This window comes from Opisthocomus hoazin, chromosome Z (assembly GCF_030867145.1).
Source record: "Opisthocomus hoazin isolate bOpiHoa1 chromosome Z, bOpiHoa1.hap1, whole genome shotgun sequence".
In the NCBI taxonomy this organism is placed as follows: domain Eukaryota; kingdom Metazoa; phylum Chordata; class Aves; order Opisthocomiformes; family Opisthocomidae; genus Opisthocomus; species Opisthocomus hoazin.
Genome location: NC_134454.1, coordinates 58,850,240 through 58,994,418, shown reverse-complemented (window position 1 = coordinate 58,994,418; position 144,179 = coordinate 58,850,240). Strand labels below are relative to the sequence as shown.

The 144,179-nt window shown below is 42.2% G+C and overlaps 1 protein-coding gene across 4 annotated transcripts; it reads right to left on the bottom strand.

Annotated features, from left to right (window-relative positions):
* Positions 1-33,683: 33,683 nt before the first annotated feature.
* On the bottom strand, positions 33,684-125,020 carry ZNF462 (zinc finger protein 462). 4 transcript variants are annotated; one of them, XM_075411280.1, is made up of 13 exons: positions 124,868-125,020; positions 84,968-85,219; positions 78,884-84,375; positions 77,804-77,968; positions 75,939-76,213; positions 72,679-72,797; positions 68,298-68,489; positions 52,343-52,604; positions 50,030-50,166; positions 44,298-44,521; positions 41,758-41,890; positions 36,734-36,848; positions 33,684-35,522 (listed from the first exon to the last, which is right to left on the bottom strand). In XM_075411280.1, the coding sequence occupies exons 2-13, from the start codon at positions 85,185-85,187 to the stop codon at positions 35,321-35,323; spliced, it is 7,536 nt and encodes a 2,511-aa protein (XP_075267395.1). In that variant the 5' UTR covers positions 85,188-85,219; positions 124,868-125,020; the 3' UTR covers positions 33,684-35,320. The 4 variants fall into 4 exon arrangements, with proteins under 4 accessions (XP_075267395.1, XP_075267397.1, XP_075267396.1 ...); XM_075411282.1 differs by having other exon boundaries at positions 75,939-76,042; XM_075411281.1 differs by lacking the exon at positions 124,868-125,020 and adding an exon at positions 102,508-102,549.
* Positions 125,021-144,179: the final 19,159 nt, after the last annotated feature.

Genomic DNA, 144,179 nt, shown 5'->3' with positions numbered 1-144,179 from the left:
AGGGGTTTGGACCATGGGAGACCTCTCATCACTGTTCCTTCAGCTTCTCTTCCTGAAGATACCTGGCTGGGTTTCTGGAATCTTCTTCTCTTTAGCTGCAAAATCTTTGAGTGTCAGAGTTTTTATCTTTGGTATTGACCTCAAAAACCAGATCCTTGCTGGAAATAACGCTCCTTTGTGCTACCAAAGTAGCAAAAAGCAGGCACTGAATAACAGAAGAATAGGTCCAGATAGTCTCTATCACATTACTAATTGAGATGTTGTGAGAGGTCCCACAGTGGTATGAACAAGTCTTGAAGAAACTTTAATAAGCCCAGCTCTGCATAGTGGTGCTGTGCCTCTGCAGCAGGGTCTTAGTACCTCATGCTTTTCACTTTCCTTTCATTTTTCTTGGGATTGGGTAGTGGGAATATTCCTTTTTCATGTGGGGAACTGCTGCACCAAAGGATCAAACAGCCTCATGTGAAACACCCACAGGTGGAGCAGAGAGCTGAGCTGAGGTCTTGGGTTTGCCCCCATCCATCAGTGTCACTATCCCCCCCAACAAGCACCCCAGCAGGAGCCAGAGAGGCATCAGCCACCTGCAGTGCAAGCTCATCCACTTGCAACAGGATTATGCAAGCACCCACAGTTCCTCAGTCCAGTGAATGGCTAATTGGCAGAATGTTTGCATGTTTGAATTGCAGACACAGTCCTACACAGTGCCCCTTCACAGGAGTGGAGGTTTCATGGTGGTGCCTCTGTCCACGCCTGACAGAGCGCATGAGCTGTATCTCTTTTGGCATGGGAGCCAGCACTGAAATGAGGCAAGTGTCTGGCTCTACGAGCGCTATTAGTTCAGTCCATCTGGCTGTAGACACAAGGAGTCAGTCTACGCTTTCAGTTTAGAGGGGCCAGGTTGTCTTTGCAGTCAGAAAGAGCTAGAAGTCTCTCTCCTTAATTTTTTCCTCTCAGGAGAATAAATCCAGACAGTGTAACCTCACCCTTTAAAATTTCCTTATCCTTCCTTTTTTTTGTCTTTTCTGCTGGAAGTTAATATCACACTTGTCATCCTCATTGGTGTCTTCTCCCAGGCACTATTCTGGTTGCAGAGCTAGCAGTACTGAACGGCACACACCCCAGCTCAGCTCCAGTAAGTGCTGCAATATGTGCAATGACAGGCTGCTCTTCTTCTCAGCATGGCTTTCCCTTTTCTGGCCTCCTTTCACTACTCCCACAGCACAAAGGGGTGGGAGCAGAGCATGGCTGCCCCTTTAATGACTCCTGGGGGCAGGTGGGGGACTGCCCGTGTGCCAAGACCACATCTCCCTCCTCATTGTCAGGGGACAAGTCAGTGAGGTTCTGCTGGCACCTGACCCCTTGCATCTCCGTCCACCTTTGCATCTCCATCCAGCTGGGGTGGCTTACAGCGCCCGTCCGGCCATGCAGCACGAGTGTCCAGGCTGGCACTTAGCTTAACCCTAGTCCAGTTTTTCCTGAGTTTGGCCACTCACGTTTTATTGTCAGTCTCCTGTCTTGCTTTCCTGCTCAAGTTATCGCAGCAATGACAGGTGGCCCTCCTCTCTTGTGCCACATTTATTTGATTATCTGCTGGTGGATTACTGAAAGAGAAATAATAGTATATTCAGGCTGAACTTCAGATAAAAGTTCACACTTTGACCTTGAGGGAGATGCACCTGAGCATCAAGTGCAGCCAGAGAGCTGCCACACTCTGAAGGCTGCTTTTCTTCTTCATCTTATTTCTAACAATATCACTATTCATTAATCAATAAAGTGAAGTAGCCCAGACAGTCCTTAAACTAAGAACATAGCCTCATCATGCTAGGCCCTGTACAAAGTGCTCTCCTTCCCTGAATGAGCTCGAAGAAGAGGTGTGGATGAGTGCTTCACAGAGCTGGATTTCAGGCTGATAGCACTTCACAGAGCCACATGAAGAATTAGCTTTGGACCCCAAACCCTAGTGTCCCAGAGCAGAGCAGGTGGCCACAAGCCTTTCCTTTTACAAAATGAAACGAATGGACAAGCCCGGTTGAAAAAGTAGAGTGAGAACTCGCATTTTCCAACATCTTTCAGGAAGTTTCTTCATGGATAGAACTCCTAGCAGAATAAATCTTGCATGAGCTAATTCTCTCTGCTTTCACACTGATGCAAACTGGGAATGCCGTGGGAGACAGTTGGGACACACTAGGAGAGCCCAGCTCCAGGTGGTGCTTAAACGATTTCAAGACATCCCTGGCATGCATTAGATGTCATGATACTGCTGTCATAATTTTGATTATCCAAACTCAGCAAAGACATCGAAGAGGAGGGTCTGAGTGGACATTCCCCTCAGCCCCTGAGTAGGCTCTTTCTTAGCCGGGGTGAGAAATGCGACTGGGCAGGTCTGGGGAAGCTCACACTGCCTCTGCTCTTGCTTTGCAGTGGGGATGGTTTTGACTAGTTTGAAGGATGTGGTGCAGGTCGTATGCTTGTTTCTCACTGTTGCAAAGTTATTATTAGCCAATGTGCTCTAGCTGGGTGGAGCCAGTAGAACTAAAATAAGTGTAAAGACCTAGTTTTCACAAAGTTCCAGGCTTACCAAACTCTAATATAGATAAGGCACTGCAAGTTTCAGCATCTCTTGTCCTCTCCCCGTCTTTAATCACATAGCTTATTGCCATGTGATAAAATACAGACGAAAGAGCTGCAGATTCAATAGTGCCGAAGTGATGTAGGAGGATAAGACCCATTAAATATCAATGGGACATCAGAACGTCGAAGCCTTCTTCAGTGTTTTTAAACTTTGAATTAAATGTGCACCTACCTGACAAAATGTTATTTGTAAACCTTCTGTGGCCCTCTACACTTCATCAATTTGGTTGTAATAAAATGAGAAAATAACCCCCCTTTTCACTACATGCTGTCTGTCTTGCAGTGTATCTGTATGTACACATATAGTGTGTGTCAAACACTGTGGGATTGGTGGTCTCAGATACATCACCATACGTATCTTCAATACCCAAAGCAGGCTTCTGAGACCTATTCAGGTTTCCAGCTTCTTCAGAGATGTTCTGAAGAAACAAGAAAAGAGGTTATCAACCTCCTCACAGGAAACACCCCTTTTGGTATTTGTTTGCTGATAAAAGTTTACCAAACCCTCTAGTGTTAATAAGCTACGGAAGTCCACGTTTACACTGTAATGATAATTAAAATATCACCAATGGGAATCTGGCCCTGTGTGAACAAATCCTACAGTTAATGTAGTAGTGAGGTTTGCTCCTAGAAACAATTAAGATACAATTGGATGAGTTGATCCAGAAAGCATATGATTTATTTATAAGGAGATGGAGGGGGAAAAAGCAGCTACTTTCAATGTGGCACAAATTAGAACAGGAGAATAGATTACATTATTGCACGCTAATTAATTGAACATTTTAACGTCTATTTTTAATTTTGTTTTTATGACAGGGGGAAAATCACCTAATCATGTGATTTCACAGCCTCAATTTCACCTCCACAGGTCCTTGTGTGTCCAGATGTTGCCACTCACAAACAGATAACAATGCAACCTTTCACTTATTGCATGCAATGTTGCCACTATTACTTCCCTTCTCCTTGTGGCTTCATTTGAATGGGGTTGACTTCTCCTACCACAGAAATAAGTTAATGCAAGATAGAGCTCATCACATGGTGACAGGAGTATGGTTTGGCAACACACAGGAGAACTAGAGTGGTTGCAGATAACTTAAAAGATGCCCTGGCGACAGCCAGCTACCAGATTACCCACAAAGCCTTCTGCCTCTCTGCCCAGCCAAAAGATGTCTCCAAAGAGCTGACAGGAAGAATAGCCTAGGGATTACTGGGAGACACCCCAGTTCAATTCCTTTGCTATGCCACAGACATCCCTCCTGACTGAGGGCTGGATGTGCTGACTACCTTCTGTACTGTCTGTTGACTGTAAAGTAAGATGACCATGTTAGACTATTAGAAATCCGAAGTTAGGTTAAGATCTGTTTCATCTAGATCCATTATGTGATTTTACTTATTTGTGAAGTAGAAGGCAAGGCATTTCCCTCTTTCCAGAAGTTTCTGAAATTAACAGATTGAAGGAAAGCTCGTAATGTGCACTAATGCTACTACAGAATCATTAAGGTTGGAAAAGACCTCTAAGATCATCAAGTCCAACTGTCAACCCACCACCACCATGCCTGCTAAACCGAGTCCTGAAGTGCGTATCTACACGTTTTTTGAACACCTCCAGGGATGGTGACTCCACCGCTTCCCTGGGCACCCAATGCCTGACTACTCTTCCTATAAAGAAATTTTTCCTAATATGCAATCTAAACTTCCCCTGATGCAACTTGACACCATAATAGTAGGGCTGTAAGGCCTATAATAGAGGCTGTGAAGACACAAGCAAGAAGAAGGTAGGTAAGGTCTCCAAGATGCCATAGATAATTTGCTTGAGGATTGCACATACCCTGAATAGATGAGGTGATCCAGTGAAGACACCTGTAGTTCCAGTGCTGGGAGTTAACTTTTGTGCACAGACAGTAGTAAAACATGGCTGTAGTGTGAAAAGTGCTGGTCTAAATGACCTCCTAGACTTACTCACACCTGTGCTTGGACTTCTTGAACTTAACAACAGTCTTTTCTTTTGGGCTTGGTGGTTACCCAAAATAGGGCAACACCATTAATATTGTAAGAGCATTTCTACTCTTGCAAGAGAATGAGCAATCAAACATCACCCCAAATCCCACAGTAAAAAATGGTCTGAAAACTAAAGGTAGCATTCACTGAGAAGAATAAGATGAGCTTACAACAACTGGAAGAATCATGTTCATGGTGGGCAGAAAATAAATGAATTGAGAGAAATTCCCTCCTGTTTTGATGTTCTCTCCCCAGCAAGAAAATGAACTGGTACCATGAGATGTTAGGTTCACACCACTGCTGTGGATCAGATCAGCTGAAGCCTGGTGGCCACCACCCCAGTCAGTATGAACCAGTTTGTGTCAACAGTGCATAGGGCTGGAAACTACAAGACGAGTCAAGCTACACTCCCATAGTGCCGATTTTAGCTGGTTGGTATCTTCTGATATCTGGCTCAGCACCAGAATAGCAACCAGGGATGCAAACAGTGCCCAGTTTTGCCATTGGGCTCTTCAGGTACTGCAAACCAAACTTCAGGCAACTTTCACATTGCAAGTAACACATACTGTCTCATTCCTTAGTAGAGTCTAAAGAAAACTTTAGATTACTGCAAACAAAAGATTAAATAGCCTATTTGGTCGTCACATATTTTTAACTGCTTCTGCCTACTGCACTGAGTGCGATGAAGGAGGTTATGAAGAGTTAGCTACCCTGACACCAAACACTTTTCCCAAATAACAACATCAGTTACAGCTTCAGTGCAGTTTTCCAGCCTGGGTCATTTCAAAGGACAGAAATCTTGCCTACATGCATTCCATGGCTAGGTATTTAAAAGCCCAGAGGAGACGAAATCTAGCATACATCAGAAATGGAGCACTTCAAACACATCTGGATGCCTGCAAGATACTCTTAATTGAGTCAGTATCCCACTAGAAATCAGGGTTTAATTACTATTGCACCAGAAGAAAAAAAACACCTTTTTCTATAATGAAATATGTACTTCAGAGCTGAATCAACAACACAGTTTCAAGCTGGCAGTGTAAACTGGATCATCAACAACTTGGTGCATTCTGTTCAAAAAGTGAGATAAAACTTAGGTACCACTGCTTAAAGAAGTCCTGAACTTGAGCAAACTAGTTCAAGTCCTGAAAAAGTTGGAGGTATCTTACATAACAAAGCATCAGCTAAAAGAATCAGTAATAAATAGGTGTCTTAGGCCATCTCTTTGGCTTGTAGAACATGCAGACACATCTATTATCACCTTTTCTCTTCTTATATGAGCCCTTCCACCTCTGGCTGTTGCAATAAGAACGGATTCAAGAATCAAAGGAATTCATAGGAGCAGTGGGGAACATAAAGCCCTGTCTTATGCATATGAAATACTTCTGGTAACAGATATCCTTGGACAGTCTGTGTAATTATTAGTGAATATTATAGGAAGTTTTGGATCACTGACAAGTAGTGAAAGAAAGTGAAGGAATGACACTTTCAAAGTTTTGTCCCTTTTCATTGCAGAGTGAGTCACTATACTCTGGCAGTCTGTGAAAGTCACATTCCTGGTTATATTGCTTGGTGAGGAAGAGATTCCGAATGTCTTTAGCGAGTTTGGTGAGACCCAAAGCCAGAACGAAACCTCAGCTATAAACCAAGTCTGCTTCTAAACTCTGCCTCCTTTGCTTACACTAATCTCTGTTCCTATGATGCCTGTCTGAAATTGGCATTTTCCTGCACGAGGCAAAAGTGAGACATCTTTGAGTGCTCCCTTTTAGGGAGAAGTTATTCAGTGGAACAGAGACTACTTTGGCATAATAAAAAGTCAATTTGCAACAATGGTCAGATAAAGACTGTGTTCAACATTGAATTTTCATTTTCTTTATTGATGTCAGGGACTTGAATGTATGTTCATCAGTTTGTAAATCGTAAATGAGAGGGCCTGTGGGCTTTGAAAAACAGGCTGAGAATTCAGGCCGATCTTGTCAGAATACAAAATTAATCTGGAAAAAGGGACAAAAAAGTAACTTAATTGTCTTAAAATAAAAAGAAAATCAGGCAGGAATAATCAACAGCAAACATACAGCATAAAAATAGCTGGGGGTTATAGCTGGTCACAAACTAAATGTCAGCCAAGAGTGATACAGACAATATATGCCTGGACACAGGCATACTGCTGTTAGGTCTAAGACGTCTGCAGTCATCCCTCTGCTTCTTCACACTTGTAAGGCTTTATGTGTATTTACTTATTTGGGTATTTTAGGGCAATAAATGTGAAGAAAAATGTGAATCTATTGTAGTAACTGCAGAGGAGAGCGTCAGTGTGATTGAAAAGCTGGAAATCATGACTTGCAAAGACAGACTGGAAGCATTGCTGGTTGTGCAGCTCGGGGGAGAGCAAAGGGTGGTATGAGAGCAGTCCTCAGCTATGTCACAGGCTGCTCTGAAGGAGCAAGGAATAACTTGCTCTCCGTTTCCATTGCAGATGGGACACAAAGTTATGCTGCCAATTGCAGGAAAAGGTCTTCAGGAGACAAACGTTCAAACAGCAGGAATAGCTGAGCCCTAGACCATAGGTGTCACACCTCCACCTCCGGAGAGATCAAAGAAGAGACTAGACAACATTCATCTCGGACGCATTGGGCAAGGCTGAACCAGCCTTGAGGCACAGCGATGGAGTAGATACCTCTTCCAGGCCTGTATTCTGTGGTTTCCTGTTTACAAATTAACTTCTTAAATAAATCACCTTCATCAAAAGATTATTTTACTCTGAATGGGTTATTGGTGCTCAGACTCACTTCCTCTGTTTTTCTCAGGCTCGTTTCTGAACTTCACATTGCAGACAACATGAGAGCAGACTTTTCTAGTCATCTGATCACTGCAAGTGTGTCCCTTGTTTGGAGACTGACACAGCTGAAGGCGATGGCCTCAGAGCACCAGAGACACTCACAGTATGGAAGGTGGAGGTATCCTGAAATCCCCAAGATCAATCACATGGTGACATTACTGCTGCTTAGTGAGTTGCTTGGTGTCAGCCTAACCCACAGCAAAAATGAGAGTGAGGGGAGAGATTTGCTGTGAGAAGTCTGAGCTGGCCAGCCTGACCTCTCTGCTGGAACAAGCCAAATGTGCTCAGCCATGAGCTACCACAGCTCAGGTGGGACAAGGCATTTCCTCAGGCTGTGGTTGGTTGTACGCTTGAGCCTTGACTATCCTGATGTTAGCTCCCAAACTCTATTTACTCATGCAGAGCTAGAAAACCCTGGGGCAGCTGTGTTTGGAAAGATCACACCCCTCTCAACCCTTTGGTGCCTACAGGAAGGCAGAGCTCCAAATTTCATTTCTTTTTGGTAGAGATTGATTTCTAATTAATGAGCCTTTATCCCCCTCCCTAAATATCCTCATTTAATTTAATTCCTACTCCCAGTTCTTGTGAGTCTAGTAACTGGGAGTGCCCAACACGGAAATTCTGGCCTTGCTTGCGAACTGCAGGGAAATCAGTGTGAAATCAACAGTTTGAAGCCCTGTGGACTATGTACCTGCAATAAATCATTACCTGAGCATTCAGATGCATGGTCACACACGCTAATTTAGATAAGAAGGAAGTTTGCAGCAGAGCTATGCAATAAGAGGATCCAGAAACCAGTGAGAGAGGATGAGAACAGAGTCAGAAGAAGGAAGGGGTAGGAGGAATTTCCTGCTGAATATGCACACACGCACACAGAAAAAACAAAATAGCAGCCAGAAACCCACAAAACATATGGCTTACCATAAAGGTGATACTCACTTTTATGACTCTTTAAGGGACAGGAGGGAGGCACACAGACATTGTATGGAACAATGGTAAACATCACCCTATCCAAAGCCATTGCTGTAAACCAAAAGACACATATCCAAACCAGTAGTCATGGTGTTTTTAAGGGCTTGATCTGATTTGTGGCAATTGTTGGATACAAGAACTTCTGCTCCATCCATCAATCTGGGTGGATAAGGACCCACATCCTTAGCTGCTGTCCAAAAGCACCGTAGCTCATAATCATCTGTACAGATATGCTTCCCCAGCACAAAGCTTAGCTGCCTCCCAGCAAAGTTCCCTCATTCTAATTTTGGACTAGAGATAGGAGAGACATTCCCAGTAGTGTTGCTGTGGCACTTGGATCAAAATGAGTGTTATCAGGGGAAGGGGAAGGAGGAATCAAACAACATTTTTCCTAGCATCTCTTCTCTTTCCTTATCTTTTTGTCCCACAGCCTGATAAGTTGTAGCTGAATATGTTTCCTTTTGTTTTATTTTTTTAAAAAAGATAAGCCGGGGAAAACACTCCAAAACACTAGCCCAAAAAGCACAGCAAACTTTCTGGTCTGGGATTTTTTTCAGAAAATAATGTGTAGGAAACCACCTTTTTCTGCTCAGAAAAACATCCAACAACTTCTTTATTCCTTCCAAATACGTTATTTTTCATGGTCAATTGTTGTCATGTTTAAAGCACCATGATAAATATAGCAATTATCAAGAACTACCCTGAAAGTGTGATTTCTTCTTAAGAATTTCAAAGTTTTGAAGTTCTTACTCCACATCTGATACTATCACTATTACTTCATTTCTCTGGCAATAGCACCTAGCAACCTCAATCACTTTGGCAGATGTTATGCAAACATATAGGCCCATTTACACTTTTCTGCATGTCAGCCAGTGGGCTCTTCTTTTATTGTTGGGTCTTGTTTGCATAGATGGCTAGTGTTACTATGCTACCTGCCTTTCAGACTACCTTGTCCCAGCTAGATCTCTCAGAGAGCTTCTCTAAGTATAAGCAAGCCAAGAACTGGCTCCTTCAGTTCCAAGAATTGAATACTTCTTGAGACAGTTTTTCTTCTTGCCTTTGGGCTGTCCCTTTTCAAAATTGAATGCACCAGTGAAGATACATCAGAAGAGCTCAATGCTTTCTAGGTGCTTGCTGGGAAGTATGTCATTTATGTTCCCCTCACTTTTAGAAACCCTTCTCAGGGCTTCGTTTTCTTTTCAACTGCTGCCAAACATTGTCCAGATGGTCTTAATGTCACATCACTGTAGGTCTTTTATTTTCTAGTCTGTGCTCTGTTTTGTCCTTGCTTCCAAGCTAATGTCTCAAGGACTATTTTTGGCCCCTTACTTCATTTCCTGTCCCTTCTCTACCTCAAGCTGGGTGAGTCACACTCATCCATCTAGGAAACCTCATCTATTACCCCAGTTGTTTTGGACTGAAAGGAGAAGAGAAGCCATCCCCATATGACATTGTTTGTGCTATACTGAAGTGCTTCACCAAGGCTTTAGGTACTTAACACCAACTAGTTACTCTGTGCACACACAAGGCTGCCATAGGGTGTGTAACAGTACTGACTGCACCTCCAGGAATGCGCTTTGGAGAGGGAGCATCTTTCCAGGACCCTGTGGTTATCACATGCTGCTGTATTTTTTAACAGTACTAGGAGATCCAGTTCTCACCTATACCCACATGCAAAAGGTAACCAAGTGTGCCAATGGAAGACAGTATACAAATGTCCAAATGCAAACATTCAGCTGAGATTGCTCCACATCCAGATAAAAGCAGATAAAGCAAGACATAGAGAATCTCTGCATCTTAAATTGAGGCAAGTGGACGCTTTTCTTTAGCATTTTTCTTACCAACTTGAAACCTTCATGTCCCTCATTTCTCTTAGTCTTTCTCCTATGTTACAAGGAACTATTCACTTTAAGTCTAATTCTGTCATATTTATCTCTTTTCCATTCTTTTGGCACCATTCCCATTCTCAGAGAAGAAAACTTTTATGTCTTCTACTAATTCCTTCCACATTCTGAGATACCATTTTTCCAAGTCTATTGCTTTCATCATTGTCTTTAGTTTTGATGCTGCACTGTCTGTTCAGTTTAAAACCAAATCCTATCCACCTGCCTTACTACAACCTCCTTTCAGGTGGTTGTAGAGAGCAATAAGGTCCCCCCTCAGCCTCCTCTTCCGCAAACTGAACAGCCCGAGCTCCCTCAGCCACTCCTCATAAGACATGTTCTCTAGATCCCTCACCAGCCTTCTCTGGACATGCTCCAGCACCTCAATGTCCTTCTTGTAGTGAGGGGCCCAAAACCGAACACAGTACTCGAGGTGCGGCCTCACCAGTGCCGAGTACAGGGGCACGATCACCTCCCCACTCCTGCTGGCCACGCTATTCCTGATACCATCCAGGATGCCATCGGCCTTCTTGGCCACCTGGGCACACTGCTGGCTCATGTTCAGCTGGCTGTCAACCAGTGACCCCAAGGTCCTTTTCTGCCAGGCAGCTTTCCAGCCACTCCTCCCCAAGCCTGCAGCATTGCATGGGGCTGTTGTGACTGAAGTGCAGGACCCGGCATTTGGCCTTGTTGCACCTCATACAGTTGGCCTCGGCCCATCGATCCAGTCTGTCCAGATACCTCTGCAGAGCCTCCCCACCCTCAAGTAGATCGACCCTCCCACCCAGTTTAGTGTCACCTGCAAAGTTACTAAGGGAGCACTCAATCTCCTCATCCAGATCATTGATAAAGATGTTAAACAAGACCAGACCCAAAACTGAGCCCTGGGGAACACCACTCATGACCGGCTGCCAGCTGGATTTAACTCCATTCACCACCACTCTCTGGGCTTGGTCATTCAGCCAGTTCTTCATCCAGTGAAGAGTACCACGGTCATCCAGACCACGGGCAGCTAGTTTCTGCAGGAGGATACTGTGGGGAACAGCGTCAAAGGCCTTACAAAAGTCCAGGTAGATGACGTCCACAGCCTTTCCTTCATCCACTAGGTGGGTCCCCCGGTCATCGAAGGAGATCAGGTTTGGCAAGCGTGACCTGCCTTTCATGAACCCATGCTGGCTGGGCCTGATCCCCTAGTTGTCCTTCACACGCCTGGTGAGCACACTCGGGATGAATCGCTCCATAATATTCTCCAACACCGAGGTCAGGCTGACAGGCCTGTAGTTCCCAGGATCCTCCTTCCAGCCCGTCTTGTGGATGGGCGTTACATTGGTTGTCCTCCAGGACTGCTGACAGATGATGGAGAGTGGCTTGGTCAGCTCCTCTGCCAGTTTCAGCACTCGTGGGTGGATCACATCTGGCCCCATAGACTTGTAAGTGTCCAGGTGGCACAGTGGGTCTTTAACTGCTTCCTGCTGGATTATGGGAGGCTTGTTCCACACTCCATCCCTATCTTCCAGCACTGGGGGATGACTATCCTGGGAATAACCAGTCTGACTATTAAAGACTGAGTCAAAGTGGGCATTAAGTACCTCAGCCTTTCCCTCATCATTATTGACAATATTCCCCCTTGCATCCAATAGGGGATGGAGACTCTCCTTGGCCCTCTTTTTGTTGTTGGTGTATTTGTAAAAACATTTTTTGTTGTCCCTTACAATGTTGGCCAGCCTGAGTTCTAACTGAGCTTTTGCCTTCCTAATTTCCTCTCCGCATGACCTAACGAGACCCCTGTACTCCTCTTGAGTCACCTGCCCTTTCTTCTATAAATGGTAGACCCTCCTTTTTTTCCTGAGTCTCAGCAAGAGCTCCCTGTTCAGCCAGGCCAGTCGTCTTCCCCACCGGTTCGTTTTGTAGCCCATGAGGACAGCCTGCTCCTGTGCCTTTAAGACTTCCCCCTTGAAGAATGTCCAGCCTACCTGGACCCCTTCGCCCTTCAGCGCTCTCTCCCAAGGGACCCTCTCAACCAGCATCCTGAACAGGCCAAAGTCTGCCCTCCAAAAGTCCATGGTGGTGGTTTTGCTGGGCCCACCTCTTAACTTCACTTCGAACCAAGAACTCTATCATTTCATGGTCGCTAAGCCCAAGACAGACTCCGACCACCACATCTCCCACCAGTCCTTCTCTGTTAGTAAACAGCAGGCCTAGCGAGACACCTACCCTCGTAGGCTCATCTACCAGCTGCGTCAGGAAGTTGTCTTGCACACACTCCAGGAACCTCCTAGACTGTGCTGTGTTGTATTTCCAACAGATGTCCAATAAGTTAAAGTCCCCCACGAGAACAAGGGCTAGTGATTGTGAGACTTCTGACAGCCTCTTATAGAAAACTTCATCTGCCTCTTCATCCTGGTTGAGTGGTCTATAACAGACCCCCAACAGGATGTCTGCCTTGTTGGCTTTCCCCCTCATCTTTACCCATAAGCATTCAACCTTGTCATCACAATTGTTGAGCTCTACACAATTGAAGCAGTCCCTAACACACAGAGCCACCCCACCACCTCTCTTTCCTCGCCTGTCCCTTCTGAAGAGCTTATAGCCATCCATTGCAGCAGTCCCGTAATGAGAGCCATCCCACCACATTTCTGTGATGGCGATCAAGTTACAGCTGTCTTGCTGCACAGTGGCTTCCAGCTCCTCCTGTTTATTGCCCATGCTGCATGCATTGGTGTAGATGCACTTGGGCTGGGCTGTTGATCTCACCCCCGACACTGGCATGCCACGCCTGGGCTTATCTCGAGTGAGTGGGGTGATGTCCCCTTACCCCTTCGAACCTAGTTTAAACCCCTCTCAATGAGCTCTGCCAGCTCGTGGGCAAGAATGCTTTTTCCCCTTTGTGACAGCTGGACTCCGTCTGCTGCCAACAGGCCCAGTGCCATGTAAACCTCCCCATGATCAAAGAAACCAAAACTCCACAGACGGCACCAGTCCCTGAGCCAACTGTTAATCAGGTGAGTTTTCTTGTCCCTTTCAGTGTTCTTCCCTGCCACTGCTGTGATTGCAGAAAACATCACCTCTGCCCCTGGTCCTTCAACCAGTCGCCTCAGTGCCCTGAAGTCGCTTGTGATGGCCTTAGGACTTCTCTCTGCCATCTCATCCCTGCCAACCTGCATTACCAAGAGGGGGTAGTAATCAGAAGGCTGCACCAGACCAGGGAGTTTCTTAGCAACATCCCTAACCCGGGCCCCAGGGAGGCAGCAGACTTCCCTGTGGGATGGGTCCAGTCGGCAGATCGGGCCCTCTGTTCCCCTCAGAAGGGAATCACCTATGACAATTACCCTCCTTTTTTTCTTAGCTGAGGCAGTTGTAATACGTGGGGTTGAGCAATTCGTCCTAGGCAACCCCCTGGATGGACCTTAGCCCACATCCTCAGTTGCCTGGCCCTCGTATTCCAGAGGTCCTACACCTGGGTCGGGGTAATCCCCGCTATCAATACAGGCTGGGGGATGAAAGGATCGAGAGCAGCCCTGCTGAGAGGGACTTGGGGGTACTGATAGATGAAAGGCTGGACATGAGCCGGCAATGTGCGCTGGCAGCCCAGAGGGCCAACCGTGTCCTGGGCTGCATCAAGAGAAACGTGGCCAGCAGGTCGAGAGAGGTGATTCTGCCCCTCTACTCTGCTCTGGTGAGACCTCACCTGGAGTACTGCGTTCAGCTCTGGAGCCCTCAGCTCAAGAAGGACATGGAGCTGTTGGAGCGGGTCCAAAGGAGGGCTACAAAAATGATCCGAGGGCTGGAGCACCTCTCCTATGAGGACAGGCTGAGAGAGTTGGGCTTGTTCAGCCTGGAGAAGAGAAGGCTGCGAGGAGACCTGACTGCAGCCTTTCAGTACTTAAAGGGAGCCTATAGGAAAGATGGGGACAATCTGTTTAGTAGAGACAGCAGTGACAGGACGAGGGGTAATGGTTTTAAACTAAAACAGGGTAGGTTTAGGCTGGATGTAAGGAAGAAATTCTTTACAATGAGGGTTGTGAAACACTGGAACGGGTTGCCCAGAGAGGTAGTGAAGGCCCCAACCCTGGAAACATTCAAGACCAGGTTGGACAGGGCTCTGAGCAACCTGATCTAGTTAGTGGTGTCCCTGCTTGCTGCAGGGGGATTGGACTAGATGACCTCTAGGGGTCCCTTCCAACCCGAAACTTTCTATGATACTATGATTCATCAGACAGGTAGAAAGTTTAAGCTCTGGAAACTGTATTGCATTGTACTGTTTAGCATCTAGAGCCTGGTTCAGGGTCCTGGACCCAACCATCCTGGGTTCTGTGCCAAGGCTGCAGATAGCCCCTCCTGCAGAAAGTATCAGTATCAGTGCAGGTATTCAACATCAGAAAGGCATATATAGATGGGGGAGAGTACAGAACAGCAAGTCCATTGGTCAACATAGGTCAGCCAGTGATCTCAGCACAACAGAAATCCAAACACTACAAAAGGGGGTTTTAGAGGACTCCACGGCAAAAAAATTTCTAAGGAAGGATTTGGAGAAGACAGGACAGCTTTGCGGGCAGTGCAGCAAGTGGAGAATGTATATGGGTGAAGGCATCAAGGTGCCTGTTTAAAAGCCTCTCAGGCAGGATGGTGGGCTGAATGGCATGTTCAGCAGAACCTGAGAGCCAGTGGAAGCAGCAGTCTTGTGTCTCATGCTGGGGAGAAAAAGCAGCTAATGAAAAGGTGTAAGAAAGTTAAATAGCTAACCAGTTACAGCAGCAATGGTCTGGACAAAAATAAGTAAGGCAAAGTAGTGGTTTTTAAGGTTGGAGAAATGTTTTGGTAGTAATTGACATGCGAGAGTTTTATTTGCATGGGTGGGTACAAAAGGCTGAGTTTTGAGTGTTATGCAGACTGAATATGCAAAGTCAGAGCATTCCAGAGCTTGAATACACAAGTCTGGTGAGAATCCCAAATTAAAAATACATACAAAAGATTTTCACCCATCCCTGTTATTGTTATTGTTGTTGTTGCTGTTTTTATTATTATTACTATTTCACCAGTTCAAATGGTTACATGTATTCTCCATCTGTCAGGCAGCTGCTGCAGAGCAGGGATCCTCTGTGTATATACAGCTACTTTGGTGACCCAAGTAATTATAGCAGTACTTCATAGTTTTTTTCATCCTTAGGCACCACAGAGATGACATCCCTGAGACAGCAGGACACTGGTTTGGTCTGCAACTGTGGATCATCACCAGATTTTTTCCTGCTCCTGTCACCACCCTGTAAAAATTAATGTGAGTGGAATGTGAAGCACAGTTTTTGTCTGAGACTCTTCACTTCTGTTGCTTGCAAAGGAAGATGAACAAATCCCACGTGGTCCCTGCACTTGAGGTAGAGCATGCAAGCCTGGCAGGTGAGAAATAAGGGGCAAGTCACTGCGCGTCGAGCCACAGTGGATGGGTCACTAGCAAACTGAGCACACAACTCCACAGCGGACCTCTCCAGGCACTTCTGAGAGGAGAGCCATACTTCAACAGGGCAAGGCTGAGCCGTGGTCAGGGACATCTCTTTGTCAAGAAGTGCATGTTTCTTGCTTTCATACCAGCTAGCAGCAGAACACAATGTAAGTGCTACCATTGTCCTAGCATGTGTGGAATCCTTTGTGTCAAGTAGCACTCAACCTCAGAAGGCAACGCTCAGACACAGTTAAGTCCATGCTACTCATTCCACTTCACATACAGTAGCTCAGCACTATTACGTGAGGCCCCTTAGCTTAGCAGAAACCCCAGCAGTACTCTACGCTTTTGAAAGGACATACACAGCAAGCTCCTGAAAGGTTCTCCATTCTTTGCACTCCACTTACTAGGAGCAACAGCTCACAGACCTTCGCAGATTTATGATCCACAATTCACTTCACTACAATCACTGTTAGAAATATTAAAGAGCTAGATCTAGCTAGCTGTTTATACAGCGACATCTGAGCACCTTCCAAATCACTGAAAAACCTCAAGGGTGACTCATTTTGTCACTGGAACAAAAGGATGGAATTTCAAAGCACCTGACCATGCAAATCTGCACCTCTGCATACCCGACCAGGGCTGCAAAGGGTAATGTGTGCCTCTGGCCATATTCTTGGGGGGACACAAAGGGAAGTAAATCCTTCAGTCAATGGAGACCTGCTGATTTATGCCAGTGGAAGAACCAATGCTTTGGGCGAACTTCAAACATGTTTTAGTCACACATTACAGTTCATCAGGAAATTTCTCTTGCAAAGACACTGAAAGATGCATGTGTGTGCATGTGTGAAGCTGGCAAAGTCTTTTTTTTTTCTGCCACTGGGTGGGAACATCTTTATCCAGGCTGCTTATGGACTGTATGCCAGTTTTTTAAACACTAGCTCTTCCCCCACCTTCTAGTTCCATGCTCTGGTGTCTCCAACTTTCCGTGTTCATGACCTGTACTAAGCCTACACTTGCTGGGCCCTCATCTTTCTCATTTTTCCTTGCCCAATGAATCTTCTTAAAATTGTGCCCTGCACCACCTACATGCCACATCTCTGTTACACAGCACTTGTCCAGGCAATTGTTCAGGCACCACTGAACATGGTCAGGAACAAAAACTTAGTGCCACAGCTGGCCTCATCAGAGGTCAGCAGCTCCACTGTCAATGCCAGAGGTTGGGAAATATCATTTAGGAGGTGTCCTTCAATTTCATTATTTTTTCTCTTTTTGCAAAACCCTTTTAATAATACTCAGGCTTTTACTGTATTTGTTCAGTCTTCCTGGAGATAATTTGAGAGAACTCGTAATCTTCATTTTCGACAGCTAAAGATGTACTAGAGAAGGCAAGATCTGAGCAGTATGGGTGAGGAAGGAGATGCTGACAGAACTTCTGGGGTTTTTCTCAGTCTCCTTCACTGAAAGGAACAGGCCACAGACATGCAGTTGAGCAAGATAGATGTCATTGTAAGGGAGCATTACAGTTTTGGGCACTGTGTGATCCTCAGCCTTTCCCGAACTAAGGAAAGCTCTGAGTAGCAAGAAAGAACACTGAAGAAGAGCAAGTCCACTGGCAGTTGAAAACTCTGTGTATCTGTGTTGTATCTGTGGCAAGGCACAGAGAGACCAAAAGACTCCAGTTTTCAGGCAGGAGCTGGTGGAAGGAGGCAATAGGGAAAGGAGACAACTATTGTGGGATGATTACATGTCCGAAGGCATGACTTGACTCCCTGACACATTAATATTTTTCAGCAGGATAGTGTGAAGTGCATGCACTTCTTCAGGATCGTCACAGTTCATGTGAGTCCTTGGCATTTCTCCTGGGCTTCAGAAGGTGAGAAACCAAGCCTAGTGAAGTCATGGAAAAATACCAGGGAAACGTTGCCTGACATGCTCTTCTTTTGCTCAGCCTAAGCTGTTTCTGTAGTCCTGACCTCATCCTTTTCTCCAGTGTACAGCCTGGATCCAGTGATGGTCACAGAAGCTCGTCATTTCAGTTGCTTGCCACTTTACCAAGCTTCAGAGAAGTTTTCAGTATGAAAGCACTGATTCCCTGCCTCCTCTGCTGCTCTGGCTGAGATGTCATCAACCTTTAAAGCCCCCTTCTTCCTGCACCTCTGCTCCAGGTCCACAGAGACGAGATTATACAGCTTTATTCCCTCTTGTTTGCTCTTCTCCTGTTAGATGCCCCGCCCTCTGCACTACCTTTAACAGAAATTGGAGAACATGGATTCTTACTGCACAGTATCCATTTCACTTTAATTAAGTCTCCAGTTGCAAAAAGGTATCATGTGTCCCCTGCTTCAAGACAGGGAGATTTGTGGGACTCAGCGAAACAGGAATGCGCAAAACCAAACAGGGTTCTGCTTAGATCAGACTATATGCTCCTCTGGCGCGGAGGCTTCGTGGTGCAGGCTGCAGCGTCTGCAGGGGGGCTTCACTGAGGGGAGGCACAGAATTTTGGGTCACGTTTGTCAGAGGCGCAAGGCAAGACATGATAAGACCCTGCCAGCCTGCGGTGCCCCTCCCCAGCGCTCCCAACGGAGGTGACTGGTGGCCTCTGAGGCCATGCCCACGGCAGGCAATGGGAAGGAGAAACCAGAGTCCCCAGCCAAACCGAAAGAGGATGCCAAATCCCAGGGCAATACCAGCTCCAGCTCTGCTGGAGGTCTAAGCAGATGGCTCTCCCCAGCCAAGGGCCCTGCTGTCCCAGGCGGCTGGTGCGCAGGCAGGGGTGATGTGCCACACATCCACAGAGCGAATCCGTGGGGCTGCTCTTAATCCTCTGCCACCCTGAGATGCAGCTTCAGCTCCTCACATGCACTGGCAAACAGCCAGAGCCAGGCAAAAGGTGACTGGGTCCCTCCCAAAAAGGAGAAAGGAAACAGTGTCTTTCAATAAAAATTAAAATCTTCCTTTTCAAATTGAACTTTTAGCAGTGTATTGCCCCTAAACAAGGCCATCCCTTTCAGGACTTCAAACAACTGAAACCAGTTGTTTTGATTCACAAGGAGATTCCAGACAGAGCAATGCTCTTGCATAGCAGGTTTTTCCTTCTTTGAATCAGCACCTGCCAGCAGAAAACCTTGCCTTTGGAAAGTTTCCAACCATCTCTGCTTTGGAGACAGTGCTTAGGGCAAATCACATTGCCACATCAACACTGAATCATAGTTCAGGTGGAGATAGAAATCTAGAGGATTTCCAGAGCAAGTTGTTTCACCACACCCTTCACCCGGAATCTTTTTTCCACTTCCAGTTCTCGCAAACAGCAATGAGCATTGTTACAAGTGTTTAAATTGTTGCTTTCTGCCAAATTAGCATGATCATTCTCATCACCACAGGGGCTTCTAGGCAACGCTAGTTACTTGCAAGAAACTATTTTTGAAGCACAGAAAGCAACCAAGATAAATGGTTACATTTAACTATATTTCCAGTGAAAAATTGTACTCCAACAAACAAGTTTAAGTTGTAAAGTCTGAAAAAACTCCAGAATTTCAGATACTTCCAAGATCTATAAAAGCAAGTTGCTCTGAGCACGTATTTTGTTGCTCTTTGCTGTTTCAGACATCATTCCACGGTTGCTGTTGTATCAGAAGGTAGGTAGTGAGAAGTAAGCAAAGAACCACTTAAAATACCAGCCCATGTCATGAACCAGGTTTACATAGACCATACCATGTGAGTAACTGAGACAATGCACATCTGCCAGAACCATGGCAGCTGCTGAGGGCAGCTTTGTGGTCTGACATTAAGCACATCCAGGTAAATCATTGGTTTTATATGCATTTTCCTGTGGGCACAAGTACTAGCACAAACATATAAGGAATTTTTAATTTTTATAGCTTTGTGGAGAAAGTATTGACAGCTCCATTTCACCAGTGACTGCTCCTGGAAGAGGAAGAAAACTAGTGGAGTCTCTCTCAAACTCTCTGAAGTGGGTTAAATGAAGACATTCCTTCAAAAACATTAAATCTACCATAATAATACAGGGAACCACACAACCCCTTAGCCTTCCAGAACCTCTTCCAAATTAGCTTTTCCAAACTTTTCTAAAAACTTCTACTAGCTTTCAACAACAATAACAGGAGCCTAAACACTGTAAAAAAAAAGTGGTTTTTCCACGCTGAAAAGTTTAAGGAAAAAAAAAAGACAGGAACGAGACAGAAGGAGGAAAGTGCTGGAACACCAAGGCTCTCCCTGTTTCTCTAGGGACAGCTACTCCTGCTCAGTTTAAGAGCCTCGTGGCTTCAGCAAAGCTTCAGATCAAGCCCTGAACTTTGTCAGACAGGTTTTTGGTTGGTGTCAGTCCATGCTGCTTTGTTAAGTCTTCATCGCCCTTTAGGAGAAAGCCCTCTCCCTGCTTTGTGCTGGATGTCTTCCTACAGCTTCCTGCAAGCTGGAGCAGCATAGCCCTGAGCCTCTGCTGAAACACACAGTGCTGCCAAAGGGACTGAGTTTCCTAAGTCGTGTTAAAATCAATGTCTTGATATCCTCCAGGCTGACTGGAAAGTTTTGGCCAAGCTTTGTCAGTAAGGCAGGATGAAATATACCGTCTTGTAGTGGAAATATTAATTAGTTACTGTTTCTGAAGTGTATTGAACACGAAAATCTTTCATGTTGTTGCGTTTTTGTCTCTTCTTATCTGCAATATGGGCTTTCTGGACCCCCCTGTCTACTCCAACCAATATTTTACATGAACCTGGAGTGCAAAGCCTGCACTGACATCTTAGAGGGCGAGCCAAGTGACTATCATTCAAATATTTATTTCATGAGAAGTTAGAACATTTTGCACTTTCCTCCACAACTCTTTCAAAAGCAGCTCATTTCTTCTTGCTGGAGAAGTGCCCATTGTTCATTTGACGCTAAAGATAGGGCTTTGCTGCTCTCTTTTAAGTCAGCGATTGGAGGGTGGAGAGCAAAGAGGGAGTTAAGCTTTATTATGCTGCCTTGTCAAAAGGATACATTATGCAAAAGGAATGATGTGGAACAAAAAATTGCTTTCTTTTCCACACGCTTTCTCTCACTGGCATACAGATTTCAAATGGTCTTCTTCCTTCGTTTTGCCCTGTAGACTGGATTTCATATGGCTGTGTCAATTAAATGACAGGCACTTTGCGCACCTTGCTGCCTCGGTCGTTTAGGAAGCAGCAATCAGTTTCCTGTTGCCCTCAGAGTTTCCAAATTAATGGGGCAGGAGGGTGGTGCTGTTTGTCTGGTTTTAAATCTGTATTAAATGTGCATTTGATCTCTTTAGTGTTGGAGGAGCCTGTAGTCTGGAATGAACAATATTCCCTCAGAGTGAAGACAGGCAGAGTTTTACATCCACAGAAGGGTAAGTGGGGCACAGAGGCACTAAGTGATTTGCCTGAGGTCACGCCAAGATTGCACGGAGAAGCAGGGACTCAGATTTACAGCTTCCCTACCTTTAAACTGGAGGCAAACACAGAGGGACCGTGTGATCTACCAAGAGGAAAGAGGACAGCCAGATGCTTTTCTCTGTGGCTTCACAGGATAAACCAGAAAACAGAGTGATGCCCCTCCTGATTTGTTTTTCTAGCAATGTGTTCCTACCTCCCAGCTGCTCGCCTCACTGCACCATGTTGTGCAGCAGGATCATTTTATGGCCAATAGAGTATTTCTTCTCATGTGTTTATCATCCCTGAAAGTGGAATCCCTCACGGCTGAACGTAGAGCTACGGTGCGCAGTGGGAAATGTGTGGCAGACTCCCGGCAAATTCCAGCATTGAAAGTGATTAGCTTCCCTGTACCTCTGAGGAATAGTACCAGGAAATTGCTAACACTGTAAATTGTCTCAAATATGCACTTGCTAAAGCCTTTAAAGAGCAATTACTGTATGTTAACTGAACACCAATCAACTGTAAAAACAGGAGTTATGTGGGTTTAATAGGTATATAAAGGAGAAAATCTCACCACCCTGCAATTAATTCTAAATCACATCAAAAGTGTAACTTGTACACTTATTGCTTATTAATACATAAAACATGTACAGCATGTTAAAACATTTAATTAGCACTTACATAACAGGCTAAAAGTTAAGTATCAAATTATCACCAAAATGCTGTTGAGCTCTTCATTAACCATGTGAAACAACCCCCAACATGCAGTGCTCAGGTCGTTCCAGCAATTAGGTGCTTTCAGCTACCATTCAGTGATTTTGTATCAGCTGTGTCCCATGATCTGTCAGGAACAATGATATATTGTCCAGTTTCACTGGATGCAGCATCGCCTTTCTTACAATACAGGACGTTCCTGAGAAAGCCAGAAGACAAAGAACGGACAGCAGGATCAGATGTTCCTGGGCAAAGTTTTCAAGTCTCGTCTCCATGAAGCTGTGTTTAAAAATATGGCCAGTAAAAGACAGGATAATAGCAATTCACAATGTGGAGAACTTCATTAGTAGCTATAAGCACATCAGGAGAGAGAGGAGAGTAAATCTGCAGTGAAGGTCCGCATGTGGAAGAGGAGAAGATTAGTGGTAAATGACAGCAACAGGCGGGCTTGTGGCAGAGGCCAGGGAAAAGGGGAGCTGAAACCAGAGAGCCTGTGGCCTCCAGCATTGCCAGGAGGAGAGCGAGTGACTACATACTGCAAAAGGAGTTTGAAAAAGTAGAAAAAAGGAGGTGGGGGCGGCCACCTTAGACTTGACTTGCAGTCAAGATGGATGCTTACTAGGAATCCCAGAGGGAAGGAAAATAATAGTCGATATATGCCATTGGGAACTTCATCCAATCATGCAGACCGTTGACAGAAGGAAACCACAACGTAGAATTACCCTTTGTTTAGTCTAAATCAGCTGCCAGTATGCACATACACCACATGAAAGGCGAAACCTGAACACGTTCCCAGAATGTCTTCCTGAAAAAGCCATCTGCTGCCCAAGCTAATGTTTCCATCCTCCCCATCACAATGAGTTTTGAAAGGATAAATTCAATTTTCCAGGCAAGATAACATCCTCACCTCAGCAACACAGCGTAAGGCTGCCAAGTGCAGTCAGGAGACTGGTTTCTTCACGGAGGCTCTCAGCTATTGCATGCTCACTCAGAGGAGAGGCACAGGTGTAGAAGGGCTTTGCACACAGCTGGCATGGCCCATCGTACTTGTGGGTCTGTGAAGGGCTGTGAGCTTGCTCCACACCTCCAGAGAAAAGGAGGTATTGCTAACTGTCAGCACAGAGGAAGGGAGAGCTGCAGGCAAGGTGGACAGGTTATTGGAGTGAGTCCTGTGCTGTTGTACTTCCCTGCTTGAAGGAGGTAGTAGAGGAAGGGCATCCAACCATTCCCCTGACTTCTGTGAGGCACATGTGAAGGTGCCTGGTCAAGGTGAAGGTCCAACAAGAAGTGGACATCTTCTGGCCCCAGACACATAGGTGCATGGTTGCTTCTCACTAGAGTGGGTAGAAAAGCTTCCATTTCCTCAGAACTGTCATTTAACCAACCCCAAGGAGGTGGGCAGATCTGTTCTGCATCAGAAAAAGGGTGTCACTGATTTTGCCTAAATTTTTTTACTTTATTTTATCGCATTTTTACTCATCTTGATAGTAAATCTGAAGTTATGGTACTCCACCAGCTTTAAAGACAAGTCACATACACAAAAAAAATAGCGTGCCTTTCATGAACAAAGGTTGAACTTAAAGCAAATATTTAACTTGAAGCATTTTCCCTCTTGATAGAAGTATACCTGTACACTTACAAAGAGGATGGATTTAAATGCGAGCAGTTGTAGGACCAAGAGATGGATAGTTCCTTGTGGTGGATTGACCTTGGCTGGCTAGCAGGTGCCCACCAAGCCACTCCATCATTCCCCCTCCTCCATGAGACAGAGGAAAATACAAGACAAAAAAGTTCATGGTTCGTGATGAGGAAAGGGAGATCACTTGCCACTTATCATCATGGGCAAAACAGACTTGACTTGGGGAAATTTATTGAATTTATTGCCAACCATACAAAGTAGGATAATGAGAAATAAGAACAAAACTAAAAACACCTTCCCCCCACCCCTGTGTTCTTCCTGGGTTCCACTTCACTCCTAATTTCTCTACTTGCTCCCCTCAACCAGCACAGGAGTATGAGGAGTGGGGATTGTGGTCAGTTCATCACGCATTGTCTCTGCTGTTCCTTCCTCATCATGCTCTTCCCCTACTCCTGCATGGGGTCCCACCTGTGGGAGATAGTCCTACATGAACATCTCCAGCATGAGTCCTTTCCATGGGATGGAGTCCTTCAGGAACAAACTGCTCTAGTGTGGGTCCCCCATGGGGTCATATGTCCTGCCAGAAAACCTCCTCTCCATGGCCCTCAGTTCCTGCCAGGAGCCTGCTCTAGTATGGGTTCTCCGTTGGCTGCAGCTTCCTTCAAGGCACATCCACCTGCTCCAGCATGGGGTCCTCCACGGACTGCAAGGGGACAGCCTGCATCACCGTGGTCTTCACTATGGGCTGCAAGGGAATCTCTGCTCAGGTGCCTGGAGCACCTCCTCCCCCTCCTCCTTCTTCACTGACCTTGGTGTCTGAAGGGCTCTTTCTCTCACATTTTCTCATTCCCCTCTCACAACTGCTGTTGCACAGTGTTTCTTACCCTTTCTTAAATAAGCTTTCACAAGGGTGCTGCCAACATCGCTGATAGGCTCAGCTTTTGCCAGCAGTGGGTCCATCTCGGAGCCGGTTGGAGCTGTCCAACATGAGAACAGCTTCTCGTGTCTTCTCACAGAAGCTGCCCCTGTAGCCTCCCCACTATGGAAACCTTGCCTGGGAAACCAGCTACACTTCTAATCCCTGGAAACTGATTCATGTCTTCAGTAACCATCAGCAAGAGTACCAGCAATCCTGATATCGTCTAACCTGTAAAGTAAATACTTCGTGTCCTTACCAAGAGTTTTGACAATACAAAGCTGCTCAAAGGAAACAAATAGTTGTTGGAAGGAACATGTTTCTCCTCTCTGCTGGACCTGAACAGGTCTTGGAAGTTGTTGGAGAAAAATGGATCTTATTACTCCATGACATCGCATGTTCAAGTCTATATTCTTTGTTCAGGGGGTGTTATTCCTGGTCTGGCATTTGTTGCCGAGTTCTGAGGTGGGTTTAGTGTTCTCCTATGCACAGGAACAGATGTTCAGTGCATTTTTCAGGGCTGAACCAGTTTTACGGTTGGCTTAGTTTGGCAGGGTCCACCTCCATGATGCAGACAGTTGCTTCTGGTGTCACATTCTTATTTCGGTAAAAGAGAAGGGAAGGTCTTCAGGCTAAGGCCATGGACAAGGACCCAACTGACCAGAATTTCTTTTCTGGCTATGACAGTCTTCCCCAAGAAAACATCATTTCCTATACTTCCTATACCTGTCCTCCATCTAGCAAATGGAGATATTAAAACCTCCTTCTGTTCCGATAGTAAGTCGGAACTTGTTTGTTGCTTAGACAGTAAGATTTATTGGTGAAGGATTTTTGCTATGTTGATACTATAGTAAGCACTACAAAAATGCTTGTGTGACATGACTTCTTTATGCTATTGTCATGTACAAAAAGGTTAGTGTCTTGTTCCATTTTTTATTCCATCCCCTAACTATAAATCACTCTTTGAGAGAGTTTTAGTGAAAAAAGATACAAGCATGCAATACTAATAGGCTTTTGCTCAAATTGTGACTACTATTAGGGAAAAGAAACATGAGAATTAAAATAATAGAAATACTTCATTAACAACAGAAGTCTTCCCAGCGCCACGCATCCTCCATGAAGGGGACCTTGAAGCTGTGATAGGCAACATTTATAAATAGTTCTAAGGCATGGTTGTCACTGGAATATAAACAGGAATTAAGGTTTAGGAATTTTGAATGCAGGTTTGTACAACTCTTCCTGCTTTGAGAGGACTCATATAAGTCTAAATATTACAGATTCAGTGAATGTTATTCACTACACAGGAAAATTAGTCAAGAAAGGACTATCATTACCTTTAAAAGGAAGAAATCCTATCCTGAAACTGGACACAATCTGAATAAACTAAAGCTGTGCTGGAAACCTGCTATTGAAGAAGCAAACAAGATTCCTCACTGCTCACAGACAGCTAAAGACTTTAAAAATTTGTGCAGAACAAGCAGTCGAGCAATGAAACAGCTGCACAGAGCGGTAATTTAGGAGCCATCAATTTAGATGTTCAGATTAGAAATGGATCTGAGCCACAAAGTTTTGATTAGGATTCAGACATGCGGTAAGTAAATTTTCAGTCTGACCTACCATGGCCACGGGGCAATATTCAGTTCTTGACTTGTCCAAAGCTTGTGCACAATTTGGGTCTGAGAGAACAGTTTGCACCCAGCTCCAAGAGATCAGAAACCTCAGTGCTGAAAAGAAGTACTTGCATTTTACCTCACTTCATCTTTTGCTTTGAGATGTGTGAGGAAAAGCACTATGTCAGCATGGATGGTAGTTACAGATAACCCCTGGAGAGAAAAAAAATAGGAAGCGAGCTTGTACCATGACTCTCTGGTTTTGCATTTTCTCTTCTCCATCACTAACTTTCAGATGACATTAGACATCTGGAAAGAATAAGCATAATGGCCAGGTTTGAGGTACTTAAGTTATCTTGGTAAAAATGCAAACCACCTACATGTGCATAAGAACCAACCATGAAATGGAGTTCTTGTTATTTGCAGAAAGTGTGACTAAAACACAGAATCAGCCAGTAAAGTCTCACAAAGCAGAAACTGACCTCGGTGCTGGAGAACAGCTCGTCTAGTATTACAACTTTCCTGTTTCGTATATGGCCTTTGCGACTGTTCATATCAGGATGGAGTTCTCTGAAATTGAATTTGATCATTTTAATTGACAAATCTTGGAGGTTCATCTTATTCAAAGTTCCTCTTGTGTGTGAAAATCAGAATGATCACCTCTTCCCTGAACAGATTAGCCACCCGTGAGCACAGCACTTTTCCATTGCTGACTGATGGCGGTACCTGATCATGCTTCTACTTGAATGCAGAATGTGTAATCACAGAGTGTTTTCTCCTTTTTTTTCCCAGGCAAAGGCCAGATGATTTGCAGCAGATTACTGAAGTTCTCTGTTTCAGGTGAATGGAGACTCCTCATGAAAAGTCACACTTCCATGTCTGCAGTCAGAAAGAAGTGCCAGGAGATCCTGTTGGTCACCAGCACACTTATAAAACTAACTACAATACTAAGTCCTCAACTCACATCTCCTGCAAAGGAAAGCATGATTTTCACTGGTTTTTAAAACTACTCAAATGCCAAAGGATGTCAGCAGGTCCCCTGAGACTTCTAAAAATCCCACGCTGCCATTACGAGTGTTGAAAGGCAAGGAGGCTGCCAAGGAAGTAATGCTTACTTTTGCCACCATGTGGGTAACCAGCATATTGGTTTGGAGACCCTTATCCCTTATTCCTCTATTTCATCTCTCTCTAAGGCTCTCCCAGACTGCACAGTGTCCCTGGGAACAGCCCGCTCAGTCAGGGACAACACACATTTGATATAAATTAAAGGGAAAAGAGCATCTCTTTCTCAGTTTTCCAATTGAATTACATGGAAAGAAATCCAAGTTACAGCATGAATCCCTGCAGAATGAGGTCCTAATTGCTAAACATGTACGTTAAATGGATTAAATAACAACATGCATTTAATCTGATGATAAGAATGTAATTATACTTCTGTTGCTGCTGTTAGTTGAGTTAATTACATGGGGTGTGATATCTACATCTGATCACCCGACCTTCCTGATTTTAGTGAATAGGACAGGAGACCAACCAGTTCCTCAGAGAAGGATCAGGCACTTTTAAATTAGTTCACCCAAAAAAAGCTTTGTTCTGCAACAGAGCCAAAAAAGCACACATCCCGTTTGCACCTCCCTGCCAGAACAGATCATAAGGACTGATGGAGGCAAGCACAAAGATACTCTTGCTCACCAGATGGATTATGTCTGTTCCCAACCAAAGCCTAACAGACAACGCTGTTTTCTTGCCTTGCTCTGTGCTCCTCTCTTCTAGGCAGGGAAGGTGTCTATATAGTTTCAGCCTCGCATATACATGAGCCTGGGCTTCCTCAGGCACCAATAACCACAATGATGTTCTCAGTCTCCTAAACACAATAGCTCAACTCCTACCAGCTCCAGCACGGCCAGAGTTTGTCATCTGGTTACTAGAGCAATCCTGCACTGCAAGGTGGAAGAGGTGATTGCAGGCACTGCTGAGGAACAGGGGAAGCAAACCTCATTTTCTAACATGTTTTTCAGGAGGAGACTCCTATAGTAATAGCAAGAAATACCTTGCAGCTGCAGGAAGATGGCCCTAAGATCTTACTTCTTCCGGCAGGCAACATGCTTTTAGTGCTGTATATTTATTTACCTACGAGAAACCAGACCCTTTCTACTTCTGAATTACTGTTTTTACTTAAATCGTGTGGTTTCAACAATCATATACCTGAGGTCCTGAAGAGTCTAAGCAGACAAAAACATTTTCTCTGGAAATAACACATCCAAGACTCATTGCTTTACAGAGCTTGCCTTCTAATTATTTGCTGGTTCATACAGACCAGAAGTACCTCTCCTTTCACTGCAGCATCTCTGCTAGAAGTCTTTGGTGACTTCAGTTTAAATGAGTCCACAAAGACTTGAAGCATCATTTGGCCCTGTAGCTTAATATGATTTCCTTCAGTTGTATAGAAGAGCTAAAATTTCAGTCCAACGTTTTCAATGCAAACTAAATCAATTTGAGGCATAGCTGTTAAATATGTTTCTCTCTTTAAACACTACTGAGAGCGCAACAGAATAGCTGCGGAGAGACATATTTCGCTTAGATTTGGAAGTCATGCATGTACTGTTGGCTAGACTGAGCTAAGCTCTTCATTAATAGAAGTGTAAACTCAACAGAGAATTCAAGAATCAAGCTGAGGCATATTTGCTTTTACACCAACTATTCAAAGAGGTGAATTATTTGAGAAGAGAAGCATGTTTCTTCTCATTCCAGCAGCTGACTTCCTTTTTTCCTAACCATCCTCTCTGAAAGGAATCTATTGGAATTCTCAACAGATTATTTTATATATACAAAAAATGCATTTTATGACCAACACAAGAATAACAGAGATCACACAAGTAACTTTTAGAAAGTATTTATTTTTAGAATAATAAAATAACAAATTTTTTTTAACACAAAAATATTTTACCTGCCAGTTCTCGTCAGAGATATCAAGAGTTCAGTAAAATTTAAAATGGAATTGGTAGCAAAAGTACTGTAACTTGTATTACTATAACATAAAATGAGTGTGAAAGAGGTAGGACTCCTTCCGCTTCTGTGTACAAAGCTGTCATCAGAATGGATGAAGATGAGACTTTCATTAGGGATAGATTATTCCCTTCCTGCTCGCCATGGGATTTCCTGCTTTTTTCTAAGCAGTCAAGACATGAACTAGACAGGGAACAGACCTGATCTGATCCATTGCCACATTCTGCTAGAACAAAACAGATCTCAAACACAGTAAAAGAAAAGCCAGTACAGTTACCTGAAACTTAGCTGCAAACTCCATCTGTTGCTACACAATAGAGTTGATTGCATGAGAAGTTATTTTGGTTTATTTCTTTTTCATGCTGTTTTCCTCATTTTTTTCCAAAGTTCACAAACCTGTGGATTTGTCCAGTTGTAACAAGCAAGAATACTGGCTCAATTACAAAAGCAAAGCAAAAATAAAACCTCACCACACTGGCACTCTTTTTTGGGGTATTTCACTTGATTGGCAGCATACTATGGGAATGCTGGAGAAAAGGAATTGTAGGATTCAAGTCAGAACTAATTAAATAGTTTGGGCCAAGATGAAACACAAAAATACAGATCAATATCTTCTCTTATGTGATAGCCATTTTCTACCTGTAATAGCTGTTAGGTGCTGTCCCCTGCTAATGATGCAAATAAACCCAGAAAGAAAGTCTTTTAAAAATTTGCTTTGATCCTGCTAAGACATCATTGCCTTAGGTACATCATATGTCACTGATTTAGAGTCAAGGCATGTCTTCTGGTCAAAAATAATCAGACATAAGACAGACAGAAATGGTGGTCAGAGAAGAGTCCATGACTCAGTGAGCACATCCTTGAATTAGTTCCCACTTCACCAAAAACGTGGGCTTGCAAAAAGTCAGAGACAAGCTGGAGAAATCAAAAATTAAGAGAACACCAAAGAAATGGAGAAATAGGGAATTAAAATAGGCAGTGAGCCTGGGAGGGAGTTCTGGAGGTCTCTGTTCCAACCTCTTGTCAAAAACAGGATTATTGCCTACATTAGACCAGGTCAGTCATGGCTTTTTCTGTATTATTCAAAAAAAATACCAACAGTGAAGATACCACAGGCTCATGGGGTGACCTGCCGCAGTGCTGCACCACTGTCCCAACAGGAAAGTTGTCCTGTTGTCCTGCCTGAATGTCTTCTCCCTTTATAGCCACATATGCATATGTCCTGCATGTCTGATGAACCAGGCTTCCTCCTCTCCCTCTACCCTTGCAAAAGATGCACTGTATTTCCACACACAGGTAAGTAACTGCAAACGCAGCACGCAATACAATGCCTTCAGCTAGGCTCTCCAAATATCAGTTGGATCAGATGATCCAAATAGGCATCAGCCTTCTTACCAAGACTTTGACCAGGATGCTTGCTCTTTGACATATGCCACCCAGCCCCACCTTTGATTCACAAGGTGTTTGCACCCATCAGTTTGAGGACAGTCTGGTACTTGACAGGTGAGAAGACAATAACAGGTTTACAAGCTGCATCCTGTAAGGACTGTAGCCTTCAAGGCTAAACTTTGTATTCCAGACTGCTCAAACTGAAATCCCCGTTTCCAGCAGTGGTTGGTGTGGGGGGTGTGGAATTAACCATGCTGCAAATAAAGAAAGTTTAAAATCTTAAGCATATCTTAGACTAGAACATTCCCTTTCCCAAAATCTTCTTACCCAGAATCATTTCCTATTCAGTAATCTTGCTGCTTTGGAGCCAGGCAGCTGGCTTTCATGGTGGAAAAGACCTGTATTATCAGAAAAATACTGAAGAATGAGGAAGGATGAGGAAGGATGAGGAAGGGTGGAGATACTTGGGGCAGTTTTCATTGAAATGTACTGAACATCTGCAACTGTATTTAGACATTTTCTTGAAGCCAGGAGACTGACTTTTGCTGTTTAAGTTCACACAAAATCTTCTGTGTGGCACCAGTTTCCAGGATAACTGGGCCACAAGCATCAACGTTTCACATAGTCCCTTTCACTTCGCAAAGAGCGGACTTTCTACTGGAAACCCTACAGTTCCGGACCTATAATCCCTACTTTCCGTGACTCTGCTAATCCTCACTGTTGGTCCCCGAGTCACAGGGTAACCTACACTGCTCCACTCTTCTCCACGGAGGCTGCAAGCTTGCAAGGGAGGGAGAGAGTGGTCCCCCTTCCCATAGCAACCCCTACAAAGCCTTTGCACCGGTGTGAATACGAAGGCAAGATCTTTGCACAGAGGGCATTCATGCACTGTACCTCTAGATCAGAGGAAAATGTCAGCAGTCACCTAGCAATAACATGGCAAATATTTACCCAGACTTCTTAAGAAAAGGAAGGACAATGAGCCTGGGAATACAATGTGTGCAGAACACCAGTTGTCCCACGGCACAAATGTTCCCCGTGAAGCCCAGGGCTCCCAGTTACAAGAAAGGGAACTGTCTGTCAAGGCAGAGAAGTTATGAGAAAAGGATCATGTTAGTAACTATTATTTCCTTTGCCTCTTCCCTCCCACCCCCTTGTTGTATCTCAATTCAGCACAGGAATCTTGAGGCACATGGACGAGTCACATTCAGACAGAAACCTGTAACTGAGAAGATCGAGGGCTTTGTTTCAAACTCGCACAATCCTGCCACTGAGGTGAATGGGGTAACAGAACTGTAACACTCTAGAAATCATCTCTGGGTCTTTCATTACATCACTTCTGTAATTCTTGTTTGTGACATACCACTGAACAACCCTTTCTCTTTCTAAATTGGTGAAAGTGCAGGTTAGCTGTAGGCTAGAAAATACAGTGTGCAAATCACTTGTAGGTCTCCCTCATGAACAAATGTTTCCAGAGACCGCTGAAAATAGGCAATGTCTAGCAGCCTAAATGGCATATTTTCCTCTTTTTTTTCTCTTTAAATATAGCATAAGGAAATAAGTATTTTAACAGATAAATTTTTTGACTCCTAGGGAGAAAGGTGGAAGGTGAAAGCACGTAAAGCCATCACGTGATCAAAGCTTTCATACTGTTTAACATCATACACATTCAGTTGAGATCCACTTCCAGTACGATCAAAAAGCTACTTAAACTGGAAACAGGATCTGATTAAAATACATCGAGAATAAAACCTCTGATATCTTCTGAATGTGCATTTGAAAATCTGTATTTTGCAAAGAAAGATTCCAAGACATGACCACAAGCACAATTTTAAATTTTCAGTGGAAAAAAGGTTAAAAATAGCAACTCCTGCTCCATCTTACTGGGTGTATATTTGACTCTAGTCAAGCACAGCCTCAGTGCTGGATCCAGTAGGTCATCAGATACTGGAGCATACTAACTCATGAAGAGACTGAGTTAGCAATCCAAATACCAGCCCGTCTCCATCTATTTTGATCTGTCAAGACAGCCTGCAAAATTTCTTCATTTCTACGTTTGGGTTCAGGAGGAGTCAGCAGACCCTGGCAGGGTGCCCTTGACCTCTAATGGACGTTGGGCTGGTGGATATTCAGGGCATTCTTCAGGGATGTGGTAGACCCTAGACCTGTGTGAGCTAGGGCAAGCCACTTCACCCCACCCCCTTGTAAATCCAAAATTCCCTGTGAAATAGGGAAGAAAAGAGTGCAAAGAGGGTGCTTTGCTCCCTCCCAGAGCTGTCAGCTGCAGAACCGGTCACTTGTACGGACCTGTCATCAGAGTAGCCAGAACAAAACTACACACACACAAGCACACACTCTTAAAAAGTTTTTATTAATTTTCATTGTTTTTTTTTTTTTTAAAAAAAACAAACCCGTCAGTGCAACAGTTCAGTATCCCCTTCCTATCCCCCATCAGTAAGCAGTAATTTTAAAATCAGGAAATACCGAGTGCTGAAGCCAATGGGTTAGCATTTTGCTATTATTTCCTTCTGTCAAACTCTGAAAAAGTCCTCTGTATAAATTAAACAATGAAAAAAATGTTATTTTCAATTCTATGTCATTACAGTCAACAGAATCATAATAATGCATCTAAAATGTGTGTCCACAATACATCAGGTATACATTTTTGGGAAAAGAAAAAAAGGAAAAAAAAATATGACATTCTAGGCTTGTTAAAAGGATAATGGTCCCATATTTTTTATTAACAGGTTAGCAAAACAAAATCCAATGGATTACAATATTTACATGTTATTTGAAAAATAAAGTAGTGATAAAAGCATGTCACAATCATTATTTTGTGGTTTTTTGTTTTTGTGGGTTTTTTTTTTTCTTTTTCATTTTTGGTAACCATTACAAACACCCAATCCAGGTATGGAACTGTTTAAATACATTTGAAATGAAGCCAATTAAAAAACAAATACAGACACAAAATGTGTATTTATACTTGTCCCTCCAATGCGTTTTTCCATGACATCCCCTCCCTACTTCAAAAAACAAAACAAGAAAAATCCCTAACAAAAAAAAAAAATCAAAAGAATCCCTCTAAGACACAACAACTGATGAATCCCCAAAAGCAAAACACCATGCTTCTCAAGTAGCACTTATTCCACAAATGCAACATTTTTGCCAACAATTTTATGTGAAGCTCTCTAGGACACCGTTTCCTCAGCAGCTTCCTATTTTCCCCCCTCCCCCTCCCGCCAATCCCCCCCAAAAAACAAAAAAAACAAACAAAGACACATGCATTTCTAAAACTAGGTTTCAGTCAAGTACTTTCTACTTTTTGGAAAGAAACTTTTTTTTGTTCACAATCAGAACATACCACGGGCACCAGATCCTGTGTTCATTGCTCAGGCAAAATTCCCATTGAGTTTGGTCGGCTTTCCACCCCAGAAGTAGTGCAGGATCAGCCACTTGGGTATGCAGGTTCCTACTCTTTCTATGCTGCTCCCCTCATGCCAAAAGCTAAGGAGGAGGGGAAAAACTTAGCAACTCCATCTTGAATCGAGTAAAAGTAGTTCTCCAGGCTCAATGTCATATGTAACTATTTCACCTCCGCTTGCAAAAAGATGTGTTAACAGACACCCCTCCCTCCCACCTCACCAAAACAAAAAGAAAACACGCACGCCACAGACAGAAGAAAAAAAGGCAGCCAATCTTAATGAAAAGTTACTGGTGTGAGACTGATAGATGTTAATATGACAAGCAACAGAATGGTTATGAGGACCTATGTGTTTGGCCCGCGAGCTGCATAGCTGTGCCGTAAGTTTGGTTCTTTAGTTTTTTTTTAAAAAAAGTTAAAACTTCTTTGTTATTTCCATATGTTTAAAATTAACAACAACAACAACAACAACAGAAAGATCTATTCACAAGATCTAGTCTCCTTTCCCTGTCCCCCCCTCAAAAAGAAATACTCATTTTACATGAGAAACTTAATTGTGCTGTATTTGTAACACCTCAGGCTGACAGAAAATTAACATGTGGCAAACAAAACTGCACAATCAGTCACATGAAATCTATCAAATCCTAAAATTATAACTGAATACTAACAAACAGCTTACCTGGAATAAAGGATGACAATTCACAAAGAGTTATCTAGGAATTAAAGTATCTCTCTCTTTTTTTGTTTTTTTTTTTACTAAAATAATTAAAAAAATCACAGTATTTTAAGAAATAAAACCCACACTGGGATTTTAAGCACAATTTGTTTTCCTTTCTTTAAAACTTTTTTCTTCCTCCATTTACCACCTTGCCCAGCAGTCTCTCTACATTTAACCACAACGACAACAGGTAGTACTGACAAATGCAGAGATCTCCCTTGGTTAATTCTGAGGTACTAGGAAACAGGTGACTGTTTTAAGCAAAGCAGTTTCTGTTTTGTTTTTGTTTTCTTTTTTTTTTTTTCTGTTTTTTTTTCTTTTCTAAAGCAGTTGCATTCAGTCTGGAAAAGCGTTATGTATTAAAACTAGAAAAACGCACCCAAATTTGTGCGTTGAAAAGTTGTCCCCCCCACACTTCTTCCATGCTCACGATGCTTCCATTCACAAACAATCCAAGTCTCCACTGCAAAGCACGATGTGTAATGTAGGAATACGGGGAGTTGCTTCATTAGTCCAAGATGAATGTAACTTCCCATTGTCAAGATCCAGAAGAAAAGATGAAGTGATGTAATGGAGCCACTTACTCCATCACTTAAATAACGTTAATATACACACACTCACACAGGTACCAGTGCTTTGAAAATAGATCATTCAGTCCTAAAAGCAGCTTTATTTCTTCCTTCTGCCCACCCCGCCCACCCACCCCACCCCGTTCATCACGTTCAAGTACGTTGATTAGAATCACACCAAATGCTTATTCATTTTTGGCCTCCGAGTTGTCTTGGAGAGATTTGTCAGCAGCTACCACGCTGACTGCTGTTTCACTGTTGTGGGAATAGTCCACCATCATTTTCTCAATGCCTTCTTTTTCTTCGGGCGGTGTGCTAACGGTTTCTTCTATGTCCTCCTTTGGCTGGCTGTCCTCACTGGTCCTGTGCTTGCTTTCATTCAGTGCCCTGGAAAGCGAACCAGCAGAAAACAGAAACACAGTCGATACAGTGAACAGCAAAGCCAGTCTGTGTGTATCACATGGGGGAGAAAAACAGATCACTTTCTAAAAAGGTAGATGCAAGAAGCCACGCCACTGCCACCTCATGCTCAAGAGGAGAGGCAGTAGAATGAAGCACCAGTGGGACCCATGACATTCTAGCTTTGAAACCAAATTTTTATTTGCTCTACACTGGGACAGATATGAGATGAGAGGGAAGAACCCCAATTCTAGCTTTTAAAAGTTTACTCTCCTTTCCCCAGTCCCTTGTAAACAAGACTTACAAGGCACCAAACAAAGGCACAGGAAAAGAGTAATTTTCCCAAGGAGTTAATGATCCAATAAAACTTCTTATAGTTTTCAACATTTCAAGTAGTCGTATTTAGCTAGACAAGATTAAGGGTAAGAGAAGTAATATTTCTCATCCCATCATAGTTAACCTACAATATTGTATTCAAATGTCTTCCACATGTCAGCAACCCTGAATGAAATTTACTCTTTGAAGAAACTTTGGTCAGCAAAGATATCTCTGCTACTGACGAGATCTTCATTAAAAGAAGGAACATGATTGTTCCAGAGATGCCGATCTTATCTGTGATGTACATCATCCCACAGTGTGCAAACTGCTATAATAAGACAAAGATTTCACTACGAAGATGAACTAGCGAACTTTTCAGATTGATTTTATTTCCCATGAAGGTCTTGACATTTATCTGCATGTAATCCATTTGCGCTGCTATGCAATTTTAGCTGCAAGCATGAGAAAGGGATATAACAACAAAGGGGAAAAAACCCCAAGTTCCTTCCTAGAACATTCTGTATAATTTTCTGCCATTTTTAAGTGCTTAGCTGGCAGGCAAAATCAACAATACACTCAGGTAAAGTTAATCCTGGGCCAAATGGTATTCACCTTGGGACAATCATAAGTTTTAGAATCACAGTTAAACCCTACAGTCTACAGCCACCCTGGGCAGCAGAGTTAAAAAGGATTAACAGGAACTTCCCATGCAGAGACGTCTGATGACTGTAGCCACACTTGTGATAGACAGAACTGTTCTTCACAGAACTGTGTTTGCCTTCATCACAGGGCTTTCTGCGAGGCAAGGAATGTGGTGGGAGAATGCACAGAGATCTACTGTAACCTTTGGCTGTTTGGCAAAGGAGTGTAAACCAACTTACATGCCATGTCTCAGCACGTGTCGCTCCCACTCAGAGCCTTCTGTAAAGGACCGGCCACAGAACTCACATGGGAAGCGTTTCTCTGGAACACCGCTGTCAGGAAACATCATGGGATCTGGAAAAAGACAGCACAGTCAGTGGAAGTGTCAGGGTAAAAAGGGACCACTGTGATCCTACTCTGATCCCCTCTGTGGCACCGTCTCATCCCTAAGAAGCAACAGGACTTACCTATCAAATAATTATGTTTGTGAAAATGCCACTCCCCCAAACCAAAGTGACACTGCAAGCAACAAATCCCATCCTAAGTCTTAAAGTATCTTTGCAAATAAGGGTTACAAGTTAGTACTCCCTGTTCCTGTATTTCAACAAATGCAGAGACTGTGGAGTTTTAATTCAAAACCAAAAATGAGAAGTTTAGGGCTGAAATGGCTTGAAAGCAAAATAAAAATAATTTACTAAAGCCCATTTATACATTTTGAATTGGTAGTACAATTTTTAGGAAACAAACACTTGGTATATTTAACATGTGATCCTCATAATAAATAGATACCCCTTCATCATGAAGTCTCACGGGTCAAGTCCTGCTTCTTAACTGCATAGGTGTTTCATCACATCCTAATCTTTTACACAAAGTGCTTGGGGCCTCATTTTCAGAAGTGTCAAGCACCTAGTAATACAAGTGAAGTCACTGGCAGCTCAGGGAGCAGTATTTCTGAAAGTCAAGCTCCATGTGAACACAGCCAGCTTTAACAAAAGATGAAATATTTTCTCACAAATTAAGAAGATCACCACACAAGCCATTAAAAATAATTGCATGGACTATCTCACTTGATTCTTTTGCTGGAAATGAGACAGCACCATCTGCTCAGGGCATTAATTCCTTAGCAGGGATTATCTTAAGCAAGAAATCAACTGAATGTCTTTCTGACTCCTCCCAAACTACATAATAAAAGAAAAGGGATTTTACTTCATTTTGGTTCTGATCTCTGCTCACTTAATTTTTTCACTCTTAGATTGACTCTGTTCACCATCAGCCTATGAATGTAAAATTGCCCACACATTCCCTATTATCCATATTTAAGTCCTGTAAATGTATTTTTGTGACACATTTCTCACTAGTTAGCCTTTACTAAAAAGGTCTATATGGAAGGGTTCTCAACATCATCTGTTACCTCTTTCTCCTGAAAGAAAAAGCCTCATTTTATATTTCTTACTGTCAGTGATTTATTATGTGGTTAAATATCACAAAGCAAGGTGCTGCGTCAAGACGAACACCAGAAAGTAAATCAATGCTATTAGTTCAGTTTACATCTGGATTCTAATACCTTATGTGTGGTACAAATTTATAAACACACCACAACACACAAACTAATCACGGTACAGGGACAAGTATTTATTGAGGATAGCGGTTTTGGAGTCCAATGCTGCTGTTCTGTACAAGAACATACCTACCACAGAGCACACAATAGGAAGTTTATTCTGGGCCTCTGCAGAGAGGACATATGCAACAGAGAGGCTGTTTTGCTCAAACAGGAGGCATTTGGATTGTTCAGCCTGGAGAAGCAAAGGCTCCAGGAAGACCTTATTGTGGCCTTTCATTAATTAAAGGGGGCTTATGAGAAGGATGGAGAAAGGCTTTTCACCAAAGCCTATAGTGACAGGACAAGGGGTAATGGGTTTAAACCGAAAGAAGGTAGGTTTAGATTGGACATAAGCCAGAATTTTTTTTATATAAGGGTGCTGAGACACTGGAACAGCTTGCCAAGAGACGGTGTGGATGCCCCATCATTAGCAGTGTTCAAGACTAGGTTGGATGGGGCTTTGAGCAACCTGACCTAGTGAAAGATGTCTCTGCCCATGGGAGGGGGTTTGGAACTAGATGATATTTAAAGGTCCCTTCCAACCCAAACCAGTCTATGATTTATACTTGCAACCCCCATTAAGATTAGCAAGTGCTACTCTAGTAAATCCATCTCCTTTTCAGAAAACACGATCTTGTTCACCCCACTTGCAGGTCAGCAGTGCTTCTAGGGCTGTGAATTTGGACTGCTTCCCTGAAGGAGTATCAGAACCTGCTCTTCTCTGGGGCCTGCAGAAGAGAGGTGACAGACTGCAGAGACACCTGACCTCTCTGCAGTTTACCTGCATTACACTTACAAGTACTCACGGATATTTATTTTTTGTCTTCTGTGGAAAAATACCTCTTAATTCCAGTTTCTGTTAAGACCAAGACATAATGGACAGTAGAGACAGACAGTCCCTCCGGGACACAGTCCCTACCAGGGGCAACTGTTCCTTCCATGGTATATGCTAGACAACCTCTTTCCCTCCCTCCCCATCATCTTCTTCCTCCCAGGTCAATTTATGGCACCAGCCCTTCTTTGGTCCACTGTTCAACAGCCTATGTGGAGAAGCAACACACTATCCTTTGCACCTTCAGTACTGCACATACCAGCCTGAAGTCAAAGTGGCAAATCTAGGCAGCTGTTTGACTGATGGGAAGAAATCCTGGTTCTGCCAAAGTCACAGACTTCAGAGGGTTCAGACAGCATTTGCCTCCAGACGCGTGGAGCACACAGAAACACTGTCAGCAAACCCCACTTCCTGCTAACACCACAAAGGCTAGAATTGTCAAAAGCACCCGAATGGCATACAGGATTACACAGTTTGATGTGGTTTGAAAGCTTGACAGCATTGGTCACTGTGACATGCTATATTTAAAACCACCGGTCTGGTCCTCTGCTAACAGGGCAAACCATTTCTGTGTTAGAACTATCTTCTGAAAATCCATACGGCAGTGTCACCACGCAACTCAGCATCCAACCATGCCTTCAGTTCCTGTCTCACCTGGACACTTCTCGAAAGTGCACCCTGCATCTTCCACCTTACAGAGGCAATCCACAACTTCTCTAGAAAAATATAGTCAATACAACTGGGTCTTTTCTAAATACTGTTGCTGTAGCAGGCATTAAGGGTTTTCTGCATTTTCTATTTATTTTAGTATAATATATTACAAATGGTAACAGACTAAAAAGGAAGAAAACAGTGATGAAACATTGACACTACAGGACAGTCAGGAAAGCACAGCTGCAAAAAAAACTTTGAAGTATGCATGATGTTTTTAGACTCGTCATCTGAACAGCCATGCAGAAATCACTTTAGTCAGTCACAGATTAAAACACACAGATACAGGTGAAAACAGTACAAAATAAAAATTACAATTACTAAGATTACTATTGCATGCTTAACTACTGATCACATGAAACACTTCTCTATTATCCCTGCAAATTTAAATCTCCAGCATAGAAGGTGATATTTCCACATTTTCACAGTGTAACCTAAAGCCAACTTAAAAAATGAACTTCACCTTGAGCTGTTCCCCTCCCCATGGTGCATTTACAGGGATTTGTAAGGCCTGGCAGATAGCACCTTCTTCTCCTTGGTCTAGATACTATGGCTTCCAAGGTCACTTCAGCACCTGTGCTTGTCTGTAACGCTAAGGTAATCCTCACAAGGACAGCATGACTCTTCATCCCCTGCTAGCTGTGGGTCTATACAAAACATTAATCAGCCTGCTACATCTGCAACTAAGGTGAGCTAGTCCTTTAGTCAAATCATTACACCAATCATGTTCCAGCCCTGCAGCTCTGAGGGTCAAAGCTGTCCCCAAAGAGGCACTCAAGTACGTTTCCACACAAGTTACTAATGTTGAAGTTCATAATGCAGACGGAACATCCCTTTAGGTCCTCCTCTGATTTTTCTACTGTTCTACCCAAGATCTTGTGAAGGACATTTTTCATTAAAACATAAAAGGTTTCCTATCCAACTTGCTTACTTTCTCATTTAAATAAAAGCTATCACTAACCACGCTTGAAATGAAGTGCTAATGATAAGCATAGACCAGATTTATGCTGCAGGGACACTAAATAAAAGCCAAGATGCTAGAGTCTTGCTATTAAAAGATAAGCAGCGTGATGTGAGCCCCTCCTGTTCTGTAAACAACCTGTGAAACCAGAGACTGGAATTTTTCAAGGTCTGAAAAGATGTAGGAAGACACATTTTCTTTTGTGAACAACTTCTGAGTGAGTTTAGACAGCTGAAAATTCAGAAGCAAAAAGGTAAACATGGTGGTGTACCTTTAGTTAAAGTACACAGAACTGGGCTAACTGCGCTTGTCGGCATCAGGAGAGTGGATGACCCCAGGAACCTGATATTCAGACATCACAGGGCTAAAGATGTTAAAGAGCTGCAAACATACTGCATTTGACTGATGAACTGTGCACCAGAGCAGACTAGACAACATACAGTTTATACTAGATAAGTGCAATATCCTGGTTTTCACGAGGGAAGGCTGTTGGAAGAGAAGGACAAGAAATCCTTAGTTCTATTTACAGAGAACTTGGTTTTTCCCTGCTGATCTAACTTTGACCAAATCAAAAGCATTAGCAAGCACATGGCTCAACCTTGCCGTCAGTGGGATTAATCTTAGATACCAACATAGGCACATATTTAAATACACAATGGTACAGGTAGGGCATGGACCTACCCTGGCTCCAGAGCTGCCAACTGCAGCAGCTGCAACAGGACTGACTCTCTCTAACAAGGAATGCTTATGACAGAGTTCATAACAGCCCATAAAAAAGTTTGGTCAAGACCCCTTCATCCCTTGCTTGAGCAATGCCGACTGAAAAGCCAAAAATTGAAAATCTGGCAGACCACTAAAATATTGCACTTACATAGTTATCCAGCCCCTTATAGATGTTATCTGCACGGGCAGATGAGTCATAGATGTTATCTGTGTTTTCTCATAGTACATATTTTCTTAACAGACAGAAAACTTCTAATAAGGATTAGAAACACAAGATTCCCCCTGGAGCAGTGCCTTCACAAGCCCCATTCTGTTCCTGCTGGCATGCCTGCATGGCTCTACAGGAATGTGCTGTACAGTCAACAGCTGACCTTGCTTGGTGGGACCAGTGGGGCACGTTGCAGTGTGAAGAAAAAAAAAAAAGAGCTGCACTGACCTCTCTCTTCAGTCTTGGGGCTTAACTCTTCTTCTTTTTCTTCTTCGTCACTGCTGGAGCTCTCCGTTTTCCCCTTCATTTGTTCCAGCTGGTCCAAGTTAACCCGTCCAACCAGCTCAAAATTACGACTCACCTTTGAAAGAAACACTTTATGTCAGCAATTAGTACAATCATCAGCTAATCAGAAAAATCACCACATATACAAAACAAAATTGACTACAAGCCAAAGTCTACTCAGCTTCAGGTGGCATGCAGTCACCTAATCAAGACAGTGATTCTTCTTTTGCTGTTTATTCTGCATTTCTCATTTCTGGTTTCCAAAAATCAAAGACATTCAGAAAACCTCCCTCATTTCTTCCTGGTTTTGATGTATTAAAACAAACAAAAAAACATCCAAGAAATGCGAAACACTGTAAGTTGTACCCTCTTTTTATGGGACTATTCAGCCGCTGTAATCAAACGCTGGTATTGCACATCCACACTGAAGCAAAATTCCTTCTGACTGGTTCATTCAGCTTCATGCATGAAAGGATGGGTCCTTTACTAAGCACATGGCTGCTGTGTGCCACATACACTTTCACTCATTAATAACAGATTAATTTTCATCACGAAGGACTGCAAAGTGCTTTTCAAACTGATACACAGGCTATAATGAGAACACTTCACCCAGCAGTCAAATTCAGCTAACCCTAGGGTGAAATGCACCAGCTACTTAACAGTTCACAGCAGCAGTATGAAAGGAGCTGCTTAGGGCATGGAAGTCAGGAACTCCACCACATCCAACAGAAACAGCAGAGGAGCAGTTCAGATTTACAGCAGAGGCGGGGGGGGGGGGGGGGGGTGGGGGGGGGGGTGTAGGGTGGGGAGGTGGAGCATGACCAGGACATAGGGCTAATACTTGTTGGATGACAAGTGCCCTCTGAGCTCATTGATCACTGCTGGGAAGGATTTTTGGATTCATCTTTCAGAGACATCCCTCCAGCAGCACAGGCACTGAGCCACAGAGGCAGAGAGGATGGAGACAGAAGAATGAGTGCAGAACCACACCTCCTGCAAGATGCTGAATGAAATATCAACACCCACTGACTATTTTCTGTCCCTCTGCAGGAAAGGGAATGTGAATGAAAATAAGGAGCGTGTGAATTACACTGTAGTATATGTCCAAACAGCAAACTATACTAAATGTAGTGGTGTGCAGATTCCTAGCACTCTTTCGTACAGACAGCTGTGATTAACATGTTACCCACTGAGATTTAAACAAACAAGACCACATGCAAGGCACTTAATTCAACTCAGCTTGTGTACAGGAACTCTTCAAGGTGCAATATATCACTTGGGTATCTAAGCCAACAACTTTGACACAAATTAGCGAGATATAAATTACCAAAGAGAAATGGGGAAAAGATACCCTGAACTCCTGGCACCATCACTGCAGGTCCGGACTGAAAGGGAGAGCTAAGTAAGGGAATAATCTTCCCAGCCTGATGCACTGTGTAAAAAAAATGAAGAATAGTGCCTCCTGGATAAGCCAGGAGCCTTGCTGTGGTGACTAGGAGGCGTGGAGCATCTCACCTACTGTGTGAATTGCTGAAGACTCTCCAGATGTTAAAAAGAAGAGGGTAGATAAGCATAGCAGGCCAAATGTAACTTTACAGAGTTTGTTTTAATAAGACAGTCAAATATTTATTAAGCATGAAAAGTTTTACTGGGACTTCTGCTGCTAATACTGTCAATATAAATGTATTTGGCTGTAAGCAAAGTGTCAATCAGTCAATGAAGTAGGAGTGAGTTTTTAGCAAGGACCTGGGCAGCTCAACTCCAACAGGTGGAGGCATATAGCTGCCTCCCCTGGAAATGTGACAAGGAAGTACTCTAACAAATACTCCAAAACACATCTCAGTTCTAGAACTTGAGTGTTTCTCCGCTACATGGTTCACAGGTCACAGTGTGTGGGAAGCCTCTAATGACTTCTCAAAGACCAGATCAGGTCTGCACTGAAGCGCTCCACAAAAACTCCAGAGCAGCCTTAACTTGGGACCTGGTTTACTTGCTGTTTATCTTTCCCTTGCTAAATGTAAGCGGGGATGTATTGCCCTCTTTGTTATTAAAATATGCATGGCATGTCACGCTGCTGAAGTTGCCAGAGCAATCTTATGTTTGGAATCCCCTGCCTTTTAGAGAGGCTGAATCACACAGCCTTAATATTGTTTCACAACCCTTTTTTTTGTCCTCTTTAAATAAACTTAGCATACACAAGTGCCTTTTCCAGATAATCATACTCTGCATACAACAGCTTGCCAATTCTGGTCAATCTGAAAAGCTTTAGAAACCCTTAATTTTTAGTTTCTAAAGAAAAAAGAAATAATAGAAAACAGAGGAAGTGTAGTCCAACATGCGAGGGATTAGTTTCCGAATTCGGGGAGGGAGTGAAAAGAAACCAAAACAACGTCAAGTTGGCTACTCAGAGTTGACATGCAAGCAAACTAATACAGCATTTGCAAAGAGTAGACTGCTACAAATCACAACTATTTGGATGTTACCTTGTGCTCATCTCGAAGGTGAGCATCCAGCTCCTCTGTGTGTTTGGTCTCATAGTAGCAGAGTTGGCATTTGTAAGGTTTCAGTTCATTGTGCTTCTCTATGTGCTGCTGCAAGCTCTCATCACTGGAGCAGGTAAAGGTACACTTATCACAGCGGAAAACAACTCCCTGCAAGTACTTTGACAGTTTGGAACGGCAGACTTCAATGGGAACGACCCGCTCTTCTGTAGGGACAGGACAACATTCACTTAACAAATTTTATTAAATACCAGGCCCACATGTCAACAGCTTGGGGTCTACCACCCACACAAGTAATATGATCTGCTATATGGGTAGGCAGTCCGTCTGTAAAGGAATGGGAGCTAAACTGGACCGACATAATAAACACAAGACAAAAATTCTTCCTTCAATGACAGAGTTAATCCTCCAAGGCTACAAATGCAAGTGTCCTCAAAAATGTAACTGCTTACTGGGTGAAAAGGATGAGCATGGAGGTTTTGGGGCAAATGAGATTCCACCTGCGAGTCAGAGTAGAAGAGCCTGGGAATACAAAATCAACCAGATTAAAAATCCATTTTGGTTCTGTACTTGACAGCAGCCAGGAATGGCTGCTAGAAATGGAATGAAAAGGGAAGATGCAGGGTGCTTCCCAGTGCATCATCCCGCTGGCTCTATAAAAATTTGAGTTGATATGCTCACCATCACATTTAAAGCTACCCTCTGGGTACCGAGCAGGTAAGCAAGGCAGCACCTTTTCGTGGAAGAGGCTGTGCAGTTCAGCCAGGGGCAGAAACTTCCCAATGCACCCACAGCTTTCAGAAAGCTCAGACTCCAAATCTGCACACTTCCCACAGTCCAGACCACAGATACAGGCTTGTACTGAATATGCTTTTGCTGAGTTTTTAAACTCTCTGCTTCTCAAAGCACTCACGTTTAACAGAGCAGCAATAAATGTCAGTCATTTGACAGAGCCAGAGTCTAATGTGTTTAACGCTCACCCACTGTGGTTCCCTGAGCCGTGCGCGCAAGGGGAACCCCAAATTTGAACCTTCAGCTGAGGGTCAGCAGATCCTCATTATGGGCTTTTGTTACTCAACTGGTCTTTTGAAGTAGAACACTGAAATTTAGTATCGTTACTCCTTACGGACCGCAGATTAGAGGTGTTTGATTCTCCTCATGCAGGTTGATCTCTAACGACAGATCAAAACAAACAAACAAAAAACCCAGGCCTGAATCTCAGATGGTAGACCTGAAAGCTAGGGGAATGTGAGATGTGGCAATCCACATAAGGATCTGAGCCAATGGCCCTTTTTCTTTAGTGAGGAGGCTAACAGCACATCTGAAGACAACTACAGAAATACAAACTCCCTTAGGGTTTCTGGAAGGTGGCAAAAGTTCCACTGTTCATTCTCTTTTGGCCAATCCACATGCCACTGCTGCTCACAGGACTTTTTCCACAGTCCAGCAAAATATTCCATCCTGCTCAGCTTCTCCCTGAACAGAAAAGTTATCCTGTCTCATAACTTTCTCTTTGGCCACTTCAAAAGGTGGAAGTTTTCCCAAAGCTATGCTTTAAAAAAAGCCCCTGTGGACTTGTAATTCTTTTCTACACCAACAACAGCTTCTCTAGCTATAAAGACACCAAGTTGTGGCCATTCAGGGTGGGAAAAGGGGAGGGGAGAATAGGGTCTAAGACACATCAGAATTTAAAGCTGTGATTCTGGGGTCATGAGAAGACTTTTTACAAGGTTGTTGCAGCTGTGCGCTTTTGAACTCACTGAAATAAGGGATGCAGCTGGTTTCAAAAGTGAAAAAGTCAAGTGACATTTTCAAAAAGACAAATACTAATTAAAATATTTGCAAATTCACTCTTCCTCTAGCACCTGGCACAGACTTAAAAAGCTAAAACATGGGATGGTATAAAACTTGTAATCTACCAGTCTAGAGTAATACAGCATTCCCTAATTCACATTAGCAAAACCTATTATCTCATAATCATACACACTCCCCAAATCATAGGTGGCACAATAACATGAGAAAAGCAAAATAAATATAAACATCAATTCTACCCTGAAGGATTTCACTTTTGGGGAATGATTTAGAACTTTTACATGATGTATTCATGTCAGAGAGCTTCCTCCAAGCAATGATTTTGGAACTTGTAGGGTTATTTGGATCCAGAACCCCACATTTTGTAAGAAGATGCGCTCACCTCTAGCTTGCCCTTACAAAGCTCCATTTGATTACTCATTTAGAATGCACTTATATCTGAGCAACTCACAAAATTACAGCAAACCATAAAACACCCTACACAAATTGAAAGAGATAGCTTCTTCAAAGTTCAGCAGTATCTAAACAAAGACTGCTGTACATGCCTCACAAAAAGACGTCCTGTATTGTGGAACAATTTAGCAAGAGGTGTGATTAAAAAACAAAAAAATTAAACATCTAAAAAGCATCATCTTGGTTTAAGAAATCCAATTCTTCCATTAGACTGAAATATTCAGGCTAACTGTAATGCAGATCAGAGATTACATTGGAAGGCCATTAATGTACTAGGTATTTGCAGCACAAAGCTGATGTATTTTTTTGCTCAAGGCGTAAGAAAAGTCCATGAGTCTATCAGTCCTTAGTTGTAAGGAAAAATCTTTACCTGGCAACACACCACAGCATATACAAGTTATTTCCTTCCCTTAAAGATAAACCAAGTACAAACAAAACTGTCCTACTATCTAGACATGGACCAATTATTTGGTCATGCTGTTTGAAAATAAACATTTTTGCCTGCAAATCCAAGCTACAGTCACAGAACATTTTGCATTTGCATTCCAGTAGCCAAAAGCAAGCACAGCACAAGGGTTCTGCATGTATCAATGAAGTTGTGTGTACAAGGAATAATGCCAGAAACAACTACGTGCAAGGAATCAAGATATGTAGCAATGAAGCCTTTGGGGCAGTAGATGAATTTGAAAAATTGACTTTTTGTCTTAAAGTTACTATTCAAGAGAAATGGATGTGATTTCTATTAAATAGAAGAACAAAATCAGTATTTTGTTCTCTGTTCTCACTACCAGGAAGAAACTAAAATTATCCCTAAAAGAAGAAAAAAATAGTGCCCCATGGATTTTAAAGTAGACTCAATAGTGATCTTGGTAAGTAGCATTTAGCCCTGGAAAAGTACCAATGTGTTTCAAAATGTGTGATAGGAATGCTACTGGAAGGGATAATGAAAACTAATTGCATTGTCTAGACTAAATTAAAGGCCAACACCTCTGCTGGCCATGGAGTAGGAGTTCACTGTCTACCCTGTCTCTCCCCAGGCTTGCCTGTCACAAAGGCCAGGAAGAACCTGAGAGGCAGACGTCTCCTCACCTACCTATTTAGCAGCCTGTAGCTGTGTCAGTCCTCTTCTACAAGCCACCTGTAATGAGTCTGTGCTCCCCCTGTGCCCGCAGAAGGGTTGGTGAACTGCTTTTAGACTGATGAGGAATAGGTGATAAACAGAGTAAGGCTCTTGGAGGCTTTCTGTTTGCCCTCGTTCTTAATATGAAGCAAATTACTTGTCTAATTTTTTCTCACTAGGCATGCAGCCTTCTAGCTGAAAACTCAGCTTCTGCAGCCACTCATTAAGAGGCAACTATACTCTGCATTTCAAGCACATGCTGTTTCACCAAGCATTAGGGGTGCAGCAGCTTGGAAGGAAGAGTTACACATCTGTAAACACATCTTTTTACATAAAAGGAACATTAACTATGAAATGGGTCAAATCCTTCACTCTTGATTTTACCCACTGCACAACTCCATCTACCTCAAAACTAATTTTCTTGGACCGGAGTTCAGGGCTATGCCCTTGTTTTACTAATACAATGGCCAGGAAGTCTATCTCAGACTACATTCACCATCGCTCAGACTCTCTTTCAGTGCATGTTAAATCTTGTCCAAGGTGTCTGCTTCAGCTGCCACACAATTCAACACAACTGCAGAGGTTTTTTTTAGCTGGATACATACACCAGAAAGAATTTTAAGGAAGGACCCTACCTCCTTTATTAGATGGATGCTTGATGCCATAGAAAACCCTTATCCTTTCCCCAGTGGCCTCTGAGATTCTTTATGAACTAAATTCCCATTTGCATTAGAACTTCTTTTACTGTGTTTCACCTCTCCCAGTGCTCTAGTGGGTGTTAACATTTTGTCCTTTGCTATCAGCTTTGTTTCAGCAGGACAAAGGCTCGAGGCTGTTTTGTGCAACTGAAGCAACAGCTCCGCAAAAGAAGAGATCCACAGTGTCACTCACCCAGGAGGTAACCACCTCCTTGCAATTGCTCAGAAACAGCTCTGTATAGGCAGCACAGCTGCCCGAGTTCATGAAGTGCTCTTCCACTTCTGCAGCTGGACTCTCCCAGTGTCAACTCCATGCATGACAGAAAACACCCTAAGTAAGCCCACCAAGTTCTCCCTCTGCCTGTCTATCTGTATTTTAAAGGCTTGGCAGCGTTCACTGGATCCCTGGCACATCCAGAAACCAGACCACACATCTGTAGCACTTGGAACTGCACAGTGCCCTGCACACTCGTTAACTAAACCCTCTGCTCCAGACTCTAAAGGGAGCTAATTCTGGAGCATGCCCTGAGGCTGAGCAAAATCTGTCACAACCACACCTTCAAAGACAGGAAGTAAAAGCTAAAACATCTGCCAAAATCTTACAACCAAATAAGGCAGCTTTGTAATATGCTTTCTGAATAACTGACAGGTCATTTTCCCCAGATGTTCCCTCAGAATACCCCTGCTAGCAGACAGAAATTTGTATGAACTCTGCCAACCTCACTGCTGTGGTACAAGAAGGACTTTAAGCTACCAACACTGAAAACTGGTATGTTAGCAGGAATTACGATAGTGCTTGTCACACCAGGATCTCCTCCAGGAAAAAGATGGCATGCAAAACTCGTGTTTGCTCACCACCAATACCCTACTGTGAAACTCTGCCCAACCTGCAAGCAGGCAGAGTGCCATCCCAACACATGGGTTTGGATTTCGGCAGCCAACAGACCATCTACAAGCATCAAGTGTGATAGCTATGGGCAGGAATCCCAGCCCAGAGAGCCCAAACAGCTGTGTCTTCTGAGCTAGCAAGCCCGCAGTTAATAGAATATAGAAATCCCTAATCCCACTTTTAGTTGGCTTAAAAAAAAGGAGAGGTGGAGATAGAAAACAAGTCTTAAAGAAAAACAAACGTGATAATTCTTGGTTTGATCCTCAGAACACTGAAGAGAAAACATTCAAGCAAGTAATCAAGGGATATTTTGGGGCCTCTATGGTTATTAGATACACTCTGTGATAGAGTTTATGGTAGTAAGGACTTCATGATCACAAGGACATAAGCAGGAAACAACTCTGGCCCAGATCAGAGCTGTAAATTAGGGCAACTCTTGCTAAACAGGTGTTTGATGACTGTTAACCTCTCTAGAGGAAAATCTTAAAAACAATTTTAAATCTGCCCTGTTTCAGTACTGGCTAACTTGAATTTTACAGGAAATAAATAATATGTATCATTTAGAAATGAAACAAAAGATACTCAAGGGCTGATGACTTACTCAACACACTTCTCATGTACAGAGAGGGGAAAAATTAATGTTGTACAGAGATGGAAATATTTACTAAAACCAGTCTGAAAGACAAGGGCATTGTTCAGCATTCCCCTCATTAGATACAGACACATACAGGGATATTGTTACCTCTGTGCAGAACTATATGGTCAATCATGTTGCGTTTATATTTGGTATGATATAGGCAAAGAGGACAGCGAAGGTCTTTGGGTCCTTCCTCAGGAACTGCTGAATGCCCAGCTTCCACGTGCATAGTAAAAGCAGATCTGTGAAACGGGAGGGAGATGGAAGCAGTCAGAAGAGGTGTGCAGGGAACGATGAAGTGTCACAGCTCTATAAGGAACGTGTCCTGTAAAATGGTACAGATACCACTCAGTCTTGTCTTCACAGTGCCACATGGCATTTCAGTGGGGCTACTCACATGAGCAACACATGAGCAGAGTATTTGCAGGCTTGTACCCTCAAGTAACAAACACTCATTCTAACAAGATATTCTTTTGCATGGGTTGCTCTATAATCACATTGCTATCGCTAAGATAGAAAAACAATTCCCATCTTTCATGCTCATTATTTGTCTTCAGACTGAAATATTCAGTATACTTGCTCTGGCAAAGATTAAATTTTCATGAACAAAATCTATCAACTGTTCTCGACCTGCAGAGGTGAGGATAGACTTATTTCTGGAGGCAGGTAACATCCTTAACCACCTCTGTCTTTCTAGGACAAGTCCAAAACCAGCTAAAATGTTTAGATTCAGGATTGAAAATAGACTTGCATTCACAGTGAGTTTAGTAGTTAACTTTTAAAGCATGAGCTATAAGGACCTGAAAACCCAAGTCTAAGAATACTCATTAATATGGAGGAATGAATGAACACTCTGCAGTACTTTTGGCCCAAAAAATTGATGCTGCCATTACACTGGTTGCACGCTTAAATGTTGCAAGAGACACGCATACAGAGGAAATTAACGGTACACCTATCTAACCACAAGCTCAGCTACTGCAATGAAAGGTGTCTGTAAACTTGGGGCACTTGGTCATTTTTTCCTAAAGCAATGGTAAAGCTTGCACAGCTAAGGAGCTTGCCATATTGGACTAGATTTAGAAGCCTCTCTGAAGTTCTTCAAGACTGTTAGCTTGAACACACAGCAATTTACTAACACAACTGGCTTTGGGCCTGATCCAGCAATTACTAAATTCTACAGGTGTATTTCTATCAACTTCAGTGAGTGGCTTTCAAGAATTTATGTTTCTATGGTGACTTCAAGAGGGCATTTGTATGGAGGTTTTTTGCCCCGCCTCCCCCTTTTTTTAAAGACAGAAAACATGCTGTGCTTCTAAAACGAGCAAGACATAATCCTTGAATGTTTGAGACACCACGTGAAAGAATACTACTGCTTTATGAAACTATGGACATGTTTAAATGCTGCTTGATTTAGGATGATTTCATTTCATCCAGGTAGAAGAAAATGGCACTCACAAGATACAAACAGACTGAACGGACCTGGCAATTGCTGGTAATCTTTAAGACAGACAGCAATCAGGATATAAAGCACAAGCAGCAAATTATACCACAGAGGCAGCAAGGGGCTGAAGCATCACAGGCTACATATAACTAGAAGTTGCTCATGCATGGATTCTCTCAGGTTTGGGCTCAATGTTTTCTTCAACAGAACTCCTCCCCTTTATCCAGTCATGCTGCATACCGTCACCAGTCTCCTAAGATCTTAACAACTTTGAGACCTCAAATGTCAGCTGAGGGTGTTATGCTCAAGGGTCCAGCATATCAGGAGGAAATAATGAACAGCACAGGTGCATGGGCCTTTTGTTACCTTATGGAACAGCAGCTAAGAACACACATACACAGAAACACACAGAGTACCAAGCTTTTAAATTTTGCACATCTAATTGGATTTTCTGAAATGTCTCTACATGCTATCAGATATGTCCAAGAATGCTTTGCATATCAGCTAGATAGATGGCGGGAGAAATAAAATTACATCAGAGAGGTTTCTTCAGAAAGGTGATACAAATTCTCCTGTCTTCCTAGGACACATGACTGTCCCATGCTTCATGCTGGTTGCACCAGGAAATGACCTTATTTCTGTAGAGGAAATTTTCACACTTGAGGATAAGGATAGAGCTCTAATTGCCTAGGCTGAAGAAAAAGTACTACTTGTACCATTTCCTCCAGCAAGTAAAATCTACTGCAAGGACTTGTGCTTTTGCCTGCAGCAGATGGTACCGGCTGTTGTAGGAGAGAGGAAAATGGATTACATGGACGCTGCTGTGATCTGGCATGGCATTTCCCATGTTCCTCTCCCTCGTCAGCAGTGGCCACGTTTCTGTCAGCTACAGCCAGCTCTCCAGAGATCTCAGAAGTCTTTTTGAGTGCTAAAAACCTCCATATGAATTCAGTTTATCTGTTTTGCACAGTACTTACTTAAAGCCTGTATAAAAGGAACAATCTTTGCACTTGAAGAGTTTTTTCCCTCCGTGCTTGTCACGGTAATGACGCCGAATGCTCTGTATGTAACCCGAGGAGAATTCACAAAATTCACAGTTAAGGATGGCTTCTGTTTTTTCCACTCCTGCAGCACTCACAGAAAGTGGGATTGGGCTGATGTTGTTGTTCCTGGCCAAAGCTGCAGACTGGTAGTGATTCAACTGCTGCTGAACATCAGGAGGCTCGGAGTATGAAGAGTCTGTAGAGAAACAGAGGGAAGTTGTTATTCCAGGTGGATCAACAAATATGAAAAGGTTTGAGGCCTCCTCCAGCACCTCTTAGCTTTCAGAGGGGGTTGATCAAGATTCTGATTATGAAATCCATGGGCAGCTTTCTGAAGGGAATAAGAAAAAGAGGTGTAGAACTTCTTAATCTAATTTAATTTAATGTGTATTCTACAATTTAAAAGGTGATCAGTATAAATTATGCTTTTTAGATCCGATTTGGGGAGGGAAAAAGTGATAGATTTAAATTAAAAGTAGTCTACAAAGTTCGGTTTTAAGACACATTTAATTTGTGAAAGCAAAGCACATTAATCATATTGCCAAGTGTTTATGTGTTTGCTGCATAAATCAGACCAGATCCTCTCAAATGTCCTGTGTCTGTTTACACCAGATGAAGATCTGGCACAGGGCACAAGTAAATAGCCTATCTAAAAGAAAAAAAAAAAAAGGGAAAGGAAAAATGGACAGTCTTCCCTACTCATTCATAGAATTATTTAAAAACTCCACATCAAAAGTTGACTTTAGCAAAATGATACAATTTTGTCACATCTGAAGCAGTCTTCACAAGAGGTAAATTCAAGTTCTCCTAGCTGATGATGTTTGAAATGAAGTCATCATTGGAAGAAAAGATATTTAATCATAAATTCCAGTAAAGCAAACTTCTAAATCACATTTCCTTAGAAGCTGCTAAGTTTTGCTATACTGAGAAAGAAAGCTCTCTATATAGACACATCTGTGTAGACACATCCCTTCTACAACCCAGCAGAACTCTGTCACACCATTTTAACTGCATGTGGAGAAACACAGTCCAGAGATGTCTCAGTACTGAAACTGAAATCTATAATACTCTAGTTGGACTCCCCAAAAAAGGAGGGGGGAAGGGTGGTGTTGAACCTTTCTCAATACACTGCTTGAATGTGGAGGTTAAGAATTCATCTGCTTTGTCCTGTATAACCCACAGCTGCCCATGAATGGCACAAATGAAAGCAGATGAATAAAGCACAGATGAATTTCAGCGTAACCTTTCAGGAAGGAAGACAAAAGGCTCTTTTCTTCAGCTTTCTGGAAGAATGAAAAAAAAAGCAAGGCAAAGGGGGGGAAGTTGGGATACAAACTGTACCAGCCACCTCCTGCTTTGATGGGTACTTCATTTTCCAAAGCGTAATTCCCAGAGGCTGGATATGGAGGAATTCTCTAACAGACATACTTGTGGGAACTTAAGACTATCCATTCTAACCAATTAGTACAGAGAAACAAAAGGCAAACAGGCCTATACAGCACTCAGTGTGGGGACTTTTCCACTTGTCTTCAAAAGAGTAAAATGCTTGCTTTCTTTTCTCACTACCACAGAAAGGGGTTATACAAGCCCAAGAAACAGAAAACAAACTAACAACAACCACAAAAAACCAACACACAAACAAACACAAGTAGGAGATAAATGTCTCCAGGCTCCCCTGGCTTCATCACCAGGTGTACAGCAAAGACAAAGGCAGAGACATGAAAGATTCTGGTAAAATGAATGAAATACTTTTTGGTTTTCCTATCCAAGCTTCACGAATTGAGGCTGGATTACATTGCAGCTTGTATCATCTCTTGTTTCCACGATGTCTACAGCAGGTTTGCTCACCATGAGGGCTCACAGTGTACTCCACCTGTTCAAACGTCATGGCTTTCCTTCCCTTGTGTTTGAAACAGGCTTCCCACTACCTTTACTTTGACACAGAGCAAGTCTGAGGAGCTGCAAACCCCTGAAGATGTCTCTTCTCCCTCAAAGGCAGCAACCGTGCACTTGCCCTCTTTTGGAACAGGACCTTGAGGTCCGAAAGGATGCATGGTTCAGAGCAGATTTGCTGACTTGTGTATGTGCAGCCTGGTATCTGGGCTACCAGGTGCAATGCTTCTAAAAGCTCAAAACACAAACAGATTTCCTGACAAGGATACGACAGCCTAAAAAAAGCTCGTAGCACTGGAAACAGTTCTTTTTGTATGTGTACTAGTTAAATTACTTGTAGGGTACTTCTTAAAATGTAGTTTGTAGCTTACTGTTCCCTTTCTTAGGAAGAAGGGATCAAAAATTTCCATCAAATCATCAAGGTTCCTAGTCAATCCCTTAGCAATATTCACTGCTAAGAAAGTTGCACGTTTCAAACTGGTTATTTTCAGAAAAGTTTTGTTGTTTGGAAGACATACTATACTTCAGAAGTTTTTACTTCCCCTGCCATCTGGTGTCTATTATTCCAGTTTTCAAACTTTTAATCAGATATTTACATCACAGAATCACAGAATGTTCAGGGTTGGAAGGGACCTCTGTGGGTCATCTGGTCCAACCCTCCTGACGAAACAGGGTCACCTACAGCAGGCTGCACAGGACCTTGTCCAGGCGGGTCTTGAATATCTCCAGAGAAGGAGACTCCACAACCTCCCTGGGCAGCCTGTTCCAGTGCTCCGTCACCCTCAGAGGGAAGAAGTTCTTCCTCATGTTCAGACAGAACTTCCTCTGCTTCAGTTTGTGCCCATTGCCCCTTGTCCTGTCGCTGGGCTTCACTGAAAAGAGTCTGGCCCCATCCTCCTGACACCCACCCTTCAGATATTTGTAAGCATTTGTAAGATTCCCCTCTCAGCCTTCTCTTCTTCAGGCTGAACAAGCCCAGCTCCCTCAGCCTCTCCTCAAAGGAGAGATGCTTCAGTCCCCTCATCACCTTTGTATCCCTCAGCTGGACTGTTTCCAGTAGTTCCTTGTCCTTCTTGAACTGGGGAGCCCAGAACTGGACACAGTACTCCAGATGGGGCCTCACTAGGGCAGTGTAGAGGGGAAGGAGAACCTCCCTCGACCTACTGGCCACACTCCTCATAATGCATCACATACTTCTGTGGAATTTGGTATGTGAAAAATGCAAAAGTAAACAGCTACATGTCTATTTTCACAGGAAAAAAAGTACATAAAGTAGCTTTCCTTGTCATCAGCAATAGCCAAAAGCAAACTCCACCTTTAATATTTGAATTCTTACTCTCTTTCAGCCAGGATTCATGCTGGCCACCTTACAACTTTTAGTATATTGCTCCATTACAATTAAGATACTTATGATATTTATAGAAAAAAAAGCCATCCGAAGAGCTTATACAGAGAGTCTTACACTGAGTGTATTCTTCCCCTTATTCCTTGCCAAATGCTTTAATTCCTTTGCCGTCGTTCCGGAGAACAAGATTTAACACTTCCTGCAGAAAAATACTCAGGATTAACACATGTGTATAGGGGCTTCTGTTGGTTTCTCAGAATCAGCTTGCCAGACAGCTATCCTAGCATGCAGGTGCAACCTGCTCCACCAGAAACACTTCAGACAGAGTCCAAAGATGACTAAAGGCATGGGAGGTTTTCCACTGGCTTCAGTGAACCACACTTTTTCATGCCCACTCCAAAACCAGTGAATGCAGTGGAAAGATAGCAAGTGACCTGAGTTTGCTTCCACACAGCACAGAATGAACTGCCAGCAAATAAGAAACAGATGATGGGGTCGACGTTTTGGATTTTTTTATTTATTTTTCAAAAGCACTACCTGAGAGAAGGACTAGTGAGGCAAATCCATAGCCAGGGAGCAACAGCACTGCCTTACACTGGCAGAGCACTTCTACATGGGGACCTCCTCTATTTCTGCTAGAAGAGCAAGCTGATGTTCCAAACAGGTCTGCATGTACTTTGGTGCTAGGCTGACTTAACATCTTGACCAAGTATTATACGAGCCTTAGCATTTACAGAAGCCTCAAGCTGCTGTGCACCAAACCACCAGACATCTTTTGGCGGTGCTGCTGCAACAACAGGATGGCTGGATGTAACAGTAGAGAATGAAGGAGGAAGAGAGCAGAGCTTTTCCCTCAGAACTGACCAACAATCGAGTCATGGCTGTACAGAGTGCAAGTTCCACCTCAGTGTTTTTCCTGCACCGCATGCACAAAGGGTTTGGAGCACTCCAGGAAAGTGTTGACAGCCTTGGCCTGGAGCAGGAAGAGGGTCTAGCCATCCATGTCTGAAAAAAGCAAAATGGCCTTACAAGCCTGCATCAAAGTCAGAAAGCAAACGAAAGACATTAGAACTAGCAAAGGGAAGAGTTAGAGAATTTGTATTAAGTAGTGTAAAACACAAAGGCAAAGGGAAAATATGGAGGGGAATAAAATGAAGAAAAATGAAACACCAGGAAGTACAGATTACATGTTAAGGGAAAAAAACTGCCATTTTCTTCTTCGAACAGCCTCAAGGCAGCACAAGAAAATAAAGGATGTTCATATATGCAATGAAAGAAAACAAAACAGAATACTTAGCCCTGACTGGTTTAAAACAATCAATCTATCAAAAAAAGCCCACACCAAAACAACTGAGATTCATTTTTTAAAGTAATTTTATCCATAATGAACGGAAGGACTTCACCATGCAACTCCAAAAGCAAGGTAAAGCATGGGATGATCTGACATAAAAGGAAGGATGCCTACAGTCATGCCAAGAGGCAAAAATTAACAGTAATTGATGTAGTAAAGAATGGAAGAACAGCAGTGATGTTGCAAATATCAATTCTGAGGTTTCACATATCACATCTACCTACAGACTACCTGCACAGGAAGAATAACAAGGTTAGCAAGTAGTGTAATCCCTGCCAGCACCTACTGATCTAAAAGACCACAGAATCTACCCTCAGCATACAACAGCATTCTCACATCCAAATGCAGAAATGACTAGCTAAAAGAAAAGAAGTAGAAATGATTGTCCACATGGTGCCCCATCTACACTGCCACATCTAAATTACTAGTGTGTGCTGGTAATAATACATAAGTCTCATAGTCTCTCTGCATGAGGTAAAGAGAGACAGCATTCCCAAAATGACTAAACCACTTAAATGCCTGGTAAGCGATGCTACCACCCTGAAAACTTTGCATTCAGAGTACAGACACAAAAACTCGCACAATTAGTCTATCAACAATACTGAAAGTTATTACCTCACACAAAAGAGCATTCACATTCACCACTACAATGCAATGCGATGCAGTGCAGTGGTGAAAATGCAGCTTGATACACACCTGCATTCCCTGGGATCACATACCGTGAAAAAATATACAATGAAAATATACAATGAAAACCCACCACAGAAGCAAAATTAAAATCCAAGTTTTCGTGGATCCTCTGCAGCATATAAAAGAAGAAAAACTTGGGATCTTTTCAGAAGAAAAAAATCACTAACAATTCTCATTTAGATACATAAATTTACTCAGAAATTAAATGATGTTTTAGTTACTTGTAGGTATTCTCAGACCTATTGATGAACACATATGCAACAGCAAAACACACTAAAATAAGACACCTAAACCAAACAACAACAGACCAGAAAAACACCTACACTTGTCTGACTAAAAGACACTGAGCAGCAGTTAAGAAACCAGGACCAATACCTATTAAAGGTAAGAAATCAAACCATTGCTTCATCCTTTCAGGGTGAACAGATCTAGACACATGTAATACAAGTATTTGCATGCCTGCACAATGAGGGTTAAGGATGGAGAGAGAAACACTGTCCAGGAAAAGCAACTGTTTGAGTACACTGAAGAGTGAGTTTATTGCATTTGCAAACTGCTAATAACTGAATAGCTCGATGACCAGAAGGAGACAATGGGAGATAAAAATCAAGACACCACACTTTCCTGGTAAAACCACACAGAAACATCAACCAAAGTCAAAAGAGATCAGCATTTGTATGACAATAAACTGAGGGAGGGGATATTTAGCTCTGAGATAAGAAAAAAACAAAGAGAATAAATAGCAAAAAGTGCTTAAACACTTTGGGGGGGAAAAAAGGGCATGCAGTAACAATACAGGCCTAGGACATTGTGATCTGTGAGACAAAGTCCTAAAGAAACTAAAAGGAAAATATCTGGAATGCTATTTAATTTCATCGGAATTAATTCACATAAAAAGAATATATCTCTGAAGAGTAACAGAGAAGTTCCAAGGAACTAAGAAAAGCAGCAGACAAATGGCTTCCTCTGGATAGAAACATATTTGTGAAACCAAATCAACAAGCAATACTATACCAAAAAATACCAACAAACACAAAATGTAGGGCCAAAAGCATGGAGGGTTGAATTAATAACAATTATTATTTTAAAAGGCATTAGATAAGGCTAAAAGCAGAATTTACGAGATTTAGGAACATAATCCCTTCTGAAATTCAATGGGACTCAAAATTACCAGCTCACTGAGTGGTAGAATAGCAGATAGTGATGAATGGCAACAGCTTGAAAAGTGGGAAGGTGGCAAAGCAGGGTGTCATACAAAGATTGTCAAGACTACACACATTTGTTCACTTTATGCCATGCAGCACTGACCTGGAAGGAAGAATATGTGGGAGGGTGAAATGTTCTGGCAATAAATTATGCTGAGGGGAGGGAAAGATAGAAGAGACTAAAATTCAGAGGGATGCAACAAAACATTCACGAAGAAGCTTAGGGAACCATAGAGTACAAGGAAGTTCTATTCATTGCATGTTTAAAAACAGAATATGAACCTACTCTTCTACTGAAAATCTGATTTCTACTAAAGAACCTTTACATTGCTAGGATGTTGTGAACAAGATGTAACAGAAACAGACTTTGTGTCCTTGTTCACACACTCCAAAAGACAAAAGGAAAGAGTAGTCACAGAGAAAATAAAGCCCTGGAATAAAACTGCAATTTAAAGGATTTACACACACACAAAAAAAAACCACCAACAACAAAAATACCATAAACCCAAAAACCTTGTTGGAGGAATTTATTTCAGCATTAGCTGTAAAGACCACTTTCTGGATCATTTTGGACCAGCTTTTGTGAGAAAGATGTTATATTGATGTCTAAGGCTCAGAAGAAGGCAACCAGAAAGACACATGGACTAAGCAATCTTATTTATTCAAAAGAGATGAGAAACTATATCCATGTTTCTTTATAATTTTGAATTCCCTTTTGAGTTATGTGCACACCTATCTCTGAATGGAACTGAGACAGGATATGTGCTATGCAGATTCTTGTCCTTATATCAAAATCATTTCAAAGGGATACGAATTTCATCAAAGGAGAAGAAAATAACAAATAATTTTATCATCTGAATTCCATACACAGAGAGAGTCTTATACTGCTGCCTATTGCAGAATCTTGGAGTTTCATAGTTGAGGTCAAGGAGAGAGTGACTATAATACTTTATTTCCATCAGAAGAGAAGGATCAGTCTAAAGGCTTCCCATGCCCTCCTGTTTTTGAGTATCCAACACTTCCAGCAATTCCTGCTAGCACCAGCTTTCAAGACAGGCACACCATGGTCATGAGCACTGCCTGAATCATTGCCCTGCTCTGCTAATGCTGTGATCTGGAAGAATCAGTTTTAGGGGTCAGGAAACACTTCATCATATAGCCATTTAATTTCTAGTTATCCCTTCTTTTCATCCATCCTCCGTACAACAAAATTTCTTTTCTGGCTTCAACTCAGTTTAACTTTCCTGCAGTTCTTTAGGTGAGTTGGCCACTTACTAGTCACATTTAGGCTGCACACAACGCTCTCATTGCAAACTAGACCCTCTGACTAGCTTTTCTACCATTTGCAACCTTTGCAACGCCAGTGCCAAGCCACTACAGCTTTCTGACCCCACCGGTTGCTTTGGCCATTGCCGTTTTCGCTTACAACACAGAGGTGATGCATGGGGAGTGCATCGTGTTTCCCTTCCTCTGGCATTCATGTTTCCCCTCTGTTTATCCACTGTCTTCTGTTTAAAGAATGTTGCAGGCTGATGATCTGTTGCCACTGGCTTATACTGGGTTAACAGTTCAAACTGTTGGTCATGCTTCAATCCTATATTCTTACCATTTGTTATTCAAGGAATAAATTTCCTACCGTCTAAATACAGGGTAGCACTCAAAACCAAGACTTCTGCTACATGCCAAACACTGGGATATCCATGTACTTACCTATATCCATAAAAAGCATAAAATAAAAAGTTCTCTAGCTATTCCTTATTCTGTTGAGCTAACTCAAACCTCGTAACTGGAAGTGCACTTACAGAAGAGAGGAACACAAACAGATCTGGAAATAGCTTTAAGCAAGATGCTGACTAAATCAATCTGCCAAAAGGACTTACTGGTAACAGGTTCTTTTCTGAATTTACAAAGATTTCCTACTTCGATTGATTCTTCACTCAGACAATAATCTACTGAGCTTTTTTTTTTTTCATCAGTAACCAAACTGTCTTCATGCTGTTATGTTCCATGATTTCGTTCTCATTTTTAAGGGCAATTAATCACATATTTTTCAGGAGCACCCCACATTTCTTTCTCTACTGCTCTGGCGCCTTAGGTGTTTGTATAAATACAAACACATAGCCACAAACACACATGCTGCTGTCACCTAAATGCTTACTTGCCTCTAAGCTTGAAATGAAGGGGGCAAAGAAATCCACCTTTTCAAGTACTACATTTTTGCATTCTGCTTTAAAACTGGCCCTAAAATTATACTGATGAAGTTTGGGGACTGAGGATCCATTCTAATCACAACTTGTAATTTGTTCTGGAGACCTCCAGCATACACCTTAACATCATCATCATCATCATCATCATTATTATTATTGCCAATAAAAAGGCCTTCTCTCCATCACCAGCTCTGAGTGATCTCAGATCACTTTGGGCAGTATTTTCAAACACTGGCACCAAAATGTAGTAACAATGTCCCTTAAACAAGAAATAAAACCAGATACTTCAACATCAAACTTTGGGCTGTCAACTATGATGATGACATGTGTCCATTCGTCACCAGCTAAAATGAGCCAGGAAGTTTTACCTCTGCGTCAAGCACCAAATCCCTCTAGCAGGTTTTAGATCAATAGAAAGTAACCGGAGACTCAGGCAACAGGGGTAATATCAGCTCGCTTATACAAGAAGGCTACTAACGCGTGGGAATGATAGCTTACAGAAATGCTCTCTTGCACAGCACTGGTCAAGTCATACCACGTATCCCTTCACAGCAATAGCACCCTTTTTACCCTGCATAGAGTGATCACAAATTCCAGGGACAGCAGTCGCATATGACAGCTAACAGAGCATCACCTACCACTTCGTCCCCTATCCTGAACATAAAAATCAGAGCCAAAAGAAAGCAAGAACTTCAGGAAAAAAAACAACAGGAGTCTAGATATGTTTCTTTCTTTCCCCTGTGGGTGCAATCAGGTCATTTCTGTCTGCCTAGAAGGAATCCAGAAGATGGTTCTTCCCTCATTTATTACTTGAGTCACTCCAACAACTTACTCTGTTTTCTCTCTACTCGCCAGGCAAGTCTTTCAGTCACAGACCAATCCAATTGTAGCAGGCTGGACAAATCCTTACAAATACATGCAGCAACCTTCTCCCAGCTGCATGAGTTCCTGTCTCCATCCTGTTGAATCCCAATTTTGCCTTTACCCACTCAGCTCAAGCACAAAAAGCTCAGGAGCAGAAAAAAGCACGATGAACAGCAAGTTCACCCCTGAGCACAGCCAATGACAGAATAACATCTCCTTCTGTTCCACTAGCCACAAAACTGTTCTCAACACACTGCAAGAAAAGGCCAAAAGCCAAACAACTACACAGCAGCGGAAGCGGGCTGCAGAGGGCAACGTCATCCCCAGTGCCCTAGGTCCTTGAAACAATGAGGAGTTAGGTCAGTAAACATGAAAGTGAGCAAGTCCTGCAGTTGTTCCACCAGTTCCTGTCAATCTGATGCAGGAGAAAAGTTCCCATCTGGTCAAACATCTGATAATTAGTTTAATGCTGACCACAAGAAGTAAGACACACTAACAAATACCAGACAGTTTTAACAAGCACTGGCAGGCAGTGTGGCCACTGGCAGCATCTCTGGGAAGGAAAGATAGGCAGTATCTGAGGGGAAAGCAGAAACTTGCTCTAGGTTAGAGAAAGAATGAACACGGCTGGAGAAAAAAAAGCAGCCTGCATGGAAGGATTAACCTGATACTTCAGAGAAGATGCACGCAGCATCACTCCTACAGCGCACAAAAGCATGCAGAACAAGTAGACAGCTCTCTGCAGCCTGACTGTAACTACAAAAGCAGAGAGTAGAGGCATATTCTGTACTGCAGTATGCAGATTACCGCCCTGCATCCTTAGCACCGATGCTATCCTTCCAACTCACTTTGTAATTAAAGCAATTAGGTATCAAAGCTTTGTGTGAATTTGCCCTGTAGTCACAACTTGCTCTGCCTTCCCCATCAAACAACAGTCAAACAAAAGGGTCTTAAACTTCAAAATAGTGGGGTCCAACCCCTTCTGCCCCCCCAAACCCCAAACTAAATACAAAGAAAAGGCTATTCTGCTGCAATACAAGTTTTTGGGCTGTGAAGACTCCGACCATTGTGGTCTTCCCCAAATGCAGCATTCATAAAACACAGTAGCAACAATGAGAGATAGCACCAAAAGTGAAGAATGATGGTCATAGCAACTTTCTGCCCTGATTGGAAGGTTAGAAAAATATCCCTTACGAAGAGCAACAGTACGCACAATTAGAAATAAACAAGACAGCCACAAACTACAGGATGGATTAAAAAAAAAAAATCAGGGGCAGTATGTCTGAGCATATCCAAAGTGGATCACTGTAACAATCCTGCCTCATTGGCACCAGCTGACAGAATTTTGTTGAAAAGGCTCCTTGCTTCCCTATGCTCTCCTCTCATTCTGTCCTCTCGTTCTGGTAGTACATGAAATTGCTTTAGCAAATCTGCTAAAGGCCCTCTGCACCCCTCAGGGTTTCATCTCTCAAGCGGCACAGAAGACACACATCCTGATTATACATTATCCACTTTGACAAAGTGTACAGAAATGGGAAGTGATTTACAGTTCTTCAACAACAGTCCCAAAACCATGACTTAGTCAAGCAGTTTTGTACCCAGCCTAGCTCTAGCAAAGCAAGCAGATGTATTTATATTTCAGTTTCTAGATGAGGCAAAGTTCTTTTCCACTGGCAAAGGCTAATGTTCAGAAGAAGCTGGAACAGGGCAATGGGTGTTTCACTTCGCAGTTTTCAACGCATTTCCTGCTGCAAGTAATTAAATTAAATGAAGAGGTTGACATACCATGTAATGGGAAACTCAAAAATCTTCTAGTTCTGATCCTGCACATGATGTGTGCTGGTATTAATGATAGATCCCGTTCGGTTTGCACAACAGTGAAAAGCATGATTATTGAGCTTCAAGGGCACACCCAAAGTGTGCTGCTTTCCACATTTCAAGAACTGGTTACTGCTAAGAAGGAATGATCTTGTACAATAGTAGCATGACTGAGAAGACATTGGAAGACACATACAGATCTGTCTAGTTTATCACTTGCACTCTACTGTTTTGATAATTTAATATTCTTTATTTGTAAAATTAAAAACCTATTATTTTTAATTACTGCACACAGTCACGATAAAACCAAATTTATAGGCTCCAAAACTGCCAGCTGTATGAATAAAGCACAGTACTTTGCTCTACAAAGCAGTTAGGCCAAACGCGTTATTTTCACAAAATAAAGAGCTACTCAGAAAAGCAGTAGTACTAGCCAGGGCAGTTTAGGGCAAGTATTTTACATGCTCCCAAGAAGCTTTTGCTGAGGATGAAGTCATAACACGAAACCATTTATCAATCTGTTGAGTCATCTGCTTTATGAGCTTTATGAGAATAGGCTGCACTCATGGATTTCTCCAGTTTCTCTACAGCCCTTGAATACAAGCAAACAGGGATAACACCAGTGCTTACACAAGCAGCATCTGCTGTCACGTCCTTTCTCCTTTGCTGATGATCACTCTACAGATAACACCTGTTGCTATTGTTCCTATTCCTGTTTTCCAGTGTTCAGTCACACGATTTTTTTGTCTCCGCCTTGCTTCCAAGTCTTCCTTAATGAAACAGACAGTAGTCTTCTAACGTTATGCCTTGACAACGCAGATTGTGGAATTCCACTGCCTTGCACCCAAGTCAAGAGGAACAGAGCTGACCCAGCACAGTGCAACACTGGAAACCCCTATCTGTGATTCATATTGCCCCACAGGACGACATTATCATCAATAAATCCATACAACCCTTCCGGGCAGAGTTAACACGAATATAAGTTCTGATTCTCACAAAGACTGTGAAAGAACATGGAAACAGATCTTCTTGGAGCATTCACCCAATCCTCCTAGCAGTTTGTAATATTTCAATTTACTTGCAGTTTTTATTGTGTAAGTTCTCAAAAGTGTAAAGCCACATTTCTGTGTAAAGGGCAAATAAGTAAGTAAATCCAAGCAAACAAAAAAGCCAACCACGCAAATGCAAATAAATAGTCAAATACCACCATTTCTTTCGTGCAAGAGGAAAAATACCTGTGAACTATCAGGAGAGCAACAGAGCATTTTACCATAATGGCAATCTTATGATTTCAACAAGACTTCGGTACCACAAATCATTCAGTGTCCCTACGCTATGCAAAACAGAAGAGTTGCGCTGGTGAGCAAGATCTGCTGTTTTTTTTGTGACTGTTTGTAAGAAAAACACCCCCAAAACCAAAAACTCATCACCCCACCCCCCAAAAAAACCTGAATGCTTTACCTCTAGTTAGATTAGGATACAATGAAAACAGGTTCCTCATATATCAAAGTATCGTCCAACAGGCAAAAAGAGGTAGGATATGAAGAGCAGCATCTTCCAATGATGTCTCTAAGAAAGCCTTGTCTGCTGACTCACCAAGACTGACACAATCACCTCCTTACTCTACTGCCCCGAGAGAAGCATACAAGCACTAAAGTGGTTGTTATGCTTTCTAATGACAATGCAGCTGCCAGGGATGTGCCTACCTAAAACATTCAGCACGTGCTGCACTTTAACTTCACTTCCGTGAAAAGTTTACCAAGCACCCAGAACATCTCTAGGATATACAGCTGAATACTTCAGATATGCTTGCTGCTACCGACACAGAACTAAAAGAGATGAATCACAGAAATTTAAATATATTTGCTTCTTTTAATGAATTGACCAATCTGAAAGAACAAAATAAATGTTCTAATAAAGGCCCCTCAGGGAACAATTTCTGCAGGAAAAAAAAAGCATCAGCAGAAGTTCCATTGAGCTGTTATCCCACAAGAGTTCTATTCGGACATGCACTCTGCTATTACAACTCAGTACCCTTTTCCCTTTTCTCCATTTTTACAGGACTCGAAAATTTGCAGGATGAGTTCTGCTAGCTCTTCAAATCTCCCCAACCATCCTACTCTTCTTCCTATTCTAACCACAATATTCAGCCACAGACAAGAACAGACCCTTTCTGCAACCATTTCAATTATACTAGCCGACTGCATACCTACCAACCTACAAAACAAGTTCGTAACAATGTGAGGCAACCTTTTGTCTGCCTTTCACCCCAGCCTTAATTCAATTTTGCATCTCCAGTGAATTAACTTGATCACAGCCTGCACTGCAAGGTTATTTATACACACTAACACAGGCGAAATCCAACTACGCTACAACATGAGCCCCACTTAATACTGGCTCCAGCAGGACATAATAGTGCCTATCACATAGACCTGCACTTCCTACTATTGTGACCAGTCTTTCACCTAGTCCTACATATCACCTGCAACCTGCAGGCTTAGGCCACAGAGACGTTCATTTATTCCCTTCTAAAAACCAAAAATAAATGATGTCCTAAGAGCAGCCATCATTAATTTGATTTGCTGGCAACTTCCTAATTTAAAAAAATTACTTAAAACAGGTTATTCCTTCCTCAAGCAATGCTGAAAATGTTAACACAATCATTGTAACACCTGTACTTATCTGACTAGCTCCCCAGTGGGTGGCTCCTATTATTGCCAAAGTGACTTAACCATTAACCCTGTTTAAAGATGTCCAAGCTAACTGGGACAAATTCTACCTCAGTTTCAGGCTGCAATACAGATCTAGGCAACAGAGTCAACCCAATGACATATTTTTGTTAATAGAGTCATCATTTTATGTATTTTTAGGAAGAGTTCCTAAAGGCTTTAAAATCATTTTCTACAAAGATCTGCACTCAAATTTTAACTTCACTAATCATGAATTTGAGCTCCTGGGATAAGCAAAAAAAGGAGTAAATGAACCATCCTTCTCAAATTGAAATACTGTCCTTCTGTATCTCTTAACACACCATTGCCACCAAAAGATTGCTAATACACAGGAAAGGATAGGACAGCCACCGAAAATTATTCTCCATTTCTTAGTCCGTAATGGAACATTTTTTTTAGAAAGCAATAAAAAAGCAGCAGAATACATCACAAGATGTACTCTGCTGGTCGGATTAGTTTAAGCTAGCATTAGCAAAAATAAAAGCTCAGTTAGTAAGGTCTTCATTGCACAGTTCCAGGCAACCTTTTGACAAAAGGTAGTCTGAAAGCAGCTGGTCAAAATCTTTTGGTAAGATTTTGATTCTGACACCAGAAGTGACTTGCAGAACCACAAAAATATTATTCACATCTCTTTTTCTTCAGTAAGGTATTTCTATGATGATTACTTTTTTCTTTAAATTCCTTTCTTCCCTCTTCTGAACTTCTTTCTTACATTTCACTCTTTCTTATTTCACACTTTTCTTCCATTGAGAAAGGAAAGAAGGGAAGATGGGAGATCAAAAATGCAGCAAAATGATTACTAATAATATTTACTGCCCATTCTCAGTTCGGCAGTAACCCAAGCAAAACCGCAACAACAAAAAACCCTAAGAACCTCTCAAACTTCTGGAATAAAGGTATTTTTTTCCCTCCCTCCCCCCATCCATCCCAGTTCCTTGAACATCTGCAGGTCTGAACCTTTTATTTATAGTCACCTACATTTTCCTCCCATGTCAATGCAACTCATCCAGGAATTAAGATTTTTATTCCCAAAGACCAGCTCTTTCCTTAATTGGCAAGAATTGACACCCAAAACATGCCTCATAAGCTACCACTTAAAAGCCTTCATACTTGCTGTGATACCAAACAACACCTCTTCTATGAGTCTGCATTTTCTCTGTTAACAGTGTCCCTTCCTCTGCTGCTTTCCAAATACCTTCTGCATACTCTTCCAGCACAAGGGGATTAACAGCTTTCAAAGAAAGCGAAGAAAAGAAAATGGTTCTCAGATTCTCCTTCCTGCAGATGTAGCTTAATATCTGAAAGTACTTTCGGTGTCCTCTGCAGCAAGGACAAGAAGAATAATTACTTCTACTGTCATTACAGGTTCACATTTTAGAGCTTAATCATGTGGTTTCACTGAAGTGCTCTACTGACAAGATACAGGGGTGTTTTTCAGGAGCACGGATGGAATGAGATGATCCCTTTCCCACTTGCTAGCAATAGAAGCTCTGCCTTTGAAAATCTTCTACAATTTAAATCTCTGCTAAGAAGTAAAGCCAGCATTGACATATTCCAAAGTCAACTAGTGACAGGACAAGTTAATGTGGTATGAACTGGTGAGGATCTAAAGCAGGTCACTTCCTACAACACCACGTTTAATCTTGGTTTTGATGCAACTTCTGGTTTTTCTTAATGATCAAATGAAGCTGCTTTTTGAGCAAGCTGCCTGCTGTAATTTTTTTTTGTAATAAAAATATTAAGTGGCACCTTAGACAATTAAATTCTTGCTCTGAGGCACCTCTTACCATTAGAGTCCTCCACTTCTTCAGCAGGAGTGTGGTTCTTGGAGGTGTGGTGGGCGTGTGAGGCTGCAAAGTTGACCATGCGGGGTCTTGGTAGTGTCAGTGCTTTCCCATGCACTTTCAAGGAGTGCTCTTTCAGCTGGCTGATTGTCATGGTGGAAAATGAGCAGGAGGAACATTTGTAGGCATGTTCACCTAGGTGAGCGAAATACAGGCAAGTCATCAGCTCACAAAAGAAACAAAATGGGGCCCCCATACTTCTCTTACTGAACTCGGCAGTAAAATTCCCGTGGACTCTTCAGCGAAAGACTGATCCCAAAGAGAACAAGCTATGTGCATCTCCTTGTTGGAGCAATCTGGAGTGTGCGGATACAGTCACCTGCTTTGGACCAAAGTTTCGCTTTCTGACAACCGCAGATCCAGTAACCGATGCCAATAAACAGAGACCAGACTCTTAGCATGCCTGTGTTGCATGGTATGAGAGAAAACAGACTCTGGGATGAAAATGGAGTCACTTAACTATAGCACCTCCAAATTTCTTTGGGAGCACAGCAACTAGAAAGGGTGAAGTCTTCTGTTTCTGCATGCAGCATATCTAGCATCCTTATTAATGAAGGAAGAAGGACACTATAAAATGCTAACAAGGGGCCGTCCAGAAAAAAAAAAAAAAAAAAATGAAAAGAGGGGGGGAAACATTTACATTTGGGGAAGGTTGCATTTTCCTTATGAAAAACCTGCCATTAGGCAGGAGTACTCTTCACAGAACTGGGAACCAAGTCAAGGCTGGTTTACTACAAGAAGTGATCATGGCAGTACCAAGAACAGTGCATATCTGTAAGGCTGTGTGAAAGTGTGTTATAAGTAATGAACAGTAGTGCATTTAATTTTGAATACATTCCAAGCAATAGAGACAGCAAACAAGGGGAAACAAATCCTGAGACAAGATTTGTTTTGCATTAAGCATGGAGGCAACTGGAACACAAAGTGAAACTGTCCCAACACAAACAATGTGATATTATACAGGTGCCAAGTTATTGTTTTGGAAGTGCCACTTCCATGTATAAGAGTAACACTGGCTACATATGAGTTGTACATGAAGTGCCAAAACTAATACAGGAATGAAATATTCATGAGTAGTAACAGAAGAACAAGAGTTCTGATAATGAACGAAGGAGAACATGTTTTCCATCTCTCAACAAATTTAGCAGACAGGTTCTCAAACAGCATTGTTTCCAACATTGGAAATAACTGAACCAAATGAGAATGTGAAAACACATGTATTGCAGCATGTCAGAGTAAGCACACCTGAAATGATCAGCAACCATCCTACACAAAAATAACTCCTACCCCTGTCTTCCAGAAGAACTACACTAATCATTTGGGCAAAACAGAAACTCTTAAAAAGCCTCTTTTGATACATATGAAAAAGAACAGGTCACTTAAGAGTCTGAAATGGTGAAACAAGAAATTGTCCCACATACTTTTCAAACGGCATTCCTCCCCTGCACATTATATTAGTTATATATTACCTTTTTACAAACAGAAAGAAAACTTTTTTGTATAGCACGTACAACATGTTGCTCAATGGAACAGGATAATATAGGGACAAAAGAAACTCCAAGGTATAAGATACCAGTGAGATACAGATATAGACCTTCATGTTTTGTTAGTGTATGAGATTCCTGGACAACAGTAGGCACCAACCGTGAACCTTAAAGCACCCCAAGACATTGAAGCAAATAGAGGACAATTACATATTAAGCAGTCTAGACACAACTAATAAATACATCCACTATTCAGCCATAACAGTTCAGGTCAACATCAGAATGAAAAGATGTGTTTGATTGCAGAGGAAAGACTACGGTTTGGCTTAACAGAAGCCTTCTGCACTTTTTTGACTGCTAGTTTTGCATTTCATAAAACAATTACGTTAACACACATCAAATAAATAAATCAAGAAATATATATATATGGTGTGTCTCAACACCAGATATGTACTCAAAGCATTACGTTCCAGATTACATAGAAACTGAGCAGGCCCAACACTCTGTCTTACAATCATCCATTTGTACATGCAGTGCATCCAGTGTCATGACTAATGAAGCAAGGACGCTAGAAAATACTAACAAAGGCCCCTCAAAAAATATGCAGGCATAAAAAAGAACAGGTGAGAAACTTCAGATGAAAACAACAGACAGCCCATTTAGAGATACTGTACACTGTTCTCCTCCATGCCAAAGGAGATGGCATATACTGGATGAAAAACAAACACCAGAAACACTGACTGGTGCCAGCTGTTAGGCAAGAATGCATTTTATAGTCCACTTAATTTTGACCCATTCCGACAAAATAAGGGAGAGAGGCAGACTGAGTAAAAGACTTCAGGATTCAGGATTGTACCGAATTTTGAAGATCTCCAGGAGACTTCAGAAAATTCAGGGGGATTGAAGTTTTCACTTCTAAATAAACAGATAATGAGATGATTGACAAGAGACCAAAAAAATGGTAACAAAAGAGAAGTTCAGAGAACCACTGTGTTATTTGAGAAACTGGGGAGTCTGAGGAAAACTCTTCATAACATCTTTATTCAGTAGTATATGTTTCTGAAGGATTGACTCAAAACACAACACAGGAAAGCTGTGACTGAAAAACAAGCATTTTTTTCTGTGATGTGAATATTCGTTTGGTAGAAATGGACTGAGGAAGAAATAAGCCTTTGGAAACCCTTTTACACAAGACATTGTTCAAGCACTATCTAAGCAACCATTAAATTGTGTTCTTGTATGATGCAAAACATGGTCCTTCAAGGACTGTCCACTAATCAAGTTGAAGAGCACAAAGTCATAATAAATAAATCAATGACTTACTTGAAGAGAAGTGTGAATTAAACATTAGCTGCACGCTAACTTTGGTTCTAAAAATCTGACAGGTTCAAACATGGTAACACGAAGTAGCTTAACTGTACAATAGCATAAAGAAAACATTATTTTATGGTTGGCAAAGACAAAGAACCATGTCACCTCTGTACAGCATGTGGGACTCTGTAAACTGGAACTGCTGCATATAGTTGGATTTCCTAGAAGGGATAGAATGCCATGGTCCTGTACAACAGGAGGTTGGCAAAAGTTAAGCTAATCCACAATACCCATCCAAGTACAGAAGAGAGTCCTGGCACAAGCACTGTAAAATCCGAAATCAATACAGGAAATGAAGTAGAAGCAACCATCAATCCCTCCTACATTTCTGTAGATGAAAAGTGCCTTTGTATCAATGGCAACAATTATCTTGGGTTTTTTATTATTTTAAATAGCAGACAGCTATAACAGGTCCTGCCTTTTCTCCCCATTTTACTATCTTCCTCCTCCACCCCTACCGGAGTATATGACATAGTGTAAACAAATACTAAAAAAAGAAACATACTTCTAGCCCTTTTGTCATCAGTTCCAGGAATTTCTACTTGCAAGTTTTAACAGCTGGGCTAGTTTTTTAGATTGGTCAATATTCTGTGATTTCCAACAGAGTGCATGTTTGGACTGTGGTTTGCAGGTTGATTTTTTTTGTCCTTTTAACTATAAAGATGCAACTGTAGCCAACGGAGTCAGTGGTTTTCGACTCCAGATTTCTGATAACCTTTCAATGCATGACGCGTAACAGTGCCAAGAGTCTAGGACCAAGGAATAAAGATAATGAAATTCTGAGTCTCGCACTTTTTAACAATCAAATGTGCAACACTTTGAGGTGACCGATCCTGTATGACACATCACCTTTCCAATTCTGGTTCATCAGAAGCATGGTTGTTTGCTTGGTTGTATGGATTCCATACTGCAATACAGAGATTTGCAAGACAAATTTCCATGTAGGATAATGAATCGTGCCATTCTCAGTCTGCTGCATGCAGACCTCACTCCCAAAATTTGCAGTGTTTGGTTTTAACATGAAAGCTAGTGTAAGACTCTACCAAAACCAAGGTGCAATCCACAATCCTTTTCCTAGAGTCTCCTAAAGCACAAACACAAATACAAACATAGAGGAGCAAAGGTCCATGCCAATCCATTAAAACAATGGTATAATCAGACTGATTAAATTCTCTGGGAAACAAGCAGAAATAATAAGAAAAAAATCATTCATATAAAAGAAAACAGAAGAAAAGGAAGGAGTTCTTGAAGTACTCATCACTGTTTTAAATTCTTATCCTTCCAAAAACATTATCCAAACTCACACTAATTCCAACACGTACATAGGCTGACCAATCCTGACTTGCCTTTGAAAACGTTACCCAAATTAGATGATAAAACTCGTGATTCAAATCAGCATCTCTGATCAGCAACAAGAATACACGGGCAATTTCAGCTGCTGGACTGCAAAACCGAGAGTGAAAACTTACCAGCGTGAGCCTTCAGTATATGGGTTTTCAGGCGGCTATTATATGAGGACTTGAATGGGCACAGTTTGCAACGGAATGGCTTATGGTGTCCATGATGGGTCTGCATATGACGATCCAGACTTGAAAAGAAAGAAAAGGGGAACATAAAAGAGTAAATAATTTCAACTATTCCTTCAGATGCAAAGCAAAACACTTAACAGCAATAATAAATCAAATAAGAGGCAGACCAGGCTCAACTATCCTTTCTCATACTCTCTATTAAATTTCAGTAGGTCTGCTTACAAAATAAAGTAAAATCTAATCTGAGGAAAAGGAGCAGAGCTGACACCAATTCTGTTATGCAGAAAGCAAGCCACTTAAATAAACTTACAGCACAAGATTAGTATAAATTAAATTATATCCAATCCAGACTTCAAGGACCAGCTGAAGAAACAAGAAACAGACAAGAACAGTAAAACTGTCATTACAGAATTTTTCTTTTTCTCCTGGTAAAAATTTTTGTGAAAATATGGCCCCTTTTGTCCTGTTGATGAAGAGGGGGAGGGAAGTATTTTTGACCAGCTTTACTGAGGAAGCCTTTCGGTTACAGCAGCAAAAGCAGATTAGAGATCCTGTTCTGGGGAGGGTGCCAGCAGGCTGCAGTTGATGAGTTCCAGGATTAAAAGGCAGCAGTTTCAGAAGTAACAGTGTGGGACATTCTGCATGAAGCTCAAGAAGAGAAGCAGGGGTGGCAAAGACTAGCCTCTGCTTTCTCCAGGGAAACTGGAAGTTACTGACAGCCTGAACACTGGGGGGTGATCAGAACCTTCTCTCTCTCCAGAGTTTCTTATAACAGCTCAGTCACGTTCAGAAGGGGAAAAAAGATGTTTTCCACATTTTCTAACAGAAGATCAAATTCATTCTATCTGAGTGAGTCCTGCAGAGCTCTGCAGTTCCTACGCTGTGGCTGTGGCTGACAGCCATGAATTCACAGTCTCCAGGTGGCAGGCAGGTAGTTTCAACTTGAGTTGTAAACATTTCCAGTACAACCTCCTCTTTGGACACATTCATGCTTTGTGATCTCGTCTTAGTTTGAGTCATCTTATGCGTGGTGATGGAACAATAATGGGACAGATACAGCAGAGTGGAGGAGTGGCAATTTGCCAAAACTACTCCCCAACCTGCCACCTTAATTCTAGATCTATTTCAGGCTTATTTCCTTTTATTTTTCCTAAACTATCCTGTTCTTATTTTACTGAATATCAACACATAGATCAAACGCAAGTTGTTCAGCCCTCTCACACTACGCAAGACTGTCACAGGATCCTTAGTTCCACACTGACAAGAGCTTGAGCCAGAAAATCCCTGTTTACAAGACCTAACACTGAAGTCTGTGTATTCAAAGATCTGATAACAGCAAACAAAAAAACCAAAAAACCCCCCTATGTCTCTTCTCAGGGCCACTTCATACAAATACAATTTAACAGAAATCCAGGATGGAGTTTGTGGCAAGATAAAATGTACAGCTTTTCCAGACAGATGGGAAAAAAGTCTTCTAAATGAGTAAGGCATTGAACACTAGCAGTGAATACTTCATAGAACAAAACTTGTTTTAAACAGCTGACAGGGAATGAGCTTACTTAACAATTAAAGCAGACTGCCAAAGATGTATATAATAATTATCAAGCTATTATAAATCTATACCTTAAGGTATTCTACACAGCAACAATTAAAACTATATTCACACCCACATACTTTTCCAGCAAAATTCTTCCGAAGGCAGGTTTTTAAGTTTTTGGTCAGATTTGAGAGAACAGTGGACTGTCTTCTTTCACAGACTTCCTCTCCCAAGAGAGTCATTGCATCAGAAACAAAAATAAAAGATGAAGCAGACAACTTCAACAGCAGCGACAACACCTATTATCAAGTTAGGTGATACCTGTAGAGTTCTTCCCTGCCATCCACCACTTTCTGACTTACCCGTCCTCCTACTTGTAGGACATGACTCTATTCACTTCCTAGGTAAGAAACACAGTGACTAGAGACCAAACTCATCACAAGTCTGATTTTGGAAGCAAACCAGTTTACTAGGCAAATAGCAGGTTGTGTAAGTCGTGTGAGATAGGGGCATCCCCCACTGTCAGCCTTACCAAAGCAGGGTGGGATATGCTCAGTATCGCCCATCCTTTCCCTAGTCCCTTTCTTTCTGTTAGCTGCTCAATCCCATGGACCTTTTCAAGAAGGCAGACCAAATTGTGGCATCAATTTACAACACTGTGACATCAGCAGAAATCTTGCTTTCTAACACAAGCAGTTTAAAAACGCTTTTTATCATACTTTCTCTCCCACATGCATTTGATTGCAGGATAGTGACATCTTCACCAAATTTAAGAGCACTACTGACAGCGTGATGAATGCCTCATCAAATGAACACTCGGATCTCTCTTTTTTTGTTAAAATGGTAAATAAGCAGCTCTCTCCCCAGAAATTAAGAGAAAATATGTACCTGTGAGTCAGTCCAAGATACCAGTGGAAAATATTCCATAAATCCTGTTTTTGGGGGGCATGCCATATATACATGATTATGATCAAAATATTTTTTAAAAATACCTAGTTTAAGACAAGTGAACCTTAGGGAAAAAAACCGTAAGTAATGTGACTATTAATGATGACTATGTATTTTTCACATGCTACACCTGAAAAGAAAACAGTCTGAGGGAGCTGCTAGTATACCACACTGGTGTTAAGCTGAAATATTTGTAGACTGAAATTGTATACCATAATTAAGAAAAAAACCCCTAATTTTAAGGTAAGCTTATGACAGTTATTTAACATTAGAAATGAAAAATCAATCACGAAAGAGTTGTAGTAATCATAAACAAGGTAGTTGTATGCAGCAGAAGTTCCTTATATAAGAAAGATCAACAAGGAAAATACTTTTCTGTCCTCTCCTTGCCTTGTGAAGTCTTATGCATTTGACAAGGTTGCATAATAGTGGGCTTCACTGTTTAAGTACTGAAAGAAGCCTTATTCTTCTGCTTGCATGCTTTTCCCTTATACATGAAAAAAAGGGCTTAAATAAATTCAAGAAGATCCAAAGATGTGACTTTTTATAAATAGCACTCATAATGGCCAAAGATTTTGCAGCACGGAAAATATCTAAATGCTGAGAAAAGTGTTGCTCGCAATCAACTGAGTGCGCTCTTCTTCCATGTCAACCTACAAAACGGTAGTGCTAGTTTGTGCTTCTTTTGAAAACAAAAATAAAAGCCACAACTTACTTGTGCCTGAAAGCAGAGACAAAGGAGCAATACTGGCAGCTGTACTTGTCTTCCCGGGTAAACATGGCCAGAGCCAAGTGACTCCTCTCGTGAGATCGCAGACCCTGCATAGACATCAAAACCCGGTCACACTGGCTGCAGTGGTAGCCCCCAGGCCTGGTTTCATCTTCCAAGGATGCTCCAGATTCAGCTTCTGTAAATTCCACAATGCCAGGGTCTTTGGCTCCCTCACAACCCTCCATCAAAGTTGTGTTTGAAGGATCTTCAGCTTCCTGCTAAAAAACACATACCCCCCCAAAGCCATCAATTCTCTCTCCCTTCTGCCCCTCAGTCTTTCCCACGTGTTCATTACAATGCCTAGGTTTTCCACTGCATTATTTTTCTAAATATATCCCTACACAAACTCCACATCAATGGCTTTCTGAAAAATCGGCCTGCTCTTGGGAGGGCAAAACATAATTATATCTATTATATACATGTGTGCATACGTAAAGGAAACTCACTCCTTGATTGAACTTGTGTCTGATGCAAAAAGACAAGAAACGGAATCAACTATCTTTCAATAGTCTTGAAATGAATCTTCTAAACTTGATCAGACAAACATTAGTAAGGTATAGAGCAAATTCACTTTAGTTTATTTTGCTCTAGCTTACAGTGTACCTACTCGGCATACTAAACCAATAGCCTAGTCTACAGTAGACTTGTTCATCAGTGTCAAATTCACAAGAAAGAAGCCAGTAGCTAAGGCCCTAGAATCCCCTTTAAAAATAAAAAGCAAACAGAAAAAGTCTTATCTTTATTCCCTAACTTGCCTTTCCCTTTCTAACCAGAGCATGCATTTTTGCAGAAACTTTAATAACCTATGAGAGTATTCGCATCACATTCTTTCAGCCGTGGATTTTGGCTTTTGTTTCCTGCTGCAATATTTCTGTTTACTCAGAAGAAAGCACTGACCCTACATAAACTTCATCTGGGGAGCAGCGAAAAGAGGAAAAGGTCTGTTAGGTGGGAAGCACCTGAATCTGTCAGTAGTAACAGGTAAGGTAAAGTCAGGTCAGTGGTAGGGCAAGGAAAGCTCTCTCAGGCAGCAAAAGTTAGGCAATGAAGGACTCGGCTTCCTCACAACAAGCAGATGATGTCGGGAAAGAAGCACTTTTAAGTCAGGCACTGAGACCTGTAGTAGGAGTCTTTGCACGAGAAGGAATACAGCTAGTTCCCACAGCCTTGCTGCACTTTCACTACCCCTGCTGATACCCTGGAAATTGCGCTGTGGAGCACGGCCTATCCTTGGAGAAGTACCAGCTGGCATCCCCTTTCACAGGGAGAAAGGAACAACACATTTACACCTAATCACCTGAATGGGACCACCGGCTCAGCTGGCCACTGAATGTTTTGTTTGGAGCCAGCGTGCAAATTTCATGCGGAAAGGTGAACCACAAGCAACTTCGCACATCTGCATGTGCACACTTCCTCTTCTTAAAAAAAAAAAAAAAAGAAAACAAGCAGCTCTTTCAGGGTTTAACTAAGCAGAAAAGTAGCCCAGAATAGCTGAGAGAAAGCCTCCTACTCATAAACCAAGTCTTTCGGTCATCAACGACATCAACTCCTTTGCGGCTGAGAAGAAATGAGAATTAAATAGTCTTCGTGCCCCTGGATCAAGAGTGGAAAAAAGTTAAAACATCTTAAAATGAACCAAACGCACTTCAGAAACTTAGTGTTAAATTAAAACATCATGTTGAACTGGAATACCCAGTTCAAAACCCATTCAACTTCACAAAAGGCCTCCATAGGCTTTCAATGAGTCCTTTATTTTAAACAATTCAGGAAGCTGCAGTCACCTTCAGTCACCTTTTCAAAATTCTTACCTTTACTGTAGCTGACACAGAAGAGACATTCCCATACTGGACATGCTTGCGGAGGTGATTACAGATAGCTCGAAGTGTTGGATGGACTTCCACACAAAATTTGCATTTGTAGCCAACCACCTTCCTCTCCTTAAGTTTTGAAACATCTTCCAAGTGTCCAAAAGCCTGTTTGAGTGCACAAGCATAAATCACTAAAGTACACTTTGTTAACCTCATTTTTAGGAACACAGATCAGATTTTACACCTGAAGGGAAATTATGCTCTATGTACACACCCTGCTTTACAGAACTGCAAAGTGCATTTTTGTGGATGTCTACTAATGCCTCCAGAGTGAGTGGACAAGACATCTGTGCAGGAGAAACCTTCAATTTCTGCAGAACAGTGGTCCTCTAGAAGACCACTCAGTTTGGCCTGAAACTGGCCTCTTTCATGGCACCGCAACACCCCCAAAATCTGTGGGGAGCTTTTGCCCAGCAACTGAAGCAGAAGGAAGGGGGTAAGCAGGCAAGAAAAAGAGCACAATTTGGTCTTCTGCTTACAAGGCACTTGCCCAGAGCTTCAGTCACCAGATAGGCTCATGTCATGTTAATACCATGTCCTTAATCAAAGAAAGTACTGAGAGGGAGAGAGAAGCTTGAGAAGGAAACTGATTCGTTATTCAGAGGTACACTGAAGAGGGGGATGGGACATTTTGTAAAGAATCTGTAACAAAGTACATGGCAGCCTTGCCATAAAAGAACAAGTAACTGTCAGATACAGATGGCCTTCCAGAAGGGTGGGAGGAAGGAAAGAAGACAAAGAAAATACTGGAGGAAGCAGTAGGAAGGAGCAGGGCTTCCTACAGAACCTTGGGAGGGGTGGAGGATGGATGAGGAAATTAAAGCAGAATGTGTAATTGACTTCTGGAGCTCACTGGCAAGCTGAGTCATTCATTAGCCTGTGGTCATTTGGCTGTCAAAGAGAACATGCAAGTGGGCATTAGTAATAGGCAGAGTCTTGGGGTGCAGAAAGAAGCCTAGTGTTTTTGCTTCTCTCCCCTGGCAGGGAGCAGGGAAAGAGACCAGACATACAAATCCTTACCCTCTCTTGCTTGAAATCTGCAAAAGCACCATCTGCATATTTCTGCTTGCTTAAAAGCTGCTTCCTCCTCTCCTGACGTTTGGCACGCTTCTGGAATTCCTCATTGTGACCATTCAAGTGTGCGGTCAGCTCTGCTGTGCTATGCAATTTCATATCACAGTGCTTGCACTGGTAGAGAGGGTTCTGAGTGCGGGTGCCGCTTCCCAGTATGGTGAAGTCCCTCTTCAAATCCTTGCTGTGGTGGTCGGTGTAATGCATGCACAGCAGCTCTGCTGTGCTGAAGGACAGCTTGAAACATTTTATGCACCTGAAGGGAAGCCACTCAATCTCCTGAGCCTCAGTCTCCACCTCAAGCTTTTCAAAGTCATTCCTCTCCTCGGCTGGAGTTGGCTTTTCATGCTCATCGGCATACACGGCAGTGAAGTAACCCCCCAGCTTGCTCGCATGCTGCTTCTTAGGGAAAACACCAGGGTGACGCTTCATGTAGTGGGACACAATACCCTTTTTGCTGAAGGACTGGAAGGAACAAAGTGAACATTTCTTCTTCTCTACAGCTCTCCTCAGCTCCTCGCTTAACTGAGGAGTGTCATCCTTGGGAGGAGATGGAATGATCACTTTATTGGGTTTGTCGCTTACCGTCCTGGAGGCTGCTAAGCAGTGAGTGTAGTAAGCATCAATGTCATGTCTTTTCTGGTAGTGTGCCGCAAGCCCTTTACGGATAGGATTGGTATACGAACACAAAGCACATTTAAAGAGGTTGTTCTTGCCCTCTGGCTGTGCCCGGACATTGTTATGTTTGATGCGGTAGTGCCTAGCTATCCCCTTCCGGGTCGAACAGAAATATTTGCAGAGCTGACACCGGAAAACTGTGTGAGACACTAAATGAGAACTGGAGAAACGAGGTCCTGGCACAGAGATTTCTCCAACATCCTCAGCAGCAATTTCGGGGGAGGCCTTGATTTCAGTTACCATGTCTGGCTCCACTGGGGCAGACATTTTTGGTGGTGACTGGGCAAAAACATCAAATTCAGGTTGATTGTGGTACTTCTCATAGTGAATTTTCAGCTTTTCAAGTGTTCCATGGGTGTAAGGGCAGAGTTTGCACCGATAAGCACCATAGCCTTGCTTGAAAATCCTACTTGTCTCTTCTACGTCATTCTGAGCAATATCATTTGACTGCTCCACATCATGCACAAAGTCTTCAGCAGTGACTTTTACTGATGGGTGCCGTTTCTGGTAGTGTGTGAGAACGCCATGAATACGTGTATTAATGTATGGGCAATGTCTGCATTTATATACAGCCCCTGGGTTAATGTCTATATCCTGAGCAAAGTCCGCAGCTTTCACTTTCATGCCAGGATGCTTTTTGCCATAATGTGTCAGGAGGCCGTGCAAGTTGTTGTATTCAGACTGGCAAACTGTACACTGGTATGGAGTGGAGGAGATGGCAGGGTTTGCAGAAGCCAGCTGGACAGCTTTTTCCTGGGATAGGCTGGGATCGTCTGCACACTCTGCATCCTGATCCATCTGTGATGTTGTTATCTGGTCTTCAGAATCCATCCTGGTCCCAGCGTCATCGGGCTGCGGGATGGATTTCTCAGCAGCATCTTTCTCCTTAATGATATCTAACAACACAGATTCATCTCCATTCATGGCCCAAGGGTGAAATGCTTGGTAGTGATTAGTAATGTCCCAAATGGAAGATGCTTCAAAAATGCAATCTCTACATTTATAGCTCTTTAACTCTGTTGGCATCACTAGGGCAGGAGGGGAAGGATCAGGACCTGCCCAGAGTTTAGTTGCCATATATGTATAGTCAACATAATGCTCAGGATGTCTCCTTTGGTAATGCACAAGCAAACCACTTGGCTCTGTGTGTGAATAAATGCACCATTCACAGTGATAACCAACTTCTATTAAGCCATCCAAGAATGCCCATCTCAGAATGGATGTGACCGTGGCCTTCAGACTCGGGTGGTCTTTCTTAATATGCTTCCTCAGCGCATAGAAGTAAGGTGATGTGTAGCTACACTGCCTGCACTTGAGGGCTCTCAGCTTTGACTTGTCCCGTTCGGTGCTGGAGGTGTGAGAAGGTACGCTGCCAGTCGATTTCTTCTGGCTACGATCACAAAGGCTTCTAATGGTGGCTGTATGCTGCCTGATGACATCTGCGTTAGCTTTGAAGTCACGATGCTTCTTTTGATAATGAATAAGCACGCCTTTCACAGTCCGATTTCCATAATCACAGTGTTGGCAGAAGAACATTTCGTTCTCAGGAGGATTCACAGAGGTCTCAGATCCACCCCGGCTCAACTGCTGCATTGACACTGGTGGCCTCTGAATACCAGGTGGCAACTCACCAGCCCTCATCATCGCTGCGGTGGGGGGTGCCTGTCTGATATATTTGGCAGTGACCTTTATCTCTGGGTGCCTTTTCTGGTAGTGGACAAGCACTCCCACAACTGAGCGGTTGCTGTACGAACAGTGCTTGCAATAATAGAGCTCGGTAGCAAGGTCTGGGGGTGGTGGTGGGGGAGGTGGAGGTTGAGAAGCCAAGTTGGACAGTTTTGGGGAGACAGGCGTCCCCAACTCAAAAGACATCTGAGCCAGGGCAGAGCCCCTGTCAACAGAGACTACACGCATGGTCTTCTGAATTCTGAAATATGATGCTTTTTCTTCAGGGTGCTTTTTCTGGTAATGCACCAGAACCGAATGCATGTTAGGGCTTGCAAATGAACACACGTCACAGTCATAAACAACCACAGTATTGACTGCAGGTTCCTTCTGATTTTCACATTCAGGACTAAAACTCTTGGCGGCACTTTTGTTATAACCAGCTGGCACACCAGCCCCGCGAGCCACGGGGGTGGAGGTTGCCATAGTTTTTGGAGCAGAATTCAAGATCTCTCTCAGTGTCTGAGACTCTGTGTTCAGCCCTTCTTGCTGCTCAATGACATAGCTTGAAAATATCATTGCATTGTTAATTTTCACTGTGGGATGCATTCTTTGGTAATGTGGCATCAGGCTTCTAACATTCGGGCTTGTATAAGAGCAGAAGCGACAGCGGTAGATCAGATCAGAATGATCAAAGTTCAGTACATTCATAGCTTCAGGGTGATGCTCTCCATAATGCTGCTGCAGGTCTTCGAAGTTTGTGTAGTCAATATAGCACTCAAGACATCGGTATACTGCACTGTGATCATTTGGATCCAGGATATACCTAAAGCTGAATTTAATATAGGGATGCATTCGCTGGTAGTGGGTGCTAACACTTCTGGCAGATTTGTTGCTGAAATCACAGTGTTTACAATAGTAAAGCCTGCCAGAGTCATTAAACTCTGAATTCTCGTTGTTCTGATCAGTACCATACATGTTTGACTGGTTCCCCAGAACAGATGCATTAGGGCTCTGATGGCCTTTCATGCTGACAGAAGAATAATAGTCTTCCTCATCTTCAGATAAAGTGAGCTCAATCTCCGCTCCATTGGTGGAATTGTAGTCATGCTGCATGCTTCTAAAATTTGTCTCCTTCTGGGAATCATTAGACTCTCTGCCCCACATTTGCTGGGGTGCGTAAGAACTGGAAACCTCTATCATTGGTTCTGTTTGCTCCTCTTCTCTGTCTAACTCCACTTCTATCTCCACCTCATTGTCCTCCTCCTCTTCCTCATCATCTTCTACATTAATCACAGCATCTTCTTGCTGTTTGTTTTGGTTGATCTTACTCTGCAGGTTGCTCGCTATTTCATCAATTCTAGTTCTCTTTTTCACTGGAGAGAGATCTAACGGGAAGTCATTTGACACCTTCCGAGGGGCCTTCGCAACAAAGTTATTTTTAGATGATAGCCCAAGGATGGAGGTCTGGCTCTTCTTCACTGTGCTGGCAGAGGGGTGAGCATCTGTCTCACTCTCTTGTGGTGTGTTTGATGGCGGTCCATCATATTTTGGCAAGTTGTCACAGAATGAATGCTTGTGCTGCTGATGAACTCTGAGGCCTTTCAAAGTTGTGGTGGAATAGTTGCACATTGTGCACTTGTATGGATGCTGTGAATGGGGCTGAGGAGACTGCTGTTGTTGCTGTTGCTGCTGTGGCTGCACCGGTTCCATCATCCCAGCTGACTTCCTGCCATTTATATTGCCACTCTCATAAGACACTGTGCTGTCATTCAAAGAAGAGGCAATGCTTTCACTCTGGGAGTTCATAGCGTCCCAGTCTGATGTTGTTCCTGTGTGACATTGCTTGTGGGCACCAAGCTTTAACGAACTCTTGCAGGTAAAGGGGCATTCATCACACTTGTACACAGCTGTCTTCCCAGACAGGTGGATGTTCTCAATGTGACGGGAAATGCTTCGGCGGTGCATTGTCAGGAAAGGGCAAAAAGGACACTGGAACCTGTTCATATACCTTCTAAAGGGAATCCCCTTTGTTTCCAATAGTTTGTTGCCATCAGATCCCATCAGCTGCTCTGCAGACATTCCTGAGGTCTGGTGATCCATGGAGTTCAAGCCATTCTCACTGTCCATTTCATTTAGCTCTTCATCTGAGCTGGAGTCATTTAGCATACTGCTTGTTTCCAGGTCAGCAGAAGAATTTGTCATATCAGCAATTCCATAGCGGGATCTGTCAGACAAATTAACTATGCCCGAGTTGTGAGATGACTTAGGCTTCATTTGAGGGTAAGACATAGAAGAAAACTTGGAAGATGTAGAAGAGTTGGGCCTGATAAGAGAATTGGCCATAGAGCTCCTGAAGTTTGAGATATTAGCATTCGACATCTCACGTCCTGTTGTACTCATTGAGACATAATTAGAGCTTGGAGAGGCATTCTGGGCACTCTTACTCTGTACATCAGGTGCACCAGTTCCATCTTGTTGCTGCCTCAGGCTTGACAGTATTTTTACCATGCTGCGGTGCTTCTTCATCATGTGGTCACACCAGCGCTCCCTTCGAGGTGTCTGGTAGCTGCACCATTCGCAGCAAAAGTTGCCCCTAGATTTTGTCAGGGGCTTGACCATGGATTCCAAAATGCTCCGCTCCACCACCTCTGCAGGCAGCTCCTTGCAGGGTTCCTGCACTGGCACAGAAGCAGATGTTGATTCAGACATAGCAGCAGCAGCAGTAGGAGGGGTTGAACTCTCTTTCAGGTTGTTTTTGTGATACATTTTCTGGTGCTTAATAATCCTCGCGCGCCTGGGTGACTTGTAGGTGCAGAACTGGCAACTGAAAACTTTGCCAAACCCTTCATGCATCATGATGCTGTAATTTAGGGCACTAGCAGTCGGTGGCCCCACTGAGCTCCCCCCAGCCTGTGTTCCATGAACCTTGCGTGTGTGCTCTATGAGGAGGTTTTTGGAACGGAAGTAACGCACACAGAACTTGCACTGGAAAAACTTGTTGGTTGGTTTGGGATTTGGAGCCATGTGCTGACCATAGAAAGTCTGGCTCTGGCTATAGTAACTTCCAGTTCCCATCTGACTTGTTGTATTTTGCCCTAAAATGAGAATTAAGGTGTATATGTAAATAAATAAAATCAAATAAAGAGGCTTTTTCTCCACCCACCTTGTGCGCGTAAGAATGTAACCACATCCTGAATAGATAATAACCACACCAGGATTCCCTCACTTACTTATGGTGAGATCTACATATCTGGCAATGGTCAGAAAGAAGACCATTACACACAGAGGCTACATATATATGACCATGGTGTACAGTTTGGGATAGGTAATTTCCAAAATAATCTTCCTGGCAAAAAAAGAAATCTGGTACACTAATAAAATTGAAAATTTTGAGATGGTTCATGGTAGTGAAGAACAACCATGAAAATCTGAAAACCAAGAAGTAATACATGAAGCGCAGATGGGGAATAAAATCACCCTCCATGTTTACATTTACAGAAAAAGCCACGATCAGAACCAATATGGCTGAAGCTAGACATTTGCTTTGCTGACATAGCAATAAAGATAATGAAAGTATTTAAAATTACATTAAAAGTAGAAACTAAAACACACTGGAATAAACCATAGGTAAAACAGAGGGTAGGAGCTGAGATCTTAGAGTTGAGATCAATCAGAATTGAGATTTACCTGCTATTTCATCTGAAATCGTAAATTCATCCTTTACTGAAGAATATTCAACCTCAGTCTGGTTGCTAGCATTCATGGAACCAGACCTTGGCTGGCTAGGACTTTCCTCAGAGACATCAGTTGGCTGCAGAAAAGCAGTGTGAACATCCTGAATGTGAGCTTTTAGGTCTTCATAAGATGGAGCTCGAAAATCACAGCCATCACACTGCAGCACCTCCATGGTTCAGGGATAACCTTTTACATTAGAAAATTCTACAAGAAAAACAGGGGAAGGAGAGAAGAAGAAAGAGATACATTTTACAGCAATGCCATTGTGACGAATCCTGAAAACAGGCAATACCAAGCTTATGATGACTCAGTCATTTCCAGAGATTCCGCAAATCCTGTGGCATAAAACTCAACCTTAGCTTACCATATTAAGAGCTATCCATTCAGATTCACATAAAGTTCTATGTAGGTAGCTCACAAGTTGGTGACTCAACACTACAGTCAGCTTTCTGACAAGTGACTACTGATTCAATGGACTTTGTCCTCTTGGCTTCTCCATTACACAGGATAGGGCTGTTGTTCAGAAGTTTGTCTTGTTCTAAGACCACAACCCATACGCTACAAAAACAGTACATTACTCCCAATCATGCACTGAAACTTAACATCAGAAGACAGTGGCTTCTGCCTTTACGACACCCACTCTGACTTTCATGGAAGTTGCGAAGTCCTGCCTGTTTCACCACCATAGATCAAAAGCCTTCACAGGAAGAAACTTGCCTTTCTTCTCAAGATGCTATCAGTCCTGATGTTAGTGGAAAACTTAGACATAACTGCAAGATGAGATGCAGCTACATGAACCCAAGGTAGCAGGCTTCACTCTGCGCTACTTCCACCAAGCTTTGTATGGATATCTCCATTCTTTGTTAAAATGTTTAGTTTCATTTTAGTTTTTTTTGCCAACACGACCTTCGTGCGTTAGCAGTCTGGGGGCTGGAAAAAGCTGGAGGAAGAGAGGGACAGCAATGGGAATAGGAATACTGCAGAAGCACAATGGAAACAGGAGTTACAAAGACTCAGAGACATCATGACTTCCTTGATTTATCCAAAAGCTTTGCATACCTTGAAGTACAAAGCAATGTAAGGCATGGTAACATGAAGGCTGGTGGTTCAGCTTGTGACCAATTAATCCTGCAACAGAGTTGTACATTTCTGCACCACCATGAAGGAGAGGAGACACCAAGCACAAGCAAGACAAAAACATTAGACCCTTCTATTCTGTGCAGTACTCAGGCACAAAGCAACCTTCCTATGTTAATATGGGAATTAATTCTACAAGCTTCCATGCGCTGCACTGGGAAAGGATGATAAAATGAGCCTTTCAGAGGTCCAAGACACAAGGGCAGCTCAAAGTACCGAAAATTCCACGTGTTTATTGTATGTAGAGTATGAAACGACTTCCACAGTGAAGAGAAAGCTCCAAAACATCAGAGGACAGAAACAAGAGATGGCATTGCATCAGGATTTTATATGAAAGAACACTTCTTCTGATAGCTGGCTAAAATAAACTTCTAGCAAGTCAAATTCTGGATAGTCTGAGCACAGAGGCTCTCTTCATTATTTACCTACATTACTTTGCAGGCTGCACTGTGTCCTTCCCCCCCCCGCCCCCCCACTCCCTCCCACCACCAAAAACGAAAATGAACGCTGCACCAGCTTCTTTTCAGCTAACAAAGTTACAATAATCGAGATACTCAAGCTTTTATGTGCAAGCACCAGACCAAATTGTGTGGAAGAGGTTGCTATCTGCTCTGGATCAAATTACAGCAGTGACTGAAGCCCCACCCCACGTCTCCTTTAGCACAGTCCATTAGACCTGAAAACAAATTTTTCCATGGAGCAGACGACTCCTGCATTTAGAGCACTTCACAGAAAAGCAGATCATCCAGTTTTCACTACCCATCCCCCAAGCTTCGTCTTTTCATCTCCGCCAAACAAGCCACAGCTCTGCTGAATGTGTTTATCACACTTTCAAGAGATATGAGCCCCTGCGTCACTGAAGCTTTAAGACTCACTAAGCTGCCCTAGTCCTCTGAGCTTTGGGAGCAGCCATTTTAGCTCAGACAACTCCTGCACTCAGAGGCTCAGAGCTTCTCGCCTGTGCACAACATGGCCTCACTTATCTCAGCTTCATCTCAAGCACACCAGGCTTTTTATTTTTTCCCCTTTTTTTTCCTCCTCTTCCTCAGGTGTCGCTTGAAAAATCAGCATCCCCAGAACATACCTCCCCTTTTCCTGCATGACTAGCACCCCAAGTCATGTCACCACTGTCCCCCTGCAATGCCCAAGCAGCACCTTCCAGCCCTGAGCAGATGGCCTGCAAGGACCTCCTCGGGCTGGTTCCCCTGTCCCATGGATGACAAATGTGACGGTTCGTTCCAGAAACGGAGCATTACAGCATCAAGACACTGGTCCAAGCTGTCCTACAGGCACAGGCAACGGACAGCTGAGGCTCCCGGCGAGGGGGGGAAGGCAGGCAGGAGGCCTCCAGCCTGCCCTGTCCCTGGGGAGCCCTCCTGCTTGGCGCAGAAGACACACAACCCCACTCCCCTGCCAGATTCCAAAGTCTAATGACCTTTGTTAATCACCAGCCAGCCTGTCTGCATCAGCAAACCCTGCCAGCAGACACACCCTTCACACAAAGGCTGTAGCTATGCCTTTTAAGAGAGGTTCTCTGAAAGCTCCATTGTGTAGAACAGAGGAAAAACAACACACACACACACACACAAATCCCGTCCCCGCCCCCCCGCCCCGGGAAAACTCCAGACCCTTTAGTAACACCACCACAAAACGCTTTCAGCTCTCTTCTGGAAACTTCAGGCCAGCTTGTAAAACAGAAAACCAGAAGGGAGAGCAAGCCTGAGGTTCTGAAACAAGATAATCCTGGCACCTTCAAGAGGTAAAAGCCACCGCCGTCCCTATCTCCAGAAGTCACGATACACCGATGCTTGGAGAAGGTATCCTCGAGGATGCTGGTTGCTGTCTAGACAGTCTTAAACCAACAGCACCCTTCTGCTACTAATCAGAAGGAAGAGTTGTGACACCGCTACTAGCTGCTGATTACAAAAACTGATGGAGACTTTCTAATGGGTTCCAGCCTGAATCTCAGCAGGGTCTATATCACAAAGGTAGCAGCAAGTCAGAGAAGAAGTTTATCTTATTGCAGCTATGAGGAACAAACATCATGTACAGCTGAGTGGACTTCAATTTGATGTTTTCACCATGCATCACACTGAAAGCAGGATGAAGCATTTTGTAAGGAATTCTGCTCTACCATGTCCACATTTTTCTTTAAAATTCAGGCATTGCACAAAGGCAAAGAAAAACACAAGCTGCTAGTTTGAGGTCATATATCAAAAGAAACAGAAACACAATATGTGTCTTTCGCTCTCCTTTTTTGTCTGCATGGGATATGGAACTGAAACACACCTACCCACCAGATAAGTGCATTTTCAAGTACAGATGTTAATACACTGGCAAGACACACACCCCAAGCAACGGAGACAAAGCAAGATTTGCACGTTTCCATCATGACCAGCTAAGCCAATGCATTCCATAATCCTTTAAATTTTCAAACAGCACAGTAAGGAAATTTGGAGGAGAATGGAGGTGAGTGAGAGAGTTTGGAGCTACCAAATTCACTAACTCAAAAGCAGAACAGGAAGTCTGGGGGAAAAAAAAAACCAAACAAAACACAAAACAACCAAACACAACCACCATGAAATGAATCCATAAATCCCACAAGCTCTCTAACATATTCACAAGCAATCTCTTGAGACCACATTGCCCACAGATAATGTGATTCTAAAATACCCTTACTAATGCGATGCTAACCTCACCAAACAGATTATTAAAATGCCACTGACTAATTTGCATTTACAACCTCTTCTTAAAATATACAGCTTTAATGCTTTATATGGAGAAGAGGTATTCTCATTTTGCTTATGAGCAGAAAGCTTCCAAAACATCAGGCAAAAGAGATTCTCAAAGCCAGTTTTAAACACCCAAGGTGAAGTCTCAAATTGTCTTCAACATCCTTCTCCACAATCACAAATGTGTGAGAACATCAGAGACAGTTATATGAGATCTCCAGGTTTTTAAAAATCAAAAACAAAAGATAATTGTGCTTGTTGAACAAGTCATTACAGAATTTGGCAGCAGCCAAAGTAGTACAAACCATTATGTTTAAGTTTGGTTTTAAAGCTTCAAAATACAAAATTAATTGTTAAGCCCAAGGCACTGACCTCAAAATTGAACTTCTGTGGTTTGACTACCCATCCGTTATATTTTGAGTTGGAGTCAGCACAGCTTCTAGAAGTTAAGAATATGCACATGCACAACCACAACTGAAAAGGTCAGTCAGACCACACACAGTATGTGAACTTCCAGCTCAGTATTAGTAACTTCACATGTAAAACAAATTCATCTCTGGTTCTCCAAACCTTCCTCTGCTCAGATGATCAGAAGCATCTTCATCTCTACCTCATCCATGCAGGTTGTGCAAACAGCTTTCATTTTATTCTGTGCTAAGGTGGACCTGAAAGAAATTTCTTCTCCAGAAGAGTGACTAAGCACTGGAACAGGCTGCCTAGGGAAGTGGTCGAGTCACCTGTCCCTGGAGGTATTTAAAAGTTGTGTATGTGTGGCACCTAGGGACCTGGTTTAGTCGTGGACCTGGCAGTGCTAGATTTACGGTTGGACTTAATGATCTTAAAGGTCCTAAATGATTCTATGATTCTGTGCCGTTACGCACCCCTCACACCAGCAGAAACACTGCCAAACCCCTCCCAACTGGAGAAAGTCCCCCTGGAGACACAAGCGTGTGCCGGGGCCTGGAGGGGACCCACAGCCCTCCTGGGCTCCCTCACAGCCCACGACCCCATTTCGCCCCCTGAGGCCATCAGCTCTCACCCGAGCGACGCTGCAGCAGGGCCGGTCTCCAGCTCCCCACAGCCCTCCCCTGCGCGCCGCCCGGCCTGGCCCACCTGCAGGCCCACCGCCTGGCCAGGGCCCGGGGAGGTTCCCGACGCACGCCCAGGGCTGAGGCTGCTCCTGGGCCTACCCCACTCCCGGCTGGGGCGATGGGATGGGCCCAGGCTGCCAGGCCCTGACCTGCCCTCTCGGCGGGGAGCTCCAACGGCTCCCACGCAGCGCAGTGGGCCAAAGCAGACTGACATCAACAAAACGTCTTAGCAGAGGGTAGAATCATGCACCAGAGTAATCTTTTTCCTTCAAAACACACAGGAACCTTTAGTGTTGGTCTAATCTCCCCGCCGCCTTTTTCTTGCTGTCGGAGATCAACCTGCCAGAAATAAACTACCAAACACTACGGCAATGTGATTCACAAGCAACTAATTGCAGACATGACAAGTTTTCAAAATTCCCATGAGTAGAACCGCAGGCGTTTTTTCCTGCCAGAGAAGCCTGGGTTTGATGAGGTACCAGTGCCTAAAGCTCCAGTGAGGACCTTCCAGCCATGCCACCGGAGCTCCTGGCCAGGTTCAGCTCGCGTACGATGGAGCTGCTGCTCTGATGTCCTCCTTGGGTTTGGGGTTGTTCTACTTTTTTTTTTTTTTTAAACACTTTTAATAACATAAGATCACAACAAGGAGAATAAGGACTAAACAAGAAAATCATAGGAGCAATGAAAAAATTTATACACTTCGGAAACTGGAAACCTGAATGCTATTCTAACTGGAGGAAGCCAGCCTCATCTTTTATTTATTAAAAAAAAAAAATCATTAATGAGGAATTCAAGTAATAAGTTAAACTCTCAACTACTGTCAGGCACATCTACTCAACTCACAGATCTTTTTCAATGACCAAATTCCAATCAAGCTACTGGGATTCTTTGTCCTCTGAGGGTTATCTTTGGAGTTACTCCTCCAAACTAGTATGAAAATAAACTAAAATAAAATACTTTTTTTTTACTTTGATCGAATTGAGTTTTGATAGAACTCCATGGGTTGGGTTGCAACTGCCCACTCCAATATACTTACTTTGTGGTTCGTATTTTCATGTAAAGGACTTACGGTAAAATTTTATCGCCAGTTACACCTTTTATTATCAAGATCTCCATACTGATATCCAGTTTTGGGTCATTTATTACATTATTACAAACTCAACAGTTATACCCATGAGAGAAATACATTAGCTGGTATGTGTGATCCTGTCACCCATTTCTTCCAGTAAATATTTCTGTTGACCTACATGGAAATACGTATTACAAGATGTTTTCAGGAAAGAACTTCTATTAGAGATGCATTACAACTCAACAGTAAAAACAATGATCTAAATTGAGTGGAGTCAGCCTCATTTTTTTCCTAAAATGTATTTATACAGCCACCTGGAAGAGTATTTGAACCTGAAGCAGGCTCCAGGTCAGGTTCCATAAAAGGAGGTCTTCCTCCTACACATTCTTTGCACAAGCTTTTCAGAAATCTCTCAGTCACAGAAAACAGGACGACCAACTTTGTTGACCTCCATACAGTTACTAATGTTCCTGAACACACGCATTCATTTAACATACCTGATACCATACTACGGATCACTGTAAAGCTACCGCATAGCTTGCAAAATCTTCTACATTTTAAAGGAAATATAAACCACATTACTCTTAAAGCTTGTGGAAGAGAGGCTACACAGTGCTAGGAGCTGCCAGAAGCATAGGCAGGTTTTTCAGTTCAAGAAGATAAAATATCCACAGAACCTCTGGTTATTTTTCTTCTGGGGAACTTAATACATAACCATATACATGACCTGAAATAGGTCCAAATTATGGATACATTGCTATAAGCACACAAAACACAAAAAAATAATACAACATAAAAACTTGGTGCTCAGTTACTGAACATGAATGCGTATTAGCCATCTCACTGTAAGGCCCTAGCAGAATAAAGGCACACCATGGATTTTACAAGGAGGTATGAAAGAAAGGAGAATCACAGATAGCAGCACAATGTCAGCTTCTGCGAGGTATCTTGAGGAAAAGACCGCTGTCCCCAGCCTCAGGCAGACACAGCAAACTGACAGTTATCTCACTGCAGAAAACACAGACTTCCCTCGCAAGGAAGACAAAAGTCCAAGATGGAATACTTGATCTTACACCCACGTGTTACTTGCAAGGAAATCAAATCAACAAAGACAATTCAGATACAAGTAACTGAACTACAAACAGCATTAGGCTGGGGCTTTACTGATTCAAGCTACTTAAATGCCTACCACTCCTTTTCCATTTCTCACAAATAATGTCTCTTCTTCTTTCTATGGGCTCCTCGAGTATACACATATATATGTTATTTTTTAAAAAAATACATGAAGAGGCCATCTAAATGCCTAAAGGATAATTTCAAACTTCAAACTTTTGAAATAAAAGCAGATTGCATCTAAAATGCCACAATTTAATTAAAAGACAGATTGAGAGAGAGTCATACAAAGTATGATTCTGACATTTTTTTGTCTGCCCTTCCTGAAGGTTAGCTGTGAGGCACCACATGGTACAGAGCATGGGCAATTGAGTCTTAGGATGAAGAACTTTGTCTATGAGAAGGCTCTCGAATATTAAACGCTTTTGCTCCAAGCAAGACTAGGATGGGTTTTTCTGATCTTCTGAATTACTTTCATGGCACGTTATTAATCCCTACAGAAATCAAAAAGACTCTAAATATGTGTGAGAATCTTAACAACTAAGTGGTTGGAGTAAGACTTTTTCCCTTATTAAGTATGACAGGTGCTTAATTTACTGCACAAAAGTAGTTGTGGAGGTGCAAATACAAACACACAGAAAGTTTTGTCAAGGTTTTCCTGTGGTTCACCAGAGTCAATAAACAGAATACTACTTTGGCCATGTGTTACAAGATGCAACAACAATTTTACTAGGAAATGGAGAATTCTGATCAGATAGGCTCCCCCCCCCCCCCTTTTTTTTTTAAGAGAATAAACTTAGTTTCCTTTCCTACCAGAAGGAGGAGGAAGAAAATGAAAACACACACAAAAAAATGTATCAAACCATTTTCCCAGTCAAAGCCTCTAAAGAAAATACCTGTTCAAATCCTTCCCGGATTTAAGAGGAAGATGGAACAGCATGGGGCAAAACTCTCCGAGTAGCAATGTGGTCTGCCACTTGGTTCCCATATTAAATACTCATAGGAACCGAACCAAGTCATCCACCTTGCTGACACAACCTAATCTCTCAAGCCCCTTCTGTATAGACATACGTGTTGAAGAGGCAAGTGGGCTGGCCCAGCCTAGGAAAACCAGATACCAGAGCCAAGCTGCTTGGCTTTTGTACCCTGCTCCTTAGTGCTCCCCATATGGCATAACGAAACTGAAAGCAGTGGGTCTGGGGTTTCTAATTTCCAGCCGAGAGTGTATTGTTAATTACCTCAAGAAATACAGTTTCTGTGAGTTAAGAGGTGCGCTTCCCCGTGTACATGGTCTTGGGAGAGAAAGATGTCAGTAGGTGGTGCTGAAGAACACGGCAGCACTCTGCCTGGGTATTCCAGAAACAACCTAATTCCTTCTCATGCATTGCAAATAACATCTTCTAGGAGCTCTTTACACAAAGGATGCATTACCAGCCTCACCCTGGAAGCAGCAGGGGGAGCAGCAGGCTCCTCAGCCTGGCATAAGCCCAGCAAAGATCTATTTCTTGCCAAGAAAAGTCACAGCTGTTATAAAGGGGGTCCTGCCAGTAGCAAATCAGATACAACAAACTCAACCCCACACCCTGCTTCACCATGAACTGCAGTGGGAAAGAGCAAAGCTGCCACTGAAGACAGAAGATATTATCTCCTGATTGCTATCTATCCTTAAATGAAGCCTAAAACAGACTTGTGCAGTCTGTAGTGCCTTTAAAAGTAATCTTGCCATTCACCCCAAACTACATGATCCATTCCATGGTCACAAGAGTGCTGTAGCTGGTCAGTTGCAAGCATGCTTTAGAGATGACCAATGTTCGTTTGCAAGTAGCATGTTTTCACAGAGGCTCGATACAGCATATAAACTGGTGACAGAGCTAAACCATGGGAACACATGAACTGCTGGATTGTTTTAGGGGCCACAGAATTTTAGAGATCTGAGATTAGACCAGCCAACACAGCTGGTTCAAAACACATGCAGGCACTCTCAGTGTAGTCATCGAAGTGGAAATCAAGTCCCTAGCACTCAGAAACTGCAAATGCCAAGGACAAAACTCTGCTTTGGGACTGCTACTGAAAAATGTCTTCAAGAAGGCAAAATAAAGAGAGATTATCACCATCTTTAAAGATGGATATGAAAACATGCTTTGCTGGACACAAGTTGCTCCTTCAAGTGCAGAGACTGGACCTATGTCATAACAGTGGTGACAGAGACTGAACTCAGCTGGTGAGAGGAGTAATCTCTCAAACAGAGATCATTGCCATAATACAGCGCCTAGTTTGCTAGGCATTCAAGACTCTCCAAGTAAGCAAAATTCACAGGACCGTCGGAAACCAAAGAAACATTGTGTGGATCTGATTCAAGCGAGCCAAAGCCCACTTTTCGTCACCAGTATGAGCTCAGCTTAGTAAGGACCCTGGGGATGATGCAGTCCTCTCCCTCAGTCCATCCTGAGATCTTACATTCTTCAGAGGTGCTCCTTTAAAGGGTCACCTCATGCAGAGAGCTTGCGGAGAAGATGAAAAAGGGCATTCAGAGGAATGGGTTTAACCCTACAAAACTAAAGCACCACAAGTCATGTTCTGTACCAGCAAAAAACAGCTGAAGAGAACAGCACATCACCTCATGCAGATCCAAACCCACCTCATGCATGACTCTAACTGTAAAGCAAGATCCATGGCTGAAACTCTACTGGAGAACAAGAAAATGCTGATTAACATGAAACTAAACATTATTCTGCATTCCCAGTCTGCTCCTCAGAAACACTCATTTGAGGAGCTCCAGTGACATCCTAGCTATTTTAACACTGCCTTTGTCTCCAGCTATCCGTCCCCTTCCCCCAAGCTTCCTGCTATATTTGACATTTGCTGGGCACCAAGCAGAAGCCTCTCTGTCAGCCAGTTCATTTCCTCAGGTAATACAAATCCATCATTGACCCATTTATAATGCCAGACAGAATACACAGTTTTATTTGCCCACTGACTCACTCACAGTATGGCAGCCAGCATCTCTGCCCCAGGTAGAAGAATATATAATTTTCCAGTATTTGACAGATCTCAGACTAGTGATTACCATCAAGCTGCTACCCTTCTCCCTGCCACTGCTCCCAAAAGATGTTTTCCACCTGTGCAAGTGAAGATCCTCTACCTGTTTGGGATGGTGGCAGCAAGATGCTGGTCCTATCACTGATGGCTGAAAACTGATACTGCTGAAAACAAGGAACAAGTTGCAACTAACGTTTATGTTGTCCAAAATACTTTTCCTTGTTCCAAATAACTTTTATGTGAATATAATCCATTGGATTACATGTTGGGGTGAAATATATACACACTGGAATGCAATATCCTGTGTCCACATGAGCACCTTGCTTCCCTTCCTGCCCCTCCAGCCTCCATCTCCACTCATTTGGTCCTTCCAGGAAACAAACAGGAGGCAAGGAGAACGAATTCAGAGTGATCCTAGGATTATGGATCACAATATCTATGAATTGACCAAGGTTAATGGATGTTCTCCAGCCAGAAAGTGTTTGGATCAAAGAGGCATTAGAAACTATTACATTAAAAACAGGAAAAAGCTGCCATTCCCCGTCTATAAAAGAAACCCACTTTATTATGCAGGTAACAATTAAGAACACACAAACAGAAAAAAATCCAATCTCTTGTTAACTTTATTTCTCATCTTTCCAATAATAAACAGTCCTTTCCCCTGACTGCTCTGGGCATATTCAAATTAAGACAAAAATTATTATTAAAGCTGCGTTGTGTCAAAAGTGCTAAGATGTTGAAGCTCCTAATGGAGTTGTTCTGTCCTAGCTTAGTCCTTCTTGCTTTAAATAAGCTGTTTGAGGGTCAGCTACTAAGATCCGATTTCTTTTACTTCCTCCTAAGAAATACCCAAACAGGAAATGGACCTTAAAGAAGAAAAAATAACTAAGGCTTTCTTTGTAATAAGGCCCATGGCTAAGAGGGGCTGAGATTATAACCAACTGCATCCTTCAAAAGCTACAATCCTTACAAGTATGTAGACATTTCAGAACTATTGCAGCTTTTTTCTCTTCTGTAATTCCATTACGTAACACCTTGATTTTTTTCTGCTGCTGTAAATGCTTTACATTTAACCATTTAAAACTGAAAAATTTGCAAGCATTTTAAATAATTAGGATGATAACAAAATCCAATTTCAGAACAAAATAATCAGTTCCCATAATCATAAGATTACTCTCATTGTCAAGAAAGTGGAACCATTTTCACTTTACCCTAAAGATACAGGGTGAAAGCTGATAAAAGAGAAACTAGTTGCCAAAACTTTACCCCAGAAAATGCAAACAACTGACAAACTACATATAAAGACAACGTCCCTTGTCATAAGTTCAGTTCAAGCTAGTTCATCACCTTAAGAAGTATCTCTTCAAAAAACAAATTAAAGGGAGACCATGAACACACTGTTCTTATATTTTCCAGGCACCCACAGCTTCTATTTAACCCAGTGAATTAAACTACCAGCTTCTCATAATTTACAAACAGTCCATTAAAGATTTTAGCTGCCTCAGGTCATCACTCATTTGAAACCTAGCCATCATGTTTTATTCAAACCCTATGAAAGAATATGGTGTATCTTCATTATGGAAAAAGCACAGGACAGTCCACTTCAGAGAAAGTCTCCAGATAAATTAGTCTCATTAACCTTTGGAATTCTGTGTAATCTGGAAACTGAACCCAAATGCTTGATTTTTGTAAGATGCGGATGCAGAAAACTGGACACAGGTCCCCAGAGAACACTCTGTCTAGAGCAAGGTGAAAACTGGAAGAGATTTTCCATTTTCCTGGCTGAAGAGACTTCTTAGCTAAAATCAAGGTGGAAAGACTTTTTAGAAAGCGCTCAGGTATGTGCCTAGTCAAAAATGGGACCTTCTCCAAATAAGAAAAAAATGCCCTGAGAAAAGCATCCAAGATACTTAGACAAATTCAAGAACAGACAGCCCAGGAGCACCTTAGACTTGAGGATTTTGATTTTGCACATGTATACTAAGAAGCAACAAAGAGAAGCCCGAAGAGAAGCATTAGTAAACAGCCAAGAAACGGCCTTAAGCTTTGTCCTCAGAAAATTTCTTATTTCACTGCAAATCCAGTATGTTCTTGAAAATGCATGAAACAGTGGCTCAGGTATTTTGCTTTTGGCTACAACCAGAAGCTCATCCATGCTCGGGTCTAGGAAAGCAGTCTAGGCAGCAGTTCTCCTCTCCCCATTGCTACACTAGCCATTGCTTTAGCTGCAGAGTAACTGCTCCAGAGATACTCCTTCTCTGGAATGCAGGGGACAGAACATCTTAACTGCCAACAGCTCCACAACAAAAACACAGAAATACAATGAGGTCATTGTGTATCTGCATATGGAGCAGATCTGTTTTGTTCTGAAGGATTCACGTAGTGTTACTGTCCTTGCTAGAAGCCTTCTGCAACTGATGTCAGCGTGTCTTCCTACAAATGTTTTCAACAAGCCTCCAGATCATCCTGCATGTCACACCAAGCTATGTGTGTGAGAACCAGAACTGAGGTTGTACCCACACTGGACATGCTTTTGGACTTCTTCAGGTTATCTGAAACTGCAATAGCTCTGTCTAAGTAACTCCATGGGTAGACAAACCTTCACATTTATTCTGCACGCAAAATGGATGGAAGAGTTTAAGATACATTTTAAGCTAGCAGAGATGGCAAAAACATTTTAAAAAAATACCCAAAAGAACCCAGAAGATTCAAGCCCTGTGAAGGTTTGAAAGACCCAACAGAACTTTCACCCTCATGAGATACAAACAACATTATGCAATATAAAGTGCCTTTTAATTAATGGGAAAACTTCAGAAGTCATGTTCTAAAAGCAAAGGAAGAGTACTCTGGCTCACAATGTTTTCAACAAAGAGAATATTCACCTATGGTAATGACAAAGACACACTATGGTGTTCTACAGTTCCAAAGCAAAGGGGTACATAACGGAAATTTGTTTTAGTGATGATTATAGATCCACTGAAAAAAAGGAACCAAAGTTGACTTAAAGGGAAGAAACTTAAAAAACCTCCAAGCTTACTGCTTTTCCAAGAGGTACACATAAATACTTTAGGTAGATCATGTGTCACTGAATTCTCCAACTAAAGAGATTTTAAAATAAAGCAGGATTACTTCAAAGCAGAACCATATAAAGAAATTCTTTTTTCTTCTTCTCACTAAAGGAAGAAAGATGGAAACAAGCAAGTGAGGAAAAAAAACCCTAAACCACAAAGACCATACACTCAACTGTTATAAAATTGTATGTCCTCAAATTTATGCTGGTTGAAATGGGCAGGATGCATGTTTTCAACTACACATGGAGAGGAGACATGGACAGTCACAGAGATAAACAATACATGGCTCTTTTCACTAAGAGTCCAGTTAAGTGAACTGCCCTGCAGACACACCATTCAGCAACACCACTTGCCAGTCAGGTGAATCTCCTCCCTGTTTTTTCATCCCAGAAAAGACATACATGAACCATATGATACCAAAATACATACAAAGAATATTTTGAGGCACTTCATTTGTGTTAGTCAACATCCTTTAACACTATGGAAGAGAAAAAATCAAGAATGTAATGTGTTTTGTAGTCCATTCTAGACTATTTTTTCCCTTTAAAGCTCATTTGAATAAAAGGCGTTTGTGCTTTTTCATTTCCTTCTCACAACAAGCATTCATTCAAGCGTAGGTTCTTGTTTGCAGGAATGTATGCAGAGTGAAAGTTTCACATCAAGTTAGGACTTCATTGACAAAAAGCGTCTATGCCAAAAGTATACAATCAGTCCTGCAGAAATCTGATTTTTCCTTCTGCTGTTTATGGAACACAAGAGCAAGACAAAGGATAATATGTTTCAGATTTCCATTCATTTATCACAAACAAGTCATTTAAGAAGTGACTTGCTCTCAGAGAGAAAAGAGACTGAAGTATTCCCCTGGTTTTCAAACAGCTTCAAATTATTGAACAAACTCTGAAGACTCAAAACCTGTAGGTAATATGTAAGGAACAAAAAGGCAGAATTAAATATACCAAGTGGCAATAATGACACTATTCCATGCATTTACTACCTATTTATTTGACTTATGCAGCTTCAACCGCACTGTTGCAGGCTCTCTGTGAAAAGCAAGAGGATCAAGTCTGCACCATGGAGAACCTTCTCCTGGTATTGCAGAAGCACAGGGAAGTGAAGTAGCCTGGCTCCAGGTTGTACAGCTGGTCTGTGGCACAGCCATCAGCAGGAAGCAGGTTTCCAGACTCCAGCCCTTCCCCGTTATGCCACACTACCTTTCTGTGCCACTATGCCTGAAATCACAGTGCTAACTTTCCACAGCAACTACAAATGAAAGGTTCTCCAGCACGGTGGAAGTTAAAATTTCAGGAGCAGAGGTAAATCAAACACCACACACAAGGGTATTAACTGATGCTCTTTATTTATCTTTGACTTTATTTCTTAACTGGAGTTGCCATTTCCAGCTTTCTCCATAGAATCCAGGCTTTTTGCTGAAAGATGTAGGTCAACGCAGCAAAATGTCTGCAGAGCTGAGAAGAGTACCACGGGAGACAGATTTTAGGGATGGTGAACATGGTCTAACCTTCACACTACTCGAGATCACAGTGGGAGGAGGAAGATGGAAAAAAGGGTGGCCATCTGAAAAAGGAGCTTTATTTGGGGGTAAGTAAGGATATTTGTTTTGAAGGATTGACAGCTAGACAAACTGAAATTCTTGTATGCTCTGAGAGGCTTTTCTTTTAATATGCTGAACTTAAACTTCTTAAACTGCTGCATCCTTCTACTCTCTTCCCAAACTCTTCTAAATAATGGGCAACATATTAATAATTCTTCTGTTCCAGAAAATGTCTGGGCAAGAAAACATCAAAACTTGGTAGAAGTCATCAAAGGGGATCTTCCTTATAGCACCTTTATAAAAATATCTGTAAGAGGAACACTCTAGGTGTTCCTCAATGTATTCTGTAAGCAGGAGATATTCATCACCAAAGAAGAGGAAGTTTGATTTAATCCGACCTCTCTTGCACACATGCTAGCTGGAGCCACAATGCATGTGCACACTTCCACTCCACCCTGGCTAACAAAATTTATGAGAACAAACCAAGCAATTAGTTTTCACATGCTGACAGTTGCACCTACCTTTCATTGTTAGGACATCACCACAAACAAGACTCATGTATTTTATGAATTTAAAAAAAAAAACGCTCAGATTGTAACAGAATGAAGTTCTACAAAACCTTCAGGCTACAGCATCACTTTCACTGCATGTTCAACTAGTATGTAAAGGTAGTATGTTTTTTCTGAAAAATCTGAATAAGTGTTCCAGTTAGAGAGTCAGGATGTCTAAGAAAACACAACTTTCCAAAAAAGATGGTTAGCCTGCACTGAGACCCATACACAGGCTACCAAGGACTCCTGATCCCATTTAATGTGAACTCAAACTCTGCAGAAGGAGCTCACAGACACAGAGCAGTCTCTTTAGTAATCCAAGATACTGCTGGCATTCCTGTTGAAGCATACTGAGCATGCTTCATCCTATGTCTGCAGAGCAGAATCAGCCTGAGCTCTGCCAAAAGCCAAGTGTCTCATGGGCAGCTGTGACTGATACTTTGCCTGGGCAGAGAAAAGAAGTGGTTAACACCTCTTCTTTGTTTTGTTTTTTTTTTTTCCTCTGTAAATGTCAGCTGAGATATACAAACATGCTTGCTGCAGCTGGAAGAAGCGTAGCTGAAAATCCAGTTTGCATTTACTACGAGGTGCATCTGGGACTCAAGGCTTTTTCTAAAAACTGCATCTGCCCACTCTATGCAGTCAAAAGTGTAAGCTCCAGTCTTTTAACACACTAGCTTGAAGCAGCATACAGGCAGGTAAGACTGTGCACAGCTGCTACCTGCACACAGTTTATGTCATGTCATCTGAGAGAAGCACACTCCCTGCTGCTTCACACCGAGCCACTGGAGGAACCCTGACTTCCCACCTTTGCCAGCCAAGCTCACAATTATCAAGCAAAGTCTGGAAGTTGATGTGACAACAACATTTTGGGGAAGCAGGCAAAAAAGGATTAAATATTTTACGACCCTCTCTGCCTTGACAGGTGATCAAGAATTACATCTTCCAATTTGCTTAGACTGCCTGCCTGAGTAACGTCATGTTTTCTTTGAAAAGAACATTCCTTTCTAACATAACTTATCTCACCTTCCAAGCCGTATTCCTGGCATTAAACCTTAAATTTCTGCTTTTCTGCCATAAATAATTCTGTCTGGTCTATCCACCACCTCCTCTGTAGGCCCCTCCTTCTTCAGGTCTTCTGAAAAGATGCAAACTAATAATCTGCTATTTCCACAGCCTAGCAGAGTATGATGCTGGTGACGTGTACCTTTAAAGTAGCTCTGAAGTCAAAGGAGTCGGTCTTTCATTTCTTCTGAAGATGTTTGGTGTCCTGGTCCCTCAGCACTCAGTATGAAATAAAAACCACTGCTTTTATCTCTTAAGAAAGGAGCACATTTTCAAAAAAGACTGCTCTGCCCAGAAACATTACTCAGCAGGGCAGAGAAGATGAGAGAAAGGGAGAGCTGGGAAGGGGCTACAGCAGACACCACCAGGAATGCCTGACAGTTATCTGGCCTTACTGTCTCTCAACCCTGCTGGCGATGAGGGGCCTCCCATGCACGCCAGAAAGTGGTATCTGAGGCTGCAGAATCTTACGTTTCTTCCTCTTTCTTTTTGAGGAACAAGACTCCCTTTTTGGATCTCATTGTCTGTTGCTCTGAACTCAGTAACTGGTGTAACTGTGGTCAGTCAAGATATTGCGCGTGCATGTGTGTGCGTGCGTGTGTGTGTATGCTATGTCTGGATCTTCGGGAAGGCAGCCTGGTATTTTATTTTTAAACTTTGGCTCCTGTTGCACAGCCCTACATATGATGGCTCCACTCCTGAAGGCTGGATAGTCTTCTACTATCAGTTTTCAAAGAAAAACAAAGCCATGCAAGCCAATTCCACCACGAGAACATGAGCAAAGTTATCTCCTCAAGATTTTTTTTCCCTCTTAAAAAAAAGGTCACAGAAAGATTAGGCCATCAGTGTCATTCCAGCTTCCTGCTCCTGTATTCTTACAAGCTGCAGTATATTGTGAAAGTCCCAGTAACTGCTCTGCTTCCAGAGATTTCTCAATTTTTTTATTTCTAGAAATTTTTTTGAGTTCTGCCAATTTTCCCCAGATGAGGACCAGACCTTCATGTGGTTCAGTACTTGCTCAAGCCTTTTATTATGAAGTGGAGGGTCAAAATAGGTGCAAGTTTCTCCTTACCTGAAAGCAGAACCTGCAATGGATCTTCAGGGTCTCAGAAGCTGAAGGAGGCAGAACCAGACTTGCTAATCATATGACTGGTGCTAGGGTTCACCCTTCCTGAGGAGCCTGCCCTTCAGATGTGTTCCAAAGCTGACAGACTAACTTGTATCATATACCTCTAGCCACCTGCAGTACAAGAACATTCTGGCAGTGAAGCCTCACTGTCAAAAAAAAAAGTGGTTTCCTTTTCAGCTGAGCGCACAGGGTCTATATCTGTAGGCTTGATTACTAGAAGAAAGGAAACATTTGAGTTAAAGACAAGAAGGCTCCCTTGCAGCCATGCCTGTGAGAAAAGATTTTACACATAATATGGGAGAGAAATGGAGAGGTAACAGTTTGCCAAGAGGAAGTTACCTACTTATCTCAACTTTACTTCCATTACATGATGGAAGACAGCAACTAATCTCAACGTTACTTACAGGTTAAAATAGTCACTCATCTAAAACCAAGAAACAGAGGAAACAGCTCAGACCTCTTTCTCCTTCTTCATTCCTGAACTCCTTTGTTCTCCCATTCTCTTCTTACTCCTCCAGCTAGACTACTGCAATACAAAGTTCTGAATCTTGAAAGCAGTCTTCCAAAACTGAAACTACAAATTAAGAATCGAAAACAATTTGTCAATTAGGGAATCAAAACTCTCCTTCATCCTGCTGTAGCAGGATGCCTAAGACAGGGAAATGCAGGAAAACATGCTACAGATAATCAAGCCTAAACTGGTAACTACAAACCTGCAGACAGTTTCATCATTTCATTTAACTTGGATATTCACTTCCCTTTTCTCTCCCAGGTGAGAGTGATTCTTCTTGCATGTTAAAACTCAATCACCTCCTCAGACTCCCTACACCTCCAAGTTACAGCATTCCCATCAGAAGTTCTTGAAGACAACTAATCCCTAACCTCACATGAGATAATGACAGTGGAAGTCATCTTGCTGAAATGTGAATGAAAAAGCTCACCTTCTACAACTAAATAGTTGTCCATGTCCAACTCAATAGTAAATCTAAAGCCTGTTTTCCACCACAGCATGTGAAGAGACACTGTGCTTAGGGTTTACGCCTTAGAACCATCTACAGAGTGCATTTGTCATTCCAATTGCTCTTAATCTTTTTCCTCTATTAAATTAGAAATATAGAACTATTTATATAAAAAACATTTTCTAGCCTTAGATTCTAGTCGCTACATCTTGTTGCAGCTTGGTACAGATTCCAGATTCCTATAATATTGGACACAGCCTGGCAAATGAACTGCTTTTAGTCCTCTAAACATCACTTTTGGAAACCTCTGAAAGGAAGGAATGGACTATCTGAAAGCTCTCACAGGCATGCATAATTTTCCAGACTTCGAATCATTACTACTCCCAACATTTCCACACTTGTTTTTACAGACAGGTCAACTTCAGGAATGGATTTAGTATTCCAAGAGCAAATATAAATTATTGATGTAGAGAACAGAAGCAAAAAGGACAAGTCTCTTTAAATCCTGTCAGATACCCTTCTTGTCTGACCTGCGAGATGCTTTTGTTTGCAGTGGAATGGGTCCAAAATAAAAAGGAAAACCCTTCCTTTTCTCTTTGGGAACAACACTGGTACAGCATTGGTGTTATCTGTTTCATTATCAAAGCAACATCATTATTTATTTTGATCATGGAAAGCGCCAAAAGTTTCTTCTGATACACTAGAAAAGCCAGTGGCAAATGACACCTATAATTACTCCGCACTCTTTGAATGGGCTCTTCTCATCCCAAGGGTGCTTCCATCTGGATGATCTCTGAGGAACTGACCCAAATCTCAATCTCTTTTACTCAGAAAAAAAAAACCCGACATGTTTTGATGATTTCCCCTCTTCAGCTCAATTCCTTTGTGAAAATTTGATGACAGCTCAAAAATTTGCTACTGTCTTTGAATGGGTAAATTCCAAAATTCAACATTTGGCCACAGGATCTTCAGACATCCACCTTGCTTGACTGAGAAACTAAGCACACTGCTCTTGTTCAAAGCTTTATGCAAGCCATGAACCTTCATGATTCCTCGTATCTACGCCATGATACAGCCTTTTTTGTGAAAACATTGTCAGCTTTATGATTGGTACAGTGCTCTGACTTTTCAGAAAACAGTGATTAGTCCAACTGTCTCACATCTTAAGGAGTTCTATTATTAAGAAAATACTAAAAATATCCCACAAAACAAAGATAAGATCTGCTTAATGTAAGTTGGGAAATGTAACAGCTTTCAAAGGATGCTTTTCTGAAGAACTCCAAAACTAGCCAAGATCCTCTGCTGTGCCTATTTCCTGAAGAGGTGAGGAAGCCGAAGAGAGTAAGAAATTCTTTTGCAGCCTTCACTGATACACAACTGAATTTTTGTATCTGAATTTTTGTATCTGCTTAGCACCAGCCCGATACTGTTCTTTAAGACAGCGCTCGCTTTCAGACCCAAATCTTTATCACTTGGAAGAATGCTCCTTGATTTATTTGTGAGATTTATGTCCACCCTGGAGATTTCTCGTCTTGTCCTTACACCCAGGCATTGTTTGAAAGCTCACTGAACTATTTTCCAATAGATATGTTTTGGAATAGATGCATTTTTAATCACCCTGTCCAAATTACACTGATTTGGTTTGGGCACGATGTAACCATGGTTGAATAAAGGAAGCAAAGTAGTCACAAGAGTTCAGCCACTGAACAACTACTATCATTATTTCCTCTCCCCAGCAACACTTCCTCTAGGTCAATGCAGCTGGAAACGCATACTCAAGGTTCTGTTGGTCAAATCCAGCACAATACATCCTCTTCGATGAGTTTTAACCCTCTCCTAAGAATAAAAAGAGGGAATTGTCACAATTGCTTTTGGATACTAAACATGCCAATCATGGCAGCCCATTCATCACACACATAAATGTTTCAACACAGGCTTCCACTCAAGGAGTCTGATGACTTTCTGATGTGCTTTTATAAGCCGGCTCCTAAAGCAGCATCTGCATCCCCACTGCACACTAGTGATGGACTCTGTCAGCATCCTGTGGAACTAATTACTTCTCTTTCAAATTAACATAACCTTCTAGAGAGTACGTGGGAGAACAAAGCATGGAAGGGATCTCATGGATCACCAAGACTGGTTCTGTTATCACAGACACAGATCTTATCTCCATTAACTTAAAGAAAGAAAAATGGCATGCTTGCTAAAGAAATAACGGCTATGGGTCCCTGAGCCAACAGAAGCTTGACTTTAAACTAAACTGGTTCCATATTAAAATATCCTGATCATGAGAAACCTAACTGCTAGCAATTTCAAGTCCCAGTGACCATGCAAGAAAGGTAATACACAGAGATCTAACCAGCTATGATACTGATAGAACTTCTACACTGCTCCCTCTGAAGGATTCATTTCTCAGCTGAAATCCCCCTTAAGGCTGAAAGTCAAATATTGTAGCTCTGGAATGTAAAGTAACCCTCAAATCTGCCCAGCTTATCAAAAATTCCTGCCTTGCTCCCTCTCTTCTCACATTTCTTTGGCCTCATTATGCCTTTAAAAGGGAAGCTTGCTACTAAAATCCCACTTGGGTTAATTTGGCTATGACAGCTTGAAAGCTGGAGCAAGAGAAACAGAAAGATTCTCCTAAGCAGCAGAAGTCTCTGACTGTCCCAGTAATTTGACCAGCCCAGATCTCCCTATGTAAAAATCCCATCAGGAACACAACTGAGAAGTATTCTGGAACACACACGAGTTATTCAGGTGAGACAAAAAGAAAAGAAAAAGGAAAAGAAAAAGAGGAAAAAGAAAAGGAAAAAAAAACAGGAAAAGGAAAAAACCTGAATTTCCTCACGTACAGAAAGTCTTGAAGCATTCTTTACTAGCAGATCAGAATTAATTTGATTTCTACACCCATTGAGCTTTCTTCAGGGTAGGCTTGGTCCCATATTCCCAGCCTGGAACTTTCATCAGCTTCCTAGTATCAGTTAAAATTTTCTAGGCAGGCTGCAGAAGAGAAAGTACTCGTTCAATAAAGTAGCCCATTGCCACACTTTCCCATTACAAGCTCATCAGCCTGCCAGTGCAGAGAATTTCTAGAAACCCTGCTTGCTGTCTTCCCACAAAGCAGCATATTCCTTCAGAATCTCTATTCGACCTCCCCTTCTTCTCTATGAGCCTGCATCTTTGAGACAATGGATAAGAGGAGGCGGACCACTTCCTCCATTCATTTGCTCAGCCTGCTGAAGCATCAGATCTGTCTGACCTTGCAGCAGAAGCATTATCCTTTGTTCTGATCAGGTTGCACAAATAGCTGTGCTTGTGTCGGTCCCCAGAGCAGAGAATACTTTCATGACCAATATGATTACAGCTCACGCAACACATTGCGTCCTACTGAAAATGTTGTAGGTTGTTTTCCCCCAGATCCAGGAGTTCCACAAAAATACTGTTCAGTGTTATGCAGTAACGAAGAAGGGGAAACTGTGTAACGCTTCCACTATATGTATCCTAGCCAAATAAACCAAAATATTCATAGCCTCACCAAATAAGCCCAGAGTCACAAACACATGAAGGGCCTCAAGTTGAAGGAGTTACGGGGGTAGATGATTATGACTCCCAAGACATCCCACTATTTCTCTGCAGGTTAGGCACTCCCCATGCTGAGCAGCAGCTGCTGCCTTTACAGGTCCTGACAGCTTATTTCTTCCCACACAGACAAAATGGGCTGGCCCCAGCCACCCCCACCGCTGTCGTTGACATACCTTTGCCCAGAATTCACACCTGGACTGTTTGCAAGCCATCTGCAACTGAAGAGACACAGGTTAGCCACGGCCAAGTTATATGAATATTCAAATCAGTACGTCTGGTAAGCAGTTCAGTTTCCCACACTGACATGAGAACAATACATCACCAAATCTACTGACAGAGTCATGAGCTCTCAAAAAGTTACAAAGCCTGGCTTTAATTTTCCCTTCCCACTGTCCCACCATAATGCACACTGCTTATGAAAACAGTTATCGCACACCCTTCCTTTTCCTAGGGCAGAAAATCAAATTAACCAGTAAACACAGCGTGCAGGTTCTTCAGAACTTCAGCATGTCACAAAGTACTCATTCAGGTTGGAAGCTGAAGTTTATCTAGTACCTCCAAATTTCTTATATTTTTGCCTAAGTGTAAGTATGTATGCTGTGTTGTCTGTGATACCAGGTAAAAGCTTGAATCCCCATTTCTGGCTTCTAGCCAGGATTCAGACAGGAAAAAAATTTGCTAATCCATGGTTTGCAACAAAAAAAACACCTACCATGGGGGAAAAAATCCTCCTGTCTTCAGCCAAATCTAATCTAACCTTTCTTCACAGCTATAATGTCATTCTGAGTGCTTCACTCCCTAACTTTAGTTTGACATATGGAGCACAGGGAATTACTGATACAAACCTTTTGTACAAGGTCAGTTGGAAAAAAATACATAAATGGGTCTGATTAACACTCCTGAGTTTGCAATCAGAATCAATACAGTTCCATGAAGATACTGCCATTTCTAGCAACTACAATACAATCCAAAATGCAACAGCATTATATGGTTTCTGCTTCATAAAGGCTTTGACTTTCCTTCTATTATCCCAGTCTTGCTTTAGCGCATATTTTATATTAGAATGCGTTCCAGGAGGCATATGGCAATAGAACTAGGTCAACCATTAACCAAATAACAGGAAGCTGCTCTGCAGAGCACACTCTTCAAAGCTTGCTTAATGAGCTAGCTCTTCAGAATGTGTCCTTCAGTAAGGTTGAAACTAACAGTTCCATGGGATTTTCTTTAAAGCCACAAGGTCACCCAAGTTAGGCTGGTTCTGGACATGACAGTCTCTGAACAGCCATCTCGAAGTGTAAAGGCATTTAGGTCAGATGTTAAGAGATGAAGAGCACTCCACAATCGTGCATGGGACACTGAACATCAGGAACCAGTTCCAATGATTTTTTCATCTTATCAGCAAGCAGAACCCATCTCATTAATAATCTGCTCCCACAATTTCAGCAAAGAACACAAGAATTTGCCTTTGAAGAGCTTGTTGGGAAGGATACCATCTCTAGATAAAGAGTTACCATCTCTCTGTCTCCTTCCATGCTTTCCTTTCAGAGGATGGCATATTACTTCCCAGATGAGAGTCAACTCCAAACACTTGTAAGGGTAAAAATAAAGGACTGCTATTAATGCTTGTAAGTCAGTCTATGACTAAATTCTTCATGATCTCTTATCCCATTGATCTTGCTGAGATACATCCAGGATTTAACATAATCTGTCAAATCAGGAAGAAAAACATTCCAATATCATTGTTGATACCTTCATTTGTTCCATCTCAGTCTTGCCAAGTGCTTCCACTAAATATGACATTACAAACTTTAAAGCAACCACAGATGCCTAGGGTTGAAATATAAGTTATATGGACTCTGAGAAGCATCAAGCACCAAGGAACAGAATCCACGAGTAACATGGAAGTTAGAAAAAGTTTTGATTCTTATCACACTGTTAACAAAGCAGTAGAGATGGCCTGATCAAATTGTTTTTAAACAAATAAAACACAAACACTTGCCAGCACTCTACTTGAAAAGAATTTTGCATAAAACAGCCAATGATGTCCATCACACAACTGTTGCAATAACTTGTTAACTCATAGCCATGTGCCACAAAGCAGTATCAACTTTTCAAGCTCAAAAAAGTCACCATTGAACTGTGTGACTACAGTCAAATTCTGACACTAAACATATATGGGTATAAATATTAGTTTTCCAGTACTCTCAAAAAAATGGGTACAGCATCTTATCTCTTTATCATACTTTCTTTTGGACAGTATTTCTACAAAACATTGAGAGATCCTGAATGTTTACCCAAACAAAACCAACACCAGAAAAATCCTCACTATGCCACCACCAGTGATGTTTCTGCACCATTTTTAACAGGAAAGTGTGCTGTGAACATACACATATCAAGAGTTTCTCCACTAGTTCACATCCTTGTGACATCAAAAATAACACCAAAAAAAGCAAAAAAACCCCACAACCATGTCCAACAGACATTTCTCTTAATAGTGTCTCCATAACTGAGAACTCCTCTGTAATCTGGTGTGTAAGAGATGGGAACTCAAGTGCATCTTTCTGGTGCTAGATCCTGCTGGTCTACCAGATAATAATTCCAGTTCCTAATTACCAGACACAGGAAATGATGAGGCATCCATGATGACAGAGAAAACAGTCAGTGTGTGTGATCATATGTCCCTGCAGATTGCTTTGTATCTTAACCGACAGCTCCTTGCTGAAACAGGCTAACTCAGTGGAAGACTGCCAAGCATGCTGTGGTGAGATTATCATTTTAGTAGTTATTTATAATAAACTATCTTCAGCAAGTAGCACCTTTTTCAGTACAAAAAAGTCAAGGACAATGTATTTTCTTTGCAGTATAGAGATGTTCTATGAGAAAAGGTGCAGACAAAATCTAGAAGTATTGTTCAGTTGCATATGAAGAAAGACTTACGATGAACGTTCTCCAGTGCATTTTAAAAACTGTTCAACACCACTAGGAAAACCACAAAACTACCAGCTACTAGAAAATAAAATCTGCCAAGGTAATTACATGGACAGACATGACAGAGCAACCATACCTTAGAAAAAGTCTCTCAATTTGCCTGCATCTTTAATATTTCTGATGCTGAAACAGCTACTGCAACATGCAGTTATCTATGGAACCAAGAAACAGTTGTGCCCTCAGAGATGATGTTTGAGCTGCATATAATTCTTCAGTGCCACTTCTTTGCAAGTGCCCTATGCAGAAGTGGTAGACTCCCATAGCTTCAACCAAAAAATCTCCTGAATGGAACCAGTGGGCCACCAAGGACTGCACAAGGGCGAAATTACTGCAGAAGAGAGCAAACAGTCTTCACACACAAACCACGTTTTATACGCATCCCCTCCTCCCATCACCAAAGTGCAACTGGGAAAACATACCTGTGGGTTGACTACTCCCAAACTCCCACTCCAGTTCTTAGCAACATATGAAGAAAGTTATACCTTTGCAGGGCTACCACAGAAGAGCATCTAAGACAAGGCTTCATTCAAGGGGAGCCGTAATATTATTCTTTGAAAATCCTGCTAAACAGGCAATAGAAACCATGAGAGCTCCGATTATAAAGTTCCTCTCGCCATGCCCATCAGGAAGCAAGCTCTGGTATTCTAGAGCTTCCCAGGCTGCAGCTACAGGAATATATCTCAAAATGTTTTGGAAGAAAAAACTCCCAAAACAAAAAACCTCAAACTAGTTGACCAGTCTATGACTGAGCTGACAGAAAACATATCACTTTTCACATCCACAGAATGCCTAGCAAGCTTATTTAGAACTTCTTTTTCTGCAGATTTAGACAGTCATGTAACAGTATTTGGCTCTTAAAAACGGTGTCACAGTAATTTGCCACCAGCTTTAACCAAATAGGAAAAATAAATTCTAACAGGACATTCCTGCTAAAAAGAAAGCAGAAACAATTACAATAGCTTTCTAGTTTCTTAGTAATTACAGAGTTTCAAAGTCTACACAGTATCACTTGCACTATTTCCTACTTTTCTCCCTTTTGCAGCTGCAGTACAATGTTCTCAAATAGTTACAGCTTTTGAAAAAACTGCACTAAAGCCAAAAGGATCTACAATGAAACTTCATCTGAAGCTCAGGACTTTCACATGACTAACTCTTCTCTGTCTCCAGATTTGCTTAGCCGTTCAGCCTCCCCCCAGCTCCTTTTATAATCCATCAGACATGCTTTTGGAGTGCACTTCACTTGTTTAAAAAAAACAAACAGGCTCAAAAAGAGAAAGAAATTAAACCCTGCTGGGCTGAAGTTTTCAGATGACAAAGCAGAAGGTAATCATTTAATACCAAGTATGAAACTAGCATAAAAGTACAAGATGCAGAGGGGAAAAACCTATTTAGGCTTCCTGCACTGGCATGAAATGGCTGCTTTCCTTCTTACTGCCAGCTCCCATGCTTCATGTTGACATTACACATCCTGTACTGTAGATCCACCCCCATGCTGATGCTTGCCCAACAGAATTATCTCCTGCGTCACAGCAGTGGTAACAGAACTGCTGGCTCTGCAGATCTGAAAGCACCATTTCAATGCTTAATACATGCAGCAACTGGACACACAACCAGATATTCTGGGTTGGCTTGTGGCACTCTCAGCACTGTATTACTTGGCCTAACCTTCTGTTAACCAGATGGTCTGTTCTCCCCTTGGGATCAAACCATTAAACTTGATTTTATTAATTTCTACCAAAACGCAGGGACAGTTTACAGCACTCATGTCTGGTTTATCTCCAATGGGGTTGCTAAGATGAAAACGACCTAAAAATAACTGGAAATGCTGCTTCACACCAACAGAGAACAAGATCTTTTGGAGTAAATATTTAAATGATATGCCAGATGAACTACCATAGCAGTATGAACCACATGGATAGCAAGTTGTATTATGTACACATATGCAAAGGTACACGCTCCTGTTGTTGTAAAAGGTCCTAGGCTGCATTTTCCCTGATCCAAAGCACCTCTGTCTTGAATAGGCAATTACCATATTAGTATCTATTCAAACAAATGCCTTATTTATAAAAAAAAAAGTGTGAGAAACCATGGCTTCCGAAAACACCACAGTCAGTGACAGGACTCCAGAATGCATGAAATTCATCTACAGGCAGCAGAGCAACATGAACGTTCTCACTAGAACACCCACAAACTCATATGAAATCATACTTCAGCGACATGCCACCATTAATTGAAGTAAACTTCAGTATTTATAATCTACATGCTCCCCCTGTCAAAACACAAAGAGCAAGAATGAAAAAAAGGAGCACATGAATGAAAGTGAAAGAATTACCTAATGCATAAACTCCCATTGGCTCTTGCAAATCAGCTGCAACCATGCCCTCACATGCAACCGCAAATGAACATCTCATGTATGTAGGTGGTAGTTGTTGAAAGCTAAGGGCATCTTCTATTCAAGATGTAATTCCCAAACGCCTCCCTGAAAACTCCACAAGAATTAGTCCATGCAGCTAAGGATTTGATCTTCAAATGTTTACTCACAGGAGTAGCTGCAGTGAAATTCAAAATCAGATCACAGCGACTATTCACATGAATAAGCTTTTACGGCATAAGGGCTTTAGCCCCCATCTTCTATTATCTGCCAAATGTACTACAGTAACAAGAAAATGCAATGGTAGCTGAGGTCTGACCTATTGAAAGCCTTTGTTAATGTTCCTAACAGTAGCACTGAGGATTTATTAAAAAAAATAAAGTGTAGATGCCTCCATACAAAACAAAATCCTGTTGTCATCAGCAGCGCTGAGTCTAGTTGGAGGCTGGTAACAAGTGGTGTCCCCCAGGGGTCAGTACTGGGCCCAGTCTTGTTTAACTTCTTCATCAACGACCTGGATGAAGAGTTAGAATGTACCCTCAGCAAGTTTGCTGATGACACCAAACTGGGAGGTGTGGTAGATACACCAGAAGGCTGTGCTGCCATTCAGCGAGACCTGGATAGGATCGAAAGCTGGGCAGAAAGGAACCTGATGAGGTTCAACAAAGCCAAATGCAGGGTCCTGCACCTGGGGAGGAACAACCTCATGCACCAGTACAGGATTGGGGTGGACCTGCTGGAGAGCAGCTCTGTGGAGAGGGACCTGGGCGTCCTGGTGGACGACAGGTTAACCATGAGCCAGCAGTGTGCCCTGGCTGCCAAGAAAGCCAATGGAATCCTGGGGTGCATCAAGAAGAGTGTGGCCAGCAGGACGAGGTTCTCCTTCGCCTCTACACTGCCCTGGTGAGGCCTCATCTAGAGTACTGTGTCCAGTTCTGGGCTCCCCAGTTCACGAAAGATGAAGAGCTACTGGAGAGAGTCCAGTGGAGGGCTACAAGGATGATGAGGGGACTGGAGCATCTCTTCTATGAGGAAAGGCTGAGGGAGCTGGGCTTGCTCAGCCTGAAGAAGAGATGGTTGAGAGGGGACCTAATAAATGCTTATAAATATCTGAAGGGTGGGTGTCAGGAGGATGGGGCCAAGCTCTTTTCAGTGGTGCCCAGTGACAGGACAAGGGGCAATGGGCACAAACTGAGGCACACGAAGTTCCGTCTGAACATCAGGAAGAACTTCTTCCCTCTGAGGGTGACGGAGCACTGGAACAGGCTGCCCAGGGAGGTTGTGGAGTCTCCTTCTCTGGAGATATTCAAGACCCGCCTGGACAAGGTCCTGTGCAGCCTGCTGTAGGTGACCCTGCTTTGGCAGGAGGGTTGGACTAGATGACCCACAGAGGTCCCTTCCAACCCCTACTATTCTGTGATTCTGTGATTCTGGGAATGTAAGAATCCTGTAGAAGTTGCAGTTTTACTGCCTTCTAAAGAAAATAGGAAGCCAATCCACATAAAACCTAACCATCATAAATCATTAAAATCTGTTCTTCATGGCTACCACTACAGTGCACTGCTTCCAAAGCAAGGCTGGATTCACTGCTCAGATTGCTGCAAGCACGCATTTGTCTGAGACAGTCTTCTCAACACAAAGCTCCAAATCTCTGAAAGCTGGGGTGTCAAATATGTTTAAATAAGACAGCACTGCTATAATCCAACTCCCCACATGTGACTAACTTATGTGGAAGGAGATCACAAACCATCTTCTCCACATTACTTGGGCCACTAAAAGTCTATTGGTCACCCATTACTAAAATTCTTACTCAGCCACGATTAACCCTCCAATCTGGATGTCAACAGATCAGCAGGCATTGCCTTCAGCTCATAATCAGGATGCTTATTTCACCTGTAAAGAGGATTAGATGTCTTCAACACATCAAGGAAACAAGCATGAGAACAGACTGTGTGGCATTTTAGCTCCATCTATCTTTAAAATATCCTGAAAGAGCAGGATTTTTTTTATGTCCCATTTAAGTGACTACCTCATCATCATATGACTGGCCTCCACTGCCATGACATACAAAACTTCAGTATATGGTGACAGGCCCCCCAGAAAGTCATTCCACAACCTGAAACATCATCTACCCTTCAAACACACTAAAAATAGATTGCTCACCCCCTTGAGGTCTCAGCAGCCCATCTGATATTACAGTACAGTATTAACAAACCTATGTAGACACAAATTCTTAAAATAAATATCTTCAGAGATAAGACCAGAATACCAGCAAGTAAATTATATTCCTGTACACCACTGAAGTAACATTGGTGAACCTGTGGAAGCACTGAAGAAACATGGAGGGCAATGAGCATTTCATGTTCATTTTGCAGGAGCTCACCATATGCAACCTTTGGTCAACCTGTCTGTCATCCTTGCCAAGCAACTTCTGACTCAAAGCTTTTGGTCTGAAAGACATTTTCTGAGTGTGACCTCGGCAGTTATTATGTGGTTCCCTGGGAGAACAATAGACTGAAAACCTTGTATTCCACCCCTGCTCCACAGTGGAAGGAAAGCAACACATTCGTAAAGGGCGTGGAATTGAGAATTCATTGTAGTATGTTATCACCTCTGTAATCTGATCATTTAAAAATAATTCAGGTTTACTCATTTATTCATGCAGCTGAGAGACTGAAGTATATTGGCTTACTCTTTCAGCAAGTAGTAACAGTTATGCCCTTGGAGCCAGGGATTTCAGAAGGTCTCACACATGCACAGGTAACCTGGCAGGAGAAATCTGCATGCTCTTGAGAAACAACAGCTTCTTCTCAGCCTGCCAGGGTGGAAACACACCAGGAGTCTGCACCACCGAAGGGTTAATTGCACAAATCCTGCAAGGCCCAGGCTGAAAGCCATCATATATGCTGGTTCACAACACGGCCTTCAGTTGTATTTACCTCCGGAAGGCCTGATAAAGTCCTCCTCTCCTCAGGCCTTGGTGCTACAGTAGACTGGGCTGGTTTACACCATATGCTTGATCACAGACAAGAGAACTTGACCTCTATACAACCTGACATAGCTGAAAGCTGATACGCTTTCTCCCCACTGCCCTCCCCCAACAAAGATAAAAGGTCATTTAGACCAAAAAAAACCCGTCCACACTGACTTCAAGTTACATGAATTCAACTTCGAATTCAACTTTTGGGATGCACCCCTGTCCAGGAACGCAAACCCCTTCTCACAGGGCTGCAAGCCATAGACATATGAGAGGGCAGGAACAATTCAGCAGTCAAGAAACTAATTAACCAGGCTGAGAGCTGTCTGGCGGCTCTCAATTTTCCATTAGCCGTTTGTTAACATTTTTACACTTGTCAAGTTATTTAGCTAAGCATGCTAGAAGCACAGTTTCAGAGCCCACCAGTGCTGGAGGTCCTATATCGGGCAGCCACAGACACCCAGATGTAGACAAGGAAGAGAAAAAATGAAATGCAAGATCAGAGTTTCCAATCAAATAAGGAGAGAAATAATTCCAAATCTGTTCATATTGACATTTATTTATTTATTTATTTTTCTGACAGTATGACTTGTCACACAACACAGAAGAAAACAGGATGACTCCTTATGGCCACTGCCTTCCAGACTTTGCCGCATTACGAACTAAACTAGATATTGTATATATTGTTAGTCTCTTCTTCCACACTCACCACTTACAGGAACACACCTGAGAACAAATGATCAGTCAGCATGACAACAGTGACATAGAAACAAAGTGGCAGGTAACTCTAGTTCCCATCTCCCAAGCATCTGCAAACAGCAGAGCACGTCTGCTCCGGTCTCACACACCAGAACCATTGCAAAAGGACATATTTATTTTCTTACCTACATACTGGTTTGTTTCAATATACACCGCAAACAGAATCCAGCACCAAGGTCTTCATTTCCAATATCCCTGTTAAATCCTAATTATGCCTATTTTATTGGGCAAAGGGATGGGTAGTTGAAGACATAAAAAAATTAAGAGCAAGATTTCAAGAGCTGGACACTAATTCTTTGGTCTCCTAAGTGTTTGTTCAGAGAGGCCCTGTTATAAAAAGCCACATGCCCACAAATCTCGCTGAGTCTGACAGGAACTGAAGGATCCAAGTCTGAGAAAAATAAATAAATATTCAGGGGCCTCTCTAAGTTCTCTCCAGGAGCAGTTTGCTCAACTGGAGACGAATAGTCATGCCTGATTCACTGCATCCACCTCAAGACCAGCAGTGCTCCAAGCTGTCTCACAAGTTCAGCCCAGACTGGAGTGTCCAACCTGTTTGTTGGTTTATTTTTTTTTAAAAGGAGAAAGCAAAGGAGGAAGTTGTTAAACAACCACCACCAACATAAGACACCTTCACCAGTCCTCTAGAACTTCTGACCTAGGAACTATTTGAGCTGTCATTTTTAGATCAACAAGAGCAAGGCAGAAAGGAAAAAAACACTTCTCAGCATCATTAGACAGCTGAATTCTGGCATTCAGACCACAGCAAGCCCTTTATTAATGATCCTTTTCCCAGCTAGACACTAAATTTAGGTCTTCAGCAAGTCAAAGTCATTAGAAGGTAAACGCACCACCCTGCGTGTCACACGCTGGACTGAAATCTTCCAGCCCATGTAGTCTTCCCTTAACTACACTGTTTAGTTGATAAATAATGAGAAAACTCAAAATATGCGCTGCTGGAGCACAGGCTTTGTGTGTCACAGTCCCCCATTCTGCTCTTTTCTTTGCCAGCAATGTGAGGTCTAAGGACAATGCGTGGGAAGAATGCATTTGCCCGGATCCTGTGATAAGTAGGTATTGTATTTTGAATCCATTTGCATGACAACAGTCCAATCCAGTATGACCCATCTTCTTCCCAAAAGGAATATCCTGTGATGTCTTCTTTCCACAACCACTAATCTCACCCTGAAGCAGCACTATTTGAACCTTCAGAGCTGCAAGCGGGAAGGAAGAGTTTGCTCATTCGGGCAGTGCAAAGAAGCCCCTATTGTCCTACAAGGCCACGGAAACAGTGACCACATGTACATCAGAAGATTCCATTTTTAGTATCTTTCAAAACAAAGTCTCCTCTTTCACATTATCAGAAGCACACTGAATCCTCAGTCTTCCTCTATCATTCTCTGCAATGTCTGCTTTGTTTTGTCTTGAAAAATCATTCTCCTGACCCTCTACCCCATGCAATTGCTCTATTAGCAGCAAGTTTCCACTACACATAATTACAGCATGCCTTAGACTTTTCTGTTTGCTGGATAGTTCTGCCTATTTTCTACTTGTGCTGATGCTACCATTTACTTTTCCTGACACTCTAATACCTGTGTCCTTCGAAGGTCTGACTTACTCCACCATGACAGCAGCTGGGATTCTCAGGCCCCTTTCCAGACCTTTTTAATAGCAACAGTAATGCTACTGCTGAACATCCCACTTCTTAATCTTCAGCTCAGCACAGAGCCTATACCTGTGACTAGTGCTGCAAATACACCGTCCAGTGCTGCTGACCACCCATTATCTAAATGACTAGCAAGTTATTAATTGCGTATTCCTGGCATTGAAAGGAGAAGGAAAAACACAGGCACACAATGCAAGCACATAGCTTCTCCCAAAGTCATGATATAACTCTCCAATTTTCTGCATAATCCCAATTAGATTGTTTTATCTTCCACCACAAATAACAAGCAACACACTTCAACAACTAAATTCTTAATTTAACTAGTTCAAAACTAGCAGTAGTCCAGTGAATGAAGTGTTTTCTCAGAATTATTTGTCCTCAACACACTGGCCTTGCAATGATTGCTACCCTGATAAGCTCTCAGTAAGTCCTTCCTAATCACTCATGACATTGATGCTGTGCCCACAGCTCTTTATGCTGACATTATTAAACATGTATTCTTAAAGAGACTGTATTTGACTCTGCTCAAGAACAATGACTGCACATCCTGAGATGTCTCATTTCCGTCTTCTTTGAATTACCAAACCATCTTCTTTAAATTGCCAAACAAATGCAAACTGGTTGTTGGCTCATGAAGGATCTTACTGTCTTCTACCCAAAGAGCTGCTGTTAGGCCAAACTAAAAACCGACTGTATTCCCCATAGACAGCAGCCTAGGAGGTCCATAATTATATCACAAAGACTAGCCAGAAATGAAGAAGAGTTTTTTTAGATCAAGGGGAAATAAATGGCACAGCACTGTTGCTAGGTCTGGCACTGATGTTCTGGTAACCAGTGTGTCTCAAAAAGTACTAAAAAGCAATCACAACCAATGGTGAGGGAAGGCTCTTTTTCAAACACTGCTTAAAGAAAAGTTCCTTCAAGTAGTGATTAGGCAAGAGTATTTAGAGTTACTGCAGTAACACCAACTGCCTCATGCTGAACTATGCAACTGTACCAAGATCTTCAACTCCTGAAGAGAAGATAAAAAAACCTGAAATTGTCCACAAGACTGTGTGTTTCAAATACAAGACACCGGAAATAAAGGCTCCCTTTCCCCATCTCAAACTCCCTCTTTCAAAGCCTTCAGAGTTGTGTCTGTACTGCAACATCTGGCACAGCTTCCTAAAACTTGAGAGATGAGGGGCAGGCTTTAGATCTTTGGTATTGTTTTCAAAGTTAAAAGAACAAAATGGAACAAAACCCAAAACAGTATCATGTAACTTTTTATTTACCTATTCAACTTCCCAAACGCAAGCTGAAAGCAGAAGAATACTTCCAAAACTCAGGACACAAATGAAGACTGCATTCTATTAAATTTAGTTCCCTCATTTGGAAACTTCTACTAAAGCCTTTTCACTACAACCAACAAGATAATTATCATAAGTTGAGCTATCTCCCTTCCTCCCCCCTTTTCTTCTTTCAGCACTGGCATACAAACCATGCTATTTTAACTTCTTTCCTGTTCTCCCAGTTCTTCTGGAACATTTTATTTTCAACAGTCAACTCATTTGGAGAAGTGCCATGCTGAAGTTCAACCATTTACAATGTTAACTGTGTCTCTGCCAGCAGTCAAAGACTTGCATCACACCACCTTCTCCAGCACCTCTTGATTAAACAAGTTGAGTTCCTCTCTCTGAGAGCTTAGCAGATGTTTAAGCAGCCTTTATTCTCATCATACACTTTTTCTCCTTCAAAATTATTCTCACTCTCTGAAGAGTACAGTGGCATTTCTCATCCCATCCTCAATTAACACTTCACAGACCTCCTGCTCACCTCCTATGGGCCCATATTATATTTTAACACTACCTGAAAGATTTCTATTAAACAAACCTTTCAGACAGATTTCTTGATTATTTAGTACTCAAGAAGGAAGCAACTGTTTAAAAATCAAGCAATCATTTAGACTGATGAAGTTCAACATTTTTACTGAAGCCAGCAATTAGAAGTTCATACTTGATCACATCTTGACCACGTTAAGAAAATCATATGGCTCTGACACTAGCAGAAGACCATTCTCAACTGGAACAAGCTCACAAAATGCGTTATTTAACTTCAAAATAGAGAAATATCTGTGGAGAGAGCACTTAACATTATTTTTCTACTACAATGGATTGGAAGTATAACAAAGGATAAGGAAACAAAATACGTGAAAGACACAAAGACATACTGGCCTTTTAGACCTTTCCTGATCTGCCAAAACAGGATCTCCTTCCTCTACTGGTATGCTTCTTCAAATCACTCTTTACATTATTTCACTGGGGATTTTCTGGATACTACAGGTTTTGTCCCTAAGTCTGCTCAGTGATAGCTTCAAAACAAGGCAATGTTAGTTAACAAATACTACACAGCTATTCACGAGTTTCACACTTTAACATTCTTTTGCTGCAGTTTCTTACTACAAAGCAGTGTTCTTCTGCTCAATTTAAGCAATTATCCACGACATCACACAGAGAAAGTGTTACAGCTAACTGGAGCAATCTCAATTTATATTTTAAATCCACACATGTTGTTTGGAATAATAGGAAAACTCAATAGGACAAACTCATTAACACTTGTTTCTGAGAGTTCCAAATTTCAAGAGATATCTTTGGGCTTTTCTGAAGTAGCCTTCCTCAAACTGTAAGTTGTACTATTATAAGACTTCAGTTCTTCCCATTTCCTTTTAAAGGCTAAAATTAAACTTGTCCATTCCTTGGGGCCCAGAGTAACATCTGCCAGATGTCCAGACATCTATGTTGAACACAGTTCTTCAATACGTATCTACTTATCAACTCTCTTTTCATTTACTCGTATCTTCATAAAAGTCAATCTTCCTTGAAGTCAAAGTTCATAACCCTAAAGAATTTGGTATAAACTTCACTGAATTGAAATGATCATCTTTTTTTTTTGCACTTCTACTTGCAGTTGTTGTGCTTTCCTTCTCTAGCATCCAATTATGTACTCACATTCTTCACAGTCTGAGCACACACAGCGTATTTTTAGTTTTCTTCTTGCAACAAAAGTAATTTTTTTCAAATTATAGAATGAAATTCTAAACATGATGCTTTAAATTTTTCAACACTGTAATCCATTATGAACCCCATAAAAATGTATAAGGAAATCAAATCATTGCTTAAACTTCTTTAAAGTGGTGGTCTATAGGCTATGCCTAATGGGTTAGAGAAAAGTGATTAAGAAAAGCAAGTTTATATACTGAAGAATAAGCTATGAATGCAGTTTCTGTCAGTGCTTGCACCATGAAAAAGCTCAGGGTGCCCATAAACCAAAAGCAACTGAACACCATTGTCTGAATGAAGAAATTTGTGCCCAATTACAAGCAACATTCCAGTCACCACCTTCCCATGAATTAAGATTATCATTCTAGACCTCCTCTAAAACTCACTGTTTTGGGTTTGGTGGATTTTTTTTTAAACTTGTTTTGTTTTGTCTTGTTTTTTAAAATAAAGTAAGTCCCTCAGCTAGTATTTTAACAGCAAGGTGAACTTCAGTCTGTCTGGGCAGAACTACAGCAGGAAACGATGCCATTAACAAAAATAGTCTCTAAAAGGATTTCAGTCTCATTGTGAAGAAACCCCCCATAGAAATAACACCACTCTCACTCCAACTCAAACTATTACAGTGATGTTTGGTTTTCTGGGGTGCCTGCCACCACAGGAGCAGGGTAAGAGGCCGTCCCATAAAAATCCTCAGCTTGAATCTCAAACTTGTTCTTGGATTGCACATGGCACATTGTAGTGCAAGCACTGAGTTGATCTCTCCAGAAGTAAGAGGAGATTCACAATTCTGAACTACGAAATACAAGCAGCTGTCTAAGAAGACTGCCATACAGTCTTATACATGGGATGGATATTTAGGATGTGACCCAAACGAGCAAAGGTCAGTGGGGACTTTTTCAGTTTCTTCAGTGGCTGCTGATTTAGACCTGTGCAGAGATTGCAAAGTGCATCAAAGAACATCACCTCAGGCAAAAAAAAAAAAAAAACAACACGAGTTAACCTCTCTCTTTACTTCTTCAAAATCTAAGATTAAACATACCTGAAATGGTACGTTCCATGCCCCACTTCTGAAAGATGGAGACAACCACAGTATCTCAGTAATTTGGGTCACATATCACCAACCAGAACTTAAGAAATGCACGGTTGATAATGCACTACCATTCCCAAGTACCTTAGATTACATATCAAACCATTTCTTTCATAGCAAAAATAAAAGAAGGGCATTGATTTTAACCCTGCAGCAGCTGGATACCAAGTTCATTGCTAGTCACTGCAGTCCTCCAATCTTTCTGCTGTTTTTGCTCATCTAGCAGCATGTTCAGATTCAGTGGTCCCCTGTCCTGTCACTTACACCTCCCATATGTACCACATTCCTTCTTAAACTCTTCACAGTAACCTATGTATGAACATTACTGATAGCCTTCTATGGAGCTGTGCCTTCAAACTCAGTAGCACTGCACTCTGGTATCCCCCTCATGCATTTCAGCACGTAGTTTGAATTTTTTGAGGAACTGCATCTACTATGCAACTGATGTGCAAATTTAGGTTGGTGGGAAAAGAGTGAGGCCTGGTTTGAGTCTCCTCAAAATGATTTCAGATTAAAAAGTGGGTTAAAAAAAAGCACACAAATTCCTGTTCAACTGCTATCTCACTTTAAAGATCTTAGGTTTCCATAATGACATTAAAATCATAACTAGAATGTTGCTGTAAGTTTGCAGAAAAAAATATTTTAAGACACCAAAAAGTCAGCTGTGAAAACTGTTTTGTTTTTTCCAGGAGAAATTATGTATGATACGATGCTCTGAGGAACCTACTAAAAGCTTGTCAGTATCATTTTAATGCAATCTAGTAAGTGGGGAGAAATATTCCATCTTAATTTAAAACACATCCAAAAGAAGGAATGCTCTTGAAAATCAGATGTTAAAAATCCCAAAAATGAGGCATCACCATCATCACCTAGAAAAAAAATAACATTTCATGACATTCTGTGGAAGAACCTGAGCAGTCTCAAGCTGCGTGCACTTACCTCCACATGCTTTCAAAAATCTACAAATATATGCATATACACACTATTTCGTTGGCCAACTGATCAACCTCCTAAATTCTGTGGTCTTTAACCAAAGAAAAATATCTAGAAAGGTGACCTCCGCATGAAAGCATAAGAGCAAAAAAGCCTGAGGATGTGTTTCTCTGTGTGAATGTGAAGGAGAATCTGAGCAATTTCCTCCAATCCTCATTTCCTGATAGCAAGAAGTCAGAGAGAAGACCCATCACAATGTTGTACATTCAAAAAACTGAAGAAACCTTAGGGGAAAAAATCATGATTAAGCCAGCTACTGCCAGCAAAGCTTCAAAACATGGAGAGACATCCACGATGTTAGGAGCACTTCCCATCTCAGCTTTGTCTACTCTCTCTCTCCTCCATTTTCTGGTGGAGCTAGAGAACATGACATGGCTTACCTGACTCAGATCACAGCTCTCTGCCAAACTAGTCACTTCCTCTTAGACATGCAAGCAGCTTCATGAGACAAACAGACCCCCACAGACACACACAAAAGCAGCAGCAGAAAGCACTCAAACTTGAAGGTCTTTCTCCTTCCAAACACCAGAAAAACAAATGAAACTTTTCCTTTTTCTCCCCCAAAAGAAGGAGGTGAGGGGGGGAGAAATCCTATCAGATCACAACTACATGAAGCTCCAGGAGGATCTCTCTGTATAGAATAGAAACCACAATGCTAAGAGGAACGGGTGGGGGGGGGAGAAGAAGGTTACTCCAGAAGACATAAAGAGCCTGTAGACTGCGTGTGTGCATGTGTGCGAGAGCGAGGAGAAGCTTTGTGTTGTGGAGCCTGGACTGGAACCAAAGCAGACAGCTTGCAAATGGAGGACAGGGAGATAAAGAAAGGAAAAGACGGGGAGAGATAGGGAGAAAGCTGCTCCGGGAGGTCGAGAAAGCGGCAGGGGAGAAAGCGCCTTCTCCCTCGCCTGGTTTAAAGGTAGGGACATCGGGGAACTGAGCAAGAAGAAGTGGGCTCCTTCCCCTTCCTTTCTTCCCTTCTTGCTCTCTTTCTCTCAAAGGAGAGCAGAAGCGTGTGTAATGGCTCCTGCTCTCCAGCTGAACGCTGTCCTCCTCCAAGCAACCTCCTGCGGGCACCACCAGCCCCCCAGCCCCGACGCCGCCGGGGACCCCCGCATCCCAACTCCAGGAGAGCCGCGGTGGGGGCACCAACGCCGGGGTGAGGGACCAGCCTCGCCAGCGGCGAGGAGGAGGGCAGCGAGAGAGGACGAGGAGAAAGAGGGAAAGAGGAAGAGGGGGAGAGAGAGAGAAAGAGAGAAAGAAAGAAAGAATGAAAGAAAGAAAAAGAAAGAAAGAAAGAAAGAAAGAAAGGAAGGAAGGAAGGAAGGAAGGAAGGAAGGAAGGAAGGAAGGAAGGAAGGAAGAGGTCACCCGATTGCCTGGGTCGTGCCTGCACGGAGCTTTTCTCTCCTCCGTGTCTCTCCCCTCTCTGATCCAAGTCCACACGCACAGCACCATCCAGACCTCGCACACACACATCTCCTCTCGGGCACCCCCCACCCCGAAAGCTCGGCTGATATCTCACTTATCTCCCCATATCCCCCCCCCTCCTTAATGCAACAACAAAAAATTAATTAACCGCCTTCCTCCTCCTCCCACCACCACCACCACCACCACCAGCACCTCCTCCTCTTCTCCTCCTCCATGCAAGAGACTTCTCTCTCAAACAAAACACCCCGCTCTCGCTCCCCTCTCTTCTCTTTTTTTTTTCTTCCTTTCTTTCTTCCTCCTTCCTCCGTTGACCGAATGAATGGATTTCAGAGGAAGGTGGTGGAAAGAAAGAAAGACAGAAAAGACCAAACAAAATATATGTATACACACACACACACACGAGAGATGATCTCTCCAATGCCAAACCGGAGATGGGTTTTAATTGCGAGAACTTACAGGAGCGTCCCGGCACTGCTGCTCTTGCTGCTGCCTCCTCTCCTCTTCCTCTCTGCCTAGCTCTTCTTCTTGTTATTGTTGTGGAAGTTGTTTTGTGAGTCTCATGTGCTCCTTGCCAGGTCTCAGCAATGGAGGATCGCCATCTTTCCCTGCTTTTCCCCCCCCCTCTCTCTCTCCCTCTCCCTCTCTCTCTCCTTCACTGGTTTGCTGCAGCTGCAGATGACCTGAGATATCCGTCTCTCTCTCTCTCTCACTCACCCTCTGTGTCTCTCTCTGAATAATGAGCAACCAGAGGGAGAGAGAGAAAGAAGACAATCTCCTCTCCTACCACACAAAACGCAAGAGCACCAGGGGGTGCAAGAATCCTTTCTAACAACAACAACAACGTGTAGGGGAAGAAGAGGAAAAAGAGAAAGAACAGAGAAGAAAAGAGAGGAGGAAAAGGCAAGAAGAAAGAGAGGGAGGGAGGTGGAAGAGGAGGGGGGAAAGCAAGCAAACAAGAGAGAGATCCAGGAGGCAGACAGATGGAGGAGAAGATCGTAGTGATAGAGGAGGAGGTGTTGAAGATGAAGGAGATTAAGAGGAGGAAGGTGGTAACAAAAAGTTAAGGTTTGGGACACTGAATCACTCACAGGCCAGGGAGGAGGAGAAGAAAGGGGAAAGATCTGAAGAGCTTCCCCTTCCAAGCTGTTGCCTTCACAAAGCTTTCTGTGCAGGAGCGCTCAGCAGCTCCAGAGATGCTGCGGGAGCCGCTCGGATGGAGCACTCTGCTAGGTCATAGCTCTCTTCCAGCCATGGCAAAAACCGGTTTCTGCATGCAGATCTGCCCCTGAGGTGATCCCTCAGACACATCCATCTAGAGGCTAATCTTCCCTGAGCAGGGTAAAGAACATAAATGGAGCTGGAGGTTGCAAAGTACAAAACCAGATCTACCACGTGGTTGGTTTTTAATCCCCCTTCCAGCTCGCATTTGATGTGGAGAAAGGAGACTCAAATTGTCCATTTCTGGCACGTATTTTGAAGTCTACTCCCGGCAATAAAGACAGTCATCTCCAGGTTTTTTATTTCTCACAAGCATTTAGGAGAAAAGAGAGCTTGTACTACTGAGCACCAAAATCACTTCCTACATCGCTGAAACGTTTTTGGCTGCAAAATAAAATAAATAATTCTACTTAAAATAACTTTTATGCTTTCCAACGCCTAGTTGTCTGCTGTTTTGTGACTGATTATTTAAAACCGTGGAAACTAACGCTCAAGGCTTACAAAGAAAGGTATCTTGGTGATGAAGGCAAGCGAGCAAAGACAAAGCGGCTGTAGCCTGCATTTTTATTTAGTCTTGTTTCTATTAAGCATTGTGCTGAGCTACTTCTTTTGCTCAGCATCCCCCCCCCCTCCCCCTTCAGTCTTCCTACAGCACCAGGTCAGATTCTTTCTAAGGTTGTGTCTAGCACTGGCAGGGGGGTGGGGGGGGATGGTTGGGGACTGGAATTAGGGGTTATGTGCAGACTCAGAAAATCAATACAAGGGAGTGAGGCAAAATCAATTTGAGCACAAGGGCATGACTGGTATTGGAACATCACTGGGATTTCTCCAGCCCTCAAGCGCTGCAATTCGCCTGGGTGGAAGAGAGACTAGAACCACAAAGCTCCGGTTCGGGTGAAGGGGGAGATCCCTCCCCTGCTCCGGGAAGTTTTATGTGAGTGGTGAAGCTGAGATGATCTACTTAAAAGAGTCCAGATTTTACTGGCTCTGGGAGAGGTCAGGCGTGTTAGAACTTCATTGTCTGAACTCTCCCAGCTCAGCTGAAGACCAAATGCAGAAATGCCAACGATAGCAATAAAATAACAAAAATCCATCGCCCAGGTACTAGTCAAATATTAAACCCATGCACTCTCCGATCTTCCCATCCACAAGAGTGCCATGAGTACAAAGCACAGAGGCAGGATCTCTCCCATTAAATCTTCTCTTTCTTTGAGCTGTGCAAGTTAATCACTAAAGAGGAGAAAGATCTTCTCCCTCCTCCTGCCCTCTCTTTCCGCTCCCCCCCTCCTCACCCCAAACAAGTGCTGTGAGAAAGAGGAGGAAGGATAATATCTGGGCAGAAGAAGCACTGTCAGATTTCGAGAATCTTTCTTAAGGAAAAGGGGAAAAAACATCAAAACTGGGGATTCCTACTAAGACTACTGGTTTCATGCAGACAAATGAAGCGGACACCTCCTAAGAAGCTGATAAAAGAACATTAAGGAAAAGGGAGGGACTGTCTTTACGGCTGCCAGAATGTGCATGTGTTCTGCCTGCAATTTTCTATAAATCATCCTCTTCGCAGGAAAAGAGCGCCTGGGCTTTGCAATCTTTGACGTACCATCAGCGCCGAGGCAGACAATTTACCTCTTTGTCTCTCAGCATTACATTTTAAATTAAAAAAAAAAAAAAAATAGAGCAACCCCACAACCACAAACCCCAAAACACCTGACTCCTGACCAGCCACCCTCCAGGGAAAAAACAATCCCATTTCAAAATGAAGGCTCTTGTGAGGAGTGGGCATCAAACCGCAGGGGGGGCAGAGAGAGAAAGAGATAGAGAAAGAAAGAAAGAAAGAAAGAAAGAAAGAAAGAAAGAAAGAGAAAGAGAGAGAGAAAGAGAGAAAGAGAGAAAGAAAGAAATGAAAGAAATGAAAGTAATGAAAGAAAGAAATGAAAGAAAGAAATGAAAGAAAGAAAGAATAATGTATCCTCATGGACATAGCCTGGAAATGTTTTCCCGCCCTATCCCTCCATCCTTTGGGAGGGGGGGTCCCTCCTGCGCTGGTCCCGTGACGACCCCTGTGCACCGTCGGGGAACGCGGCTGTCCGGGCACCCACCCGGGGTCCCGGGAGGAGGTCGGGGCGGCCAGGGGAACCCCGGCGGCTGGAGGGCAGTGCCCGGGGGCACGGGGCGGGAGGCTTCTCCCCGGGGGTCGGGTGGTCCGTAACTTCGTCCCGCAGGCTTTCTGCCATCCCCACCGTGCTCCATGCGCCGCCGGGGAAAGCAAGCGACGAGGTGGACACGCTGGGCTGAGAGCCCCACCAAGAAGCAGCCACCAGGGAAAAGAGAAGGGGAAGCCTCCCCGGAGCCCCCGTGTCCACGGACCGCTGGTTTCGCGCAGGAACTGGCGCTTCTGGCAGCCGAGCCCACTGGAGGCGAGGGGGGCAAGTCCGGGGAGCGGTGTGGGGGAGGATGTGCAGGACCCTCCGGGGGTGGAGGGCGGGCGGGGGAGGGCTTTAGCTGCGGAGCAGCCCCCCTGGCTCGCCCCGGTGCCGTGCCCAGTAATACAAAGCTTAACCGTGCTGAGAGTCCCCCGGTCCCGATTATCCTGCCCGGTTAACAGCCCCGTTAAGGGGAATGAAGATAGTTTGCAGCTCTCTGGGTGCTGGCATTTGGATCGCCGGGGACGCCGGAGGATGTCAGGGTATAGACAAAGGCGCTGGTATCACCTCTGCCAGGCAGCCCGGCTGCGGGACGGGAGCGGGGAAGCCGGGACGGAGCGCACGGTGGGGCTCTGCACCCCGGCTCCCCACCCGAGGTCGGGGGATGGGGCGGAGGACTAGAGAGGATTCCAGCTTCTGTCCATGTTCCCGGCGGGGGTTGTGTCCCACCACCGCGTAGGCTGAAACCACAGGTAAGGGTGGTCTTGGTTTTAAGGAAAAGATTCACACACGCACCCCCCGCCATAGACCTGAGGTAGGCAGATGATGTTCCACCGTGCGGCCAGCTGAATGAAGGCCTGGGGTTGGGGAAAAAACCTTTTCCAGCCCCTCGGACTGGCTACACCTTCCCTCACCCAGAAAATCTGACCAACCCTGGCCTGAACGCTTCGTCCCCAGGTCAGGTCTTTGCTGGTGTGCGATGGTTTGCATAGCCCTGCCTGACACCTGCATCCCGCTCCTGCAGCCACTGGAAGCCCGTGGGGGCTACGCAGTGAGCCCCTCGGTGGCAAGGCCACAGGGAGAGGGATGAGCAGACCGCAGGAAGCTCAAGAAGGCTATTCTGCCTTCCCATTTTTTATCTTTAATTTTTTTCAGCCAAACCCATTGCTCCATCGGCTCTAATCAGCTCCTCAGGATGGGGAACTCTGGTACATTTAGTATGAACAGTGAACACAGCCTTAGTGAGCAGGAGACATTAGGAAAGCAATGTGGAAAATAAAGACACTGAAAGCACACTTCTTCATACATAATCAACAGTGAGGCAGTGTTCTTAGTGTCCCCTCACAGAACTGAAAGTGGCTTCTTTTTTTTCTTCCCAGATTTGGAAGAGTTTCTGCGTTTTCCTGCAACAAGTTTGAGTGAACTTCCTATTTATCCTCCACTTCTTCATGGCCATTTTACCCTACCAGAGCAACGTTTCACAGTCCTTATGCAAGGGGCAAGCATTGTACCAGCTCACCAGAGAGCTGAATATCACTCTCCCTCTTGAATATTATGTTCTGCAGCTGTTGAGAGAATTTCACTTTCCTATCTAAGAAGATTAGAAATGTGCTGTTCTGACCTTTACCCTGGTAACTCACTTATTTCTTTAACCTCCAAGGGTTTCCTTATAGTGAAGAACTTCAAGGAGAAACTGGTTGGTTGGTTGGTTGGTTGGAAGGAAAGAAATCCTACTCCAATCCGTAAAAGACAAAGGATATCTAATCAGCAAAGTTTTGTTTTAGCAAATACTCTTATAGAGGATGGTGGATTCAAGAGAGTTTACATGGAAATTATCCAAATCTAGGCTCTTAAGAACACTTCAGAAAAGTCTTCTATTAAAATCTAAAACTTTCAGCCTGCTAATAATATTTGGAATGTTTTATTTCTGGCAGAGCTCAGACTAAAATCTCGAAGAGCAAGCTCTTCACTGTAAGATCATTTTGTTACCTGCAAGGATACCTCAGAATGTAGTACACATGTTGCAAACCCATAGGAAGATATATTTTTATGCTGCTGGGAATACTTCAGAGAAATATACTGGTGAGGAGCAGGTTGAGTGTTGGAAGTCACTTCCTTATCTAAATAATGTTATAGGTTGCAACCATTAGAAATACTGTTTCTGCTCCTTTGAGAAAACTGAATCTTCAGCAGTCAGATGTTTGGGTAAACTCATGGTTATGTTTTATTCCTGTCCCCAAGCTTCCTCAGAAACTTTCCACCAGGACTAGGAGCCAAGAAGTCACTTTACAAAGAGAATCAGTCCTGCTCCAAAACCTTTTGATTTAGGCTTGAGTTGAGAATAATAGGTACATGGTGTTGGAAGGCTATGGTAGACTTCAGGGTGGATTTGGTGAGTACTACAGGTCATCACTTCTCGAAGCTCAGAACATGTCTAAAAAGTGCAGGCAGCAGCAAACTTTGTGTTTAGAGCCCAGTCAAACTCTCAGTAGAGTTAATGAAACAAAATTCCTTCAGTGTTAAAATTAACTGGGTTGGAACGGAACAGAGCACATCCTGAGTAACTGAAACATAAATCGCAAATGGCCCTAGATCTTTAGTAAGTAATTCATCAGTCTGTATCATCTTCTCAATGAAGAATAAAATGCAGTCTAGTCGAAAGGGTGTTTTATTGTCGCCAGAAGACAGGCAACAAACTGATTTTGGGGAAATCTGTAATTAACATGACAAGGGTTTGCTAAGCAGCTAAAGGCACATCCCGACTTCACGTGTTACTGTTAAAAAACAGTGACCGTGAAGCTAAATTAAATTCAATTTCCACTTTTGGAATCTTTAGAAGAAAAATATTCTTTGCTCTAAGTGCAAATTAAGTTTTATGAAATTCAGTCCTTCCAAAGACACACCTTGATTTCATTTAACTTCTACATGGCTTTGATGGAGTCAATGAGATTGAAACTGCAGTCATTTTACAACATGTGACCTTCTGGATCATGACAACTCTTTACTGGTTAGTACAGGAACATTATAGCCCAACATTATATTGTACTCGCTACTAAGATGACTTCAAGAGAGAAACAGTTGGATTTTGTCTTCAGAAGAGATGGGTACCAAGTGATCTGTGAAATGGTTTTGAATTTATTGGCCAGATACAGATGGTCTCTGGCTATATTTACTGGTCATTTTTCAGTCCTTTCACCATGTATATTTTACTAGATATATGCAATTCAATACAAAGCTATTCTTACTTGCATACATTGAAAAATGCATTTTCCTCTTTTTCTTTTTTAAGATCTAAATGCCACACTTGCATCTCTTGATCTCTCTAGCACTCCAGTATTTTTAAAACTTAAGCTCCCAAATGCCAGTCAAATAATTTCTATTCTGTATGTCCTGTTCAACCTGTATAATATACAGCCTCTGATAGATTTGAGTTCCACTTCCTAGCCAGTATTTCTGATATCTAATTTTTCTTGACTCACCATAAAATTGAACAAGGCCGTCTCTGGCTTTGTAGGGAAGTGCCTGGTACTGCTGAGTAATCTGTCTGGTATATGCAGTTTGATGACATTTTTATTGATACATTACAAATTTAGCCCAAGTCTCATTTTTTTGAAGCAATCCAGTAGGTATTTTCATTTCCCGTGGAAGCATTTCAGGCATAGATGATTTCCCATCTTGCATGTCTTTGAAGATATAAAAAGGAAACAATGCATTTTATCTCCTACTTTTCAACTACTCCACCTTACAGTTTATTTCCTAATGAAGTGGTTTCTTCTTCAACTTTTTCTGAAGTCCCAGTTGTACATATGGGTCAATTCCAGTTCATTTTCCCTGTGAGCACAGGGATGCACAGTGCAGAAAGTTGAACACTGCTGAAGTGGATGACAAAACTTATTCTTCTAATAATGTTGTTTATTTTGGTTACGCCTTTCCTATCTGTGAGCTTGTCACTGCTACTGCTAGTCTGGAGGTGTTTCAACAAATGCCATTGAAGACTTTTCTCATGATCTTAAGTTTGTGACCAAAATAAAATGAAAGTCTGCTTATCCACCTGGTGTCCATATATCTCTGTTAAAAGATTGAATTTTTTCAACTCCCATGTATTTATGGTAGGGTTTTTTTCTGTTCCACATCTCCACATGATCAGCCAAATCCTCAGCTGATGTAATTTGGCTGGCTTCATTGACTTCAATGGATATACTGCTAATTTAAACCTTCTGCCCAGCTCATTCTTGCATCTAATTGAGTTAATAATCTTTACCAATTACTTCCTACTAGTTTAGATATTTCTCTTTTTACAAGTAGGTGTTATGTATTGAAATTACACGGTTTTCTCCATTGATGTTTTCACTATGATACACTGATATCTCATAAAGTGATATTCTGTTTTTAAAATGTACATTTCTTTTCTGCTACTCTTTCTAATCTCTCCAGAGTTATTTATTTTCCTAATGCCCACCTTGACTTCCTACACTTTAAAATGTAGCATTTTCTGAGTTTCTCTCTGCATTAATTTATTTCAACACACTATATTTCACTTTCTTCTGTACTATCTCATCCATACTAGTGTTGTGCCATTTATGAAGACATTGTTTGCAGTTTTCATCTGTACAGCTAGCTGTTGTGTTCTCTAGAATTGAAGTGACACCATTTGTAATGTGAATTCGTATTTACAATGCCCATTAAATACTGATCTAGTCAGAGGTGGACAGTCATATTGTTGAGAAAGATAACTGCATATGTAAGAAGGCAGGTGCTGTAAAGTAGATTTCAAAATATATTTCACAACCTATGGCCATTCTTACCTGACTTGAGATTGCCCATAATAAAGTTTCTGCGCTAATATGTGGAAATGGCTTGGTGTGTTTTGCTTCCTTTTTGGCAGCACCATTTCAGTATCAGAATTTTCAAGCTCTTTTATGGAAACTCCAGCTACATTTCAGCCTTCAAGGTGACTGGGTGGTTCCCATTAATAGGGAGAAGGTAGGACAAAAGAAAGACACAAAGAAGAACACAAAAGGAAGTCCATAAATAGTACCAGTACACTCTGAAAAAATCCTCACCTATAATTACAAAAACATTTCAGCATCCCATTCTGTCTTCAGAAAGGTAACAATTATTTATACATATCAGTCTCTATGTAAATGCCACCTGTCCAATCAATATATTAATATTTGAATTAATTTCAAAAGAAGATGGCAGGAAAAAAGCCATCATTTCCTCAATAATGAACTAATTTATCTGAAAATTTGACAACTGCAAGTGGGTGGTACTATTTTCTGTGTAGTCTTACAAAAGATATTGCCGCAATCAAGCTGGTACTTACTATTCTAATAGTAAAACATGCCGAGCGTCAAAACTTGACATGGAATGTAATGGGAAGTGATATGATTGAGCAGAAATTTAGCAGATATATTAGTTATATTATATTAGCATGATTTCTATTCTGCGTCTTGAAATCTTGAAGGAGAGGAGAGGAGAGGAGAGGAGAGGAGAGGAGAGGAGAGGAGAGGAGAGGAGAGGAGAGGAGAGGAGAGGAGAGGAGAGGAGAGGAGAGGAGAGGAGAGGAAAGTTCAAATTTGATGTGATTGTAAGCAGTGAGCAGAGAAATGGATTTAGGAGAGCACTGGGATGTAGCAGGCTGATATTTGGCAGTAGTATGTGGGACAGATTGAAGGGGTCTTAGCAGGTATCAGGAAATTTAGCAGAACAGTGATTGTGGCAAAGGTAATCAAGCCAAAGTTTTGCAGAACAGCCACAAAGAAATTAATAGCTTCAGGAATAATGGTAAGGATTCACATTTTGGATACAGAAGTTGAGGGCACAGCAAGTTTGCAGCTCTTCAGAAACAAAAGTAGGTGGATTACATATGCAGGCAATATAATGAGGTCTATGCTGCAGCCAGTTAAATCCAGGTCAGTTGAATTTGCGCTTAAAATTGCTTCCTGACTCTAGACTGGATTATCATAGTTTTTGCTGCTTGCCTGTTCTGAGGTGGTGGTTTTTGCTGCATGTGCTGTTCCCTATAGAAGTTTCTCCTTGATGCCCAGTTGTTCTCCAGGGTCTAAGTGTGCATGTTGCGTAATGTGTTTCTAGTAATTGTGACTGCAGAGGAAATTCTGATAAATATACCTCAAACACCAACCGATGCAGGTACTTATTTTGAGTCTGCAGGGAGCCTGGAGTGGTAGCTCCAAGAGGTTTGAACTTTCTCATTCATCTTAGTATGTTCTTAAATTGTCATTCTTCACCTTCTAACTTAATCATCATCTTTAGAGTTGGCCCCACATTTTTAACTGTTTCTCTATTGATCATTTCACAGAAGCGCTCTGAAGTTTTTATTCCCTAATTTCAAATTGTTTCTTGTGCCCTCCAGGTGAGAAAGTCTAGAGCTGCAATGATGTCTGTTTTTGCTCTTGACAACTTTCAAGCTGCAGATGGGAATTGTCAGTGCGAGAACCCATGGCGTACTAGAAAAAACATAAGGACTCCAATAAATTAATTGGTTTGCGTACCTACTTAATTGTCCCTGGGATTAATGTACTGAATGATTAATTGCCTTCATAGCTAGTTAATCACAGATTTCAATATCTTCAGTGTAAAATCAAGCTGCCATGTAATTTCACAGCAACAAGAATCCTCTGGTGTACCAAACAAGGTGTGGTTTGCTGGTGAGGAGGCATGGAGCTCTAAATGTCTTCCTCACTCTTGATCTTACACTCCCTGTGTCAGAAGGCTGATGTTAGCCAGTTTTGTTCCATCAAACACTACCTAGTTTTTCTGACCAAATCTCAATTCACAACGCTTCAGTATTCTACAGGTTTATTCAAACATCCATCCTGCTCTTTCTTTAAGTTAAGCAATAGTTTTTCATCCCTTGGGCATGAGGATTGAAAAACACAGGCAGAGGACGTATGAGTCATAAGAGATGGACACTGCCATTCCTATTAAATATGCAGCTCTTGTCTGTATTCACAAGCCAGAAGACTCCAGTTTCCTAGCTAACATGTCCATCTGTCAGAAGTTGTTTTCCTTGGTCTTCTCCAATAAGCAGGACTGAAAGCCATCTTTGGACTAACCAGCTCTGAGATAGCCATGGTATAGCCTGATCGACAAGCCCAGCCAACCTGCTGTCTTTCCTCTCTTATAAGGATTTCTTTGCCTTGTTTACATTGGGTAACTGATCAGCCAAGCTTTAGCAGTGTCATTATTTCAATACAACCAGTTCCTTTCCCGTGTAGACAAGCCCTTAGACTAATCTCCCTGCCTGACCCACAGCCCCCATTGCAGAAACCTTGGAACATGTTTTGGAGTCTTATTCCATTCCTAGATTATGAAACCCACCAAATCTTTTCATTTTGTTCAGGACTTCCTGCTGTTTTAGCCCTGGAACCCATCTGATTGTAGATCATTTGCCCATCAGCCAAGACCCTGAAGCCAAGCCACATATATCCTGCCACCAGCATGCTTCTGTTTTTGCCAAGCTCAAAATCCTTCTCTGTTCTTCTGTCCATGGATATCTAACCTTGTCCAAATGTGAACAAACTGAGCAATGGACAGCTTGAGGCCAGAATGCATGTTTCAACAGGTCTATTCCTTTTCCTCACTGCTAACTTTCACATAGATGGATGTAGAGTTGTGTGATATAAAGGCACCAATGCACTCCACCACCTCGAATGTTACCTGATGAAACCAAGAAATTCCATCATTCCTCTTCAATCCTTCCCACAGTTTAAGCACCAGACACTGATTTAATCAAATTACCTCTGTGAAAACAGCAGGCAAAGATGACATTATTTCTTCTGCACTTTTTATTTCATGGCTTTCTACATCCCACTATTTTTGCTTTAGGTTATTTTACACATTACATTATTAAAGCACATGAAGAAAACACCAATATACCTAACAGATTTGCAGTGATGCAGATAGACGTGCCTTATGAAGACACCTAAATGCAAGTACACATCACAGGGTGGGTGGATTTTTTTTTTTAATTGGTTTAGTGTAATTCTCAGTTTTAATTAGTCTCACACAGTATCCCTGATTTTTTTATTAGATTCCCAGCCAGAATACCAGGAGAAAGCTTAATAGAGATTTTAGCATTGTGGACATGCATTATAAAAAGAAGATTGCAATAGTCACACAATTTGTACTTTATAGCAGTAATTCTTCTTCTTGCTGTGTAAAATTCAACAGTACAAAGAAACCCACTGCTCAAATGCTCTCAGGGAGTAAGTGCAGTAACTCCTGTAGCCTGCCAGCTTGTCCCTTCACTGGAGAAAAAAAATTATCACCACATCCAGATCACAGTCCACGCTGTTTTCCTCACAATTTCAACCTTATTTCTGCCCAGTAATGCAAAGCTATAATTTTGTCAGGGCCTTCTACTGCATCCCTCATGTCCCCTTAAAGCTCCACCACTGACTGTCATCAGGCTTACGCCTGCCGTCCATGTCTTTCCTCTCTCATTTTCATCCAGCCTTTGGGGACCAGACTGGTTAGCAGCCTGCACTTGTCCTTCATAAGGATCTGTTTTCAAACAGGGCTGGTTAGCCCCACAGCCTAAGAGGCACGCACTTACTCTCCATTTGAAGTCAAGGAAGGGATGCCTCCCTGCTTCCGACCACATCTTTCATCCTGCTTTACTAAGCATGCTTTGGCAGCTGAGTACTCAAGGTTGAAATCAGGGCTGTGAGGGGCATTGAACACCAAAGAACAGGCCTGAAACAAAGTGTTGAAACCAAGTGCTGAGAAGGCGAGGAACTGAGTGTCCTATCTCAGAAAAGGGTGTATGAAATATAAAAAAGCTTTAAAACATTTAGACTTGAATACTGTTGAGCAGTGGAGGACAGAAATCCAGTTAATCCCATTGCCTGCCATTGGCAGAATAACTCTCTTCTTTGTGGATTTGGGAACACAAATCGTTCTCTATTCTCTCCTTTACTCAGAAACATAAGAGAACAAGACGCAATGACTTTCAATTGATCTTCCCAAGAACAATGATTATGTTGGGTCACTTCAGCCATGCAATGAAACCCAATTAAACCTACTCTAAAGGCTTAAAAAATATGCCACAAAAGTCCATCAATAAATTTTTGCACTTCTTATTTTAGGTTTCCTTTCATAAATGGGTATGTTATGTTTAATAAATATTAAATAAAGTTGTCTGGAAAACACAATTTTGGTTTCATGAGAGCGTGGATATTTTGAGATTGGTTTTTGATTTTATTCAGAAGAGCAAATAAAAAAATCTTATGAATATTTCAACACATTTAATTTTGATCATTCATTTTCTGATTAAAAATAACCAAAATCATAACACAGCATTTTGGTAAAACTGTATTTTCCAAAGAAAACTGTTAACTCAAAAGTAATTTAAATAATTTTTTTATGCATCTATGCATGTGTCTAGCAGTAAGTGAAAAACTAATTTTTTAAAATAATTCAGTAACAACATATAAATGGAATCCCAATAACCTGCTGATAACGACATAGGTTTTTAGAAAAAATTGGTCTTCTCCAACAGGGGTTTAAATAGAAGAATAGTTATACTGAAATATGTTCATTTTTTATAACATTTTTGTGAATATAGAGGTGGCAATTTGAAGAATTTTAAAACATGGATTGAACACTTTCACACTGCTTTTATCACAACACTTTAGAAGTTACTTGCATCCCAGTTTATTAAAAAGATTTATCCCCTAGTGTATGAATTTGGGAAAATTATAACCACAGTGATGGAGATTTACAGAACAATTTAAGAATTTGAATTTCACTAATAATGGCAAATTCAGTAGAAGTATTTGTATTACAGTTATATAAACAACATGAGTATAAAATTGAAGTAAGTATCTTAAAAATTGGGTAGGCATGGCACATACTGAAGACTGATACTCATTGAACTCATTCTCAGGCAAGCGCTGCCAAAGCAAGGTGGCTTACCAGTATATTTAAAATAATGAGAGAACAGGAGTAAAACAGGAAGGTGAACAAACCAAAGTTTGAATGGCCACAGCTAAGCAGAGTTGTAATGAGGATGAAAGAACACGAAAGCTAAAATGAACCTTTCAATACCAGTGTTGCCTGAGGAAACATGCAGTTAGCAGGAAAAGGGTGTCTGTACTCAATTTAAGGCATACGTGGATTTGGCTGAGTAAGTGAATAAAGAGGGAAAGGAATAATCACTAATTATTCTACCTCTGGCAGCTGTAAGCACTTTACTTTTACTACGTGTGACATGGAGCAGCACAAACCACCCTTGATCTGCGTACTGCTAATACAGTTGCATTGCTTTCTGTATGAGTTTGCAAAGCGTCAGTGTCTGTTGCTACCTCTGAACGGTCCTGATGAATCCCATGCATGCAAGTACCTGCAAGTCCTGTCCTTTAGCATTTTGTTGGATTGGGTGCAGGATGCTTGCTGGGTATTGGATTGCCCAACATAGGAAACAATTCGTGGGAAAATGAATCCTAGTCCAATTTGGTCAATCTGGAGGCCAAGAGAGCAATATTTAATGAATAAAAAAGTGTCCTGACCTGCACTCCTGTCCTCCTTCCACCCAGTGTTTTTCAGCCCTTCCATTTTGTCACTCACGTTTGGTTGCAAACGTGAAGTCAGCATAACAACAGAAACTATGGCCTGAAGGAGACATATCTGCTGGGTTGAGCATGTACTCCATGTTGCTGAAGGCAAAGCAAGATTTTTCTTGAAGATCAAAGGCTTCCTGTAGTGTGATCTGTATCTAAAGAAGACTTCATATGCACCATGAACCTGCACCTTTCTGATTCATCCCTGTCTTAGGGAACTGCTCACTCACTTCCACCTAAACAATGTATGTCATGAATCATTCATTTATTCCACTCGAATGGAAAGCTTTCCATCAACCACAGTGAGGTCTGACTGAGTGGTGCTTCATTTTGGATGTAGTCCCACTGTTCTTGCTAGCAGCCTCTGCCACCTCTTCCTCAGTTCAGTCACTGGCTTATTTTACTTTCAGCCATTGGAGCTGGAAGCATGGCTCGCTTCAGGAGTGGAGCGAGGAGGGAGGAGTGTCCTTGCTGGTTTTCAGTATGGCCCCTTTAGGCGTTAACTTTACAAGCAGGGACAAGATGCTTCCCCTCTCTCTCCTCCTCCATGACCCTGTTTCTTGTCTCACCTACCAAAGCAAGGCAAGACATCAAATGCTTCAGCACACAAAGCAGAAGGATGAGCAGAGCTTGTGGGCAGCCTGTTGCACTCACTTGCTAGGATTTTGTGCACTTTTTCAGATGGTTCTTTCCAAAAGATAACCTCCTTCCTGCCACATCTCTAGACCAATTGAGAAAAAAAATGTGTCTCCTTCTAGGAGCACTTGCACTTTGCTTTTTTGTAGAAGAATCCATCAGTCCCTCAGTTCAGAAAGGACTTTAATCTAGACAACAAAGTCCCTTGGGGTCCCAATCAGCTTTGCCTGTTTTCCAAGCTAACAAGTGCCCTTCATTCCTGTAGCAGAGTGGATCCCCACACTGCAAAGGCAACACTTACTGAATAGAACAGAGCATCTTGTCAGGGCTTGAGCCCATGCTAAGACATAGCCTTATAAGGACAATTGCAGACTACACCACTGTTTAAAAAGGAAACTGTATTTCTTTGAATTTGCTTTGTCTCATGCAAATATACAGCCACAAGCATGTATATGTGAAGGCTGTATGCATGCGAACACATACAGCTGTGTAAGCCGTATACCTGCTAGCCCAAACAATCTGTTGAAAGAGGGTAAGAGAACAGATGTGCAACAGACCTCAGCTGGCTTGCTTAATGCCCTACTGGAAATACTCAGGGACTCAAGGGATGCATGTGCTGTATGAACCCCAAGAAGAGAAGAGCAGAAAGCTCTTCAACAGGACAAAGTAAGTTGGTTTTGGCTGGGCTGCTGAAGAATATTTGATAAAGTAAAAGTTTTGCCAAGCTGCTCAATCCAAGCTCAGTACAGTGTGGATTATTCTACAGAAATGAAGGGATTGCCCTTTCCACTTTGGCCAGATAGTTCACAGGGTTGAGTGTTAGTAGCACTTGGGTTTAAGAATGAGTGTCATCTTCACGGTGTTAACTCCCCCAGAGGCCCTCAGTGTCCTCTGTGTTTAGATCTTCCACTGCTCAGTGAGTAGTCTGATCCCATGTGGGTTTTGCTTCTGTTGTGTAGATGTGTGTTTTATCTCATTCCCTATTAAATCTGTTTCATCGGGGTTCAGGGGAGGTGGTTGCATTCAAGCTTCCTGAGGTGAATGTAACCGGTCTAGCCAGACCTGAAAACTTGAGCTATGTTCAAGTAAGGGTGAATGATTTGACAAGGTGCTATTCTCTGATCCGACATTTAAAGATTTCAATTTTAAAGCTCTGTTCTGGCATGCAGCAGGTCAGATATTTTTTGTTGGGTTTACTGTCTGATAGAACAGCTGTTGTTCAAAGTGTGAAGGTGGAGTAAATTGACTGGAAGCCCCTTCTAGCCAATCATGCATGACACTAAGTATACAGACATATGCAAGTAAACAACCTAATTCTCACAGCAAGTATTTATATATTCAGGTTTGCTGGGTCTTATCTTCAGGCTTTTTTCAGAATCTGGAAGACTGTACCAGGGCAAGATGTCTCTGTAGTTGTTCTGGCCTCATATTCCTTCCTCAAGTATCTGCTAGTGGTTGTTGTCAGCAACAGGATCAATTTGACCTACAGTGACAAATCTTATGTACCTTAGGTAATTGCATACTTTCTTTTTTTCACTTGAGAATTCTGATGAATGGTCAAGCAAGATGGAGTTTTGATATTTCTTGGTGGTATTAAAATAAATAATATCAGTAAAGAAAAAGGGAGCAGATTAAATTCCAGAGTCTTCACACTGCAACATCTCTATGGCATGATTTTCTGCATTAGGAACACAACTGGCATACAGAACTGATCTATATGTTAAGCTAAGCTAAAGTAGGCCTCAACTTTTCCACAGAAGTTACACAAGCTTTATGATTCCTTGCTATTTATTTAATCAGGATTGCTTACGTTTTGGATTAAATTCCTTGTTCTTAAACTCTCAAAATTTAAGAATGTGTCCTTTTGTAAGGCTGAGATACAGGTTAGCAAGAGGAGCCTTACGTTTTCATCTTACAAGGCAGCTAACAAGCCAGGCATCCTTTCAGAGGAGGAATCCAAGGCATCCTTGTGAAAGAAACACGAGCCACCTATGTTTGTTATGGACACACTGGGAGTGTTGTGGGGAACAAGCATGTGAAGATCTGCATTTATGTTCCCAAATGCTTGGCCAGTATGTAACAGTGTGGTGACACTGGCTTCAGTGGAGCTAGTTAATTGCAGTAGTTAATTGATTGCCTGTTCCACTGCAAGAATCCAGGCATGCACAGACAGTCATGCCAGCAACATACAATAATTTGTAATTCCAGAAAATTCTGGGCAATGAAGGCTGTATTTGCACATCTTCCCTATTAAGCAGACACAAAGCTCTAGGTGTTAAGGGCTGAAGGTCTAACTACTTTGCTTCTCTCACAGAAGCCCTGTGATGAACTCCCATTTTTTTATAGATCCTTCTTCAGTTTTTGATAAATTTATGGTGTCAGATATTAACAACTAGACCATAATTTTCTCTCATGATTTTTTAACAAAAAAAATGGAAATTCTGCAGGATTAAATTGTTCACATGAAGCAACCACTTAAATCTAAACTTGTCAGTCTTTTTTAGAAAAATTTCAAACTTTATTTTTAGTGAAAAGTTAACTTTTTTCAGAACAAGCCGAATATATGGTATGTGATTGCTTTTTCATGAGTGAAAGAAAGAAAATCATGAACAGTTATGCTAAAAACATGTTTAAGTTTTGGAATGTAAACATTCAGAAAAAAAGAGGTTTCAGCTTTTCATTAGCATGAATATCAGAGAGCTAAATAAGACCATCTCTGGTCTTCCCACTTGATTTAAACTGCTATTACCTAATTTGATAGCAAAGCATAAAAAATTTGAAGCATATATATTGCATACCATGTATAAATAGAGGATTCTCATGTATCATAGAGAAGTTTTGTGTGTCTTTAAAAGAACTGGTGCTGGGGAGAGGTGGGTTGGTGAGAACAGAAAGACCAAAAAATGAATTGCAAGTACTGTAAGTAGAGAAATAGTTGTATGGAGTGGTAAAAGGATGTCAGAGCTGAAGCCTAAACCAGAGCAAAAGGATTTTAAAGCTCTCTTGTGCCCTCAAGATACTTCACTTAATGAAGAAAAAAGTCCTCCATGAGTGGCAGAAGTAATGAATTTTGGTTTTCAGCATGTCTTTCCTGTGTGTTTTTTCTCGTCTCTAATAAAGGGTGAGGTTATTAGCCACTCTCAGGGAGAGAGGAGGGAAACATCATACGCTCAATTGCATGAATGCCTTCTTGCTGGAAAAAAGGACTGAAGCTTTTGTAAAGCCTGTGGAAGCAGAGCAGAGCCAAAGCTAAGAACACCTGGGAACCAAATAAAACATCCCAGGTAAAATTATGGCCTGCTGATATGAATAGCAAAGATTTCATTGACTTTACAATGCTGAGCTTTCATCCCTATTTTTAATTGTCTGCTTAAGGTACACAGCTCTTTCTCTTTTCCATGAGGGTAAGAGATGAAATGTTTAATAGCCTTTTGGTTCTTGATTAGCTAAAATTTCCTAGCTATCTGGGGATGAGTTACAATAATCTAAAATTAAAAAGTGCCCCAGCTATGAGGCTGGGCAAAGACACTAGCATTATCTCAGGGTGAAATATCAGAAGGCTGCAATGCTGGAGAAGAGGCTTAGCACATTGACATTTCTGTTAAAAAAAATAGTACTTGTGATGATGCCATGATAAAGCTAACATGGTTATGAAGGCAAGTGACTACAGACTTTCCAAGCTTAAGGATTAAGGTTTTAGGTTAAGCAGTCCTCTGGACAGAAAGGGTGAAGGATTAAAAATCAGAAGGAAGATCAACTGTCTCTGTTCATAATATGGGTGATAGGTACATTGGAAAAAGCACTGTTAAAATATTTTGCAGTTAGAACATCAGGGCGAATGGACATGCAGGGCCACATGGCAAAGGGTGAGTCCTCATACGTTAAATCCCAGCTGTGTGATAAGGAGTTTTCACACAACATGGGGCTAATCTGTTTACAGCAGTGAAGCAGATGATCCCATGGCTTGTTTGTTTTTGCTTTTGTTTTTTTTTTCTTTCTTTGGGGTAACAGACTGGCATAATCCGTAGATCTGAATCTGCAGAACAAAATTAAAAATCTCCTTCTCCTTCTCAATCCTACAGGCATATTCAGAGTCCCTTCTGAGCTCTCGGCAAGAAAGGAATGTTCCTATAGAAGAAAAGGTAAAGGAAATCTGTGTCATTATTTATGCATCCAGATTTTTCAATGGCCAAAAAGTGGACAATACAAGAATATTTGTGGTGTGGGTGATTAGCCATTCTTCTTTGTTCTGCTGCAAACACAAACACAATGTCCACCTTTTACCTCTTAAATTTGTTTTGCACAAAAGTAACATTTTTACAGAAATTGATTTTATTTTTTGCTAGAACTTTAAAAGCACTCAAAGTATTTTTGTGCTTCACATGACTTCTTGGTGCACAAAAGGGGTTACAGAATTTGTTTGGGCGGGGAGGTGGGGAATGACGTAGGAAATCTTTCCTATCATCTCAAATATTTACAGGACTAGAAAAATCAAGATTCATTTGCATAGTGGTATACGAAAAAAAACCCGAGCATTTAAATTTCCATTACAGGATACAGTGAATAAACTGTGACTTTTGGGGAAAAATAGAATGCTACAAAGGCTGAGTTGTAATCAGCTCAGCAGAGGTCATAGCAGGTTGATCCAACAGCCATCCTCATTGAGGTCCCAGTTCCACACAGCATTTAAATGCATGCTTAATTTTAATCACATACATAAGTCCTGCATGACCTTAATGTTAAGCATGCGTTTGAGTGCATTGCTGAAGTGCGGATGGAGAAATGGTTTCACGAGTGCTGGAAGCAAGAAGAAGAAAGAGCCCCTGACTGTAGGTCTCACAGGACTCACTGCAGGATCAAAGGCTGCAGCATTGGTTCTGAAGCAGGAAATGTCCACATAACTCTGTGAAGCAGAAAATACAGGTAAATAATTTGTAACGGAAGGTGTACTAGCAACTGCAAAATGTGCCCCACAGGTTGACATTGTGCTTTTCTTCTCTATGGGCTGTATTCAGTTCTAGGGCCCTCATTCTGAAAGGACTTTAACACAATCTTATGGTCAATAGCTGATGACTTCAAGGGGAAAGCTAATCACGACTCAAAATTCAATCCGTGCCCTATTTTTGCAGAATACAAATCTACACACACTGTTTATTGATACAGGGTTGAATTTTACCATCTGCT

Bases quoted from the DNA above. Each gene is read 5' to 3' on its own strand.
- ZNF462 (XM_075411280.1), bottom strand. From the start codon at position 85,187: ATGGAGGTGCTGCAGTGTGATGGCTGTGATTTTCGAGCTCCATCTTAT. The intron at 84,376-84,967 runs GTAAATCTCAAT...TTCTCATTTTAG, and splicing joins GATTTCAGATGAAATAGCAG to GGCAAAATACAACAAGTCAG. The intron at 35,523-36,733 runs GTAAGTTGGTTT...TTCGCTTTCCAG, and splicing joins CACGTGCTGAGACATGGCAT to GGCACTGAATGAAAGCAAGC.